Source organism: Miniopterus schreibersii (genome assembly GCF_964146895.1).
Source record: "Miniopterus schreibersii genome assembly, chromosome: 8".
Taxonomy (NCBI): domain Eukaryota; kingdom Metazoa; phylum Chordata; class Mammalia; order Chiroptera; family Miniopteridae; genus Miniopterus; species Miniopterus schreibersii.
The window spans coordinates 17,067,571-17,211,749 of NC_138109.1; the positions used below are offsets into that span (position 1 = coordinate 17,067,571).

General features: G+C 39.3%; 1 protein-coding gene across 17 annotated transcripts; it reads right to left on the bottom strand.

Moving 5' to 3' along the window:
- Window positions 1-3,740: 3,740 nt before the first annotated feature.
- PUM1 (pumilio RNA binding family member 1) lies at window positions 3,741-116,578 on the bottom strand. 17 transcript variants are annotated; one of them, XM_081145683.1, is made up of 22 exons: window positions 116,477-116,578; window positions 111,554-111,927; window positions 90,285-90,353; window positions 72,333-72,438; window positions 71,189-71,367; window positions 61,168-61,334; window positions 58,955-59,225; window positions 49,774-49,867; window positions 48,520-48,621; window positions 44,526-44,677; window positions 40,059-40,197; window positions 38,376-38,519; window positions 37,195-37,491; window positions 35,887-36,123; window positions 23,096-23,363; window positions 21,412-21,541; window positions 18,837-18,965; window positions 15,410-15,547; window positions 11,820-11,945; window positions 10,436-10,557; window positions 8,052-8,244; window positions 3,741-4,321 (listed from the first exon to the last, which is right to left on the bottom strand). In XM_081145683.1, exons 2-22 carry the CDS (start codon window positions 111,914-111,916, stop codon window positions 4,190-4,192), a joined length of 3,558 nt encoding a protein of 1,185 aa, XP_081001809.1. In that variant the 5' UTR covers window positions 111,917-111,927; window positions 116,477-116,578; the 3' UTR covers window positions 3,741-4,189. The 17 variants fall into 17 exon arrangements, with proteins under 17 accessions (XP_081001809.1, XP_081001795.1, XP_081001803.1 ...); XM_081145669.1 differs by having other exon boundaries at window positions 18,831-18,965; window positions 48,520-48,624; XM_081145677.1 differs by having other exon boundaries at window positions 18,831-18,965; window positions 48,520-48,636.
- Window positions 116,579-144,179: the final 27,601 nt, after the last annotated feature.

The window sequence follows — 144,179 nt, forward strand, 5'->3', positions numbered from 1 at the left end:
CATGGACAGAGCCCTGGACTTGGAGTCAGGACCCTCCCGAGAAAATCCTTACTTGGTTAGCGGCCTGACAGCCTGCGGGCGCCCTCGCTCCGTCAGGTCGTGGTGAGGCCTCGCAGGTGCCCGTGTGCCCCGTAAAGCGCTGTGATCAGGAAAAGGGCTGTCTATAAACTGTGAGGAGTCTATCCTGCGGGAACTCTGCAAGGGAGACCAAGGATGCAGGTGTCCAGATGCTGGTGGCAGCCCCATCCACGTGTCCCTGGGATGACCTGGCGGCGGGGCAGTCAAATGAGGAGGCGGACGCCTGGCCGAGCTCAGCCTCTGGGGAAACGGGCCTGCCAAGGGGAGAAGGCGCGGGCCCAGAGCTGGCCTGAAGGCGGGGATAAATAACCACATTTTTTTTGCAGGATGTTGTGAAGAATAAAATATGCGCGGGGGTGGGGGCGGGTGGCTGGGAGAGCAGAAAAGAACCACAGAAAAAAGAAGAAATGGACACGGACAACAGCGTGGTGACTGCGGGGGTGGGAGTGGGTGGGGGCGGGGGAGGGGATGGGGGATAAATGCTGATGGGAAACAATAAATTTAAATTTTTAAAAAGAATACGTAAAACCCTTATCTTTCGGTGCCTGGCACAGTCAGTTCGGGACGAGTGACGGGATCGTTCTGTCCACCAAAACCTGTGCGGAGCCGCCGGACGGGCGACGCTGAAGGTGAGAGGCGGCAGGCACCCCTCGTTTACTACGCCAGTGTGCCGGGGACTGCGCTCAGCTACACGGTTCCGCCCTCACAACCCGACTCTGGCAAAGGCACTATTATTTACTTCCCTCATTTCACAGAGAAGGAAACTTGGCCTCAAAAAGATGACCCAGGTAATAAAAGGAAGTTGAAATTAAACCCTGTATTTGTCCAACTGAAAAGCCTCCCCAGGCTTCCAAGGCACAGACTTGAAATAAGAGGGGGTGAGAGGGTGATCATATTTCTAAGCTTTGTTTACCACTAAAAAAAAGCCACAAAAACGAAACATTTCATTAAATGCTAAGTCTTGAGATAAAAGCCCGAGTGTAAGGTATAAACAGTCCGGATGGAAAAGAAAACCAACATTTGAGTGCCTACTATGCACCAGGCACCTGACATTTACTACCAGTTCTACCCTCCACAGCTCTAGGAGGCATTAGTCCAACTCACAGAGGAGGAAACCGCTCAGACGGGCTCTCCCAAGACCACAGACGGTAAGCAAATGGGAAAGACACCCGAGCCCCCCTACTCTGCCCACTGCCTCTGCCAGGGCCTAGTAAAACCGTTCTTTAGGAGCCGTAACTTTCCATGACATGATGTGAGAACCAGCTGGCATATATTTTCACCCTCAATCCGTTTCCAGCAAGGACTGTGGTTGAAGATGAGGGTACAGCTAAGCGCACAGTTAAGTGGTGAGACGCATTTGAACCCAGTCCAATTCCAGGGCCAAAGTCCGCAATGTCCCAGCATGTTCCCTGGTGGGCCCACAGCCCCCTCATCATAAGGTTGGGGAGAACCTGACTCGAAGCCTACATCTCTCAGCGTCCTTTCCCCCTTCATTCCTGGGACCTCAAGGCCTGCTAGTGACCATCCCCTACCCTTGGGAGGGGACCACGCAAAGTTACATTCAGCAACCACCCCGAGGTTCTACTTCCAGACAGGAGGTCGTGTGGCTCCCCTTGGCCTCCCTGACCCTGTAGTTGCCAACACAGACCATTGTTTCAGTGGCATTTTTTGCCAAAGCAGCTCCAGAGAAGAGGCAGTAAAGAAGAGCAGGTGGGCATTCTCAGGCATAAGTGACAGTCCTCTGTACTAAAAAATGGAAGATGTCACCAACTGGAGGATAAGGTGAGCAAGCTAGTACACTGGGGCAGCTGGAGCACGTCCCAGCATGTGGGCGCAGTGAGCAGGGTGAGGGCAGGAGCAGCCCAGAGAGGGAAGGGGCTCAGGAGGAGAGGCCCGGACAGACTTGGCAGCCACCCAGACGCCTACAGCCCAGCCTCAGGAAATCAGGTGCCCCAACACTTCACTCAGCTGAGTGACATTTGCGACTGACTGCATTCTAATCTAGACCAGGGCTCCTAAATGCTGAGGCCAGCAAGAGGCAGTGATGACCATCCGGAGAGAACAGAGCAAACCACAGGGCACAGGCTCGCTGGCGGTGCTCCCAGTGACTGGTGGACAGACTCTAGGCCAGGGAGGCAAATATTCTGATTGTTCAACAGAAGCTGGAAACCTGGATTAATGTGGACAACCTTGATTCTGAAAGCACTGGGCAGGCTAAACCCAACACCTTTGGGTCAAACTGGGCTGAAGAACCAGTCTGACACCCTATCCCTGTCCCTATCTCAATTCCCTCCCCCCTCCCACCCCACCCTGCCCCACCCAACAAAACAGGCAGAAAGAAAGAGGCACAAACAAAGAAAGGGATGTCCTGGGGCACTATATTGGAGAAAAAAGTTAAAGCACAAACTCAGATTCCAAAGTTCTGTATTTTTCAAAATAAAGATCACACATTGTTTAGAGACAATCTACACAAGAGTTACAAAAAATAGTTGCCCAGGCATAAGCATACACAGGTTTGTTAATTATACACATATGGTTACAAGTGTGCTTGCAAAAAAGTTCATTGGAAATATACACAAGGCTCTGGAAATGTACACCGTGTAGTGTTACAATTCTATATTCAAACAAGGAAATTTGACAGTATGTTACATTCACTTACAAGTAGACAAAATGCAAAATACAGTTCATCTTCTGTACAAAAAGGAAGGGCGGTTCACACTTTACAAGGTGAGAGGGCTCTGATTGTAAGGAAAGCTGGGGCAGGGCTGAACTTTGCACGTCCTTTTGACTGTCACAAAATAAGCAAAACATTACTTTTTAGGATTAAAAAAACACTACTGTGAACTGAATCATCTTGAATAACATTTAGAAAGGATCTCGCTACAGTCTGACTAGGTGACAAATAAAACCAAGCTATTTTTTTCTTTTTAAACATATAACTAGGCTGTATAAAGAACATTTATTCCTTCAAAAGAAAAAATTTACTTCTGGTTGAAATTACAATTTACAATATACAACACTATATGCTACGACCATAAAAGGTGTGAATATACACTGAATGCACAGGGCTGGCTAATTCTCTTTTCTTACCAAAAAACGTGTTTATGTTGATTCAAACTTCTCCACATTTACATTACAGGTATACAAATGTACAATTGTACAATCAAAAGTATGTTCGACTACTAGGGTACATTATAGATACAGATTAGACATCAAAACAAGAAAATACTACAAATTTGTATATATGCAAAGTCTACACCAAGTATACACTATATATTTATAGAAGCAAGACCAAAAGCAGAGTTGGATTTTTTTTTTCTCATGCTAAATAATCAAGATTTTGCCTTTCAATGTTAAAAGAAAAAATCCAACAGGCAGTAAACAATTACACCCGCCCGGCCTTGAAAGACATTCTGGGAGCTCACGTCTCCTCATCACAAACAGACTACACCATCTTCGTCAGCATAATAGTCTCCAAAAAAGGCAATTTTTAGACGTTTCATAAACTTAATGTCATAAAATGAAGCTTTAGCAACTCTGAAACAATTTTCATTTTATATATATATATATATTTATATTTTATAAACAGTGTTAAATGCCAGTTTGGGGTCATTTAACTAAAATTCAAACTTCTCAGGTTTTTTTGTTTGTTTTTGTTTTTTACTAAAATGAGGAGGTGGGGAAGAGCTATTTGCAAAACTTGCCAGCAAGGCAAATGAGTTAAAAACCTTTTTTCTGTATTTTTAAACTTTTTTTTGTTAAACCAACCACCCTGAAAGTTTCCACACGTGGAATATAGATACAACATTGAACAAAATATGTGGCCTCCCATGTACATTGGTTACCTATGTACAAGTATCCTATACACCAGTAAAACAACAGGGCAATTAGTCAATTAAAAAAAATAATTAGTACATGTTATGCGTAATAAAATTAAACAAATTTACAAAGGCTTTTCCACTAGTGGATTTGATTCCTTTTTTGGAGAGGGTAACCCTGGTGCAACCATTTCCCATTTCAGATTCTATACTAGAATGTTTCTGGTTGCTGGTTGTATTCACCAGTGGGCCAGTGAGGTCGGTGGGAATGAGGGGACAGGGCTGACACGGCCTCAGATAATGCCATTGGGGGGGCCACAGATGGGCCCTAAGTCGACCCCATTCTTCATGTAGTACTTCTCCAGCTTGGCCAGGATGTGCTTGCCATAGGTGTACTTGCGAAGAGTCGCGATGTGGGGCCGGATCTGGGGGAGGAAGCACAGTTTGTGTCACTCCGGCCTGAAAACAGAGTTGGGCAGACTCCCAGTGTGCCCCCAGGCACTGGGAACACACAGCCACAGCAAAGCCTTTCGCTGGTCCAGCTAAAGCATCTGAATCTAGAGCTCTATTGACCCACAGATGAGGAGAGCAGCTCCTATCCTGAGGACTGATGGAGCACATGAGGGCTTTGGAGACTGAACCACAGGGACCACTCCCAGGAAAGTACATCCTGACAATCACAGTCCACCCCACCCCACCCCAGGCACACTTTCAGCCCTTCTGGCCCCACACCTGGCAGCTCAGCCCTCCTGAGAGGGGGAGTTTCAGGGCACCATGGATCCTAAGCTCACCACCTGACCCCGTCCTCCAGTTCACCAAGGATCACAGAAAGCTACTAATGACAATAAAAATGACTCACATGAGCCAGGTTTGTTCACTTAAGCCTCCTAAGGGAGGTGTGATTGTCTCCATTTTACTGATGAACAAGATGAAGTCACTCATTCAAAGCCAAATGGCTAATAAGAAACAGCACAGGTATTCGAGCCCGACTGCCTGGCTCCTCCAGAAATCCTTTCTCCGCACTGCTCCCCCGGCACTGCCTCCTGCACCAGCCTGTCCTTCACCCCCTCCGAGGCCAGATCGGCGCATCTCCCGGCATTCCCCGCTCTCCGCTCCCCGGGACATCCACACGGACAACCACACAGGCGCTGCCTGCCTCTCGGGAGCCACCTTTCCTCTCTGTGAGCTCCTGGAGTTCTCTACATCCGTCAGCTACAGCACGGCACAGTGTGTTCACAACCATTTGCTGCACCATCTACCCTTTGGCACAGACAGTGACGGTCTGCGGCTGCCCCCATCCACACTGGCGCTTGCATCTCCAACACCCTGTACACTCTCTTGACTGACATCCCCACGAAGACAACGGGTTGTCTCTTCAGCTGTGTCCTCACAACAAGGAAGAGCCAAGTAGCTCTAGAAACCACTCCTGCACCCCACACAGGACACAGACCCGTATCCACTACGGCATTCTTACCCAAAGCCTATGAGGGAAATTTATTAACAATAGTCCTTGGCTTGAATTCTGAGCTGTGACCCAGACATCTGCCTAACCTCCCTAAACTCATCTGTTTTATTATGTTTTTTTTTTTTTAAAAAAAATATCTTTATTGATTTCAGAGAGAGGAAAGGAGAGGGAGAGAGACAGAAACATCAATGATGAGAGAGTCATTGATCAGCTGCAGCCTGCAACCCGGGCATGTGCCTTGACCAGGAATCGAACCCTGATCGCCTGGATCCTAGGTCGACGCTTAACCGCTGAGCCACACCCAGCCGGGCAAACTCATCTATTTTAAAAAAAAGCAATGCTATACTTTCATTTGGGTTGCAGTGAGGACTGTGTGCATGGCTAATGTTTTTGTCATTAGTATTTGGAATTCAGCGCCCTGGCTTTTCGTAGCTGTCCCTGGGACTGGCTGGCTGATGAGTCCAGCCACTTAAACTTTGCACCTCTCCTTTTCAGGACAAAAGAGCTGACCCTACATGTGTGCACACATGTGTAATACTGTGGAACTCCATTTTCTACATGATTTAATGGGAGGTGGTGCATAATCACCTGCTCCATTCCCAATGCTTCCTCTTGCTAAAAAGGATACAGACCAGTGGTGAAGGAGTTGAAAACTCTTCGATTTTTAGATTCTTGGGACCCTTTCTCCTCTCTCAACTCCCTCAACCAACGGCCTGCTAAGCCCCATTCATCCACTTCTCTATAATCCCAAATCCACCATCTCTTGGCGGATTTATTTTTATTTTGAAAATTCCATTTTTATTTGGCTTTGTTAACTAATTCCTTCTAGACCTTGGGTACATGGCTCAGACCCAGTGTTCATGGTGGCTTTTGTTCTGTTTACATTTTCGTATGCATCCTGAACTGTTTCCAGTTTGCAGGTGTGGTGTACTGCGCACACCACACTGCTACTTAGAGCTCTCCCCTGAACGCGAAGCCTCTGCTGTGTCACTGACTGTCCCCTGTCAGAGCTGCGAGGGTGCTGGGGAGTTAGGACTGTGGAAACTCTGAGGAAACTCAGATATCCAGAAAACTTTGTACCTGTTTGTTTGGGAGACGATGGTTTGATTGGTTCTTAGCTTCGCTATTTTAACAGCTTCCCATTCAGTCTCCTCACTGCTCCATCTGCTTCCCACCTTCCACTTTACTCACTAGCCAGGACAATTATTTGAAATGTAAATGTGACTTTGGAACCATGGTCCTGCCCTAATGAACGTGTTCTACAATTTGAAATACACTGTCTTGTCTCCTGCTTCCAAACCTTCACAAACCAGGTCCCCTCAGTCTGGAAAGGTATCCAGGGCTTTACTCAAATGTCACCCTCTTAGGGAACATTCTCTGTGCCCCTACATTAGAAGAGGCACCCTGCCAACAGCCTCCCACAGCCCTCCCCAGTATTTCCCCAGCATCACCAACTACACTATTCTTGCATAATACTGTCGTGCTCACCAATACAGCAGGCCTGCTGGAAGGAGGGCTTGCTATAGAGTATGTGCTTACTGAGTACTTGCTGAGTGAATGAATGGATATGTTTTAAACATCTGCATATCTCCTATATTCCCTCTGCCTTCACCAGCCTCCTGGCCCACATACACTAGGAGTCTCACAACATAAGGACTTTGGACTCCCCCAGCCTTCACCTGCCATCACCAGCACCAATGCCGTGTTTGGTTTTGTTCTGCTTTGAACTGGAGGTGGTAGGTGTCTCGTCTGGCTCAGAACTCGAGTCCATAACAAAGATTCTCATTACAGAACTTTGTTCTCAGTGAGGGCAAGTGGCTCATCACTGCCAGACCAAGGCCCTCCCCTCCACTGAGAAGGGCTGAGGGAGTTCAGAGCCCAAAGGCTGAAGGTCCAGATCAGAAGCACCCCAAGGCTCACAGCACAAACACGGCTGCAGCACCCCTGCCTGGGGGGTTATCTGGCCTCCTGGGCCCTGTGTCTCTGTGGGCTGGTTGGGCCTGCTTCATGACTGTTCCTGAATCCCTCGGCCTCTGCAGGTGCGTTCTGGGCCAGCTGCCACTCACAGTACCCAACACTTCAGATTTCTGTCCCTTTCTCCTATCTGACTCCTCTTTAGCTGGACTTCTCCTCCTGCAAAGCCTTCCCTCAAAGACTTGGGGCACGTGCTCTCACCACTGCTTTCCATCGCTCTTTCCCACACTGCTGTGGGCAGGGATCAGTCTTACTCATTGCTGTGCTGGTGTCTGGCACAGACTGGGCGTCAGGTCAGTGTGCCAGGCCAGCCACTGCTCTGGGCAGGCACTCATTCGGTAAATGGCGGTGGGTGAACAAATGAGAGAGAGGAACAGAAAAGGAAATGAGGCAAGCAGCTGATTTGTTGGATGAGAAGCTGGTCTCCCAGGAGCAAATGGATAAAAGCATGGCCTAAAGATCAGGGAGGGAAATCCCTCCCAAGGACTGAGTTTAAGACTCTTTCACAACAGTGAATTATTGATGAAGGAGGAGTGGCAAACATGGGACAATGGCCACTCCAGATAAAGGGGAAAAGGACCACAGCATGTGACATAGTCCAGTGACAAATTCTGCATAAAGAAGCAAGATGTCCACTCTCCTCTGCACTTCAGAAATATGAAGAACCCAAGGCCTTGCAAACTTTCTCTCTGACAGATCTGCCCAACCTGGCCTACCTTATGCATGACTATCTTCCGCTGGGCGGGCTCTGCCACATCGATCATCTTCTGGACCACATAGTTGGCATACTGGTCCTTCATCATGGTGTATAAGGCACTGTGGGGACCGTCGTTCATGGTGCAGACCTCGTCGATGAGCACAGCGCGCTCCGTACGGGAGGCATGAGTGACACACTTCTCCACAACATTGCTACAATGAGACAAACCCAGGAACTATTAGAAAAGCGGACCTAGTGCTTGTCTGGCCTCTGCCCTGACCTCAGGATCAGCAGCAAGAGATCCTAACACTTTTAGGAGAATTCATCAACTGTTTGGCTCTGAGACTCTCCACCTTTGCTATCTGTGGCTTCCAATGTAAACCATGGCTGAAATCCAGATCTTGGAGGATAACAGACCCAACCCTCTAACAGATGAGGGTAACAGGCCCAGGTAAGTGAAGGAGCTTAAACACAAGGTTCACAAGACTGGTTAATAGCAGAACTGGTTAATGAGCATAATTTCAACATGAATGAATATCTTCACCTCTGTGGGCTTATGAGGCCAGAAACAAATCTTTCTTATGTCTATATACCTAGTGACAAGCACAGAGCTGGGCACTTAAGACAAGCTTTACATACATACTGAGTGAAGAAATATATCAAATCTGATGAGCAAACCTATCAAGTCTAATTAAGACAATAGCCTCTCCCATCTGGTACAGCCGTATAAACTACTCCCTTCCTTCTACAGTACTATGCAATTCCTGCATGAGCTGAAGGCCTGGAAATGTGGAAATGAATCTCCTAATAGCCACTGGCTTCTCCCTTAGCAGAAAAGGGAGTTAAGATATTACTGGGCTGGTTCAGAGAGCATGAAGCCAGCCACAATCTCCAAATGTTCAGACAAAGAACTCAACACTTCTCATGACTGCTTGCCCGGGTATATCTTCATCCACTCCAGGCCCATTTCCCCAAACTATGCCTTCTGGGAATGCTGGAGATTTTCTATTCCTACTTAGGAGCCTAGCTTGGTGCAGTCTTGGAAGGGCCTAGAGGCTAAAAGCTATTAAAAATAGGAAATTTCCTAATTATAGTCAACAATATTATAAACTTAAAAGCTGCTAAGAGACTAGATCATAATGGTTCTCGACACACAAATTAATTATGTGACATTAAGGTGTTAGCTAATGCAACTGTAGTTATAGTGCGATATATAAATGTATCAAACCAACACACTGTACACCTCAAAGTTGCACAGTTATATGCCAATATTATCTCAGTACAATAAAAAATTTTAGGAGGGGCAATTTCCCCAGTGAAATTACCTTCTTCTAAGTATCAACAGCCCCCCTCCCACCCTGCTATCTACCTGCTCTGGGTCATTCTCTAATGCCTTCAGATATTTTTTTGGCAATTTGTCCACAATTTATCATTGTTATCTGTGGGAGAGCAGGACCCACAGTAGCTGCTCGGTCATTATTTGACCCCAAGTCTACTGTAATATTAACATTTATGCTAAATCCAAGGATGAGATATTGAATACAATGAACAAAAAAGTAAACAGGACAGTGACCCAAAAAAGAGACCTAAGAGATTCTGACCCCTATCTCTCTGGTCCTGGAAGAAAAAATAAAAAGCAACACAAGGTCTAAGAGATGACCACGGATATGATTAGGCTCTTCAGACGATGGCTCTATGGGTGGTTTTACTTCTTTTCTCTACTTTCCAGCTTTTAAGATTTTACAAACTAAAAATAAACCATTTAAAAATATCAAGATTATATGAGTCACACATGCCTTGCAATTTATCCTAAAAACCAGAGCAGAAAAATATTCCAAAAGTATAAACTACTATGTTATGTGTATGGCAGGATATGCAGATTCTATTTAAAAGACATACCACTAAGTCACTGGAGGGCCATCAATTTCTTCTCCAACCTCTGCTACTTATAAGTTACCTAAATCATCTTTCACAACTAGGAATAACTAGTGCATTTTATTCTTGAGCTGGTAATATATGAAGAATGAACGAGAGACTCTAAGAATACGAAGGCCTGTACGTAGGAGTGACGTACTGCCTCAACTCAGGTGCCAAAGAGGAAACTGAGTCAAGAGCGTCTTGCAATTCCAAACAAGCAGGTCAATGAAATCTTCATCTTACCAAAGCACAAAATTTACATTCTTTAGATATTCCCAGAGGTTTCAAAGGGAATGAGGGACTAAGGGACTTCTTATGTTTTATACTTTGTAGTAGAACAATTTAACTTTTTAAACTATGTACACTTTAAGAAAAATAAACTTGAAAAAAAAAAAAAGGAATGAAAAGTAGTTCTTTCTCCCTAGACCTAAAATACTATTTAATCCTCTCTTCTGGAAAACTGTCTATGTAATTCAAAGCCCCTACCTTGCAAATTTGTGCTGACTCAATACAAGTACATTGCCTCGAATTTCTGCTACAATTTTACTTTTATCCTCAGGGCGACCATGCTCCAATACATGTTGGATTACATAATTTCCATATTGATCCTGTTTGAGAAACAAGAAAATAAAATTCATATAAAAATGAGTTCAGTGTATTACGAAATCCTTACATCTAACCAATACCAATTTTCCTGTAGCACTCTGATAGCTTACCTAAACACTAATGAACACATAAGAATTTTCAAAAAGATAGGTATTGACAATTTCCCTACAGTCACAAAGCAGGAACATATTACTACTAGACAATGGGATATTTCTATATATATTTATGCCCAAAAGTCCTAGTTGGGTTCTTCATAAAATATATACAAAAAAGTAGGCCTCATCTCATTTGAGGGGTAAAAGGGGGTGGGGGAGGTAAATGGGAATAAAGAGATACTTTTCTCAAACAGAAATGTACAAATGTACCTAAGCACAACAAAGAAAAACTGGAAACAAAGCTCATGTCCAACAAAACAGACCATGCCTAATTAAATAACATTACAAGCATATAATAGATATACTCATTCATCTAAAGTGAAATATACTTTGAGAGAATTAGTGTGTGTAAGGAATTCTAGAAGCAAAAATATTTATTTGTAAGATGTAAAAAATAAAAGCATACAAATAATATATTTTTTAAAGTGTCAATGCCAAATGTGTTTGCTTCTGGATGGTAGGATTATGAATAAATTCTTTTGTTTTCTTGCTGCTTTCTGTACTTTCAAATTCTTCACTTAAAAATGACTAGTTAATAGAATTACAATATCACACTCCTCACCAAAACAAACAATACCACTAACGACAAAAAACTGCTTTAGGACATCTTTGGGCCTTTTTAAATTCCCTTGAACATTTTTAAGTAGAAATAAATTCTGGCTTTAAAAAAAATGCTTCAGTATAACATACTACATGTAGAAAGTGGGCAAATGGTTAGTATGATGTGGAAGAAATTTTTAATGGTAGATGCAAGAGAAAGTATCAAAACTAGAAAGTAACCAACTCATCCATTTAGTTCATTTGAAATTATGAAACTTAGACCCAGACAATTCAAAGAACTGCCCGCGGTGACATAGCTAGAGAGTCCACAGCAGAGCTCTGGCAGGAACTTCTCTTCGCTCCAAGGCCAGGCTCTATTTACCACCCATATTCACAAACAATAACCAGGCTGGTGTAAGTGAAAACTTGCCCAAAAGCTTCAGTGGGCATTTTAAACACATTAACATTAACCTCTACTGGAACGGATACCTGTGCTGAGAAAACACACAAGCTCTGGGCCTGCACAAGCCCACAGGTGTTTCCAGTTACTCTAGTGGCAACTCCACTACCTGTACAAGTTGCTCTGTGTGCTGGTGAAGCTCCTCTAAAATAGGGAGTGTCTGGTCAGGGAGGCAGTGCTCCAGGATCCTCTGAATCACTCGGCAGCCATAAGGATGTGTGGACAAAGCAAATACCTAGGGCAGACAAACATAAGAAAGCCAAAAATGACAGCTGCCACTTTCAATGCTTCAGATTATTAATACACATAATCCCACTAATCTTCACAATGACCTTGAGCGATGGTCATGGTCATTCTCCCCATACAAATGAGAAAACTGAAGCTCCTATGATGTTACATAATGTGCCAACAGTCACAGATAATAAATGACAGAGCCAGGATGTTATTTCCTAGTCTGGCTCAAAAGCCCAAATTATAAATATGGCATTATGTTCTCTCTACAAATAATAAGGTGCGTAGGTACATGTGTATGTATACCCATTTCTTCACTATTCTAGGAATTCACACATCTACATACATTCAGAGGTAAAAAGTACTTTTCCAAGGAGCCTAGAAAGGAACAGAATTAGTCAAGGTCATGAAAAACACAGTTAAGGGTCCATCATGTCAAAGGACAGGGAAACACGGAGACGGACACACACGGAGACGGACACACGGGGACACACACGGACACACACACACACACACACACACACGAGAGAAAGCATCCTAGGTGCTTTCACATAATCACAGAGTAACGTTCTAAACTGAATTGGGGTGTTTTCCACAATGTGCAAGAGAAGCTCTTTTGCTGGATCTGACACAAGATAAGACACAGGCTTCAGGTCCAGACCACCCAGTCTCAATTCTGCCCTTCCTAGACAAATAACCTGGACCAACTTACACCTCAGATCTATTATCAAGAATAATGGCAATAGTTCGGCTGCCGTGGCTCAGCAGCTGAGCGTCAACATAGGATCCAGGAGGTCTTGGTTCGATTCCCGGTCAGGGCACATGCCTGGGTTGAGGGCTCGATCCCCAATGGGGGGCTATGCAAGAGGCAGCCGATCAATGATGTTTCTCTCCCTCTCTCTCTTTTTCTCTCTCCCCCCTCCCTTCCTCTCTCTGAAATCAATAAAGATATTAAAAAAAAAAAAAAAGAATGACAAGAATGATAAGAACAGTACCAACAACTAACACTTATTAGAGATTTACCAAGTATCAGTTGCTGCAGTAAGTGCTTTACATACGGTTTTACAGATGTAGCTTCATGTGCATAACTACATACTTAAATAGTACACTGTATGGTTCTACTCAATTATAACATTATAAATATGTTAAACACAAACAGTCTGGAACAACTTGACTTATTTCACTCAACATTATGTTTCAAACATTTATTTACATACTGTGGACTTCTACAGTTTACTCTGGATAGTTGTATAGTATAATGTTGAGTTAGTGCACAGGTTTTTATTTTTAAAATTTCTGTCCAATCCTCTGCTAATGTTCATCCAGATTTAGTCTTTTCCTACTAGAAGAAGAATGCAGCTTTGAACATGTCCAACCACACCTCGTGATGCACACCTTCAGATGACTCACCTGGTATACACCTAGGCCAGGAGTGCTACATCACAGAAAGTGTGTGTCAATCTTCAAAGATGATGCTAAATTATTTTCCAAAAAAATATAGATACTGTGCTAATATCTATTCCCACCAGCAGCGGATCACATCTCACATTCCTGCCAATACATAGCAACCGATGAGTAGTAAATGGTCTGTCATTTGTGGCCTTATTTTGCATTTTCCTTATTACTAGAATGGAATTATTTCTTCATGTCTACTGGTAATCCATGTTTCTTCTATTTCTCCATGCTGTTGGCCCATTTTTGCATTAATTTATATTGTTCTCTTTGATTACAGGAGTTCTTTATATATTCTGGTTATCAATTCTTTGGAAGTTTCACTTTGAAATTTTTCTCTGCTATTCGGATGCTTAATCTTTTTATTTTTTGTTACATATTTAAAAAAATATAACATCTTAATTTTATTATTATATTAAAATATATCTTTATTGATTTTAGAGAGGAAGGGAGAGGGACAGAGAGAGTTGAAACATCAATGATGAGAGTCATCATTGATTAGCTGCCTCCTCCAAGTCCCCGAATAGGGACTGAGCCCACAACCTGGGCATGTGCCCTGACCAGGAATGGAACTTCGATCTCCTGGATCATAGGTCAATGCTCACACCCGGCCAGGCAAGATCTTAATTTTAAAGTAAAAAGATCTACTCTTGCCCGGCTGGCATGGCTCAGCGGTTGAGCATCGACCTAAGATCCAGGAGACCGAGGTTTGATTCCCAGTCAGGGCACGTGCCCAGGTTGCAGGCTCCATCCCTGGTGGGGGGACATGAGGAGGCAGCTGATCAATGACACATTCTCTCATCATTGATGTTTCTCTCTCTCTCTCTCCAAAATCAATAAAAATTTATTTTTAAAATAAAATCTACTCTTTTTTCTCCAATAACTCAGAAAATCCCAATAACTCCCTGAGTTACTGTGTCATTCATGTTCCCATGCCATAACTGAGCAAACCCCAAACCAAAACAACTAAAAGAATCCCATTTCAATCTAGGCGTAGCAGAACACATGACTACACCTGAAAATCCGTTTGTTATTTCCCATTGTTTTTTCCCTTTTCTGGAAAAAAATTTCACACACCTAAGAAAATATGTTTTATACTCTCTTGTCCCACCTAGTTTAGGAAGAGTATGAGGAATTTTTGTGTGTGAAAGAAATTAATGAAAATAGCAAATTAAAGGGCAATTCTAGAAAAACCATGGTCTAAGAAAACTTTGCTTGGAAGGTGGTGCTAAGAGCATATAGGCTCGCAAGGCTGGAGTGGCCCAGTTGGTTGGTTGTTGTCCCATGAACTGAATGAAGGTTCACCTGTTCAATTCCTGGTCAGGGCGCATGCCAGGGTTATGGGCTCAATCCCCAGTAGGGGGTGTGCAGGAGGCAGCTGATAGATGTTTATCTCTCATATAAATGCTGCTTTCTCTCCCAAATCAATTAAAAAAACATGTTTAAAAAAAACAAAAAACTGTCCACTACATTAAAAAAAAAAAAAAGAAAGAAAGCATATAGGCTCTTATGACATACAGCTAAACTGGAAAAATCTGAAGTTATCTCTACTTGTGATGTCACTTAATACAATTCAATCAACCTGATCACCACCCACCCCTCAAAAATTAAGCAGTAAACACTTTATTTTAAACACATATTCACTCAAGACCTGCAAGATAAGTTCTGTAAATTACTTGAATTTAAAAATGTGATCAAAAGTTTTAAGTATCAAGATAAATAGTACTTAACCAAAAGGAAAAATTTATTCTTCAAATATGAGATTTAACCTTAACAACCCTGATAACTAACTCATCCCAACATGAGCAGACATCTGCAGTCATGATGGAGAGATGATCTATGGACAGCTAAGGGAGGAAAGAGACTTGGGTACACAGAGCTAGGTACCGGATACCACTGAACAGAGCTGCTCTTTACTGCAGCACTGAGAACACTCCACAAATCCTATCCTGTCCTTTGCTCACAATGGAAACACCCATCAATTTGTGTCCCTTACTTCTTTCCTAACTCACTTACCTGTCCCTTAAACGCATCAATTATAAATTGCAAAGACTGAGGCTGCACGCATTCGATGCATTTCTGAACCACGTGATTGCCATTCTGGTCTTTCACACACTTCAGAACGTGGCCATCTAGTTCCCGAACCATCTCATTCTGTTGGAGACAAGGAAAGAAAGCACCACCAGAATCACAGCGAGCAAACACCTGGACAATCAATGTTCTCCTTACCAAAAAAGAAAGCAGTGAGCAGGGAGGGAATCCATGATAATGAAAATGGGACAACTCAGCTGTGGCACTATGGTAATAAATGAATAGTTTTTCCGCATGTTAGCAAACCTCCTGTAACAGTAACAAGTCTAAAAAAACTATTCTAACTTGCAAAACACCACTGGGAGATTAAAAATAGAGACATCTTCAAATAGAATGGAGCATATATCAAATACACCTCATTAGAGAATTTCACATGCAATTCAATATGCTTCTATTAGGAAAACCCTGTAAAGTACGTAATATTAATAATGATAGTCATTAATCTAGGGCTCACTGTAAGCTAGTCATACCTCTAAGTGCTTAACATGCTTTGACTCAATGAATCCTCATAACTATCTTATGGACTCGACACTTTTATAGATAAGAAAACCAAGATAGACAAATGAAATGACTTGTTAAAATCACAGACCTGGACTGCCAAGATTCAAACCCAACCAATATGGCTCCTGCATGTGGCAAAACAGCGTGTGTCAGTAAACCACCTATCAATTTTATATTATCCTCCACACACCCCTCCACCCATATCTAAAGAAACTGAATCTCAATAGTGACTAAATCAGAATTCTAGCCCAGGTCTGGGACTCCAACACATTTCCACCAGGCCACAGTGGCTGCAATGTCAGCAGGATCAGTGCTCTCAGTTAATTAATGAAAAGTGTCCAAAGTCAGGGCATACAGAAGGATGGACCCTGAGGGGTATGTGTGTGTAGGGCATGAGTGGGGATGACAAGAGTCTAGAAAACAAGACGATGGGATTTTGACTGGACCCCTTCCCCACAGCTTGCTGCCTGAGATCTCGGGTATCTTGAGGCTGAATGCCCACACCATTCATGTCTGGAACCTGGTAACTGCTCTCCAGTTTCCTTGCTGTAGCCAACCTCTGTGTGTTAGCTCTCCTGTACTGACTTTGTATTTATGGTAGAAGACCACAAGCCAGTTTAAAATGGTGACATCTGTGAATGCAACATCTTAGGATTTGGGAGATGTTGAATATGTCAAGGAATCTAAGAGATTTCTCAATTTTAACAAACTCGGTATTGCAATGCCAGGGACAAGCAAGAGACAATAAACTCGGGAAAGATTCCTAACGCAATTAATCAAATGTCAAAAAAGGATACTTTATTCTGGAAATACAATTATGGAAATAAGAAGTAGGGAATGGTGTCTATGTAAAGGTAAGAAAGACTTATAATCGCCCAGCCGGGCGTGGCTCAGCAGTTGAGCACCGACATAGGATCCAGGAGATCCAGGTTCGATTCCCAGTCAGGGCACATGCCCGGGTTGCGGGCTGCAGCCAATCAATGACTCTCATCATTGATGTTTCTATCTCTCTCTCTCTCTCTCTCCCTCTCCCTTCCTCTCTCTGAAATCAATAGATATATTATTTTTTTAAAAAGACTTATAGTCAAAATGAAGGGGAGGTGGCTTCCCTAAATATTTTCTTGAGCCCAAAGAAACCACTAGAGATTAATTCATTTCACCTAAAATAATAAACTTGTATCTAGAAAACAGTAAATTACCCATAGCAGGAAAGGAGATCAGGCCCAGAACAAGATTATCACAGAGAAACCAGACCAGTAAAAGATAGACGGAAATATAGGGTAGAAATAACAACTGGGGAGGAATGGAAAGGGAGGCCAAAAACTACTACGATGTTGGGATGCAATCAGAAAACAATAATATCTGAAAAGCTGGAGACCAAATCAACAAGTTACCACAATCATGGGAGAGGACACAGATGGAAAAAAATACCTGGGAAACTATAATATTCCTGATGTGTTTCAGTAAATGGGCTCTAAGGTTTTTTGGAGGGGAAAAGGTAGGGGAAACTTCAATGTTCAAAAAACCCGAGATTTGACCATGAAATTTTCATCCTGAAAGTCCCAGGTAAAATTAAAACTGATAACAATCTGAACATTAGAAGAAAACTAAAAGTAGCAGCCTCACTCCTGCTTCTATTACTTACTACACCAGCACTGTATCACTGTGGCATCTCCACTGAATGAACAAACTCCAACCTGCTGTGCCTCCAACATTCTCTCTGCCTTCACCAGCCTCCTGGCCCACATACACTAGGTGTCTCACAACATAAGGACTTTGGACTCCCCCAGCCTTCACCTGCCATCACCAGCACCAATGCGGTGTTTGGTTTTGTTCTGCTTTGAACTGGAGGTGGTAGGTGTCTCGTCTGGCTCAGAACTCGAGTCCATAACAAAGATTCTCATTATAGAACTTTGTTCTCAGTGAGGGCAAGTGGCTCATCACTGCCAGACCAAGGCCCTCCCCTCCACTGAGAAGGGCTGAGGGAGTTCAGAGCCCAAAGGCTGAAGGTCCAGATCAGAAGCACCCCAAGGCTCACAGCACAAACACGGCTACAGCACCCCTGCCTGGGGGGTTATCTGGCCTCCTGGGCCCTGTGTCTCTGTGGGCTGGTTGGGCCTGCTTCATGACTGTTCCTGAATCCCTCGGCCTCTGCAGGTGCGTTCTGGGCCAGCTGCCACTCACAGTACCCAACACTTCAGATTTCTGTCCCTTTCTCCTATCTGACTCCTCTTTAGCTGGACTTCTCCTCCTGCAAAGCCTTCCCTCAAAGACTTGGGGCACGTGCTCTCACCACTGCTTTCCATCGCTCTTTCCCACACTGCTGTGGGCAGGGATCAGTCTTACTCATTGCTGTGCTGGTGTCTGGCACAGACTGGGCGTCAGGTCAGTGTGCCAGGCCAGCCACTGCTCTGGGCAGGCACTCATTCGGTAAATGGCGGTGGGTGAATGAATGAGAGAGAGCAAGTGAAGGAAAATGGAAGTTGGTTTGGATTAAAGTTTGGTTTGTTGAAATGGTCAGTTCAAGCTGAAGAAAATGACAACGTACTAGTATTTTACTTCCCTCAACTATTGCCAAACAAAAAAACCCACCTGTAAAATTGCACCTACTAAAGACTGTTGCTGTTAAAGAGTATTTAAAACCACTGGTTTTAACATAAGACACTCGATCTACTATAAATATACAAGTTGCACAGTTCATGCTTGCCATGCACAGAAAGGCAGCCACAAGCACCAAAAAAAAAAACTGTAAAAGAAAACTAAAAGCTGACAAATTTACAAGGTTCACTACATGTATCATGGAGAAACATCAAACACCAAGAGAAAAGTTAAAGGGGAAACTTACAATTACCTGCTGGTCTGAGGGAATAAATTCAAGAGCTTTCTGGATAACACGGCAGCCATACATCTGCAGTGCCAATGACAGGACATGACCTCGAATCCGTTCTGCCAAAGCCAGCTTCTGTTCGAGGCTGCCAAACTAGACATAATGTGTGGGTGAACACCATTACTTAGGTAGAAGGAAAGAAACCAGAGAAAGCAAAGGGTTCATTATTCTGTATCAGACTACTGGCATACCTCTGTTAGCCAGTAACCTATGATTAAAACCTTTTGTTTAAAAAGCCTGTTTCTTTCTTTTTTCAACATATCTTTAGTGATTTCAGAGAGAGGAAGAGAGATAAAAACATCAATGATGAGAGTGTGTCATTGATCGGCTGCTCCTGCACGTCCCCCCACCCGGGATTGAGCCTGCAACCTGGGCATGTGCCCTGACCGGGAATGGAACCTCGGTTTCCCAGGTCTTGGGTCAATGCTCAACCACTGAGCTACGCCCCGCCGGGCAAAGCCCTTATTTCTTCAAGAAAATAGTTCTCAGTCTCTGATTATGAGAAACTGTTTTTAATATCAAAAAATTTCTCAGTGCCCAGCCAGAGTAGCTCAGAAGTTGAGCATTGACCTAGGATCCAGGAGATCGCAGTTCAATTCCCAGTCAGGGCACATGCCTGGGGTTGTAGGCTCCATCCCCAGAAGGGACACTGATCAGTGACTCTCATCATTGATGTTTCTATCTCTCTCCCATTCCCTTCCTCTCTCTGAAATCAATAAAAATACATTTATTTAAAAAAAAAAAAAAAAATTCTCAGTTACCAACATAGTAGTTTCACTATTAATATCTGCTAAACAAAAATATGTAATTCATCAAAGCTGCCATTAATTCATTAGAACTATTAAATAAATCTATGCTCAATTCATTACAAGAACATTTGTGTTTACTCTAAAATAATAATACATGTGGGAGCCCGGCTGGCGTGGCTCAGCAGCTGAGCATCAACCTAGGATCCAGGAGATCGTGGTTCGATTTCCAGTCAGGGCACATGCCCACGTATCAGGCTCGATCCCAGGTAGGGGAACCTTTTGTTCCCCTGCACCTCATCAGTGACTCTCTCATCACTGATGTGTCTCTCTCTCCCCCTCTCCCTAAAACCAATAAAGATATATTTGTAACAATAATAATAATACATGTGGGAAACATTGTTCATTAGGGCTTTAGACAACGTCTGGGGAAGATTCAAGGACTTTATACAGCAAATCAAGAGCACTTTAGGTGTCTGAGGCCTGCGGGCTGAAATGTTCTTTCATCTACATGAAATTTAAGCCAAAGGTACTCTTCTGAATTAGTGTTCAGTATCATTCCAAGAACTGATGTTATCTACTATACAATGCAATTGGGGGGGGGGGGGGGGAATCATCAAGAGGTAAGGCTGCACAATGTTAAAATTCTTCCTAGAATAATTTTCCATCCTGGCTTTTCAGTTTTGACTAGCATAATCATGAGACTGAAGAGACTTTATGCCCAACCAACTCATTTTCCACACAAGGGAACTAAGGTCCAGGGACTTTCTCTAGCTTGTCCCAAATCATATGGCTATAATCCACTATTCATTTGGCCACCAAGAGCTGCATTAACCTTTGGAGCTGGAGATCTCTATATTTTTCTACCTGTGACAAAATCACAATGAAAAGATATTCTAAACCAAAATTACAAGTCATGTTTAGGTTGGTTTCTTAATCCACAGCTGGAGAATTAAGTGTCAAAGAACTGAAGTCTTTATGAGGAAAAATTGGGAAAATATAGGCTGTGAGCCTTTTAAAATCTTCACATAAATCAAACAAAATAAGACGTAAGAAGCTGACAAATTTCTTTTGTTTTGCAGCAGGTACTGTACACTTCCAGCATTCCCCCTGTACTTAATTCTTCACCTCAATGCTTCATTCCTTTCTGGATTTATAGCTTGGGGAGGTTGATCCCAGTGCACCAGGGCTACAAGGGCCAAGAATTCCCGCCTTTCTGAGTTTGGTTAGTAAGGGAACAGACACTAATCCAACAATCTCATTAATGTATTCCAAAGACAAATGATAACAGAAGTGGGCATTACTCACATTAATGAAAGAAAACTAAGAAACCAAGGCTGAAGGATAACCCAAGAAACGTTTAGCAATCTCAGACTGTAGTTTATGACAAAAAAACACTGGAGTTGGTGTTCAAAGATAATTCTCTAGGAATCCTTAAAAATTTTTCAGAATACTTTATTGGGGTCCTGCTAAAATTATAAGAATTTTTTCCTCCAAAAATGACATTTTAGTGAAACTATTGTAACAATCAGAAATAATGTACTGGATCCTAAATGGTGACAATGGTTCTCCACACACATTTCTAAAATAGACTGGCATCATCTGTCTGGGTATTTAAATGATACACTGATGCAAATGAATTAGAAAACATTTTAAAAGTCTTTAAAAAGACCACACAAACTTCACTTTGAGGACTGGAATAGGGATTGCAATTCTAGAAACAGCTAATGAAAATCCAAATGCTCTGGAGAGTCTCTGAAGTCAAAGGACAGAAAGAACAAAGGCCTACTCACTTCAAAGAACTTCTGAATGACGTAATTTCCAAATACATCCACCATTAGCTGGTAAGCGGCCTGGAGGATTTCATTGAAGACAAGCTGGCGCTCAGCTGGTGTGGCTCGCTCTAGTTTCAGCTGAATGAATCTGAAGTACAAAGTAAAATGGGCAACCACAGCATTTTAGGAAAACTTGGAAATAAATAAGAATTAGCTCAATTTGTATAACGTATCAGTTCTGAAAATATATTTGTGTGTTGATGTACACAGGCACAAGTGCCTGCGGGTGCACACACAACTGTTATTTAAATAATCCCTTGAGCTCACTTAACTGAAGAATTTCTAAAAAGGAAAAAATAATGTTTATAATGTGAAGTATATCTTAACTGAGCTTTTAAAAGTAGATTTAAGTTTTAGTACATTTCATTACTGTAGGACATATGCACAAAATTGTATTTACACCTAACCAGCGTGGCTTAGCAGTTGAGCAGCAACCAATGATCCAGGAGATTGCGGTTGGATTCCCAGTCAGGGTACTTGCCTAGGTTTCGGGCTCGATCCCCTGTAGGGGGCATGCAGGAGGCAGCCGATCAATGACTCGCTCATCATTGATGTTTTTCTCTCTCTCTCCTTTACTCTCTCTGAAATCAATAAAGATTTTTAATTGTATTTACATGTGGGTTTGAGGGGGAGACGAAAAGGGGAACAGAAAGAGAGAGGAGGGGTGAAGCGGGCATAACACAAGAACTTTTTCCTTTAAAAATCAGGCCCACATTAATTAAGAGGCTCAAAACTTACGGTCCTTACTATATTATTTACCTCATAGTCATCTGGAGCAGTATTCATTAAGTATGGGGACCAGTTGTTATAAATGTCTGCAGGGTGTTCTGAAGTAGAAGCTACTCAGTTTGCCTTTTTTGGTTCAAGTGACTATCAGAAAAAGCATGTTGTCTTTCAATCTGGTCTATAAGATCCAAATATGAGAAGTCCTTGCAGTATCAAGATGGCAGGACTTAGTGAGAAAGGTTTTTTAGAAGCTCTTTCCATGGGCAGAGAGAGAAAGAGAAATGGAGGCAAATAGGAAAGGCGGCTGGGTAACCCCATAATTATGTTTTCTCCTGGGACCAGGGTCCCTTTCTGTGAAGCCCACTGGAAGAGTTAAACAGGGAGAAGTAACCCAAGCTAAATTCTGTTTTGTAATAGCTGTTTCTCTCTCACCTCTATGCAGACTCTCACTTCTACAGAATGAAACAACAAAGAAAAGTGGTGGAGTTGTCTTACTCCTGAGCAGCAGAGATCCAAACTTATATCTGAATAGTTCTTAATAGGGATAAAAGTAGCAAACATGTGTGGATATGCATCTTTGTGTTAAGAGTTTCTGTTTCTTAAATTATAACCATTCTGTGAGGTTCTCGTAAACTATAAATACTAGGCTAATCTTTCAGAAAGGTAAAAAGGTTTGTTTAAAAAAAAGTTTAATTATGCATGTGACACCAATTTCAATTTCTAAACAGTTCTTTTCAATCACTTGTGTATCTGGTGACCCTCATAATCCAAGTTTTTCTGAAATAATGGAAAGTATACTAAGAAGCAAACTTTCAGTTATTTTTTTTGACAATCTACTTAGTGTATACCTTATCTGAGGCATTGATTTAAGGCATTAAGATTTCAGTTACCTTAAGTGCCAAAGCCAAGTCCTCACCTGGACCCATGCTGGTCTTGGGAAAATTCCATTATGTGCCCAGCAATTTCTCGCAGTTGTAAATTGGGGTACCGGTTATTTCGAAAATCTTCCAAAAGTCTGCTCCTGCCAGAGGGCATGACATCAGACATTCCATATCGCAAACGGGAGGAAGAAAAGAGGGTGCTGCTGGGGCTGAAGAGGCTGGAGGCACTGCTCGCACTGCGGTACTTGGCTTCCGCGCCTGGAGCAGCAGAGATGTATCTTCCACTGCCATTTGTGAGTCCTCCTGTTGGTTACAGAACAGGAGAACTCAAGACTCATTCTTAAGGAACTTTGTTCAAGAGTGGAAGAAGCATCCCACACTTGAAAGCCTGCACCATCTCTGACTCCTTTTCAATTCTGTTGCTTTTGTATTAAGATTCAGTTCTATTAGTGTCATGACTTCTGTAAGGGCAACTCAGCAAGCTGGAAAGAAACTTTAGCGCAAACATTATGAGGGGAATGCTTTTAACCACTGATAGGATACTGCTAGCAAAAAAGGAGCAATAGTTAGTGTAGCCATTGAAACTGCCTGCCATGTGAACCAGCACCTGAGTACCAGGAATCAGAAAACACAAAACGCATGGAGACTTCAGTGGTTTTCCATTCTGAGCTCTGTGGAGATTCTTGCTGTTAGGGAATAATCCCCACTCTCCCGTCTGAAACCCTCCTTTTCAAAAAGTAAAATAAAATAAATTCAAGGTTCCTAGATTCACCTGTTTCATAAAGGGAGTGTCCCCCCCCCCCCCCCCCAAAAAATCTTTGAAGGAATCATTCTGAAAATCACTAAGGCAACCCCAGGCCAAGGACTAACACGTAAGGGGTTTAAAAAAAAAAAAGACATATGCTTTGAAATAGAGTTTTCAAGTTCTTCAACAGGAAGGAATGGGCAGCTCTTAACACCTTCTGTTGAGAGAGAGCCTGAAATGATTGCAATAGCAACAACTTTCATGCCACTGATACTGCCGCTGTGACTGATGAAAAGGGAACAATAATTGTGAATTCCTAGACAAATAAAATAAGAGATAAGACCAAAAGGCTTATCAAAATGTAAAGCAGCCCTGGCCAGTGTGGCTCAGAAAGGTTGCCTGTTTGATTCCCCATAGGGTGCATGGAGGGAGCAACCAATCGATGTTTCTTTCTCTCTCTCTCCCCCTCCCCCCTTTCCTCTCTCCAAAAATCAATTTTAAAAAATAATCTTAAAAAGAAAAGTAAAGCAGAGTAATAAATTATGAGTATATATTCTCAATATCCCTATATATTTTTTTACAATAGTGGGATTTTTCAAACTTTAGATTGTACTGTAAAAAGAACGTGAAGCCTTTTTTTTTTTTTTTGGTCCCCCACACTCCTTTCAAACAAAAAAGCAAAGCAGATAAGAAGTACACATAAATGAAAAAAATGCAGATGAATAACAATTCAGGATCCATGAGAAAAGTCACCTAAGGTGAACTTCTTCATGTTTTAATGAATGTCTGGTTTGGAGATTAATGGAAGCTAAAAAAATATACCCAGCTTGGGTTTCTCCACAGAATTCTAGGGCTCAACTTCAAAGGTCTGGGTCTCAATGACAGCGATGAGACCAAGAGGAAAAGGTTCAGTATTAAAACTTGCAAAACGTTTTTACTGAGCATTTGTCCTAAGCCAGGCTCTATGATAGAAGCATTTTATATATACTTTCTAGTAAATTCTCACTGACATTTTAGAAAAGTTTTTAATTTCCATTTATGTAACGGAACATTAAGGCCCAAAGAGGTGCAATGCTCACCCAAAGACCCAAATTATCCTGGCCAGAATTGTCACAGGACTCAATTTCAGAGTCGGTGCCCTTGCAACTACACAAGACTCATTTTCAGACTCAGCTATATCAAGCGTCTTTATTCTAAAAGACCTGCTATTCTTGTCAAATTCCACAATATTTCTTAATCCAAATGGAAAACATTTGTTAAGAAAAGGAAGAGAGGGGTTTATAAGAAAAGAGAACAGTGGCCATATGGCTGTTCTTTATTCAATTTCAGAAACAATTCTTCCTTCCCTGACTTGAGTTTGGGGGGAATGGGTAAAGAGATGGTAATCAAGTAGCTCACAGGTACTGAGAGTGTGTGATAATAGCAAGGGACATGCTTAAAGAGAAGAAATGGCATGAACACATATTTTGAGAATAATTTCAAGAGCTTTTAAGAACAAAAACACTTAGGGAAAAGTAATAAATCACAAGAGAAACAGAACCTCATTCCTAAAAGGCCTGACATACATCCTTATGAAATGGAAGGTAGCCAGGTCCTCTGTGACAAAGCAGAATGACTGGAACCAATCCTGAACACTGCCCTACTTCTACACTTATATGAGCCAATAGATGCACTTAATGTTTCAGCCACAATTACTTAGATTTTCTTACTGTGGCCAAAAGCATACTAATCCCTAACACTGGATTCACTGAAAAGTACATCACAGGTAAAGCCTAAAATAAAGATTTATACATTTGTCCTGAGGTTTTGATTTTTGAGCTCTGGTCTCCTTGGATGCCAGACAGCACACACAGGTGTACCTACACACACACACTCAACACATACACACATACATACAGGCTTTTTTATTGAAAAAGTAAACAAATCTGAAAAAGAAAATTTTCCAGGTACTACATTATAATCAGCAAACTGGCACCGTTCACAAGCATATTTGCTTGAGCCAACTAATTTTTCTATGAACATAAAACCAATTGCTTAAAGTACATTTTTGCTTAAACTATAGTTTCCTGGTTTATGGAAAGGTACCTGGCAAATCATAGGCCATCAGTAAGTATCTCCTTTCGATGAAGACTATGCAGAAATGTGTTTTCCAGTTCACTGTGGTTTACACATCTACATATTCTTGTACCCAAACTACTATACCCGTGGAGGTGACACCTAAAAGTGTTTGAATTTACAATCCCTGTTTTTAAAGGAACATTTCACCCAGGCCTCAAAGGGAGCCTCTTAGTGATCTCATCAGGTTTCCCAAAGTATTTTGACAAAGGGCTATGTCCCATGACAACATTCCACAGAAATTAAGGGCTTAAAGGTTTTGTTTAAATTAGTATATGCAGGTTTCCAGTTCCACATGTAAGGAGCTTGGAAGTGACCACTCCATCCTAACAAGTATAAAGCTAAGCAGACTGAAAAATCAGCAGTTCTTCTTGGATACATCAGAGAAGGAAGAACAAAGAGCAAACCACTGCCCATAAGACTGGAGAGACAGGTGAATACAGGTCATATCACAGCTCACCAGAACAAGAACTCGAACAAAAACCACTACCAGAACCAGTACTGAATAGGAAAACCTGCACTGTAACTGACAAATTGCTAGAAGCTCAGTGTGGACAATTCTGAGAGTTAAAACCCCAGGGGGAACCAGTCATATGGGAAAAGGGGGACACGAGCACACTATAAGTATCAGAGAAAATATTCCTCAGGCTTTCAGGCAGAGTGAAGCGAAAAGAAACAATTTTGAAATATGCCAGAGCACCATGTCCTTAAATAACAAAGCCTGCCCTCTGGGGAAACTGGTTAACCAGAGCCTAACCAACAGGGTTATGACCTGGGGAAGGGAAACAGTAACTCCAGCTACTGAAACCACTATGTCCCACCAAGGAGGGGTGGGGGTGGGCACAGGGGCTAAGAAATACTTGTGAAGCTGATAGTCCAGGGGCATAGGCTCACTATACGAATGAGATATGGATCATAGGACTCCCCTGACACCTCACCACCACATTACTACAAGCTTATTTACAGCTAGTTCCTTTTACCCATTATAACAGGCCTGACTATTGAAAAGAAAGAAAAGAAGAAAAGGAGAAGAAAAAGAAAAGACAATACAAGAAACGAAAAGAGGCAAAAAACAAAATTTGAAGATAAAGAGCAATCATCAGAAATATGTATGGCGCCCAGCTGGGCGTGGCTCAGCGGTTAAGCATCGACCTAGGATCCAGGCGATCAGGGTTTGATTCCCGGTCAGGGCACATGCCCAGGTTGCGGGCTGCAGCCAATCAATGACTCTCTCATCATTGATGTTTCTATCTCTCTCTCCCCCTCTCCTTTCCTCTCTCTGAAATCAATAAAGATATATTTAAAAAAAAAAAAAAAATTATATATATATATATATATATATATATATATATATATATATGGCAAGGATGTTGGAATTAACAGACCTGGAATTTAAAACTAAACAACATGCTAAAGACTCTAATAGATAAGATGGGCAATATCAGCAGAGAGACAGAAATCCTAAGAAAAAATTTTTTAAATGCTAAAGATAAATAAATAAATAAATAAATAAATAACAAACATAAAACCAAATGGAGAATGCTTTTGATGAGCTTATTATCAGACTGGACACAGATAAGGAAAGAATCTCTGAGCTGGAGGTTATATCAATAAAGTCTTCAAAAACCAAAAAGGAAAGAGAACAAACAAACAACAAAAAAGTACAGAATATCCACAGACTGTAAGACAACTACAAAAGATAGAACATACATGTGATGGGAATATCAAAAGGACAAGAAAGAAAAGAAGAAAAAACCGAAGTATCTAAAACAATGACTGAGAATCTCTCCAAATTAATGTCAGACACCAAACCACAGATCCAGGAAGCTAAGGGAACACCAAGCAGGATAAATGCCAGAAAAACTACAGCTAGGCATACCATCTGCAAACAATAGAAAAATCAAAGATAAAAGAAAAGTCCTGAAAGAAGCCAAGGGGGGAGAACAGGGGAACTTACCTGAAGAGGAACAAAGAATTACATCTCACTTCTCCTCAGAAAAAATGCAAGCAAGAGAGAGGAGTCAAGTATTTAAAGTGTTGAGAGAGCCCTGGCCGGGTAGCTCAGTTGATTAGAGCGTCGTCCCTGATACACCAAGGTTGCGGGTTCGATCCCTGGTCAGGGCACATACAAGAATCAGCCAATGAATGCATAAATAAGTAGAACAACAAATCAATGTCTGTCTTTGTCTCTCTCTAAATCAACAGAAAAAATAATAAAAATAAATTGTTGAGAGAAAAAAAATCCTACCAACCTAGAATTCTATACCCTGCAAAATGATCCTTGAAAGGTGAAGAAATGCTTTTTCAGACAAATATTGAAGAAATGTGTTGCCACTAGACCTGCCTTGCAAAAACGGCTAAAAGAAGTTATTTAAAGAGAAGGAACCCACTTTAAAAATAAAGACACATATAGATTCAAAGTAAATGGATGAACAAAAATATACCATGCTAAATTAATATGGACTTCAGTTGCTTTATAAAGGTCTCTGAAAGGGTTTTCTGCCAGTAGCCATCTGGTATTACATCCTCTTGCTATGCAGAATGTTTTCAATCATTTGCTTTTTGTACTTGTAGATCTAATGGAGATGCCTAATGGGCAAAGCCTTGCCTTCTTCAAAAATTTCCCAAGGCCACCAACATCTGGCTCTATATTGAATATAGGCAGAGGCAATACTGTGTACCAAAATGTTCTCCCCAATCCGCTCCCTAATACCACAGCAGCCAGGTAGCTCTAAATTAAAATAAGTCTAGAAATAATTGTCTTTACTGTATTATACTGAACCCAAAGTAAGTTCATTTTCACATGGTTTAGTTTTACAGATGACAAGTCACTTTCACAGAACCAAGAGAGAAATCACAAAATACTCAATTTCCATTTAGAATGGAGAAGTACCTAAAGGCACATCAAGACTAGTAAACAATCTGAAATTGTTTAACTGAACAATGAATTAGTAACACCTACTGCAGGGACAAAGGCAACGACTTGATGTTTGGACTTCACTTTTCTTAAAGGACTAAGGGCACATAAAATCTTGAATTTAAAGGACAGAATCAATTATAAGAAAACAGAAATTCTATCACAATAATAAAACTAAATGCTTGTATTCTTTTGCCCTGGACAGATTATGAACTTTTAAGCACGTTTTGCAGTATTTCAACACTGTGGTAACGACCGAGCACAATAATACTTTTCTCCCAGGGTACATGAAAAAGCTGGGGGTGGAGCGGCTCAGGTTACCATGTATATATGATAAATTTTATCTGCTACTTCTTGGTTCTTAAAGTTTAAAAACGGTACAATATGAAATTAAGGAGAAAATCATAAGCATGAAGAAGCATTTCAGGAAATGGGTAAGGAGGACATGAAACCATTGAGAATCGGACTTTTAGGAAACTCATATCCACACCCTTTACTCTTTTTCTTGTTGAGGTAAGAGGTGGAAGATGATTAGATACGCATTCTTTAGGTATAGATGAGAACCTAATGACTTCACCTAACCCACATATAAACTACAAATAAGGATTACAGATCTAGATGTTAATATAACTAATTAAAAAATATTAATAATTATGAAAACAATACTTTTAAATTGAGAAATATAACATATTAAGCCAAAAAAATAAATACTTGCAACATATACCTTGCTTGGGGTGCATAAAAATTTTATTTGTATTATTAAATGTGCATATGCATAGTTATATATGGGAGAGATGGAAAGAATGAGAAAGTGGAAGATTTTACATTTTAAAAATTTACCACCCTATGTCAAAAAATTTGACAATTTAGATGAAACAAACAAGTTCCTAAAAAGTCACAAATTACCAAAATTAACTTAAGTAGAAATGGAAAATCTGAACTTATAAAACCTAAAGAAATTTAACTAGTAATTAAATATCTTCCTACTAGTAAAAACCCAGTCTAGGATGGCTTCACTTGAATTTCATCAAATGTTAGAAAAAATAATACCAATACTTAACAAATTCTTCCAGAAAATATAACCTATTTCCAACCTATGTTATAGGGTCAATATACCAAGTCAAACAAAGACATCAAAAGAAAGAAAATAACAGAATATCCTCCATGAATATAGATGTAAAAATCCTCAACCAAAATACTAACAAACCAAATCCAACATGACCAAGCGGGATTTATCCCTGGTATGCACGATTGGATTAACATTCAAAATACAATGTAAAGTACCACATTCATAGAATAAAGGGTAAAAAAAACATGATCATCAATAAACACAGAAAAAGCATTTAACAGAATCCAAAACCCATTCATGAAAAAACTCTTAAACTTGGAATAGAAGGGAACTGAATCTAAGTAAAAGCATCTATGAAAAACCTGTAATGATTATACTTCAAAGTAAAAGAGGAACACTTTATCCCCAAGATCAGGAACAAGGCAAGGATATGTGTTCTCATCCCCTCTATTTAACACAGTACTGGAGGTTCTAGCCAGTGAAATCAGGCAAGAAAAAGAAATAAAAGGCATAAAGATTGGAAAACTGTCTTTATTCACAGGTGATGTGACCCTATATAGAAAATCCTCAGGAATCCATCCAAAACTATTAGAACTAATAAATAAGTACAGCAAATTTGCAGAATACAAGATCAATATATAAAAATCAATTGTATTTCTATAAACAAGCAAGAAACAATCAAAAAATAAAACTAGAATGCAATTCCACTCACAATAGCAAAGAAATAAAATATGTAGGAGCAAATTTAACAAAAGACATGTAAGACCTGTACACTAAACATTTCAAAACTTTGCTGGGGGGAAATGATGTATGCAAAAAGATAAACCACCACCTCACAAAATACACTCATTTAACTCAAAATGGGTCACACACTTAAACATAAGAACTAAAACAATAAAACTTTTAGAACAAAACATGTAAGAAAATCTTTAAGACCTTGAGCTGGCCAAAGATTTCTATACCAGAAAGCATGATTAACTGGACTTCATCAAAATGAAAAATTATTGCACTTCCAAAGACACCATTTAAAAAATGAAAAGACAAGAAGACAACATAAGCAAAACGTGTATCTGGTGAAGAATATATAATGTGTATCTGGTGTAGCTAGAATATATAAAGAACTCTTACAATTCAGTAATAAAAAGACAAACAACCTGAATCAAAAAATGGACAAAAAATATGAGCAGAGCCCAGCCAGGCATGGCTCTACAGTTCAACATCAACCTAGGATCCAGGAGACCACAGTTTGATTCCTGGTCAGGGCACATGCCTGGGTTGCAGGCTTGATCTCTAGTCGGGGGCATGCAAGAGGCAGCCAATCAATGACGACTCATCACTGATGTTTCTATCTCTCTCTTTCCCTCTCCCTTCCTCTCTATGAAATCAATAAAGATATATTTAAAAAACAAACAAAAAAACCATATACATATGAGCAGACATTTCACCAAAGATACACGAGTGGTTAATAAGCACATGAAAAGATGTTCAACATTATTACTCATTAGGGAAATAGAAATTAAAACTATAATGCCAGCCAGCCGGTGTGGCTCAGTGGTTGAGCCCAACCCATGAACCAGGAGGTCACGGTTCAATTCCCAGTCAGGGCCCATGCCCAGGTTGCAGGCTTGATCCTCAGTAGGGGACGTGCACGAGGCAGCTGATCAATGACTCTCTCATCATTGATGTTTCTATCTCTCTCTCCCTCTCTCTGAAATCAATAAAAACATATTCTGAAAAAGAAAACTACAATAACATACCATTTCATGTCCACTAGAATAGGTATATTAAATAAGTAAGAACAAATGTTGGTGAGGGTGTAGAGAAAATGAAATCCTCACACACTTACTGGTGGGAATATAAAATGGTGCACTAACTTGGAAAACAGTTTGGCAGTTTCTCAAAAAGTTTAACATAAAAACAACATACAATTCAGCAATTCTACTCCTAGAGAAATGAAAGCATGCATCCACAGAAAGACTTGCATACAAATGTTCATAGCAGCATAATTTCTAATAGCCAAAAGCCATAACCAACAAACATCCTTCAACTGTGAGTAGTCAGACAAAATATGGTATACCATAAAACTGAAGGCAATTCAGCAATAAAATGGAACAAACTACTGACACACATTACATAAAGGATAAAAATCTCGAAAACATGCGAAGAGTCAGAAGTCAAACAAAAAAGATCACATATTGTATGGTTCTATTTATACGAAATGTCCTGAAAAGGCATATTTAAAAACAGAAAGTAGATCAGTGGTATAAATGGGGATTAACTATAAATGGTCATGAGGAATCTTACTGAGAGGATTAAAATATTCTAAAACCGATTAATGATGGTTGCACAATTCAGAAAGTTACTAAAACTCATTTAATTATACACTTGATATGAGTGAATTTTATGATACAATTTTATGGTGAGATAAAACTCAAAGTTGTTTAAAGCTATTTTTAAAAGTTTAGTATTTAAATAATGGGTGATGGAAAAAGCATTGAAGAGTCTTAAACAGGCACTCAACAAGTGACTGTTGAATAAATAATGAGAGAAAAATAACCAAGCAGGTCACTGATTTTTCTCAGAGTATCCTAGAATAGTCTGAGCACTGGAAGGAAGTGTGAAAATGCTATCATAGAGAAAAGATCCACATTGGGATAACAGAGACATAGGCTAGAATGTGCGTTCAAATATTTACTAGCTGTGTGGTATTATGAAAGTCATGAAACCATGCTGAGTTTAAGTTTCCCTGTGTAGTTGAGTATTTAATACAATGCGTTAATGTTTAACATGGTTGTTAGTAATCCAAGAACTGATGGCTGGTGGCAGCAGTGAAGTAGTACTAATAGTAGAAGCTGCTCTGACCAGTTTGGCTCACTGGTTAGAGCATCAGCCAGTGAACAAAGGGTCTTGAGTTTGATTTCTGGTTAAGGGCGTGTATTTGGTTTGCAGGTCTTGATCCCCGGCACTGGTCGAGGTGCAAGCAGAAGGCAACCAGTCAATGTGTCTCTCTCACATCGATGTTTCTATCAGGCGCCCCTAACCCCACCCACGTCCCTCTCTCCCTTCCACTCTCTCTAAGTATCAATGGAAAAAATATCCTCAGGTGAGGATTAAAAAAGATAAAAATAGTAGAAGCTATATGAGGTCTGGCCCAATATATATTAGGTAAAGAAATACAAAGTTTCTTGCACCAAAGTGTCTTTTGGGCCTTTGTATGGATACTGCTAGAAATCAAGTCACACACCTCTATTTAAGACTAAAGCATTCAAGAACTGTTTTCTAAAGGAGATTGAGCTTAGTCAAAGTTCTAGCCAATCGAGATACAAAGTTCCTCAAGAATGACACGTATGATTTTGTAGTATGTGCAGCAATTCAAGTTCAATGCAAATGCATAAAACTAAATTGCTTAAACAAGGTACACATTTTAAGGGGAAAGATATGTTAAAAATAAAACTAGGCAGAAAGCAAGAATCATTAAGAAAAAAAATAACTCCTACCAATAGTTATTTCCTACTTCACAGAAGAAACATGAACTAAGAATAAGGTGCTATTTCATTAAACTGCTAATACACTGGAAAGAGAAAAAACACCATGCATGCAAGTAATGCTTCCAGCTCCATTTTCAAACACCAAGAGCCACAGCATTTAGTTGAGAGGCTGGCAAGCTGCAGCCCACAGAATCAACCGGGCCTGCCACCTTTTTGCAAATAAAGTTTTATTTTCAACAGCAGAGTTGAATATTCACTACAAAGACCATGTGACCTGCAAGACCAACTGACTGTGCAGAAATAGTTTGTTTAGTAACCAGTAAGTGCTGACTCAGTTCAAATGTTTAAACCAAGGAATTAAAAGGTAAGATTATTGCATCTGATAATGCACTGGTTTAAAAAATACCCTGGGTACATCATGTGACAGGATATACACTGACAACTGATGAAGTCAAAAAGGTTTGACACAATATCTGTTCAGATATGAGACCTAGGCAAGATATTTAAGTCAGTTTCCTCACTTCTGTATCATAGGCATAATACCTTCCAGAATTATATGTACAGGATCCAAAACCATTAATAATATCAGGTAATAACTACTCAATAAATGCTAGTTCCTTTTATCTACATACTAAACTGGTACATCCATCTATCCCTTATAATCCTGCATTAACCCTCAGTCTTTAAAGCCAGGCATTCTATCACTAGAAAATACTGCTGTGCAATGTACCCCATTCCTTTAGCTATCATCCAACATGGACTCAGCAATCTGGAATGTCCCTACACTTTCCTAATATAACCTGAGTCAATGAGCTCTACAGCTATGTAGTTCTTACAGTATGAAATTTCAGGATACACACACACAAATGTATATGTACTTATATAGATATAGTGTTGCCTCAATACTCATCTCTCAAACTCAGAGATAGCACAATTAGTTCTAGAATAATAATTGTATTATCCTATCCCCTTTAAGTCTTTTTTTTAAATAAATCATTTCCAAGTCTTTGTCTTTCCAAATGAAAGCATGGTATTCATTTATAGACAGTCCTCATTTCTAAGTCCATTAAGCTATTTTTAATCTTGCTACTTAGAGTGAAAAAAAAGTCCATGCAAATCATGAACTCTAGATGATAGGTCCATGAATTTTAACAAATACGCCACTCTGGTGGGGGATAGTGATTATGGGGAAAGGCTATGTGTTTGTGGGGCAAAGGGTACAGGGGCAATCTCTGTATTTTCCCCTCCATTTTGATAAGAACCTAAAAGTACTCTAAAAAAATAAAGCCTTAATTTAAAAAAAATAGAGCCTTAAAAAAAAAAACCACACAGAATCTTCTAGACAAAGTGGCCATACATGATAGTTTTTCCAAGGACCCTAGTTCATATTTAGGCCTTTCATCACAGAATAATAATTAACAGCACCCCCAAGTCACTGTCAAGCGTCCTTGGCTTCAAGATAAAATATATGATCACTTCACTTCTATGCCTCAACTTACCCCATCTAAGAAATAAATCAGTACTTCAAAATCCAACCCTGATACATAACTGCAGGAAAGGGGTTCACAACATCCCCCATCTCTTCAGAGACTTAGAAATCTGCCACCTGGAGTGAAAATGCAAACGCCCTTGCACCTCATGGCCTGATGCTTACGGGGCCTCTCCAGCCTCTCCATTTTCTAGGGTCTAGGCGGCAACATTTTTAAATCCCACGCATGTAACAAGCCAAACATATAATTGGGAAATATACATCTGTACTCATTAGCATGCTATATAGTTTAAGAAAATATATACAAATATATATTTTTTAAGAATCTGGAGCCCAGCCAGGCATGGCTCAGCGGTTGAGCGTCGACCTAGGATCCAGGCAATCGGGGTTCGATTCCTGGTCAGGGCACATGCCCCGGTTGTGGGCTCGATCCCCAGCTGGGGGCGTGCAGGAGGCAGCCGATCAATGACTCTCTCATCATTGATGTTTCTACCTCTCTCCCTGAAATCAATAAAGATATATTTTTTAAAAAAAGAATCTGGAAAACTTTTTTAAATAAAATGCTTTATGTGAAAAAGTAAGATATTAAATGTATACGTGAGGGGAAGTCTAAAACTAAGGCAAAATAATAACCATGGTGATATTTAAGTGGTAATACTAGGTGACTACATTCTTTTTCTCTATGTGTCTGTTTTCCAGCTTTACTTAAAGTGAATTTGCACTGTGTTTATAATGAAAGATTCTCACATGCAGCCAAAGAACAAGATGTTCATACTAAAGCTGAAGAGAATATATAGGGGGATCACCCAAACTTTAATAAATCCAAATCTGCTACGCTATCTACATACAGCCTAAATAACATGAGATACTCAAGGAAGGCACAGAACACCCAGGATACTTCCAGGATAAAGGGACTGTCCTTTGCTTATGCAAAGTACTTCTAATGGCATCGGTGGCAAGAGGTTTCTAAAGTTCAAGGTGGCGTTAGAGTAACGATTCTTACCCAGGTTTAAGCTTGAAGAGGATCCATGTGAAGAGAGGGAAGGAGGTGGTGTCTGTGAATGTCCTGGTCCCTGACTAGGGAGAGGCATGCCCACGGGTCCAGGAGAGGAGGAAAAGCTAAGGCCGTTATAAAAACTGTGTCCAATGGGGGTCAAGCTGCTCGATGTCCTCTTATAAAGGTCACTGCTGCCAGTCAGGGAGTCACGGCGGGAGCCACTGCCAGTGTTGGAGTTTGCAACTAAAATGGAATTAAAACAATGCAGATAAGAACAGGCCTGTTCTTTGAAGAACAAGCCCAGTGACCTGTTCCTAACACTTTGATCCAGACTCCTTACCACCGCAAATTTGTCAGCAGAGACAGCCTAACTGTTCATGTGGCAGTTCTAGAGGCAGGTAAGGTAATAAAGAGGACATGGCTCAGGTTAACATGAAACTTTTGTTCAAACCATCACACATATGCTAAATTTACCTCCCTTTTGTGTCATATATTATGGGGTGGGGTGGGTTAAAAAGCTCTGACGGCCACATAAGCTATGAAAAAGGTGAAAAAAAATGGGCTAAAAAGAATGCCTTTCATCAACCCAAAGGTTCTAGTAGAAAAATGGAGTACAGAAAACAGATTTGTAAATGGGGTATTGCCCCATACACAAGACTTCTATATGAAAGCCTGTTTTCTCAATGGGTTCATTCAATCAAGAGTTATTACTAGACCCCAATTTAAGACACCTTCTCTCAAACACACCCTTCTGTTTTGACATCACATTGTTTTACAAACACTGCAATTAACCCATTGCTTACCTTACTACTTTCCCGTTTTTTCCTCCCATAAAACGTTAAAAATATCTTGGTCTAATTTCCTTCCTCCCACTTTTCCATAATATGTACTTTAATTCTTCTCAGAAGACTGCAGAAAACTCATGGCTCTTTGAGGCCTGCAGATTGTAGAGTCCACTACCCTGTGATCTTTGGTAAGTCATCCTCCCTGTTTTTAACATTCACATTTCTATGCTTCCTTCCACATCCTCCCAGTGCCTGCAAAAATCTACCCTGCTTTCCTAATCCCTGTAACATATCAACTATGAGATATAAATAAGTAGCAACCAGAGCATAAACCTGAAATAGGCCCCAAATGTATACTTATTTTAATAGTCCATCATCTCAAAGACATGTGGGACAGTTGGATTCCTACAGGGCTCAGTCAAGATCTGCCTGTGGTATCTGTCCAGGGTTCCATGCATTGTCAGTGTTCCATAAATATTGTAAAAATAATTAAAATTCAGTTTTAACAGCACATCAGTCTGATTTCTACCTGCTGTTCCAAACCCTCCAAGGGCTGATCCCAGGGTGGCGCCGAGAGAGCTGCTGCTTCCAAATCCCAAGGATGTGTTGGCAGGCTGGGCAGAGCCCTGGGAGAAGAGGGAGCTGCTCTGGGAATTGCTGCTCAGAGAGTTGTTGCCATAGAAAGAGCTGGATGCCAGGTTGTTATTGGGCTGCTGTTGGGGCTGGGGCTGAGGTTGCTGGGTTCCTAAAGGGCGAAATGGTCCATTTGTTGTTCCAGCAAGACCACCGGCTGCTCCATTTGCTGAAGCTGCGGCTGCTGCAACAGCTACAAAGAAGAAAGCAAACCATCTGGCTATAAAAGGGATTGTACAGATTTGCAAACTACATTGCTATCCTTTTTTGAAAATCTTTTAATTCTGCTGTATCTTTTTAAAGTAGACACAAACCTTGTAAACAGCTATACACAGATCTGTCTTTGATCCCTTCATTTGAAACTTTTATTTTCTATTTCTACTTTCAAAATAGTACTGGAGCAAGTTCAGTATGTTGGTGGCTTTAAAGAATCTGTAGTTTAAAATAGGTACAGATATCAAATATATCCATTTTAAATATAACTACTTCCCAAAATCTCATGTTTCACAAATATCTATGTTAAAGACATTTTTCTAGAACCAATATCAACCATACAGTAAAATCCCTCAAATTCCTAAGACATTTAAGCATGTTGCTCTCCTCGAGATGTTTCCACTATTACTCCTGATTAAATGTATACAGCTTCAAATAAAAACCTATTACCACCCCAACCAAAATTTATTTATCTGTCACGTCTCACTACTACTCCTCTCCCACCTTCCCTATTCCTGCCCCATGAAAAAACAACCGAAAACAAAAACAAAAAACCTACATTATTTTAAAATAATGACATGTATTTCTATGACATCAGCCTTGGACTTCTGCCAATGGTAACATTTTTATGAGTAATCTAACTGGCTATGCCTACAGTGGAATGGGCCTCTGCTGTTCACCAACCGGAACATGCCACCAACAAAATCAGAATCTATTGATGCCATTTTTTGCTTCTGCTTCTCTTTGAAATATTACAGGGTAGAAATGCTATACTGAGAACTGTCACATAAAGTGCATTTCAACACATTTTAAGAATGTCATCCTTCACCCTTTTACCCTTGTAGGTATCTGATATGAGCTCACCTGCTTGTGCAGCTGAGGAACTAATGATGACTGGGGCGGGAGCTACAAGTCGCACAGGAGCTCCAAGACCATTTCTTGCTCCTGCATTCACCACAAGGGCACCTGTTTGGTCATAGTAAGCAGCAGGAGCCAAGACCGGATAACCTAGGGATAACAAGCCAACATATTGTAAGTATATATGAAACTAATAAATGTCTCCTAGCACCAGCATATTGTAAATAGTCACAAACTCTGCTCTGGGGACAGACAGACCTAGGTGTATAATCTGACACCAACACTTAGATAGCTGTATGACCCTGAATCTCCAGTTATCCAATTCCTCGCCTGTAAAATGAGGATAATTATAGTACACATCCTCATAAAGTTCTTGTGAAGATTAAGCTAAAAGATGAATGTGAAAGACCTAGTATGATAGCTGGCACAATAAAAGGAGTATTGTTTATCACCCACTAGGTGCTGGAAAGGGAATTTGGGGTAACAGAGGATACCTATACTCTTCAAAGCGTTAACCAAGGTTACTACCGGCAATCATACACCGACAAATTTTTAATGTTTTCCTTACTACACAAATAACAGAGGGTACAAATGATTACAACAATCATAGTACTTCCATACCACTTAACAATCTAAGCACAATATGCTGCAAGTTAGCAGGAAAAACCTAGATAGGCTTCAACAAACAGGATCTTTTAATGCCATATGAGATGGAAATCTTCAAATCCTATTAAGCCATATAAGGAATTATAGATGACTTAATAAAACACAAATGCTTAGTAACTAACAAAACAAATAATACTAAGTTAAATTTACTCACTGCCCAGCTGGTGTGGCTCAGCAGTTGAGCATCGACCTATGATCCAGGAGATCAAAGTTTGATTCCCAGTCAGGGCACATGCCCAGGTTTCGGGCTCAATCCCCAGTGGGGGCAGTTCAGGGGGCAGCCGATTAATGATTCTCTCTCATCATTGATGTCTCTATCTCCCTTCTCCCTTCCTCTCTCTGAAATCAATAAAAAAATATAAGAAAAAAAATTTACTCGCTAAATTTGTAAGTGAATTGGTTAATCTGGCTATACTCCACGGTACGGATCCATAAAATTATGCTGTCTCATAAGGACCTGTTTCAAAGGAAGAGCCTCAAACTACATCCAATCCATGCAAAGAATAAGACTGGACAACAATGAGCCAAAAATGACATACATTCAAGATATATATAATCATGCGAAGGCAGCTACAAAATACCTCTACTATTGGTTCAGAAGAAATCCTAGAAATGTAAGGAATGACCCAATCAAGAAATACCAGAAATTTCTTCCTAATAATGCTATTCAAAAACATCAGCATAAAGACTAAAGGCTTGGAATAATGCTAAAGTGGCCAGGCCAATTCTTCTATCCCTAATCCTCAGAGAGAAAATAGATCATCACTAATGTAAACAGCATATTCTAATCAATTGTGGAGATGAGTGTATCTCCACCATATGAGATGAAGACTGGCTCAGAACAGTTAAGGTGCTCTCATCAACGACTGTGGTCTAAGTGAGGGCAAGTATATGTCATCCTTGCCAGTCACCAAATCATGACAAGCCTAAGCAAGCTAAATGCACTACCCAATCTCCTCTGAATCTCTCCAAACAAGCAGATTTTTTCTCTCTCCAAGTATTAGGAACAAAATGCAGCCTCACCTGGCATGCCTGCAGCCAGTCCTTGTCCAAAAGCAAGGGCAGAATTCACTGCTGCAGCTGCCACTAGCGGATCTGTTTGCTGTCCCTGCTGATTCTGATTTGGGGTCAAAGGACGCTGGCTGGCTCCTCCACGGAGAACCTGGGAGACAGAAATAAATCAACTACATTCTTCTTGAATTAGTTATATCTAAGACCCACCACGTACTTAAGTTGGGTCAACTTTTTTGTTTTAAATCAAATTTCTTGAGTTGGTATTGGTTAATAAAATTATATAGGTTTCAAGTGTACAATTCTATGATACATCATCTGTATATTGTATTGTGTGTTCACCACCCAAAACCAAATCTTCAGTCACAATATATTTGATCCCTTTTACCACCCCCCTCACTCCCCTTCCCTCTGGCAACCACCACACTGTAGTCTATGTTAGGTTGACTTTAAAAACTGATGATTATAAAAACATTTTTCCTGCCTATCTGGTGTGGCTCAGTGGTTGAGTATCGAACTAGGATCCAGGAAATTGTGGTTCAATTCCTGGTCAGGGCCCATGCCTGGATTGCAGGCTCGATCCCCAGTGGGGGGCGTGCAGGAGGCAGCCCATCAATGACCCTCTCATCATTGAGGTTTCTGTCTCTCTCCCCCTCCCCCTCCCTTTGAAATCAATAAAGACATATTTTAAAAACAAAACAAAAAACTTAAAAACATTTTTCCTACAATGGTACTATAAAGAATTGCTATTAGGATAAAAATGCCGTTAACATTATTCATAGAGTGAAGTTCATTCTACCATTTTTAGTTTAAATATATTACCTTTATAAAGCAGTGAAAAGCATATAAAAGTGATGATTCCATCATTAATTGAAGACTTTTAATGCCTATCACCTGGTGAGTAATAGGAATAAAGCAGAGTAAGGCAGACAAAACCCCTGCCCTCTTAGAGGTTTTATTCTGTGACTGAGACAGACAATAAGTAGTGACTACAATATAGTGTCACTGGCTCTCACAAAAAGTGAGTGAAGAAGAAAAGAGTATGATGCAGTGGGGGAGAGGATTTAGATAAAATGAACAAGGATAACTTACCTTCGAAATGAAGTTAAAATATCTGTCTCTCTCTCTCTCTCTCTCTCTCTCTCTCTCTCTCTCTCACACACACACACACACACACGAAGCTATCTTTTCTTTATGGAATCTGAGAACACCTTCTCTTCCCTGCCACACTATTCCTGTTCCCATTCATCAAGGCCCAAATGAGCTCACCAGATTTGATTTAAGAGGCTTCTGACCGGCCTATTTCTATTTCTCCTCTCATATATTCCACGAACACACAGCAATCTATGGAGGTATTAGTCAAGAACACTGACATTTCAGTACAGAACGCCATCTGTCACTGTAATAAAGGATCTCCTTTTTTATTAATGAAATATAGGTGTCAAGATGCTGGTAATCATTCTTACTCTGAATACTCTGAAAAATCTATTCCACTAGATCTATAAACTATATAGCAAGTAAAAATGTAAAAGCCACAGACCAGAGCTAAAATTACCAAAGTTTATAGACAATACATTTTGCAATGTTTTCAAAGGCAAAGTTCTTATCAGATCATGTTCACTATCACTGCTATTTTTAACAGACATGTGGTTAAGAGCCTGGGTACAGATTATTCTTGGTACCATTTGGTAAAAAAATTAAGAGAAACACCACTAGCAATCAATTAAAGATTTATTAAATAAGCATAAGGTGAATAATACCGTCCATATTCACAAGAAGAGATGTAAAAACATTTAAATTACCCTAAGTCTCTTATTTCCGTCTCTGTAAAAAATAGTGAGAGTAACAGCCTATCTTGCAGATTTGTTGAAAGTATGAGAGCTAATGTATTACCCAGGAGCTAATCAGTAACCAATAGCTAATTACTATCAGAATATTAGGCAATTTATTTCTGTTTGTGACCTAAAGAATCTACCAAGCTTTACAAGAGAAGGAACACTTCAATCTACATAGACAGAAGAGGTTTCCCAGGTGAATGTTTGGGCCAAGACTCAGAAGATGCCTGACCAATAACCCAGGAGAGCCTCACTCTAGGAAAAGTAAACAGTATATACAGAGAAACGGTAAATACTAATAGTTCAAAACTACTGGAGAACTAATTAAACCTCAATGCAAGCATTGTTTTTATTGGGCAAGATTAACAAGGCTTATGTCTAGTTAGAAGTTGTACAAAAGGTCAGGGGACATAGGAGTGGACATGGTGCCCAAAGGAGGAGGTAGTCCTTACTGAATCCGGTTTTAATGAGGAGACTAACATGTTTCCTTTTAGTACACTCTCTAGAAATCTATGTAGTACCTTGTTGATAAGTCAAAGTTCTTAAGTCAGCTGCCAATATTGATGTGTTTTAATTTCATCAATAGGTATCAAGTCTGGGTTTTATGGAAACGTGGAAATAAATATATAAAATTTCACAAGTAACATCTTAACATCTAATAAAATCATTAAAAAATATATGAAAATCTATTTGTAAAACACTATCCAAGGAGTTAAGTTTACTACCTATCTTCAGAGAAGTTATGCAACTTGCCCTAGTTGCAACCAGTTAGTGGTAGAACAAAGACCAGATTGCAGGTGTTACGTAACTCCAGACATCACAATATGGTCAGAAAACAGCACAAATTGTGAAATAATAGCCTTGTGTTTAAATCTTAGCAACTTCATATTTGTGTGACCCTAGGTTCACAAATTCCACTTCTTCAATCTCATGATGGGAAGTCATATAATCTACAGAATTAGAGTAAGTAAAAAATTATACGTAGGGCACTTAGCTTTTAAAAGCAAGCTTTCAATAGGAACTGTTACTATCTCTGCTGTTCACTCTATTACAGCTCATTTTAAAACATGGTAATTATTACTTCAGTCTTTCAAATCCATAAGGATTTGGCAGCCATTTAAACACAAAAATCATGACAGAAATAGACTAACTACAAAGAGTAGCTATTAACAAATTCATTAATAGATCACCCATTCTGTCAATAAATCCCCTTAAATTCTTGGTACTAGAATTGTATCTACTGAAAGGAAAATTATGGCCTGACCGGGCATAGCTCAGCGGTTGAGCATCGACCTAGGATCCAGGCGATCGGGGTTTGATTCCCAGTTGGGGTACACGCCCGGGTTGTGGGCTAGGCAGCCGATCAATGACTCTCTCATCATTGATGTTTCTATCTCTCTCTCTCCCTCTCCTTTCATCTCTCTGAAACCAATAAAGAGATCTTTTTAAAAAAAGAAAATCATGCATTAGCTTCCCCAAAATCATCTTACTGTAAAAATATTGGCCCAAGATAAACCAGCTAGAATTTCAAAACCCATGTTTTTCCTATAATTTTGTGGAATCTAAAAAAATAAACATACTCTCTTAGTGAGACTGATAAAAAGCAAAGGATTCTTGTTTGGATTATGTCATATAAACATATATGAACATGGTGTGTCATGTCAAAAAGACAGCTTTAAATTGACAATGCATATTGAAAGGTACACTGGATGACACCCAACCAACTGAGCGACACCAGCCAGGGCCATCAGTTTTATTTATAACACCAAAATATTGCTAAGTTAAATATAATAATGGACTGGTCAAAATAAAGTTCAGGATATTCTTTGATGGATTTAAACATAGCTAGTAAATGTTATTAAAATGAACATTAAATAATATGGAAAACTGTAAAAGCGGGATGCAAAACCATGTGAACAGAAAAATTCCCATTTTATAAAAAATTCATTAAATAATGTTAAAATGACAGATACCAAGCATTAATAGTGGTTTCTTCTGACATAAAAAAATATATATATATGTGTGATTTTTTTTTGAGTTGTCCAATTCACCACAATATTCAGCAATAGGTATTATTCTAGTAAGCAGGAGAAAATGGCCTACTTAAAATAAAAATGACATACTGAGTTTTGCATTTAATTATCCTTTCCCAACTCAATTTAAAAGCTCTTATTACTGTAAGTTAAAACAGACATAATAGGTTTAAGATTTATATCTAATGCAATAGATGTTATAAATAAGCAGTCTTAAAAACCAGTACCTCCCCTTCAGTGGCAAGCTACTTGTAACAGAACCAGAAGAGACCTGAGAATGGTGCTTAGCAGGTAACTACAGTACAGCAGAAAGAAAAATTACTATCAGTATGATACTCACTTTGCCACTTGCTAACCAGGTACCCTTAACTGGACCATTCTCTATGCAGTTTTCTCAGATGTATATCATTATTTCAACTAGCTACACTGACCAAGAACCTGATTCATAAATGGCATTCAGTAAGCACAGCTAAGTCTGAGCCTAAACTCAAACACAAACATGAGAGGGAAGTCACCCATTCACAGTGTTTCTCTATTTGGACCAACATTACCTTTTAATTATATATAACTAAAATTCGCACTTACGCAGCATGAATTTTGTTAACATTTACCTGCTGCTGCCCTTGCTGAGCCTGGGGGGTGGTCTGCTGATTAGCAGAATTTGTTGCTGCAGCAGCAGCCGCAGCTTGCTGCTGGAAAAGACTGGCAGGGTAGACGCCCCAGGGAGTAACTCCATAATACTGGTGAGGGACCACAGCAGGGCCTAAAAACAGCAAGAGAAAGGTAAGAAAACTTTAGACTATTAAGACTAATCTCAGGGAATACATCTGACTCAGCAGATCCTACTGTACATTATTAATTTAAGAATATATTGATTCATTCTAGCTAATCATTAATTCTATTTTTTAACAGAAAATATTATGCATGATCCCCACACCCAAGTCTTTGAACATCAGTAATATACTCCAGCCCTAGAGGAAGAGGCTAGTGAAGGATGCAACACTGGAGATATCAAAAGGGCACATAACTGACAGAAGTAGGAGGGGGTGGGTTTAAGAATACGTGGAAGAATTTGCCTTGGTCAGGAAGAAGGCAAAGGCATGCTTTTCCACATAGGAAAGATACAAAGTTTGTTGCTAGAAGGGAAATAAATGGAGAGTTTGTGTGCTTATTGTGATGGAAAAGAACAAAAAATTAAGTTGTACCCTGTTTTCAGCGTTAAGGGTGGCACCTGAGGTGATTAATAGGAATAGAGATCCTGGTGCTTCATGAACTCCAGGAGCATGAAAATCCATCAGTCCTCTGACAGCAAAACCCAGACAGCCCACTGAACCTCCACTACTCAATTTCTAAGATGCTTGTTTTTCACAGTTCTATTTTTAAAGTCACAAATATCATTCAATACAACTATATTCAGATACTGATATCTGAAAATTTACATTTAAGTCAAATAAAAACAAAAAATATAACACCTTGACTTATTACCAGCCTGCTCAGTAGTCTAACAACTGGGCTTTCTGCTTTTAAGCTGTATTATCTGTTCACCTTCTTTCACAAGTTACAGCTGTAATCTTTGCCACACAGAGTAGGCACCAGAGAGGTAACAGAGCTATAGAGACAGCAATCTGGATGTGGCAGAAACCTAAACCATAAAATTTTCTGAAGCTGGTAGCAAGGAACATCAAGTTGCCTACTTGCCCATCAAGACAAAGGCTCAAAGCTAGCTCCTCAAATCTTCTGACACACATCTCCAATTTGAACTTTCTTAGTTAAAGAACAGAGTTTAATAACCCCGTCTTACAATGGAGCTCCTTCCAAAGAGCTGTTTCAATATAGCTCTTCTGATATTAATCCTATAGCAAAATATATTTCATGAATAGTCAAAATAAACTGGTACATGTTTTCTGTTCCCCCATTTTAAGCTTCTCAAACACAAGTCAAATGATATCACTGCTCAATGTTGCTCTGACATTTCTAATTTGGCATTTTCTGTACCTGTGGGCTTAGCCAAGATCAAGAAGCAATGTTTATAAGAGTGCCCACTGTGAAACATTACATCTGCCTACAAAAGCTATGCTACAATTGAGTTATATTATAATAAGCAAATAAGTTAAAACATTTTTATCAGAACCTAAATAATCTAAAAAACATACCTCCAAGTTAAAGAGAGTGGTTGGCCCCCAAACTCATCTGGCTAGTGTCTATAAAGAGGAGTGGTCTTGGGCATTTAAGGAAAAGAATGAAAGAGAAAACACAAGAAGACCTTATCTGTGTTTTTGTTTCCTCACATGCAAAATGCGGGTAATAGGTGTTAGGATGTTGCCACATCTACCTTGAACCGTTAGGCTGCAACCTGCAATGATAGTCCCAAGGTCACCCCCCCAAAAGCTAACAAAGCAAACCCCTATTGGGCACAGATAGTTTAAATGTTTATGGTAAAAACAATCTTTTAAATTTTCTTTAAATGACACTCTTACTATTTTCCCTGGTGTTGTGGCCTTATGGCTGAGTTTAGGAAAATACCCTCAGGCACCTAATTTCTTGAGCTTGACTCATCTGGGTGCCTGTTTCCATTTCTGTGCAATTAACACTCCTTAAGAATATGCAGTTTCAGGGTTTGGGTAGTTAACATTTCCAGTTTTGTGTGGAAGTACTTAAGTCATTTTCAGTCTGGCTTAGCTGATGAGTACAAAAAATAAGATTCTCATCACCAAACTATGGTATCAGTGAGGACAAGTGTGTCAGGAAGAACTTAAGACAAGTTCTCTGTTTTAAATAACATACAGTAAGTTAGCAGAGGAAAGTTAGTTAGGAGAGGAAAGAAAGTACAGAAAAGACAATTTAAGATAACATAGAGCGCTGGCCAGGTAGCTCAGTTGTTTAGAGCGTCATTCCCGATACGCCATGATTATGGGTTTGATCTCACATCAGGGCACATACAAAAAGCAGCCAATGAATGAATTAGTAAGTGAAACAACATCTCTCACGCCCGCTCTCTCTCTCAAATCAATCAATAAATTAAAAATATTTTTAAAAAGATAACATAAATATTATACAGTATAATGAAGTGCACACATGGGCTTTGAGTTAGACCTGGTTCAAACCCCAACGCTACATTTCAATTGCGTGATCACAATAAAAGACAGCTTTCTGTTTTTTGGAGCCCCAAGTTCCTAATCTGTAAAATCATCATGTATCACTCAGCATAGTGCCTGGCAAATAGTTAATAAGGGTTCAATAAATATTAATGGTATTTAGCAAAAATCATTCTTCTGGGAAGAGCTTTCTATTTCTCCCTCAAAGGCCAACGGGAAACAGGGGAACTACACTACACGTTCCCAAAACTTATGCCAAGATGCTAACAATTCTAAAGAAAATATGAACTTCTATACTGCATTTGAGTTCATAATTACAAATCACATGCTATATAAAAGTGAAATCTTAAAATAATACTTAGTCATGATTAACATGACTTGGCAGGTTCTGTCCCCAAAGAATATTTACTTTGGAAAACATTTAGTTTGTCCTAAAGATGAATTCAATCTACCACACATTTATGACCCCACTATGGTAACAGCAACTATGCCAAAGTCAAATAACAAAAGTGCCTGCCTTTGAAAGAGTTCAGTCTCAAGGGGGGAAAAAACACATTCATGTTTACATCCATAAGCAAATAAATGCAGAACAATAATAAGTAACAGAGAAAGAATAGGGAGGGTTAGCAAAGGAAGGCTTTCTAAAGGTGGCACTGCCAGCTAAGGAGCTTCCCAGGCAAAGAATGGGAAAAGAGTTTACTTGGGAGGCCACAGTATCCAAAGACACCAAGATCTAAACCACCATGTTATTTACAACAAGCTAAAATCCATTTAGCGTTGCTAGAATGCCCGGTGTGAGCCAATGGTAGCCAATTTGGAGGGGAGACAGTGGCATGCATGTGAAGACATCAATGTACAAGTCATGGAGAGATCCCTATATGTAATGGGTCCCAATCCTCATTAATCCCCTGAATGCCATGATACCGCATTAAAAATATGGATACCAAAGAACAGCACACCCCACCACCACCATCCAAGTAGGTTATAATGATCAGCCATGTTTGATAATTACCATATGCTGCATCAGGATGGATAATACAGAAAGCAATCAAGGGTTTAAGCAGAATGGTAAAGAGATAAGCTCTGTGTTTGAGACAGTTTTCTTGAGCAATTTTGGGAGGCAGAGGAGGGGGAAGAAGCAAGGAAATTAGGAATATGTAAGAGAGAAAAGCTACAAAAGTTTAGGTAAAGCACATAAGGACCTGGATTGTGATAGAGGTAGTAGGAACACCTGCGTAAAGGGAGAAATTCTCAAAATATATATGAGCAACTGGTGGCTTCGTGGGTCAAAAATACCTACACAGGAGGTGGATGATTAGTTTGCCTTTGGACAGGTTCAAGTCTCAGGTTACAGCTAAACAGAGCTACACAGCTGGCAGGTAGATGGCACTGAAGTTAGGAGAGAAATCCCCACTGGAGACATGGATTCATCAGAGTATAAAGAACACATGCCCAATTCAAATGACTTTCAGCAGGTGAGAAAAATCCCTCATGCAGCAGAATGTCTCACCTAATGTCGCTGCTGCAGCCAATCCAGCTGTGTAGGGGTCCGTCCCTGGGGGAGCAGCGCTGATGATGTATGGATTGGGGACAAACGCAGCGGGAGCTAAACCTGCTGAAAACATACCTGTCAGTAAAAGCAAACTTGACTAAAACTGCAGCCCTACCAAATACCTACATAGTTTGTGTATTCATTCCAGGCTGCCGGTGGGGATGGGGGAAAGAAGATAGGGTAGGTGAGACTAAAGAAAAGTCTTTGAAAGATAAACAATCCCCATACTAAAGATTATGGTGACATTTATCTTTGTCTTTTTTTACCCTTGCTAAAAAATTACAATTAAAACTGTTAGGCAGCTTTAAGTTCACATAGTTTCTAAAAGATGATTAAAATTATAACAGGCTAAAATACAACAATTTAAAAGACATAGTAATGGGATGAAGGGAAGGACTTATTTCCACTTATAACAATTTTCCAAACAGTTTTCCTCAAAGGAAATGTATCGGTATTTATAAAGACAACTATCTACCTTCAAGTATAAAATACTAGACCCAGGCACAGGCCTCTATGCCTGGCTTTAATAGATGTGCGTTGAAAGCAAGTCTTCTCTTCCACAGCACACACCACAATCCATGATTAGCAGCCTGCTTTCTATTCAATCATGTCATTTTGACACATTAAAAAATACTTCTCGTACTTGTTTACATGTATAACACTGTGTGTTTCAGAGACCTTAAAAAGGCCAGGGGCAGGGGGGTGTCTAGATGAAAATATGCATGGCAGAACTGATACAGAAGAAGCAAAAGCTACTTTAAAAACCAGCAATTAAATAAGAATATTTTTAAAAACACATGCTGCTAGGAAAATGGATTTACAGGTACTACTTACTAATTAATAAAAGACATTGATATATTCACAGTCTATACCACCCCAACATGGACAAAACTATTGTTATTTAATCAATTTCATCCAATCTTACCAAAAGAGTTGATGCTAGTCACCAATGCAGTAAATACTTTAAATCCTGAAAGAGCTGAGGTAGAGCAATAATAGCTGGATACTAAGAAATCTTATGAGTTGAGGTGTAGAAGGTGTGCCAAAAATAAAGGATGTAAGCTAGAGACAACTGAACAAAAGGAAAAAGCCATTTACTTTGAGGGATTTGCCTGGACTTTTATAATCACTCTACTGGGTTTCACAGCAGCCAGTACCTAAAATGATGGCCACACTGATAGTGATAAAGGAACTTCAGGCTTAAGGACTTACCGATGTGAGGTTGATGGGCAGCTGCTAGTGCATACTGCTGCTGCTGGGCAGCTGTCAGCTGCTGGACAGCAAGCGCATTAGGTCTTTGGAACAGCTGAGGTGAGAAAAAGACATGGGGAGGTTAGAGAAACTATCTCATGAATAATTTTAAAATCTCTCTGAATAAAAATTTCTATACACCCCAATGAGTCATGATACGTTAAACAAAAATGTTCTCATGCTCTACTCCATTCACATCCCTCTTTCTTTACCTCAGTTTGGTGTGTCCATTTCCTACACGCTGACTACTTTGCACATTACATGTCCCCAAACCACACCTACATATAAATGCCCTATTGGTTGTCAACAAGTCTGAGGGGCCCGCCTAATCCAAGGCGCACAAAAATTAAACAAAGGTACTACAAAACAACTTAGCATGTTGTTCCTAGTGCTGTCACCTCCCTACATTCTTTAAAGACCCCACAAAAACTTGACTTCATCCCCACCTGAGCACTTTCTGGAAAAGAAAGTGAAAAGTATTCATCCTGTCCTCTGGCTGCCTCTTCCTGGGGAAATTATATTGGATGCCTTCCTCAACTAGTGCTTATCATAATGAGTAAGCTGGATGAGTGCCCAATTTTGGGGGGCTCTTGAGTTTACTGGAAGTACAGCTGCTCCTAACAAAACCTGGATTATGAACTCAGACCCTGCACACTTCTTAGTTTCCAAGAAAAGGACAGGAGTTCAAAGAACCTTAATACAAAGTCAATTATTCACTCATTCATTCTAAAAATATTTATCAAACAATTAATACCTACTAGGCACTGCACAAGGAACTAGGAATAGAACAATGAATAAAATGTTCAAACATTTTAGTATGAATAGTATCAGTACAAAGAAACGGGGAGCCAGTAACCCAAATCTGGATTGCTTTGACAAGCCTCCTTCCAAGCAGTCATAGTGAAGACGTCCATATTTGCTAGAATCACACAGGGCACTTACTGAAGGGACCTCCCTAGAAAGGACCTTCAACCTACCTGTTCTTTCTAAAGCACTTTTCAACAGCTCAGCTGACCTCACTGGATGATATCTAACAGACACCATGGATCTTAAATTACAGATGTCCTCATAAAGAGAGCCAATTATTTCACACATTAGGAGATAATGTCATTCCACCAACTCTGCTTAATTATTGTCATGACTGAACTTTTAATGGAAATACTTTATACTATGATTTGGCTACTTGTATGCCTCAAATATAGGAGTAGACTGATTTTAAATAAAAAAAACACAAAAGGTGAATATTTTGAACACACTCACCAACTATCTTTTTAAAAACCAGAGTAGAACTTAGTCTTTGTTCTTACAGTATGTCAAAAATAACCATGTAGAGATTTCAAAAATACTTGTTTTTTCCCAAAGGTTAAAGAAAAGAGTAACTTCATTTATGATGCTACTTTATAAGCAATCATTAAATATCAAGTCTTCAAAAGAAATACTGAACTACATTGACAAATATATCAAAACAATTGTTCACTCCCAGGAAGGGAGCCCATCAGTACTATGTGGTAATTGTGATCTTGGGATTTTTGCCAAGTTGGTTTCACATTTCTGTTTTGTCTAAAAGACAGTCTCATAGAACTCCTACCAACAGAAGGGAGTCCACCCAAGAAGGAGTCCAGCCAGGAGGCAGAAAACAAGTAAAATTGTGGGAAGTGTTATTTTTTTTTAATTTTTCACAGATTATAAAAATGCTTCCTAGTTCCACTAAATATCTACTGTTTCTTCAATGGCTCCTCCAGAATTTTCCTAGCCTTACACATTTTGAAATATTTAACATCTCAGACATGGCTCACGGCAAACCTCTTCCCTCCACCCTGCTGTAAACGAAATAATTCAATTCATTCAACAAACTTTTTTGTTAGCACATTATTAGCTAGAAGCTGTGACATATGAAGGAAAGATGGTCCATTCAGAATATAATCTTGATGTTTTCTTGATTTATTAACCAAAAATAGTACTCTAATGCCATTCCATATGACTTCTCGCTTCATGTTTTTAACATGTAACTCATTATATGTCTGTATACTGTATCTTGTGAATACAGACAAATAAACAATGTGTGAATACCATAAAAGTAATAATTCCACATGAGTTTGTGGTTCTAACTACATGTTACCACACTTTGAGAGTAGGAAGCATTACTTTTAACTAAAAAAATACAGGCCCTACAAGAACTGTCATATAGCCTGCATTTGAGATTTGATTAATATCTCAGTGATTATGGTGACTAGAGAAGGAATTATTTTGAGTGCATTTTGCAGTACACAATTAACAAAAGTAAATTATGCATCTACAGCAAGGCAGATTTGATTACAGATTACAATTCTGGCAATTTTCTTTATGTAACTGGTCTAGTATTAACTGGAAATACAGGGTATTGAAAACAAAATTGGGTAATTGGCAAGTGATGGATTCCAAAGGATCCTGAAAAACTCATACAAATACCATCTGCTGGGCAAAGCACTGAGTTCTGTAAACATTTTTCATGATTTTCACAAAGCAAGCTAATCATAACTGAGAAACACAATACTGTGATATTTGGAGAAAATGCTTGTTTTAAGGTCCATATAATGATAAATGTACCACTACTGATTAAAATTTACTTGGGTAAAATTCAAAAATTGTGGAAGAGACCAAATACAGAGGAAAATATTATCAACTATTTCAAGATTTGGGAACTACACAAGCAGGCTGGTTTGACTCCCTTCTCTACCACTATATGACCTTACAGAAAGAGATCCTTGTGGGGTTTTTATTCCAGAAAAAAAATTCTGGGCAGTCAAAAACTCTGTGACTGACATACAGCTGGTATCTTATAAAATACAGCAACTACTATTACTGTTGTTACCAATAATTGCGGGCATAAAAACATTGTTGTTGAGTTTTCAGGACATGGAGGAATGATATCCAGATATGGAGTTAGCAAATGTAAAAGACTATCCCCTCTGCTGCTCCCCCCACCCCAAAATAAAACATACCGCCAGACCTGGCTTTTTACCAGTTTAAGGTTATATACACAGTGGGTAAGGGATAAGAAAAGACTCTGTGGTCAGAAAGCCTGGATTCATATCTCAAGCTCCACCACTGACTTTCTATGTGACTTTGGGCAAGACAATCTCTGTGTTTTGCTCTCCTCCTCTAATAGAGACAATAAAGATATGTCTAACTCATAAAGTTGTTGCATTAAAATTAACACACGTAATGCACTCAAAACAATCTTTTATGTGTGATGTTCTGGTTGATAAATGGGAAGAGGCCCCCACACAGACACAGTGTGCTTCTGTGAGTCACCTCTTACAGCTCCTCCCCCAACAAAGCAGCCCAGGATGGGGAAATCAGAAGGTAAGACTCTTCAGAGTCAATGTTAAAAGTCAAAACCCCACTGAGTTCATGAGCACCAATTGCTCTCAGCAGTTCACAAAGACAACAGAGAAAAAAGAAAAACTTGTTGTTGTTGATGATCAGTGCTTTTTACAGTATATCCATGCAGAAAAAAATTATGAATGCGGCTGTTGAAAGTGAGACAACTCCACATATCAAAAGGCTTTCTGTTCTAGTACTAGAACCAAAAGAAACAGCCTGAATCGAGAAACCAAAACATAGGTGTTTGAATAGCTTATACAATATGACCTTTAGTAAGTCTTTTAGCTGCCCTACCTCATGGGGCTGTTGTCAGGATTCATAAAGAAAGGCTCTACATCAATGGTGGGACTAAAATTTTTAATAAAAAAGTGTATCTTGGAGCCAGTCCTCAGTACATGAAATTTGTAAAAGTTTGCTATTGTTTAAAGCTTCCAGGTCAAAGCCAATTTTTGGCCAGGTTACCTAAACAACTGTTTAACAGTTAACCAGGTTAAATGACCAACCAATGATTACAATGTTTTCTGGTTTAACAGGTACATACACACCATGCTGCTAAATTTTTAAAAATAGAAACTTCTTTACATTTCTTTAACAGGTAAAGAATCTCATTCCAAAATAAATGGTTTCTAAATAAGGTGCGAAAAACAAAACATATCCTTCTTCCAAGTAATTTAATATCTTTCTAAGAAAATCACATCATAAAATTTCAACAAAGTCAAATAATAAAGGCAAGCTTCAATCAACCAAATTACTACCTAATGGAAGCATTTTAACAGTGATTATACAAATGGCACTAATAGAATAATCCACTCAATTGTAAACTGAGAGGCAAGCCAGAATTAAATTCCTATGTTAAAACTATGCACAAACTTGGCCTCATAAGAATTACATTTAATCACTACCACACTTTTAAAAGCAATGCATGCCAATTTCCTCTCCCATCTGACTAGGGCTGTGAAGGAATAAATACAGTATTTCAATTGTGATCTTCAAAGTACTTTCTCTTTGTTAAAATTCATGCTTAACAGGGTCTCAGTTTTAGTACATCCAAATACAATTTTGTAAAACACGCTTCATTAGGTTATTTTCAGATTAACTGAATTCTAAATAAAGAATATCAACAATTAATCTGATTAATCTATCATGACATAATCCTTCCTGGCTTTAATTTCTGCTATATAGGATTGTAATTTAATGAAACCCCAAAATAATTTTCTAAAATATACTTAATAGTTGTATAGCTCTTTATTAAAGTAAAATAGTCCTCAACCATCATAACACAAAATGGTATCAAACACTATATATGAACTGTTCACTGTTTTTCCCAGAATTGAGGAGAAAACAGTAAGGGGAAAGTGTGAGAAAAAGGGAGAATATTCCAAAAATATCAATGAGCATTTTAAACTGCCCTGAATTAGGGGTTTTTTAGCCCTAGATCTTTATACTTGGGATAGGTAAAATTATCATTTCCACAAAATTTAGCATGTCTATCAATTATGATTTTAAGCAACGAACCACATTAACATCTATGCCTTAATCACCAATAGAAATCACATACATTTTCATAATTTGCAATTGTCAGATATCTCAGAATCTTGTTTATGCTCATTAAGATAGCTAGTACAGCCGGGCCGGGCGTGGCTCAGTGGGTGAGCGTTGACCTAGGATCCAGGCGATCAGGGTTCAATTCCCGGTCAGAGCACATGCCCGGTTGCGGGTTGGATCAATGACTCTCTCATCATTGATGTTTCTATCTCTCTCCCTCTCCTTTCCTCTCTCTGAAATCAATAAAGATATATTTAAAAAAAAAAAAAAAAAAAGATAGCTAGTACACCCAACTCTTTCTCGTGCTTCATAGATATTTTTATACAATTGGATTCCTTTGTAATTCTACTTACACTCTACATTTTAAAACATCAGTCCAAGAATTCAGTCCACAGATCTCAACCTACCTGCTAAGGGGTTCACAGCACATTAAAAAAAATCCCTGATCTAAAACAATTTAGGAAGGTTAAGTTTATGATTAACAATGACTAGACAAGTACCATTAAGTTTATAATGAACTAAATGAAAATTGCTTTTTCTGCATTTTGAGGCTGATCTACATTACACATCTCATTAAAAGCTGATATTAACAGTTTTATGAAACCAACTTACTACACCAAATCAAACCTGATTTAAGGGTAGTAAGACATAAAAAGGAATTATTTTGTCAATTTCCAAACCAGATCCCCTCATAAAATCACAAATAAAGCTACCCTATCAATTGTAGCAAATAACTCAAAACTAAAAAAAAGAGAAACAGCCTTAGTCCTCAGCTGTCCCACAAGTGCTTCATGTATCATAGCCGTACGATGAACACTAGCTCTGTTCATTATGGGCAGAACCTAAGGGTCCTGGAAGGACCCAACGGTCAACAGTTAACTGATTAATATGGGTAAAAAAATGTCTAAGACTGCTACTAAACACAACACTGGGCACAAAAAAACTAAACCATACTAATTAAGTCATTCCCTCTAAAATTGTCCTGTCACTGCCTCTAAAGCAGCACAGCAAAGTCATTAAGACACACACTATCTACACAACCTCATTTTTATTCAGCCTCAACTACCACGTAGGGTGACATCTTCTAAATTAACTAATGAACATGTACCTATTAATTTCTAATTTGAAGCCTTTAGTTTACCACTTCCTCCACTGGAATTTTTATTCTTTTCCTGACATAAACAAGTCTTGCAAGGCACGGCTCAAGATTCACCTCTTTCATAAAGCCTTCTTTCCTCAGAGAACAGAGTATGTTCTCCTTTGTCTATGGTTCCTAAGACATGAGCATGACTGATCTTATCACTTGTGATGGAGGACTGCCTTGCGCTACTTAAATGAGCAAATGAGTTACAATAACTAAACTGAGCCACGGGGCAGGGGAGGCCATTCCTTCATGAAAGATCTGCTTGGCTAGAGGTAAGAACAAAAAATGTGAACAGAAGTTTATAATCTGCAGTCGATAAATCTGTGATTTCCCTAAAGTTATCCACAAAATTTAACATCAAAAGAATTATGTTCATTTATCTGATGAGAGAACCATAGCTTCTGATCACATAGCAATAGAGGACTGTCACTCTAAAAAGGTTAAAAATATTGATCCAGGAGGTAAATTTCCTGAATTTATACAGGTCAAGTTATCTGCATATGAGACACAAGCCAGCAGGCTAGATCTAAAGGACTCATATGTTACAATATATGCTAGGCCTCAAAAAGTGGCTTCCAGACCTCTTAGAAGGCTAGTTTCAAATTTTAGTTTGCTAAAGCATATTAATTATGGGGGGATGTTCTGAGACATTATAAGAGGGAAAAGGTTCCTTGAAAATTTGGTCTGCTAAAGCAAAGAAGAGGACACAGCGAGGACAAACTCAGGCCTTCCCCACAGGGAGCTTAAAATCTAGCAAGGGCTATTAGACAAGCAATCACCACACAAAGCAGAACATGGTGACTCCTTTTCTTAAGCAAAATACAAAGCACTGCAGAGTGCAAAGGAGAAAGAAGTGACAATTTTTTGATTTGCAGATCAAGAAAGATAACAGCACTGGAATGAGAATGATTTTAATAAGCAGAAATGGAAAGGGGAATAAAATGTGATGAAAAGCAAAAGGGTAAGAAAGGCTGGAGGGATAAAATATAAAAACAAACACCAATTTCCGAAAGGAAAATGATCCTTCTTTGACAACTTACTGGCATTTATGAAGGAGCCTTTGGGAGGCTAAAAGGTCTTGAAGGTACTTAGGAATCTTGAGCCAGTGGTCCCCAAGCATCCTATTAAGGTGCCCAGTACAAGAATGTGTAAAACAATCTACTAAGGAAAGCAAGAATTATAGGACTTTGAGATAAACATCCCATCATATGACGGTCGTATCTCTGTGTAACAATGCCCTATGTTCAGCAACCAAGACAGGTATGGAAAGCCAGAACCCAACAACAGTTTCACTTTCAAAATAATTATGTTCCCTTCCAAAAACTGCTGAATTGGAATTCGTGGTGAAGGCACCCATGGGTTTTATAAATTTGAATACATGTTGTGTTTGATGTAATCATGCTAAACTGTGGGTGTACAAAAGTACATTTCTGTTGTTCAAGTTCTAACAATTATCCAGACTCCCAAAAACTTGGTAAAATGTTGAAAGCACAGATCAATAAATCAAAAGAGAATCCCAATTCTGATTACAAAGTAAAGAACAACTAAATGAAAAAGAATCAGATTTTCATTGATAAGAGGTTGAAGACAAATATTTCTTAAATAACAAGCAAAAGGTTAGATTTGGGAATGGAAGCTAAGAACCAAAAATGGCCACAGTTCTAAGGGTTGCTAGAAAAACTCTGACCACAAAGAAGAGTAAACAAATTCTGATAAAATTTCTTGGTAATAACTAGGTTAAAGGATCTGATTAAGAACAGCCTGTACTAGTGAACCTCTTTAGATAAAGAAACTGCCAAATTAATTTTCTAAGCTGGACAAGTTTGAAGTCTACACAATAATATCATGTCCTTATATCTGCTGGTGTGGCACAAAATATTTTGAAATCTAGTATATCTGCAGCACCCAAAGTAATTTCTGGCTTCATGCAAAATGGCTGTTTTGAGGATTTATTCTGAAAAGGGCAAAACCATAAATGAGGACTATTTCTTATAAAGATGATAAAAAACACAAAGTCAGTTTCTATGGAGAAGTGGGCATCTCTCTTGGGAACTACAAGGAAAATAATGTGCACGTTCAGTTTACTCTATAAAAAGTGTGGGATTAATCCTAACATATCCATCTGACAGCAGCACAGAGCATATGCAGGTGAGAAAATCCTTAAAGGGATTTCGTTTTGTAAACTTCCTATGGTTAACCTTATTATCCAATCATCTATCATTCAAAACTCATTTAAAATCAGCTATTTATGACAAGTACTAAAGGAACAGTATGGTACAACTGATTTCCAAAGACGATAAGCCAATTTCCCTACAGATAAAGAATTTCTAAACTTTAATATGAGACGTTAAGCTTTCAAACCTAGAAGTTTATATTTATGTTCCAGTCCAAAATTCATGGCCCATCAAACAGCTTCCAGCCACAAGAGAAAACTTATGGTACTTAAGATCAGAAAGCTACCAGCCCTCTTTCAGTAATCCAGACAACTGATTTTACTTAAAAAAAATAATAATTAAAAGAAGGATCAGTAAACCCTAAAGTTAGTCATACCATGCCTTCAAAACCAGAAGGCACACACGCAGTATTTTCCAGGTATTTATGAATAAAAGAGCCAAGTACTTTCACTGTAAGGAACTAACTTTCAAAGTGCAATAACTCAAAAGACAACTAACAAGACGACCTAGTACTGGGATCTTAACAATAGTAGATAACAGAGTTTGTACTATTTTAAAAACAAAGCAAACTAATACCATTACAGTCACATTACTCTTCAGAGAGATCAGCATCCCAGAGGACTGTGTTACAAGAGGTAACACCACCTCACCCACTCTTTAGGCCCTGAGAGGAGCCAAAGGAAGTGCTTGTAGAAGAGGGTGGTTTCTTGCCAATACCCTCAGCATGGGAATCAGCTTCTTGAAGGGAAGATACAGAGGCATTGTAAACCCACATCACTATTGGGCTAAGAAAGACTAGCCATCAATAGCCTAAAATAAAGCCACCCTCCTCCCGTTCCCCCCATTCTTAGTTACTTGAATAATGTGCTGGCTAGAGGGAGAGTAGAGAGAGTGACAGAGACACACACAGTACCTGTTGTTGAGAATTGTAGTCAAAAAGTCCCACAGTTGCTGCTGCTGAGTCCACAGGTACCTGCGTGCCTGAATAATCAAACTGAAGAGGCTCCATGCCCACATGTTCCATGGGGTCCAAGGGGACACTCTGGGACTCCATGTTGGAGAAATCCTCCACAGGCTTGGCACCATTGGTGCTGGTCAGCTGGGCTAAGCCCTCAGAACCATTCTGGTTTGGACCCAGAAGATCCACTTCATTAGCAGAGTTCTGGCAATTACCAGGGGTACGGCTAAACAGAGAAAGTAAAGGGCATTAAACCTTATTTTGAGTGGGGAGGGACACTACAGCAACCCAAGTTTAAGGACAATGTCCATGACATAGCTTATATCAATAGTACTTAACACTATTTCTACAAAACAACCAAGACCATTTATGGTGTTTCCATGCTGTATCACAAAATGACTTTTCTACTGCTTGCCTTCCCACAACCCACCCCTTAAATTTGTATTTACTGCTATTAATTTACAATCCCTTCAACCAAGAGACTAAGATTTGAGGAACACTGGATCAACTGGAAAAATCACTACCTGTGGCATCCATGAAAACAGAGATCCCAAAATTCGATAGTAAAATATGTGCCCCAAATCAACATATTTTTAAACATAGAAATAATGGAAAAGTTTCTAAGGCGGAAGTTCCACATCTGAGAATGATTCTATTAAAAATAATAATTTTTATATAGGTGAAAATTTTTTTTCTGTATTATCTAGATATACTGGCCAATGCTAAAACTGTTTCCCTTCTAAGAAACCAGAAGAAGCAGACCATTACAAAATAGTGCAAAATAAATTCATTATCTAGGATATGGCCCTACTAAGGAGATAACTCTAAGAATTAAAAGTAATAAGATATAATTTATTATCCAAACCAGGACACTCCTAACAGCAAAAAAAGGGCGCTATTAATAAATATCCTGGGAAACAGGTATAAATAAGTACTGTCCTGGGAAACCCAGGGCACATGATCACTCTATGCAAAAGGATTGCAGGATGATACGATTCCAAATCAGACTAATATAGAATAATGTTATAATCTAGTCAGGAGTGTAACCTGTGACTATATTCTATGCATTTCATCTCTAAAATAAATCCTATAGTGGTACAAATTAAAGCTATTGTGTTCCTTGACACACACAAGCCCTACCACCACCACCTGCCCCAAAGTCAAATACCAGAAAACACTGCTACGGACTGCTTGAGATTCAGGATGGAGAGGCTACCCAAACTCATCTGAAAGACCTTAGGCAACTCAAATTTCTTCAAAAGACTGTAATTCTTTACATTCACAAGATACAAAAACTAGATTAGAAATATTAAATTTAACATTGTTCTACCAACAATGATCCAAAATATATTTTAATTTTGACTTTGGTAGATATTAGGGTAAGATATATGTGTGTGGTCAGACATACACATATTTACTTTAGATTAACTTAAAACTATTCAAAATTAAATTCTCTATCTGTATGTACATCACTGACTGAGGATTTTTAGATTTTTTAAATTATATAACATCACTAAAGGTTATCTACATACATGAAGAATACTTGCCAAATGTGGAAGACAAATATACAATATTATTTTAATACTGCGTACATATATTAAATTATAGGTTAAAACCAGCAAATCAATCATGACCAGAGATGGAATGAAAGGCATCCACGGAATGGGTATGATTAAGAAAAGCCATTTAATCTGCATCTCTGGTTCTTCAAAATAAGGAGAATGATACACCACCTACCTCAAATAAGTTCTCAAATGTTTTTCCATCTACTCTAACATGCCAGAGAGGCGACAAACTCCCATTAGTAACCATGGTTTCTCCAAGGATAGTGATTTGGGAGAAACTTGGGAAAAGTCCCAGGGCACCCATTCCAGGTGATTTTGATATTTGAGAATCCTGAAATGCTCTTTATGAAATTAATGTGCAAATTACAGAGCCCTGTACAAATGCAAAATCTATTGTTTTGGCAAAGCACCAGGCATTGACAACTCTTAGAAAATTCTACCTTACCAGTTAATTTATAATCTTTGTGGTATGGCCTACACTAGATCCAATTCTTAAAAAAGACACATAAGGAGGGAAAAAGAAAACTAAAATCAAAATAAAACTAAATCAAAACAAAAACCCATAGTCCCCATTCAAAAATCAGAAGTGTAAAACATACAAACCTAAAATCTTTGACGTCTGCATCAATCCCATTCTGCACTGGTAAACCATTGGTCTTGTCCATCACATCACCCTCCTCCTTCAAATCTCCTAGCTTATCTCCATCAAACGTACCCTTGTTCTTCTTTTCACTTTTGTCGTTTTCATCACTGTCTGCATCCCTTGGGCCCTGTTTAAAAAATAGCTTCAGCTTCACTAATCATCAACTAATGATAGTGGGCAACCACTGTGGACACCAGACTACACTAGATGCTAATTAGAACAGGATAGTGTCTGTGTTCTTCTAAGACATTACAATCTAATTAACAGACAACACAGAGGCAGGAACACTGCAGAAAGTCTTGCCAAATGGGGGAGACAGACATACATTGACGTTACAGAGTTTAGGACAGTCTTACCATGCCCAGTGTCCCACCATCCCATGTTTTTCCTTTCTACCCAAAGCCAGGCCAAAACTTTATATCTCTTGGTCCCACTTCTCTACTCTCAAATCTAACTCTATGTAATAGCACGACTAACAAGCTCCAGGTACGGCAGCTAATAGTATAATTGGAAAAGTGTTACACCTATAAAAAAAAAAATCTCCTTCACATTGTGTATGTAAACTCCTCCCTTATTTCCGAATATTGAGCTAAGTGTAGCCTGACATCATTCCAATTCAATTATGCTCATCTTGGAATATAAGCCCTGCCAATTTGCACTACCACCACCACCCCAGTTATTGCATCAATAATTCATCAATCATCCTTAACTTTAATTTTTTAATCCTTCAAAACATGTTAAATCTAGCTGTGAAATTCTCTCACCAATAAGTGTTGTCTTCTTCTATCGACCTGTCCCATACCAGATTATTTTGAGGCTACCTGGAAGCATTGTAAGTTGAATCACTGATCAACAGAAGTTATCTTTGAAGTGTTTCAAACTGTGAATAATGAAAGACTGGACCTAAAAGAATTGTGATGCCAAGCACACTGATGTCCTGTTTTCTAAGGGAATTAAATCTGTCTCCTCTGACCAATACCCTAAGTTAAGACCTGGATATATAAAGCAAATGTGCCTTGATTTCCAAAAGGAAACAAATATTGGATATAGAGACTTGATACGGTACAGAGAGCTTGACACAATCTTACCAAAGAATAAATAACTATTTTTGTTTGGTTTTGGTTTTTTTTGTTTGTTTTTTTTAATATATTTTTATTGATTTCAGAGAGAGGAAGAGAGAAGGAGAGAGATAGAAACATCAATGATGAGAGAGAGTCATTGATCGGCTGCCTCCTGCACACCCCCTGACAGGGATCCAGCCCACAACCGGGGTATGTGCCCTGACCTGGAACTGAACTGTGATCTCCTGGATCACAGGTCGATGCTCAACCACTAAGCCACACCGGCCAGGCAATAGCTACTGCTTTTGTAAAAGTAGAGAGAGGCACTCACTTGTTCCCACCACTGACTTCTGGTTTAAGGAAGAAAAAACACACCTAGACCAATTAAAGCTCCTGGTAAAAGGCAAAATGCAATCAGAAGACGAAGGCTGCTGCACAGCATTTCCAGTCACTACAAGCAAATTTCACTGGGGGGAAATCAATAATGGAGGCTGGAGCAGCAGACACTGTTGTGAATGGGCAGGCCTACAAATACAAAATAAACAAATGCTCTCAGAGTAGTTCTTAAAGATCTCTGGCCCAGAAAGGGGAACTCAACTCGTAACTTGACATGCTTGGACCTCTCAACTACCAGTTCAGAGTCCATTGTACTTTCAAAATCATGCTCTGTTCAAATGCAAAATAGAAAAAGATATCATGGCTAGTATGAACAAAGGAACACATACAAGAAGGATATACAACAGTTTCATGTGGCATCAAGATGATAAATTAGTTTTAGCAGCCACTGAGATGTGAATACATAGCAGAATCTTCAAAAGAATAAGACTGTCAGTGGTACAAAAAGGGTGAGTGACAACCAATTAAGCACCACATGGAGATCCCAGCGCGGAGATGAAAATATGACAGGATTCTGAAGACAGGAAGATGTTTCAAAATGTCCAGAGACAATAGTTCCCTCCTACTGCAAAGGTAAAACTGACAGAAGCTGTGTGTTCATTTTTATATCTCCAGCACTAAATACAGTGCCTGGCAGAAGTTTAGAAACTATGACAAAGAAAACTGAATGACCAAAAAACTCCTACAAAACTGAACTGATAAAACGAGCATCCTCTCATTGTCCTTACCATCAGCTAAGAATCCCATAGGTGGAGATATGGTCTAGATAACAAACAACTCCACATAAATCAGACACCATCAATGTCAATAGTAAAAGCGTATTAGAAGCATCACCCAACTAACACGTGTAAGTCACCTTCTACAAATCTACAAATCAAGTCACTGGCTCGGAAGAAGCAGTTAAACTCCCATTTCTCTTAAGTTCAAAAGGTCTGTGCGCAAAAATAGGAAGACAATGGGATAAAGTAGTAGGAAGTTTCACCAACAAGCAAGAAATCTGGTGACAGCGAGACTCACTCACCAAATCAATGCTTTGGTGTTATCTTTCCTCAGTGACCCTTTACAAGGGATTGCTGAGAAGCTGCTCAGCCCAGCTGCTCTGGCCTGAAAATGTGGTACTGATACTTCTATTATCAATTATACTCCCAAAGGGTAGATTGTCAAATGTAGCCCTGGGGTGGGCTGTTTCTCACTAGTATTATAGTCCTTTCAATTAAAATACAACTGCCTGGTTTTCTACTCTGAATAGAAATGCCCCATCAGAACAGTAGGTTCCTTCCAGCCTGAAGGTGGGGGCTCCAAAATGAGTCTTCCATTTCTTGGTGTGGATGCATGGGTGTATTCACTTTGTGGAAATTCACAAAGATGAACGTTTATGGCTTATACGCTTTTCTATACAGTCATATTTTAATAGTAGAAAGTTCAGTAAATCAACAACAGCCCTAAACAAAAAAAGTTGACATAAAGTCTAATTTCTAAATAAGAGAATAAAGGGTTCAGGATCATAAAATGGTCTCTCAGAAATGTGAAGGCCCTAAAGAGAAAACAGCAGTATAAATGGGCTGGAACATTTTACGGAATTTAATTTCTTTTTTTATTTAAGAAAGAACTAACCCAGGTTGCACAGACTCTACATTCTATCTCAACTGCTAACACTTACTGGTCACAAGACTTTAGAAAGGTTATTAAACTGAGGCTTAGTTTTCCAATCAGTAAAACAGGGATACTTTTGTTTAAAACAGAGTAGTTACAAACATCAATGAAATAATACAAAAGTTTTGTAAACTGTAAATCATTTTATACAAAGGTAATATATTAGTGAAAGCTATGTACTAGGATCTATTTCTTACGTAGCATTATCTATGATACCAAGATTAAAACCTTAAATGCCCCAATTAAGTGGTTTAACTAACATAATCTGATCCTACCAGGGACACTATCATTTTCACAACACAATGGCTCTGTGATCAGTGTTGACTACCGCAATCATTTTAAAATTTACAAGTGTCTGGACTTGTTCCCAGAGATTCTGACTTAATTGGTCTGCACAGGCTCCCACAAATGTTATAAACACTTCTCTAGTAACTCCAATAAGCAGTCACAACTGAGAACCACTGTAATTAAGTCCAATATAAACATCATAAAAAAAAGAGTTTATGGGGTTTTTTTGATCATGTTACCTAGTACATAATAGTACTAGAAAAGTCTATTAACTAAGTGAAAGAAAAAATAAAACAGGGTGAATAGCATCTTTTTATTGTGGGTTTCAATGTTAAGCCAAAGCTGTAGTACTCAAATATAGGCTTCAGTGAGTGCTCAAAATGCAAGTGGCCAAGCCCAACCAAAATCTCAAGAGTGCCCAGCCGGGTGTGGCTCAGCGGTTGAGCGTCAACCTGGGATCCAGGTGATCAGGGTTAGATTCCCCGTCAGGGCACATGCCCAGGTTGCAGGCTCGATCAATGACTCTCTCATCATTGATGTTTCTCTCTCTCCCTCTCCCTCTCCCTTCCTCTCTCTGAAATCAATAAAAAAAAATTTTTTTAAATCTCAAGAGTGGGGCCAAGAGAGCTGTGAGACCCCTGATCTACAGAGGCAGAGGAATGAATATGTTCCATTGCTAGATATTAAAGAACTGAGAGAAGAGCAAGCAGATAGAAGTAACATATATTGTAGAGATCATAGTACATCCAATTATGGCTCAGCTTCCTCAAAAGCTTCATATAACAGGAGGAATATTTCAGGGACTATCTATTAATTCTGAGTATCTGAGTGAAGTCAGAGAAATGAGAATTTAATCTCTTCTCTTACCGCAGTGATCTTACCACAAAGCTCCATGTGGCAGAAGTTACGTTCAATGAAAATAGTAATCTTCCTCCCCTCCTTTTAAAAAGGAATATTTAACACATCTGCTTGACACACTGAGTCTAGAAACTGTAACATAGCTAAAAAAGTAGTTTCTTGTGTATACATTTGTCCATTTTTTACAAAATGGAGGGGGGAAAGTCCATTTCCTTTAAAGTTCAGCAGTTTATAGCTCTACCATTAATAAAAATGTGAAATATTAAAGTGAATAAAAGTTTGAAATTTCTAGCCATATAAATTACTCTCTTAAATTGATTTTTACCTATTGTGAGAAACTCGACTAATAAACAAGCAAGTAGGGCATAATAGAAAGCAATATAGTTAAGAACTGAAATTAGAACAGTTTGAATCCAGGCACCATCACTTCCTTTCCAAACCTCATTTTACTCATCTATAAATTCATAGGGCCAACAGTTACCTCAAAGGGTTGTTTCAAGGGTTAAATAAGGCAATACATGAAAGTAAAATTCTTTTTTTAAAAATTCTTAGCAGTACTTTATCCAATTTTCATTTTTTACCACTGCCTCTTTCAAATAAACCCACCCTCACCTCTACTTCCCCAAAGCTTCATAATTTCAAGACAGCTCATGTCTCCCCGATAGAAGCTGTTATGGCTCTAATCATTACTCCTTGTCCTACTGATTTTTCTGAAATATTCATACAGACTCAAGCTGCCACCAATTACATTTCATCAAATCTGAGACACCATCAATTTGTAAGACATACCATCATTTTGTGTGCTGCTAAAAAGGAAACACTGACAATTAAACTATGACTCTCATTTGAAAGATGCATCCCAACTTCAAAATGAACAAAGTAAGGAGGTGTGTACTTAGAAAGAGTAAAACACAAAATATACCAGGCACTGCATATATGATCACTAAATTCCTATTGTGCAGAAAAGTAAAAAGTATTCCCCTCTGCTGTTTAACGACCAGATCCAAGAGAAAAAAGAAAACATATCTTACATGTGTAGAATGCTATTTATTACAGAAATGAAAACCAACAGCTTTTCTCAAAGTTTTGGGGGATTTTTTACTTTTTATCTAGTCAATGTCTAAAAGCTTGGCACTGCAAAGTACAGCATGTAGACTTCTTACTCAAAGGAAACTCAAATCTGAAGGAACTCCACCCTGTAAACAGAAGTTTCCGAATTTGATCCATAGCTTCCTGCTAACTTAAACTTCCAAGCACCCAGCCAGGCGTGGCTCAGCGGTTGAACATCAACCTAACATCCAGGAGATCACGGTTCGATTCCCAGTTGGGGCACATGCCCGGGTTGTGGGCTCAATCCCCAGTCGGGGACGTGCAGGAGGCAGCCGATCAATGACTCTCTCATCATTGATGTATCTATCTCTCTCTCTCCCTCTCCCTTTGTCTCTCTGAAATCAATAAAGATATATTAAAAAAAAAAACAAAAAAACACAAACTTCCAAGAAAATTAGGTCTTATAGTATTTTTCAGACTTTAACGTACATACAAAATCACCTTGAGCTCCTGTCAAAATGCAGATTTTGATTCAATAGGTCTGGGGCAGGGTCTGAGAGTCTGCATTTCTAATAAGCTCCTGGGTGATGATGATACTATTAGCCCATAGACTTTGAGGAGAAAGATTTTATAAGATTTACAAAGCATTTCTATAAATATTATTACCTAGCCATATGAATTAGACTTCTGGGGTTCTAATTATCCCCATTTTGCAGATGAGGAAGTTAAGATCCAGTTGAGACTTAAACCCCTGACGTCTATCTGTACTATACTGCATAAAGTCTTTAAACAAAATAAAGTAGCACTGGTTACCTAACATGCAGTGAAGACTAGAAAAGCAAGTCTTCAAGTTTTATGACCCAAATGAATTTATATGTGTGCATGCATCCTCCAGGTTAGAAGGCAATCTGCTCAGACAAGCAGAAAGGTCTTCCCAAGATGTTTTTTCTAAAAAGCTTTCTTCTAAGGTAATCTTTCTTCAGCGTAATCGAAGTTTATAGTGGTCTTTATCGTTTCCCTGGGCACTATGAACCAGAAAGACAGAAATTATGCAAGACAGCCCTGGCCAGTGTGGCTCAGTTGGTTGGGTGTCATCCTGTGCACCAAAAGGTTGCTGGTTCAATTTCCAGTTGGGGCACATGCCTGGGTTGCAGGCTCTATCCCCAGTAGGGGGATGGGGGGCGGCATGCAGGAGGCGGCTGATCAATGTTTCGCCCTCACATCCATGTTTGTCTCTCGCCCTCTCCCTTGCTCTCTCTAAAAATCAATAAAAAAATATTTTTAAAAAAGAAATTATGAAAGATAGAAAGTTCTGGCTGGCTAGGCTTCAATCTACTTGAAGATCAGCTGGTATTCAAAAAAACCAACAGCAGGGTCCTTAGGCAATTTCATTACATGTGATTTTGTAACAATTCTGAACCATGCGTTTTGGGGGGTCGGGGGGGTCTTATTCTCAGAATAAATAAAAGATACAAAAAGAAAATAAATAAAAGACTTGACCCTGACTTAACTAGTATTCTGAGGTTTCCTATTCTGAAAACTGCTATCCTGAAGTTTCTGGTTCCTATGTGGAATACTACTGAAAATTTATAGTGGGTGCTAAGAACAAAATATTGCTATCAGATTCTTACTGTTAACCTGAAAGAACTCTTTATCACAGAAGCCAAAACTACTAAACTGAATCCATTTGTACAATCAAAATGAACTTTAAAAAGCTAGACAAAGAGTTAAATACTTTCAGTCAAGCTGCAACCAGGAAACAACCTTATTGAAAATGGGAAACCACCATACAATGAGTAGAATGCTTTGGTTCTAAATCTCCTTTAACTGAAAAATTAATCAGAGCCCAGATTATCTATTGTCAGTATCTGAAAATGACCCCTTAGTACTTGTTTTGAGGTCTACATTCATTATACCATCAGAAATGATGTTTCCAGCTCTAAGGGGATTCAAATAAGGCTTCTTCATGGTTTACTGGAGGTAATGCTGGTACAGCCACCCAAAAAGTAAAAACATCTGAGTGCTCTGACCCATAAACTGCCCATTACCCACCCTTTAGTACAATTAGCTATAAGAAGCAGATATTCTATCTTTTTGGCTGCTGAGCTCAACACTTTGAAGGACAGGCTAGATTTGTTTTGTTTTTAAAGCTCACCTTTTCCAAGAAGATGCATGCATATGACAATCAAAAAGTGATTTGGGTTTCCATGACCAGAGCTTTGGTCAAATGTCATCCTAACCAATAGGCAGAACAAAGCCAAGTTAGGTACAAGATCAGCAGGATACAACGACAAGCAATAAAGTAGTTCATTGATCCTCATGCATCCATCAATACTGAATATGCCAATGTGGCAGCTTGATGTCACTGATCAGTACTCCTACATCATCCTTTAGATGGCGCCCATGTCAAAATATAGAATAATCTTTCATTACCCACAACCTTCCTCTGAGAAGCTGGAACACAGATGTGCAGAATTTTCATTTATCTTAATGCAAGCCTAAGCAGCTCAGTAGATTATCTGACTGCTAGAGTTCAATTTTCCAACCTCTGTCCTGTGGTCTTAACTTCTGGTGACAATACTGTAAGAGCTAAGAATCACCAGTCTCCCAAGACAACTAAGGATGAGAGGTGCCTTTATAAATACAAATACAAAACACAATGCAAAAGACACAGCTTTGTTGTAAGATCAACTAATGAAACAATTGTTTAAAAAGAGAAAAACAGACAAAAACATTCATTCAATCCCAGCATTTTATCTTTCTCCTTATCCCAATTATTTTTCTGCCTCCTGCAAACTTCACAGTAACCCAGGCACACGCCACCTTGGATAATGCACAAAAATTAAAAACTGATCAGACACATAAACAGGTTCCAGTTCACCGCAGTAACAACTTACTACACACGATACTAACTTTTCTCCTACAGTAAATAACAAAGTTATAGACAGAAATTAGAAGGCAGCACTTCCTATAAGAAATATGGGCTCATGAGAGAGACATGTATGAGGACAAACAAACAGGTGTGCTGGGGACAAGGTGAAAGAGGAGAATCAGTAACACCACTCCTCCTGTGGGACAGCAGGCAAGCAATCATTTTTGCCTGATCCCATTCCTTTCTTCTTCCCAAGCAACCTCCTGGGAAGTTTCAAATAAAAAAAGTCTTTTCCTATCTGATCGAGGAACCACTAAACCTGACCTATGGTCTTTACAGGTCAAAACCCCAAAAAACAATCAGGCCAGCTTTGGAAGGGCTAGTACTCAAGACTAAGACAAAAGCCCCAGTTTAGTTCCTTGATCTTCCTAAGGGTTGTTATAAAAGATAGTCTTGTGGCTAAATTCCTCACACTAAACTTCTAAGTGTGGAACTGGGAGAAATCCAAACCAGTCTCCTAGAGAAGTTCATCTCACTTCACTTTTTCTGTGTTTTTTTTTCCTGTGGAATTAAAAGCTCCAAGCCACATCAAGCGTCAATGTAAATTGAACCAACAACTTAGACATGCCTAGAATAAAACTAACTCCATGTGTACCTGGTTCTCTTCATGCCAACCAAGTCAACAATCATTCATTTAATATCCACCAACATTAATTAAAGTATTGGACTTGACACTAGAGGAAGCAGCACCAAAAAAGAACTACTACTATTACTCTAAAGAAGTTTCAAGTGGAACGGGGGAAACAGGACCAAGCCTCTGACATCTAGCAACAGATATATGCCAAGAAAAATATTGACAACAAATGCTGTAAGATAAAGAGTTACGGAGGAAAAATTAATACGATTTGAAGGGAAAAGGTTTCTAAATGATTGGCAACAATTAGTATTAGCCCAGAAAGATTTCAAGCAGAAAGAGCTTTGGAAATACACAAAACAAACTGAGCTGGGGGGAAAAGAGGGCAGACAGACTCACAGTACCTCTTGTGGCCTTCCTATCTGTGACTTGAATATAATACTAATCACAGAATACTAAATGAGGAAGACTCAAATGTTTCCATCTTAAGACTTCTAGATCTAGAAAGTTGATGACGTAAGAAAGGACTAGTTTTGAGAAAGGCTATCAAGGATGCCTGAGGAGGACTGCTTAGACTTAAAAGGGAAGAAACTATAGACAGAGAAGCTGCTTTGGCTAAAATGTGGCATCAAAGAGGTTGATATGATGAATTCAAAAAAAATTACAGATACAAAATTAATAGAATTATTAATTTCCTGACAGGCTGGGTGTTAGAGAAAAAGCTGTTCAAAGAAGGTCAAAGATCATTCCATAATTAAAACCTGGCTAGCAAAACAAGAATGATCCTACATAGCTGATCCATTTTAAGGGTTCTTGGATGCTAACAAGTCACTGCTCTCCAATCTATTCACTACTGGCACCCCAATTTCAGCTTTTCTAAAAATTCCTACTCTTTTTTTACTTTTTTTGTTTTAAACTAAAAACGGTATTTTCTGGTAGACCAATGAACTGAGATCTAGATTTCAGTTCTTACCTCACATTACTATCAATGTGTCCCAAGAAAACATAATTTCTGTTTTTTAATAGCTTGGTTTACATCTCCTACTTATTTCAATAAAGTGTTTTATAATACCCTCTAATTAGTGCTGTGAATATCTAAGGAAACAGGCATGTTTTGTTTTGGGGGATAAAAAAAAAGATATAGGAACAAGTTCCTCAAGCCAACTTACAAATCCTCCTTTTCTTAGACAGGAATCGCCCGGGGATGAGCTCAACACATACTCCACCATGCTAACGCCTAGTCCCCCACTCTCCGACCGTGGGGACAGTACAGAATTGACCTCACTGTTCACATGGAAACTCTGACCAGGTCTTCTCTGCACCATGATTGGCTGGGAAACTGAATGATCTACAAAAAAGATACACAAGCATGATACAGTGCAGCCAGAGGCTCAAATAAATTACGAGTGATGTCTCATGGATAAACCAATGACTGGGAATCAGGAAACCTGCCATGGTCAGTTGAGTCAAAACTTCCTATTGTGTTTATCCCTAAGTATAATATTCTAAATAACTAAGAAAACGGAACACACCCCTCATATATCCAGGATAGCAGAGCAATACAGCAGTTCACATAACTGGTTTACCTAGCTAAGTGAGTAAATTAATGTTTGCCCCTTTCAAGTGGTAGAATTCCTTTTTAATATATTTTATTAATAATATTACTAAAACAAAATATGGCTTTACTGCCCTTTTTTAAAACAACGTAATTTGATCTTTTCTGATGATCTGCTGTTGTCTGAGGTTCCATTCTTACACTGTGCTGTAACAGCACATCAGCTTTTGTGTTTTCTGTCTCCTTCCTCCCTATAATGTCATTTCTTTCTGCTGTCAGATGTCTGCCTCTACAAGTTCTCCCCATCCCTCTTCAAGGGTAGTCTGTCAGAAAAGCATCCATGCCCAGTGACTCGATTTGGCCCCAACCACATTCACAGACAGATCATCCCATACATGTTATACAGGGGCCAGGGGAGGAAAAAGAAACATGACTTCAAATGGCAGGCATGGATTTTCTAGTTCTAAGTATGCTGACAGCAGTACAGAACAAGAAGTTATAGCTGAAATTATGGTCATTTCAAATAAGACCATTCCCCTGTGGCTAGCACTTCAATAAAATATTGAAGATTTGATTTTGTCTTAATTATGTTTTAATAAATTATATCATATAAGCTCCTTCATGGCAATTATATGACAGGACAGGACACTGCTTGACATGCTTATGTCACTGATGTAAAATTCATGGCTTGCCAACTGCTGAGGAAAGGAGCTCTAAGACAGGCATAAATCACAGTACAGATGCTAGATCTAGATTACCTGATGTTCCCCAGGCACTGTCTCGCCATTGATCACCCAGGAATATTCCTTTTGGTCCATCTTTGCTGGATTCATCTGTTTCCCAAAACTTTTTACCTGGCAAGAGCTGCTGCAAATTAAAAATAATAGATGCTTTTAAAGAATTCATAAAGGATGAAAGTACAGCAGTCAACACTTTCTTTTAGACACGGGTACTGAAGATGCTCAGGTGCCCTGAAGATCTTTAATCACAGTGTTCTAGCTACCCAGATTGTACCCAGAGCACTATGGTACATTTGGCAAAAGTCACAGAGAGGCCTAAGGCAAGGGGGTTGGGGGACTGCACAGATCAACCCATCACAATAAAGGCTCGGCTTAAATATTTAGAATTATTCACTTAACCTATGCCAAGATTTGTAAAGGGGCGAAAGGGGACAAATATTAAACCTATTAGCTAACTGCTTGCTAAGAAGTCTCTTATTGAAAAAAGAAAAGTACTTACAACTACTAAAACACTTCTGCCTACAGGTGTACTAACTGACCATACAAAGTTACTCAAGCTAAAACATGAACTCAGACCCCACCTACAGAATGTTAGAGGCAAAATCCACCACCTTTATATACAGAGATTCTATTAACCAAAACACTTCCATCACCAGAAAAAAATTTTTAAAAACCCACTTCCCAACCACATCATTAACCTATTCCAAAAATTTTGGAAAGACAGAACTGCTGGCTTTCCCCATTACTGGAAAAGAAATAAAATCTCCTAACCTCAATTAATTTTAACAATACTTAATAATGCCACTAAAGTGACTTCACAAAACATTCTATGCTTTGTAGAAACGCAGGCGTCACTGGCCCTAAACCAATATGAGAACTTTAAACTAGCTTCAACCAAAGAAATGCAAGGTATCCTTCAAGCAAAACACAGTATAGTTTTGCACAAGATCAAAGCATTCGTGACCAGAGTTACAAAGTAAAATTCCACTAGAATGCCATCATTCCTCATTCTGGTCATCGGCTTTACTTACTAAAATGTCCCTCTTTATTTCCTCTAATTATGTTTTCATTTCAGCTGCTACTAGTCAGACAAGAAACTCAGGTGTTTGAGACAGCACTTAATCACTGCTTTGGAGCATAAATGAGCACACCTGGAGAACTGAATTTCTCAAAGGAACAGAATTAAAAACCAGGAAGCACAAAACATTTGCTCTCCTCGACAATAAATGTCTACCTTTCCAATTTAAAACCCGTAACTCAATGCTAATAGAATAACTCGACTTTGTCCTCACTAAAATGAATCTCGACTTTCCAAACCTAAATTCTAGGTTTCTCAGCATAATTTTAATCTAGCTCTAAAAATCTGATAGGTATGGGTTACTACCTGGACCAAAGCAGTTTCCCACACACTTTTCTCTTCAGGCCCTAATTTATTTCAAAGTCAACAAGATCATGACAGAATACAGATTTTGGTCTGGCGAGTGAATACAAAGGAGCATAGGTTTACTTGAAGATGAGCAGTTATAAGCAGTCAACTCCTAGTGAACCCCTTAGGTTCACTCCTAGGAGGAAACAAGGAGATAGCTAGTCTGCTACCTTGAGGAGATTTGGGGAGCAGGGAAGGAACAAACAGGAGGAAGAGCCCAGACCATAGCTAAGGAGTGGAAAAAGGAAGCCCTAGACCAGACAACTTTGATGTGGTGTCCTAGGACAAATCACTTAACTGTCCTGGGCCTCATTCTCATTGTACTGATGAAGAAAATATTTTTCAAGTTGTTGCGATGATTAGAAGCACAATGCCTGCTACATAGTAAGTTCTCAATAAATGTATTCAGTGGCATCGTGGCATCACGCCAAGGCAAAATAGCTGTAAATCACAGAAGGGACACTGAAAATTAATGTGAACTACTCAAGCACAATTCAAGAATTCTTGTTTTTAAACAACTTCTCCTTTTAATCTCAAAACTGTCCTCTCACAAGATTACAAAGAGAATTTATTTCCCTATTGGTTGTCCCTTTCCAACTAACATTCTGGTTTTTCTCCTGTGTCCTGTAGGGAGTGTGAGCAAACAGAAGTCCACATCAACTTCTCTGTGCACGAGAAGAAAGAATGTCAGCACAAGGTACACTTCATTTGTTGGCTAATTTTATTCTCCATATAACATGGAAAGAGAGCAAAGGTGATCAAAAATATTCATTATAGTGCTCATCCCTCTCTATACAAATTGGAAAATCTTTATTCAAAGCTCAAGGAAAAGATTCTATAAGCACCAGATTCCATGTGCAAAATAATATAATCTGTCCATAATTTGTCAAATTGCTAATTGAAAACAGCAGTCCTTGAACTGAAGGCTTCAAAAATGACTTCTGGATCCTGTCATCTTTCACTGTAGCTTGCCAGGCTGTCATAACACCCAAAGCCAGCAAAAACAAGTTAACATGTAAGCAAGGCTGTTTCCAGGCCAAATTCTCTCAAAGGAAACAACTATACAACATGTAGAAAGGTGCTAAAAAGTGTAGATTCTACTTCAAAGCAGTAATAAATGCAACAAGTCTCATAGGAACACAAGCCAAAAAACTCAAGACCCTAGTCAAATACCAAGAGGCCGTATCTCCCACTATTAACAACTGGTATAAATACAATCCTAAGTAGATGCTAGGAACAGCCCCAAAAGCACTAGAACTCCATATGCTTTGGCAGAGTGGCAGCAAGAAGATCAAATAACTATTATCAATGAAAACAGCAGGGACTGAACAGGCAAGTCTGTAAGAGATAAAGAAAAAGGAGGTGGGGGAGAGAGGGTGGCAGCATGCTGATTCTGGGAGAAAACAAGGTAGAGAAAACTACGGGTTGCAAGAGTGCCCTGCAAATGGGAGGAAAGGAAAAGTACTGCACCAAAGTACTTGAGCAAAGACAGAAGCAAACTCAGTAAACCTTTTCAGAATCTCCGGACCTTACAAAGAAACTAGTTACTTTTTTTTCTCCAAAACATACCCATCCTCTCAGTTGTGTGGTAAGTGGCATATGAAATGATTCCTCTGGTACTCGAGCCCTTACGTAACCTCCTTCCCTTGACTGTGGGCTAGACCTTGTGAGTTGCTTCTGAGGAATAATACACAGCAAGAGTGATGGGTCGTCACTCTCCAGATTGTTACTCCTCTCTTTTGCCCTCATACTCCCATTTCTCCTGCCTGCTCCCTGGGATAAAGCTAGCCACTGCGTTGTGGGACCACGAGGGATCACTGGACATCAATTCATTATGAATTGAGACCCTTAGTCCAACAACTTGTGAGGAACTTAATCCTGACATCAACCACATGAATGAGTTTGGAGGCAGACCCTTCCCCATATGAACTTTGATGGCTGCAGCCCCAGCTGAAATCTTCACTGCAGCTTGTGAGGGACCCTGAAATAGAGGTTCTTGCAAAGCCATGACTGGGTTTCTTGACCTCCAGAAACTGTGAGGCTTAAACTGTTGTTTTAAGCCACTAAATTTTGGGCTTGTAATTTATCATGTAGCAATAGGTAACTGATACAGCAGTGAATATATGGGGGAGTTTTCTTATAATCAAAATAATTCTTTAAGAGTTTGATTTCAAGAAGCACTTCTTGTTCTATTTCTAATATCTAAAATCCAAGTACTTTTGAATTTGGGTGGGAAATGTCAATTCCATTTCATGTTCTCCCCTACTTTGTCATATAGCCCTTATTTAAAAATTTAAAAATGACTGGCTTTTAAAAATTCTGTTAAATCAAATTCAACTCATACATGCTACGCTTACTAAGAATTAGTAGCAATCACATATTCAAGAGTCAACTAAAATACATTACTATTCTAATCTGATATTAAAAGGAACTATACTATCATCTACTGAATTATAGGAAAAAGTGATGTTGAGTATCCAACTGTTATTTCAAATTCAGCAGCAACCTTTCTGGAGGTAACGTCATCCACAACACTGGCTAAAACATCCTGGGGTTCACCAACCTACTGGCATGTTATGTCAGAAGCTGCCAAACCTTCACTTAAACCACATCTCAGTTCAATCACCAAAAACTGCAGTACAACTAGTGGATGAAAAGAGAGTTACTGCTTACTCCATCAAGAACTTGGAAATAAATACTGCTCTTTGACAGGACAAAAAAGAACAGATCACAGCAGAGGCTTACAAAATATATTAGGCAATAAGAGGATTAAAAGATTTGACAATTCTAAACGAAGATAACGAGAACTAGGAACGGGTCCAACAAAAGCAAAAAAAGACCCAGGAGTCAGATGTAGGCAGTATTATCCATTTGGCATGTTTGTGCATATGATGCACAAAAAAATTCTATCCTTATAAGCAATTAATGCATCAGGATAGATAGTAGCTTGACTACTGCAGCCACTAAAAACATCCAAGCAACTTCCCTGGCTCAGACTCTGCTTACCAAGCAAGCTTTTTATAAGAACTTGGCTTCCTCCTGTAGCCGAGCATGCTGATTACTGGATGCAATCATCCTGTCCAGTTGAGAGTTATTATTTCTCCTTATAAATTAGTAAACTGCATTAGTCTCTTGTGGTTCCAGTTAGTGTGGGGTTAATTTCATAATCCAATCATCTCTGAATTAGTTGCTGGCACCCCTTTCAAGACCTACTAAGAACCAAGACTTGGGAGAGCCTGCATCCTCCCCAGCAACACAACAGGCCTTGTACTCCTCTTTGTCTTATCCCATTAATGGGATTCCTAATTACCCCTCTAATGGTGTGTGTTCTCCAGTCTTTGGGAGAAAACACACACATGCACTATTATCCCAGCTTGAACTATAGGTCTGTAAAAGAAAAGACTTAAAGAAGAAATCAAGTAAGCTTATTCGTGAGGCTTCTGGAGAACATAAAACAGAAATCAAGCACTGGTTTACAAATACTGTTATCCAGTGAGAATCCTCTAAATTTTTATTGGAAACACCTTTTTTATTTTATCATCTAACAAAACAAGACACACAAAGCCATACTTGCACAATCAATCATCACATTATTGTGGAGACAATAAAGGGCTGAGAACGTCAAGAACCTCTAGGTTTCTTATTTTAAGACATAATATAGTGTTAAGTTTAGGGTAAAGCACATGGTGCTCTGAAATCTTTTTTTAAAAACTGGTTTTAAATATTAACTGTGTGAATCTAACCACCCTATGCCTCAGTTTCTCACCTATAAAATGAACTGTTATGAACATTAAATGAGATAATGTATAAAGTACAATGCTAAACCCAGAGTAACTACTCAAAAAATTAGCTGTTATTTAAGAACAAAGTAGTGAGTATGCTGATCTTTAATAATACTGATAATACTGACCGGCCAATAAAATGTTCCCGTGTGCCCAATGCATCACCCATCCCACTTCAGTGCGAATCCCATAAAATTAAGAGCCCTAACAAAACACTGCAAGAAGAACCATGACTACAGCTTTGCAGAAACTAAGAGGCGGGATGATTATTAAGGACTGGGCCTGCTTGACCATACCCCCACTAATATTTGCATAGGGAAGTATCAATGAAGTTTTCTAATGGTCTCAACACTAAACACACACTCTAACAAGTACTCTGCTCAAGAGGCAAAAAATATTAGGTGACTGCTTATACACTCAACACAGGCTGCATAGAGCTGTCTCAGCAGAAATGTGTCTTCTTAAAGAATACCACCAGTCACAGGAATGCTACAGCCCTGCAGGCACGATCAGGTCTGATCATGTTACCTGGCAATGCAAACTCCCAACAGAAGCTTAGTTTCACTGGAACATAGCCAATGCTCAAGTCAAATACCTGATATATTAACTAGCTGGTAAGATATAGCCACCCCCTCCAATTTTTTCAGTTTCTTAGTAAATATCTCATTACATTCTCATTACATTAAAAGAATCTGACATTAACTCAGAAAAAGGACAGCTCAGACTGACTAAAATAAAGTATTACTGGTTAGTGCTGAGTCACATGTTCTAGTCAGAGCTCTGATACATGAACATGTTCAGAAATCCCTTCTCAAAACCTTAATGCCCTTAGAAGATTTACCTAGCCCTCTGTACCATAGAGGGTTATTGTGAAATCAAGTGAGATAGTATACAAAGTGCTCTCACAAATACTATGAACTACAACTCATATAAATTACAAAAGCTTCAACAAGAAAGAGTTTAAATATAAAAGTATAATTTACAAGGCTTAAAGAAAAGGTATATCCACTCACTGTTATAATTCCTTCGGACAATTCATTTTATATCAAAAAATATATACATCAAGAGTCATGTTCATTCCTGAGAATTTATCTCAAAGACAAAAAAAAGTCAAAAGAAAAAACTACATTCAACATATAAGAACAAAAAAGTTGGGAGCAAACTAAATGTTCAATAAGTAGCAGTTAAGTACTATAACAATGTAAGCTCACCCAAAATAGCCATAATGACGATATGTAATATTTATAAAATAACATTAAATTTTAAAAGTAAAATATACATGTAAAGGCTGCTTCTCCTAATGCATCCTTCCCTTTCGAATCAAGACTGAAAAGAGCCCTGGCCGGTGGGGCTCAGTGGTTAGAGCGTCAGCCGGAGATTCTCGGTCAAGGGAAAAATAAAAAACACCCCGGGCAGTGTGGTTCAGCGGTTCAGCATTGACCTATGATCCAGGAGATGGCAGTTCGATTCCCAGTCAGGGCACATGCCTAGGTTGCAGGTTCAGTCCCCAGTGGGGGTTGTGCAGGAGGCAGCCAATCAATGACTCTCTCTCATCATTGATGTTTCTGTCTCTCTCTCCCTTCCTCTCTCTGAAATCAATAAAGATATAATTTTTAAAAACTTTTTTTAAAGATTAATCTGGCTGGTGTGGCTCAGTGGTTGAGCATCAACCCTTGAAACAAGAGGTTGCTGGTTCGATTCCCAGTAAGGGCACATGCCCAGGTTGTGGTCTAGATCCCTGGAAAGAGGTGTGCAGGAGACAGCCGATCTATGTTTTGCTCTCACATCAATGTTTCTCTCTTCTCTCCCTTTCTCTCTAAAACTCAATTTTTAAAAAAGGGGGGATTCACTATATCCATTTGTTTAAAAGGGGTTATTTTTAGCTTATGTGGTAAGATAATTACTACTGAAAACAAATGTCCATACTCATAGGCTCTTAACTAAATATCTCTTTTGGCTGAAATCTAACATAGTCCTCTAAAAAAAAGTTTTATTTTTTGAATTACAGTTACCAAGTATATAAAATTAATAGATTTTTAAAAAATATTTTGCCAAGTTATTAAGTACTTTTAATAAGCACTGTTAATAGTTGTATCTAATGTCCTTTAATAAAATTTCCACCAATAAGGATGAAATCACACAAATCACTTAGACTTGAACAATATGAGGCAATTTGATCTCTCCCACATCTGGAAGACCAATACTACTTCTCTGGCTACTGAAAAAAAAAACTTTTTTTTAATATATCTTTATTGATTTCAGAGAGGAAAGGAGAGGGATAGAGAGATAGAAACATCAATGACGAGAGAATCATTGATCGGCTACCTCCTGCACGCCCCCAACTGGGGATCGAGCCCACAACCCAGGCATGTGCCCTGACAGGGATTCGAACGTGCCTGAAAAGATTTTAAAGTTTCAGCATCTCAAGTACGTACTAATGTAAAAAGTAAAGTATTACTTGAATAGCCTGCATTAGCCACTACTTGAATAATGAAAGTAATAAAAGACTTTTCTGCCCTGAAAGAAAAGATTAAAAAGAAAACCCTACCAGGAATCAAATTGATACAGTTACAAAGCATTTTAAAGTAAACATACTAGTAGTGTGGTACAGACTGTTAAACTTCACAACTCACTACAAATGAAGAAAGGTACAATAACCTGGGATAGGACTGGTCAAGGAATGCCTTAAAGGGGGGGCGGGTGAGGGGTTGAGAGTGAGAAGAGAGTGAAAAGGACTTTCCACAAAGAGCAAAGCTAGAAATAAAAGCAAGTCAGGTAGGTGTCTACCAATAAAAAGAGCCTGGCTTTGACAGAGGAGAGGAGTAAGGAGATGGTGAAAAAGCACTAGTCCAGTTGCCAGTGAGGCTTTATGGAACACGGAGGAGTTGGGCTCTAATCCAACAGGGAGTAACATCATAAAAAACTAATTTTAAAAAATTAATCTGACATTCCTCCATAAAATGGGGTGAGGGAAAGCACATGGATGCTGGGAGGCTAAGCAAAGAGGTCGCTACAGTAATCTAGGCAAAAAAAATAGTAAGAGAAGGGACCTGTTGAAATGGGATCAAGGAAGGTACAAACTGCTGCTCAGATGCCTCTCTGTTTTCAAAGCATTAAAAAAAATAAAGCTATGTAATTTCAAAAACGAAGACTCATAGCCCATATGATGATCAAGAATGAAGTCACTACGTATACATAAGCCAGTCTATCATTGAAGTTCTTTTAATCAGGAATCTATTGCATAGAGTCAACTGAGTGCAAAGGCTAGATGAAAACAAGATACAAATATGTAAGAATAGAGTGTCACAAGTTTAAGTTTACAAGTCCAAGGGTAAAGTTTTAAGGTTGTCCTAGAGATCCACTGTGGGTTGCTGGGAACAGTAAGAGCAAAAAAAAGGAATCAAAGAGAGATAAGAAAAATTTGGTAGCTCTTAAACTTTAGGACAACCCCATTAGATAGAACTGCAAACAGTTCTTCAATTGATGATTACTGTTAGAATGCATTCTCTTCAAAGGAGCAGAGGGGTTTCCCAGTGTTCTTTACCAAAGAACATAATCATTATTAACAACTTTATCCTTGAAACACACAAAAGACGACATCGGCCACACTTTCATAAAGCATGCTCTTCAAAAAAATTCAAAGATATTGTTAGCACCTCAATCCCTATGTTATTTTGTGATAAATTAACCTGGGTTAAGCTCCACAGTAATCCTTTCTCCACTGCTGAATCCACTGAAAACAAAGTTTTCTTTATACCTTCCCAGTTCGAGTTACTGGAACAGAGCCAAAAGAAACTTTTCTCTGCTATCTTCATAAAACTTGACAAACTAACAGCAAACTGTTCAAAAAAAGAAGAAATGCCCAAGTGACCCAGGTTTTTTCTGCAAGGTATAGGAAAAGTATGTAAGTAAACAGAGGACTATGTCACCTCGGCAAGTTACCTATAAATAAGGTCATTTGTTTTTATATATGTACATAGTACATGTTTTGATCTATAACATAACTACATTCATGTTATACAACATCTAGACTTTAATAATTATATAAACGGTTCTTGTTATAGTACCTGAGAGCCCAGTGCACAAAAGATAAGCCTTCAAATTACTTAGGAAACCTGTAAAGCTCACGAATAAAACCATGAAAACATCTAGATTGCTTCATGATCTACCCCCTCATATCCCAAAAGCAAGAACAAATAGCTTAATTAAGAGAGGAGAAAAAGGCCCTTGCCTCAAAATGGGACCAAATACTCAAACCCATCTCCAAACCCAGTCAGCCTCAGAGTATTTTTAATTATTCACTTGACAAGACAAGGATCTCAGTAGGCCATATATTGACAAGTTCCCCTTTTCATGCATTCCAGGAAGTGACTATTTCATGGATATGGTTACTATATACAGGGAAGACCAATACAGAAAATAAACAACGTCTACATGCTTTGTTATGAGAACCACAGGATGCATTAATTAACCAAGAGACAATGAATTAAACTTTGATGAGGAAGTTCCTCATCAATAAAACAACAATATACAAAAATTACACACAACATAGTTTAATACATGCTTAAACAAGAAATATAACAAAAGTAATTTCAGTTTTATAAATACCCTTAAGTCTAGTTGTGTATATATGAGGATATTTTCCATCCCCCAGCAAATGGCCCAGAGAAGATGTCCTATTGATCTGGTTAAACTATATTAAACACAAATAATTAGCTAACAGTTCAAAAATATAAAAATTTGTGGGAAAGAATAAATGTTTTTCAGTTGTGTCTGTTCCTCATCTTCCCCTTCACACATCCCACATCCCTGAGGGTGGAAAAGTATTCTGAACAGAGAATATGGCAATAAACATTTACTGAATTGAACTGTGTTCCCTTGAGGGGAAGGCAATACCAACTTAGGAAGTAAAAAAGAAAATAAAGAGGAATCCATGCTTAGAAAAAGGTATTCACTGGTATAGGATTCATTCGAAACAACTTATTGGGCAGCCACTATTTACAAACTACATTATTTGATGAAGCCCCTGCCCTCAACAAACTTAGGTGCAAGCAAACAGAAAACATTTACACAAATCACTATGTATAAAATAAATTAGGGCCTTAAGAATGATACAAATAACTTGCTACTTAAATTCACCTCTATAAGCTTCTGGTTGGTGAGAGCAGGAAAGCTTTTATAAAAAAGGGGACACCTGTAATTCTATCAACAATAAAGATAAATTTAAAATAATTTTTTTAATTTTAATTAAAAATAAATAAAGTATACTTATGTGGGTGAAAAAGTTTTAGCCAAAGGAAGACCAAAGGGGAGAAATTAAATGAAGACAGATTAAGCAGTATGTGGATCAGCTATATTCTGCTTTAAGGGAGCACGTTTTACTGCATTCAAACAGCTCAACATACACAGTGTTAGGTCTGCCTCATCTGCCCAGTGCAGGATAGAAGACAGATATTGGAATGAGTGGGGTTCCACAAGGTCTCAATGTGACAGGACAGAATTGAGAAGCAGGTTCCAAGTGTCATTTGCACCTACATACTCAGGGTTGGAAAACACCTTCTTATCTTACTCCTCAAAATGCCCAATCTCAATCCCAAAACTATTACCAGATCCCAGGAACTTTCCCAAACAAGACTCATGAAGAGATCACTTCACCTCTAACACAGTCATTAATCTAATACAGAAAAGTTATTAACTAAAATTGCATTCCTCCAGGTCACTTGGCCTGGCTAATTATGTTTTCTCTAAACATTTCACTTTAATAAGCAAGTTGTCAAAAATGCCGGACAACCAAGTGTAACTAGGCAGCTTTTATCATTCCTATCTGTACTCAAAGCTACATTTTGGGGGGAAATGGATTTGTTACACTGCTTGGACAGATATTTTTATATTAATACACCACAAGGCAATATTACCTTTTCCTTCCTTCTGTAAGAAAGGAAGGTCTTGCTAGCAGATAATGTATCTCCTTGCCAAAACTCAATCCATTTTGGAGTCACCTTAGTTACTCTTAGGAGACTCTAATAGAAAGGAATTGCCAGTGTGAAGTAGGGCTGTGGATCCTGGAAGTATCCTTTTTAGCTACCCAAAAGCCTCCAAGTCTATGAGCCATTCTGTTTGCCATGATGGAAAGATATGGAAAAAACTTTTAACAGACTTGGTACCCACACTAGACTCTCCCTTGTCTTAATTTTGGAATTATCAACCCACAAGCCTTATAGACAGACAACCAATGTCTTTGGCAGCTGCAGACTAGTAAATGAGTCACTTAGCGAACCCAATGAAAAGTTACAGAACTTCTACATCAGCAAGGCAAAGTCACTCTAAAAGGGCATCTTTTAGATGCCCTATGGAATATCCTAGGAAAAGCAGAACTATTTCTGTTTTCTGTTTATTTGGTTTTTTCTTTTTATTGAATTGGGGTGACACTGGTTAATAAAATCACACAGGTTTCAAGTGTACCGCACATTGTAGGCTCACCACCCAAAGTCAGGTCTCTTTCCACCACCATTCATCCCCTTTGCCCTCTTCCATCGCCCTGTACCCCTCTTTTCCTCTGATACTCACCATATTGTGTCTGGTTTTTGGTTTTCTTTGTTTTTTGCTTAATCCCCTCACCTTTGTCACCAGAACCCTCTCCTCTCCCCTCTCCCCTCTGACAGCTGTCAGTCTGTTTTATGTATCTAGGAGTCTGTTTCTATTTTGTTAGTTTATTTTGTTCATTGGATTCCACACAAGTGAAACCATATGGTACTTGTCTTTCTCTGGCTTATTTCACTTAGCAAAATACTCTGCAGGTCCATCCATGCTGTCACAAAAGGTAAGATTTCCTTCTTTTTTAAGGCAGAGTAGTATTCCATTGTGTAAACGTACCACAGCTGGTGAGCACTTGGGCTGTTTCCAAATCTTGGCTATTGTAAATAATGCTGCAATGAACATAGGGGTGCATATATTCTTTCAAATTAGTGTTGCAGGTTTTGTTGGATATATTCCCAGCAGTGGAATAGCTAGATCATAAGGCAGCCATATTTTCAGTTTTTTGAGGGAACTCCATACTGTTTTCCACAATGGCTGCACCAATTTGCATTCCCACCAACAGTGCAGGAGGGTTTCCTTTTCTCCATATCCTCACCAATACTTATTGTTTACTGATTTATTGATAACAGCCATTCTGACAGGTGTGAGGTGCTATCTCATTGTGGTTTTAATTTGCATTTCTCTGATTAGTAACATTGAGCATCTTTTCATGTTTATTGGCCATCTGAATGTCCTCTTTGGAGAAGTGTCTATTCAGGTGCTTTGATTGTTTGATTGAATTGTTTTCTGTGTTGAGTTGTACAAGTTCTTTATAAATTTTGGGTATTAACCCCTTTTCAGATGTTTCACTGGCGAATATGTTCTCCCATTCAGTGGGTTGTCTTTTCATTTTCTTGATGGCTTCCTTTGCTGTGCAAAAACTTTTTAGTTTTATGTAGTCCCATTTGTTTATTTTCTCCCTTCCCTAGCCCAAGGCGATTTATCAGAAAAAATAAAACTACGAGAAATGTCAGAGATTTTATTGCCTATGTTTTCTTCTAGGATTGTTATGGTTTAGTGACTTACATTTAAGTCTTTAACCCATTTTGAGTTTATTCTTGTGTATGATGTCCAAGGAGGTGGTCTAGTTTCAATTTTTCATGTATCTGTCCAATTTTCCAACATCATTTATTAACTAGACTGTCCTTATCCCATTGTATGTTCTTGCCTCCTTTGTCAAATATTAATTGGCCATAAAGACCTTTACTCAGAAAATTATAGGATACTGAAGGAAGAAATTAAAGAAGATACAAATAAGTGGAAGCATATACCATGTTCATAGATAGGAAGAATTAAGATCATTAGAATGATACTACAGCCCGGCCAGCATGGCTCAGCAGTTGAGCATCGACCTATGATGCAGGAGTTCTCGGTTTGATTCCCAGTTAGGGCACAAGCTCGAGCTGCAGGCTGGACCGCCAGTAGGGCATGTGTAGGAGCAGCCAATCAATGACTCACTCATCACTGATGTTTCTACTCTCTCCCTCTCCCTTCCTCTCTCTGAAATCAATAAAGACATATTTAAAATAGATATATCTTATAAAAATAAATAAAATGATACTATATACTACCCAAAGCAATCTAAAGATTCGACACAATTCCTATTAAAATACAATAGCATAGCTCACAAAACTAGAAAAATATTCCCAAAACGTATATGGAACCACAAAAGACCCGAAATAACCTTAGTAATCTTGAGAAAAAAGAACGAAGTTAGAGGTATCATGCTACCTAATATAAAATACACTACAAGGCAATAGTAATCAAAACAGCATGGTACTGACATAAAAAAATAGGCATATAGGTCAATGGAACAGAATGGTGAGCCCAGAAATAAATTGTTTTCAATATTTTTACAGATAGAATTATGGGCAAAATCCAAGAATCTTAGAGTTGAAAGGATCCTGGCTAGCTAACTAGTCCTACTTTGTCTTACAGATGGAAAAAAGTAAAGTCCAAAGAAGATGAATGTCTGAGCCAAGACTGGAAACTGTGGCTTCAAAGTTCTGGTCCAGTGAGATCTCTATCTCACCAAGTTACACTCTTCTTTGGGTTACCAGCTCTCCAAGTCACTATCACAGTCCTCCCTCTACAACCTATCTTGCTGTCTCACACTTATGGATAGAATTCCTATGTAACGTCTAAAGAGAATATGAAGCTATATTTTAAATATACCCCATTTTATTCTACTTCCAGGAAACACGTCAGGATTCATTATTACTCCATATACAGGAGCACTATCCAGATTTCCTTTCTTAGGTATACAAACTCATCGTTACCAAAGGTAAGTTTTTCTATGCTTAGTTTTCTAAGACAAAGATGATGGGCCACATCTAAATACATTATTTCAAAATAATCACTATCTTAATGTTCCTGAAAGTTGTCAAGTTTACCACATATAAAACATTAAGCAATCTTAAGAAAAAAAGTCCTTAGTTTTTAAGTTAGAAAACCAATTACACAGAATAAAATGCCTCTTCTGTCAAAGGCTCTCAAAGTACTCTCCAATTAGAATGGCTCTCCTCTTTGCAAATCCATCCCTTTTCAGGAACATGAACAGTAATAATGCTGCCCTCCTACAGGTGGTCATGCATGCAAAATTATAAACCAAACCAATGTAGAAGCAGAGTTCAGAAACCCAAGGTTAGTGAGCCTTGCTAAGTACTACAAAGATACACTCTTGAATACACAACTACCAGACTCATCTTATCATATGTGCATAAAGAAGATGCTCAAATATGTGCCTTTAAACTTTTCAGAACTTTGACTTTAAGTTGAATGAAAGGGGCTAAGCAAGCAGTGGATGAAATATCTGAAAATACAGTGTAGCCTTAATCCTAAAACATTTTCCTATCTTCCTTTTTATGTCAACTTTCTAGAATAGGGGGCAAGTAAAGCACTTGTACTGAATCCTTCAGCTAAGAGTTGTAATTCAGACAACCAGCAAGGTTTGAAGGTGATGTTTTAAGGAGCCACTTCTTTAGCAGAATTTCTTCTAAGACGGGCTCTAAATCTTGCAAAGTGACACAAAGAATGCATTAATGGCTTTGATGAAATAAATGAAGCCATGCAGCCTGAACGTTACTAAAGACCAATTACTTTTAATGTAGTCAATTCTCTTTGAATTCTAAAGATTCATACATTCTTGAACACAGGTAGTTTACTCTAATGAGGCGTCCCTTTCTTTCTTCTCTTCTCCCCACCGCACAAATACACATAAAATAACTGCAGCAAAAATATACCATGCCTAGCTTAAAAGTCCATGAAATTTACTTGAAATTTTAATGTTTATATGGGTAAATTTTATATTTATACACATCCCCTCCCAGAGAGATTTTTTACTGCTTAAAGGGAAGGAAATTTAATGAAGTTTAACTAGAAGCTGTGCTTTCTTAAAAATTTTATTATAAAAGCTTATTTTCTTCATTTCTTTGATGCTGATCGTCCTTTTATCAGTGCAAAAAACATCCTCCAAATTTGCACCTTGGCAATCCTACCTAACTAGAGGATGTTTTCCAAGTCTTATACCTCCCCCTCCATTCAAGTAATCACAAATTAGTCCTGCCAATACTGATCACTCCCTTTTTTTTTAAATCCTCACCCGACCCGAAGACATGTTCAGTGATTTTAAGAGAGAGAGGAAGGGAGAGAAATTTATCTGTTGCAGAGGATCAAACCCGCAACTCAGGTATGTGCCCTGACCGGAAATCAAACCTGAGACCTGTCTGTGTATGGACAACACTCCAACCAACTGAGTCACACCAGTCAAGGCCTGATCTCTCCCTTTTCTAAACTCAAACCATACATAGAAAAAACTGCACTCTCTCTATTGTCATATGTATTCACTGCTTCCTCAACTAGCTAAAGAAAAAACTACTCCATACTTAGTTTGTCCCCTTTGTGCCTAAACACTGGTTATGCTTTCAAAACATAATTTTAGTAAGTATTTGTATTTTGAGAGGGAAGTATATTAAGCATTTCTGAAATCCTCCCCAAAATCAATTTTAATAAAGCTTACTAAAATGAGATTTTTCACCGTCAATCATTTTGCAAGTATTGGCTTTGTTTATTCTAAGGGCACATGCTTTGGAGAGGAAGCCAGGTCAGAATCCCAGCTCCAGCACTTAACAGCTGTGTGACCCTGAGCAAAGTGATTCGTTTCTATTGGCATTTTTCCTTATCTGCATAATAGTACTGGCCTGATAAAGTGTTACTGATGAGATATTGCATGTGTATGTATTTACTATACTTACATACAGGTCTGAGGAATTCTATATGTATATCCAAAAATAGCATTTCTAACAAAAGGAGAATGAGGTTTGAAGACCTTGAGGAAAAGGTATTTTTGGACCAAAAAAAAAAGATTTAAAAAATATTTGTTGTGTCGTTTAAGTAAAATTCACTTTTTACTCAATTCTGTTCACTATTCTTCAATTAGAATTAAGTCTTTAGAGATTATTTGAGGTCCTGCTTGCAAAACAGCAACAGGACATTACTTTGATTTAGAATCTGGGATTAGCTTTTTGGTGGAGTGGACCAGGTTAGAATCACATGAGTGAAGAAGAAGATAAATGTTTCCCCATCCATACTTAGTATCAGACACATCTGTTAACTTTCTGTTCAAACTTTGCTCCGGAAGTTATTTTAGAAAATCTTTTACCCAATAACCATATATGGTTTATTGATGTGCAGTTTCGACAGTATTACACAGGCACAGGAAACACAATGACACCTATCAATCTTCTCTTAAAGCTCGAGGGGGAAAACAAGAACATGAATCTAAAACCCATGAACCTAAGATTATAGGACATTGGACTCTGACCACAAGAGGATTCAGAGAAGTTGAAAACAAAATCTTTTGCCTGGCCGGGCATAGCTCAGTGGCTGAGCGTTGACCTAGGATCCAGGTGATCGGGGTTCGATTCCAGGTCAGGGCACATGCCCAGGTTGCGGGCTCAATCCCTAGTCGGGGCATGCAGGAGGCGGCCGATCAATAACTCTCTCATCATTGATGTTTCTATCTCTCTCTCCCCCTCTCCCTTCCTCTCTCTGGAATCAATAAAGATATGTTTAAAAAAAAAAAAATCTTTTAACAAAGAAAGAATCTCAAGACCAAAACACCAAATGAGTTTAACCATTTAATACCCATCCATAAGGGCAGTCTATGAATATTTGTTATAAATGAGGAAAGGAATTATCTTAATTTTGAATCCTCAGACCCTAGCACAGTGCCTGGAGCAAAGAATTCTGGCTAAATCAAAGAACAAATGTACTTAATGAATGGTATCAAAAAAGAATGCAGAATAACAGCTATTATCCCTTCATTTAAAACATTTAAATAGATGTGGAAAATTTTAAATATTAGATACACAAAAAATAAAACAGAAGAAAAAAACCTAAGGTAACTCTAGAACAAGAAAATCACAAGCCAGAGCCCCCAATTTATGAACCTGTAGCATCTTTAGCAATTCAAACTGTATGTTCTACCTTATTATCATCAATACATTCTTATTGTCAACAACTAGAATCACCAGAAATCAGCTGTACTTCATCTATACTCCCCTTTCTTTTAGAATTATGGCAATCTTCCCTAACAATATAATGGATGATAGTAAATTTTGTTTTTGCAAATTTTAAACATTACAAACAAACCAAAATTCTTGTTTCTGAAATCTATGTACATAAGGAATAACTGACTCAGGCCTCTACTACTGGAATTATTTTACCAGAAAACTAACAACTTCCTCTTCACAATGGACCTCTAAACAACTTCCTCAAAAATGGCACTACTGTAAAAATAGGTTATCACATTCTGATGAGCAACAATCTAAGTCTCCCTTCCTCCAGCAAATGGAAAATGAAGCAAAGGATGTTGGATGCATGTAAAATTAAATTACTTTGTAAAATTTTAACACTTCAATTTACAACTGACTAAATACTAAATAATTTGTGCTCATATTTTGGTTGCTTTATTTTGTTTTTAATACATTAGGCTAAGGTTAACAATCTTCTTATAATGAGACTGTTTTGGCAAAATTCTGCAATCTTCCATTCCTATCATGAGAATGGCAACAAGGAAAAGCAAGCACATACTTCTGGAGACTAGATTCAGACACATCTGATGAAAGACAGCTCCAACCTTCCCTTAAAAACAGGCCCCCTTTTCTGACACACCAGTTCACTTACCTCTCCCATCGCTCTTCCCTCCAGAGCAAGTGCTTGAAAATCATGATTCAGTTCATCCATAGAACGTACCTATTGTTCAGAATAGAGGAGGGAAAGTTTCAAGTTAGCATCTTGAATTTTACATACATATTAAACACAACTGAAAAGCTTTTCTATGTTGACTTTCAGAACTGACAAAGACAGTAACAATTTTCAAGTGATTGAGATTAAACATTCACTTACCTTTAACCATCAGGGTTCAGCAATGACCCCTGCTTTCTCCCCTCCCATTCCCTTTTGTTTTCAAAACATGAAAAATACATAATCCAAAAAAAGAAAAAGCAAATTACAGCACGTAAGAATTATGTTGGCTATTTTTCATACATTTTAATTTAATAAGTAAAGATGAACATACTGAAGAGCAATTACACATGAAGATGATTATGTAACCTAAACCTGGTTGCTGAGTGAAAGACCACAATACTTGTCCCCTAGTCCCCAACTAGGAACATATAAATTAGGGAACTCATTTGATCCAACTCAGTGTTTCTTTGATAAACCCCAAGGAAAGGTGCTGCCAACTATACAACAGAGTGCCTGAACATTTCTCCATACTGGAAGATCTCAGGGAGGCTCCAAAAATCTCAATATCAGAGAGGGAAAAAATAGCACATATCACAAGAATTCCTTCAAACTTTACCTAGCAGTAAATGTACTACCCACATCATGACAATCTTTCTGGGCTTCAATTAACTCATCACTACTGTTATTACTACAAGGTAATGTTAAGATCAAGAATGAAGTATGAAATAGATTATTGAAAACAATCAAAATTTGCCCTGGCCAGGTGGCTCAGTTGGTTGGAGCATCAGCCTGTACACCAAAAGTTTGTGGGTTCAATCCCCAGTAGGGGCGTGTAGGGGAGGCCACCAGGATACAGCTCAGAGAACCAACTTAACGATTTTATTAACATGCTGTTTGTGTATCACCCAATAATCTTAATTTAACTGAACTGACACCCCATAAAAATACAGTTTCAGCCCTAGCCAGTCTGGCTCAGTGGTTAAAGGGTCAGCCCACAGACTGAAGGGTCCCGGGTTCAATTCCAGGCAAGGGCACATACCTCGATTGCAGGCTCAATCCCTGGGAACCTGCGGAAGGCAACCAATCCATGTGTCTCTCTCACATCAATGTTTTTCTTTCTCTTTCTCCGTTTCTCTTTCTCTCTCTCCCTCCCTTCCACTCTCTAAAAAGCAATGGAAAAAATATCCTCACGTGAGGACTTAAAAAATATATATACAGTTTTAAATCACACTATTTTCAAAACTCAGAGCTGATATTATGCTACAAATGACACATTGTGTCACTAAGATGGAACAGCTTTGGGATGCTTGCTAAAAATATAAATTTATAAAATTCAAAATAGCCCTGGCCGGTGTGACTCAGTTGTTTGGGCTTTGTCCCATGCACTGAAAGGTTGCAGGTTCGATTCCCGATCAGGGCATATGCCCAGGTTTTGGACTTGATCCCCTGTAGGGGGCATGCAGGAGGCAGCTGATCAATAATCGATTGATAACCGGTTTCACTCTCATAGTGATGTTTCCCTCTCTCTTTCTCCCTTCCTCTCTCTAAAAATCAATTTTAAAAATAATAAAATTTGTAAATGATAAAAATAATTTGTTTTTTTTATTTCAAAATAAAGCTAAAATTCAGCCAAGAGAACAAAGACAGAGACAAGCCTTGTTATTGAGGTAAAACAGTTTGAAAAGGCCTTGAAACAGAAAGTGACCAAACTGTAAAGTGTTTTAGGTAAGCACGCTGAATAGGCTCCTAAACTATATGCAGTAAAAATAAAGGGGTAGGGGTTGGGGGGATGAGGACAGGCTGTTAGCTGGAAACTCTACATGGTAGATGAAATCATTTTGAGTTAACATTTACAAACCATATAAATCAAATGCACAGAGCTCTGTATCTAGCTCTTTCTGTGGAATCTAATCATACATTTAATTGGAGCTAGACATTTCTTAAAAACCCAAAAATCTACAAATAGTTTTAACCAAGAACACTGGAAATTCTATTTATTATTTCCAAAGGAAAATGTAGGAGGACTAAGTAAGCAAAGACAGAACATGCAGTATGTATATTTATATAATCATCACTACGTTCTCACTGAAATTATTCCCATTTAAGAGATTAAAAAAACAGAGTTTTCAGATAAATGACTTCCCCAACCACTGTTAAGTAGGGAAGAGGACTTAAACGGCACTGCTAGGATCTAAATCCAGGTCTTCCAATTTAACAAGCAAGGTCCTTTCTACATCACAAGCTGCCTCCATACAGCCACAGGAAGTTTCCACCCCAATAAAACTGCCTCATGTTTCTGCTGTTGGCTTTGATAAGTATGCTCTCACGGTCTTGTCTTTGCTTTCCACTGTCTCCTCCCCTTACCTTCAAAATATGCCCAGCCTCCCCATGTAGCAATTTCCACCCCTTTCTATCTTCCCACCCATCATTCTCTCTCACCACTTATTTGCTCACTAGCTCACTCTCTCAGATCTCCTCTCTCACTCTCTTGATCTCCAGCCCTTCCTTTTTCAGGGTATCTCCCTCTGCCTCACCTACCTCTGTATATTGCCCCTCCTACCTCCTAAAGAGGACTGCTGAGAAAGCACCCTCACTCTGTGAAGCCCAGAAACTCCATTTTAAACCATTTGTCCATAGTTGACTGCACCAGACAAAACAAATCATTCTCACAAAACTGTTTTTAACTAGTAGGGAACTTATTTTTTAAAATGGGAGCTACACCTAGTATGTTTCATCAACACCAGGCAGACTCTCCAGACAAAATTCTTCCTAGGAAACAAAACTAATGATCAGAAGATGATGTTCAGGAATCAAGAGAAATCAAAGAATGAAGACAGAGAAATGTGAATAATATTATAGGCAGATAACAAAAAGCCTTTTCTATCATAAAGGAGAAAAGCTGGCTGTAAATTACTATAATCAGAGTAAACGCTCCCATCAAGACAAATAATCTTTTCAAGTTCTTATACTCAAACTCCCCTTTCTCTAGAATTCAATTTAAGTAGCCAATGTTAACGTCTAGTACTACTTACTAATTTCTTCACTTTTCCTAAATGTCTCTAAGACTCCCTTCCACTAACTGATCTTATCTATCTCCTTTGGTTTCACAAAATTATTTCCTATTTTTTCCTTTGGGCTACTTGCCAGTAATGTAACTTTCTCTACTGCTGCCCCTCCCCATAAAGACACCTCCCACTCCCTTTATTTTTTAAATATATCTTTACTGATTTCAGAGACAGGAAGGGAGAGAGAGAAAGAAATGTCAATGATGAGAGTCACTGATCGTCTGCCTCCTGCACGCTCCCCACTGGGGATTGAGCCCACAACCCTGACCGGGAATCAAACCGCAATCTCCTGGACCATAGGTTAGTGCTCAACAACTGAGATACGCGGGCCGGGCCCCACTCTATTAAAGAGTCAAAGCAAGATGACCACTTCAGTGCCTGACTACCTCTACATTCCTCTCTTCATCCCCCCCAATGATACCATCCGCATATATGACCTATGCTTCTGAGTTACCCTTCCATTTCCCAGCCCCAGAACTTTCTTTTGTAAGCCTCAACATCTGCCTTCTTCGAACAGGGACTGTCCTAACTAGAACCATAATTTAGCAAATTAAGTTTGTGCTTTACCACACAGGAAGTTATAAAATCAAAACAGATAAACTCAGAACTATACATCACATTTGAAAAATAAAAAATTAAGCAAAAACATCGCAACTCCTTATTTTAAGAACCATATTCTGAAGTGCCTACCCTACCCAACCTCCCTTGGAAGGAAGCCCTACTTACCAGTCCCAGTGCCCCACTGGTGACACTTATCAGAATCACCAATGAATGATACACACTTCAGTGTTTCCTCATATGTAAAACTGAGATGGGCTACTTTACAAGTTTGTTATAATGATTAAACGAGGCAAAAATGTCCAATTTAGTAGGCACTTATTCAACTGTATACACTTCACAGATCATTCTGTTTAAGCTTCTGAAATGCCTCCTCCACAGATTCATGCCTTCTTTCCCTACCCTCAGTTAGTACAGGGCATACTTTGCTCATTCCTTGGGGAAAAGGGGGGAAAGGGGGGCAAGGGCAGGAGGAGGCTCTATTTTGCCATTTCCATACTCAATATATTACAAGTACCTAACCATGTGAATATCTGACTTATTTTCTAAAACTTAGCATTTCAAAGTACTTTCATTTTTCTCTCTTCTCAATTCCAAGCTAAATTATCAATTTGGAGAAATTTCCATTCTCAATTCTCATCCATTCAGAAACTTTAAAAAAAAAAAAAAAATCATCACTAGCTCAAGCCCATGTTCTTTCAGTTCTCATTTTGTTAAAAAGAATCTCAGTACAGTTACCAACTAAAATTCCTTCATTCTTTGACTTCCATACCACCAAGTCTCCTGATTCTCCTCCTACCTCTCAATTTAGAATTTTGTCTCTTTTTGCCAGCCAACAAAGCAGGCAAAGAAAAAAAACTGAAGCCCAGCAGGTGTGGCTCAGTGGCTGAATGTCAACCCATGCACCAAGAGGTTGCCAGTTCAGTTCCTGGTCAGGGAACATGCCTGGGTTGTGAACTCGATCCACAGTGAGGAGCATGCAGGAAGAGGCAGCCATTCGATGTTCTCTCTCATCGATGTTTCTATCTCTCTCTCCCTCTCCCTTCCTCTCTGTCTAAAAAAATCAATAAAAACATATTTTAAAAAATAGAAATAATAAAAATATAAAGAAAGCCCGGCCGGGCATGGCTCAGCGGTTGAGCGTCGACCTGGGATCCAGGCGATCGGGGTTCGATTCCCGGTCAGGGCACATGCCCGGGTTGCTGGCTCGATCAATGACTCTCTCATCATTGATGTTTCTGTCTCTCTCCCTCTCCTTTCCTCTCTCTGAAATCAATAAAGATATATATAAATAAATAAATAAATAAATAAATAAATAAATAAATAAATAAATAAATAAATAAAAATATAAAGTAAAAAAACTGAAACTTAGACACAAAGGAATCCGAATTTAAGAAGTTAATGATCCAAATACTTTATGAATTGTAATTTATTAGTTTTTCAAGCAGGTACTACTGAACATTAAACCACAAAGAACAAAATAAAGCAGATACCATGGTGCACTATCCAGAATCAAAGATCTAAAAGAAACAGTTTTCAGTTTTAAAGAACTGTTTATGAAAATACACAAAATGGAATTAGGACATGGAAAGGGTCCTTATATTGAGAAACAAAATTACATTCATCACCAATAAAAAAATGACCCTTTGCCGGGCCACGCGTGGCTCATTGGTTGAGCATCCACCTATGATCCAGGAAATCGAAGTTCAATTCCCAGTCAGGGCACATGCCCAGGTTGTGGGCTCAATCCCCAGTTGGGGGCGTGCAGGAGGCAGCCGATCAATGACAACTCTCATCATTGATGTTTCTCTCTCCCTCTCCCTTCCTCTCTCTGAAATCAACAAAGATGTATTTAAAAATTAAATTAAAAATAACCCTTGTTTTAAACATCTGCAAGATGGCTGATATACAGGGTAGGGCAAAAGTAGATTTACAATTGTTCATATGAAAAATAATACAATAATTAATAAATAATACAAGAATAAACTATTTTTGCAACTCACATCTGTAAAACTACTTTTGCCACACCCTGTATTTTTAGATGTAAAGGGAAAAAAATCTCTGGTGGGATAACAAAAGCTATCTATATAATTAACCTAATATTTATTAGGGAAAGTTTCTCAAGTTGAACAGTTCATTATCATTGGTCTTGGGGGGGAGCCTACAAAATGTCTTCATCCATTCAGCAAGCCTTGACACTATCCTCACTCCTCATTTGTTTCAACATTCTATTAATTGTAGTATGTAAGGGAATAGGGAATTTCCAATGAGTAAGTCTATCCTGATAAATCATGACAACATAATTAAGTGAGCAGCTTGACACCAACCAACCAACCGAGCCACACTGGCCAGGTATATCTTTAGTTTCTTTTTTTTTTAAATATATCTTTAGCCTGGCCAGGCGTGGCTTCGCGGTTGAGCGTTGTTGACCTAGGATCCAGGCGATCAGGGTTCGATTCCCGGTCAGGGCACATGCCTGGGTTGCGGGCTGCGGCTGACCAATGATATATCTTTAAATATATCTTTATTGATTTCAGAGAGAGGAAGGGAGAGGGAGAGATAGAAACATCAATGATGAGAGAGTCATTGGTCAGCTACCTCCTGCACGTCCCTGACTGGGGATCAAGCCCACAACTCCGGCATGTGCCCTGACTAGGAATTGAACTTCGATCTCCTGGATCCTAGGTCAATGCTCAACCGCTGAGCCACGCAGAGGCTGGGCTCTCTTTAGTTTCTTAATTGGTAGTTAGTTTGTATTACTGTCAGGTCATGAAGCATGGACGAAGTTTTCCCTCTTGAGGTTGAGAGGGACTTTAAGTATACCAAATTTATTAGGTTTTCAACTTGGAGACTATGGATGCCACGGAATAAATGTTTAAAATTGGATTTAAAAATCAAAACAAAAATAATTTGAAAATTAAAAAAATAAACCAAAACACGTTTTCCTACCATCAAAAAATAATGTCTTTTAGATCATTTTGAATTCTAAAAACAATTAATGCTCACTGTAAACATTTTGGAAAGTAGAGAAAATTACAAAATGGTGATAAAGGATATTGAGAAAATTAAACCAAGGAAGTGGACAGAACTGCAATTTAAATAATGTACATGGAAGGCCTGAGAAGGTAACGTTTAAGCAAAGGACTTGAAGGATACCTGAGAGAGGAATATTCAAGCAAATGAATCTGCAAGTCAAAACCTTGGGCAACAGCACATACTTGTTATTCTTTAGCAATTATCTTAATGTCATTCTAAATCCCATTAAAATACAATAATTAAAAGTGTAGACCTGGTTTCATGAGTGAATATTTTGGTGTCAAAACTTATCAAATTATACATTTAAAACGGGTGCATTTGCCCTGGCCGGTGTGGCTCAGTTGGTTGGAGCATCATTCTGTGCACCAGAAGGTCGAAGGTTCAATTCTCAGTCAGGGCACATACCTAGGTTGTGGGTTCGACCACTAGTCAGAGCTTCTACCAGAGGGAAGCAATGAATGTGTCTCTCTCATATCAATGCCTCTCTCCTTCTCTTTCTCTCTCTCTCCCATTCTCTCCCTCACTCTTGTTCTCTCCCTTCCTCCCTCTCTAAAATCAATTTAAAAATTTTAAAAAAATAAAATGTATGCATTTTATTATGTCAATTATACCTCGATAAAAATATTTTTTTGGGCCCTGGCTGGTATGGCTCAGTTGGTTGAGCGTCAAGTCCCATGCACCAAGAGATCACTGGTTCCATTCCCAGTCAGGGCACATGCCCGGGTTTCAGGCTCAGTCCTCCATAGGGGTGTACTGGAGGCAGACAATCAATGTTCTCTCTCTCATCCATGTTTCTCTCTCTCTCCCTTCCTCTCTAAAATCAATAAAAACTTTTTTTTTTAATTCTCACCCAAGAGTAAAAATAAACACATCAATAAAACAAACAGGTCAAAACAGATCCACATACATAGGAAGACTTAATTTACTATAAAGGTTTTTCATATTATAAATGGCACTAGGATCCCTAGTTACTCATTTGAGAAAAGTAAAATTAGGACTTGAAGGATACCTGAGAGATGTCCTTATGATACACAGAAATAAACTCCAGATGAATTAAATATCAAAGTACAAAAACAGAACTATAAAAATACTATAAGAGCCCAGCTGGCCTGGCTCAGCCAGTTGAGCACTGAACAGTGATTCAGGAGGTCGTGGTTCAATTCCCAGTCAGGGCACATGCCTGGGTTGCAGGCTCGATCCCCAGTGGGGGGCGTGCAGGAGGCAGCTGAACAATGACTCTCTCATCGATGTTTCTATCTTCCTCTCCCTTTCTCATTCTGAAATCAATAAAAACATACAAAAAAGTTTTAAAGCAGTCTTATCTAGGAAAATAATATATACACCAAAAGAAAAAATAAAGAATACTCAGTGTTGATGGAACTTTAAATTGGTTCAATCTACCTGGAGAACGATGTGGTGGAAATACGTAACAAATTTTTAAATATATTCTTTGGTCTGATCTGTCAGTTTCACTTTGTAAACATTTGACTTCTAAAGGCATTGTTTAGAATGTCAAAAGCTGAAAACCACCCAAAAGTACATCAATCCGGGATAAATCGCTCAAAATAAAGTATCGTACTGCCCAGCAGGGCATGGCTCAGCAATTAAGCATTGACTTGGATCCAGGAGATTGAAGTTTGATTGCCGGTAAGGGCACATGCCCCAGTTGTGGGCTCGATCCCCAGTCAGGGGCGTGCAGGAGGCAGCCGATTAATGACGACTCTCTCATCATTGATGTTTCTATCTCTCCTCTCTCTCCCTCTCTCTGAAATCAATAAAGATTTTTTTTTTTAATTATCGTACTCCTATGAACAATGGCTCTTAAAAACTATACAGAGGGTTTTTTTTTATATTTTAAACTGGAAACCCTAATGAAGGCTCTGGATGCTTTTTATTCTTATTTTTTTAAGAGAGAGAAAGAGAGGGAGGGAAAGAAACATGGATATGAGGGGGGAACATCAATCAGTTGCCTCCTGTACGTGCCCTGACCGGGGATCAAACTTGCAACCTCTCAGAATACGAACCTACAACCACTCCAACTAACTGAACAACTTGGCCAGGGCAAGTGTTTTTTTAATTGATTTGAGTGAGGAAAAATGAGAAAGACAGTGAGAGTGAGAGAGAAACAATCATTTGTTGTTCCACTTATTAATGCATTCATTGGTTGCTTCTTGTATGTGCCCTGACCAGGGACCAAACCCCCAACCTTGCCATATCAAGATGAAGCTCTAACCAACTGAACTAGCCAGCCAGGACTGAAGAGTACATTTTAAATGGGTAAACTGTATGGTATGTGAATTATATCTCAATAAAGCTGTTTTTAAAATTCCACTTTAGAACAAAACCCACAACCATAATATAGAACACTTTTCATTCTAATAGATACACTGTCTGTATTTTATATACTGTGTGCCAATAGGAACTGTAAACCCAAACTGCATCTCTTAAAAGGCTTCTAATGAGAAAACAAAGTCACTAGTCTGAAGAGCTGTTAACTGTTGACAATATAGAGGTAAATGACAACCTTCGTTCTGTCTTCATAAGGATGCTATCTTCTTGAACTAACCTAGATGATAAAATTCACTTCTGCTCAGCGGTTGAGCGTCGACTTAGGATCCAGGCGATCGGGGTTCGATTCCCGGTCAGGGCACATGCCCAGGTTGCGGACTCTATCAATGACTCTGTCATCATTGATGTTTCTATCTCTGTCTCTCCCTCTCCTTTCCTCTCTCTGAAATCAATAAAGATATATTTAAAAAAAAAAAAAAATTCACTTCTGGGTAGGGGGAAGTAGAAGGGTATGGGGGGGGAATAAATGGTGATAGAAGGAGACTGGACTTGGCATGGTAAACACAACACAATATACAGGTGATGTATTATAAAATTGTACACCTGAATCCTATATAATTTTATTAACCAATGTCACCCCAATAAATCCACTTTAAAAAATTCACTTCTGCCCGGCCAGGCGTGGCTCAGCAGTTCAGCATCGGCCTAGGATCCAGGACATCAAGGTTCAATTCCCGGTCAGAGCACATGCCCGGTTGCGGGCTCAATCCCCAGTCAGGGGCATGCAGGAGGCAGCCAATCAATGACTCTCTCATCATTGATGTTTCTATCTCTCTCTCTCTTTTTCCTTCCTCTCTCTGAAATCAATAAAGATATTTTTTTCTAAAAAAAAATCCACTTCTGAGAATAGGAATGAAGCTTGAAAAGTTGAAATGGATATGGCTCTGTTTCCCAATATGTGATGTGACTGGGAACAGAAGCAAGTTTCAATGTTTTACAAATTCAGGAAAGTAAACCTTGTTCCTATAGCCCCTTGTCTGGCTATCTCTGATATGGTTTCAAGGAACAAAAAAGGGGGGGAGCGGAGGAAAAAAGCATAAAACCCATAATAAGAGCTGATAGCAATTACTTTAAAATTTTAATGCAGCCCTTCAAAAATGTTTACTGACTCCTCACCTTCAGGCCCAAAAGCCTCTCAGTATTCAAGACCCTACATTCTGTTCCACCTTATACCAATCAATTCAAAATGACATCTTAATCGTCTTCAAAATAAAACACTCCACTCAATAAGTCTCTTCAATATGCCCTGATGACATAATGTAGTCATTCATCATTTATGAGGTACATACTATTTGCCAGGCACTGGAGACAAAGGCTGAAAGACTCTTCAAGAGATGGGTCTTAACCAAGATGCACATGAGGATCATCAGGGAGAGCTTTTTAAAAAATACATGAACTGCATCTCATCACTGGAAATTTTGATTCAGTAAATCTGGACTTAGGCACAAGAATTTCTTTACTGAAACAGCTTCCTAGCACCCAATGGTGAAGGAAAAAGTAAATATTCAACTCCAATACACAGAGCTGAACGCTTCATGTGTGCCAAACATGACGATGGCACCAAAAGAGGACACTGAACCTTTATATAGAGACTTTAGTTGAAGTTTGAAAGATGAGGGAGTGGCTAGCTGGTTAAGGAGGGAAAGGGATTCCAAGCAGAGACATTACATAAATAAAAACAGCACAACTACTATATTGAGGAATTGCACAAACTATAAAAATAGCATGTGTGTTCAAAAAGTTACAAATACTTCAGTACAGCTGAAGTGTAGCGCCAGTGAAGACTGGAGAAGTAAGCTGGTTGAAAACACAAAGGGACTGACTACATTATGCTAAGCTGAGGATTTTGGAAGTTATCTAAAAGCAACTGAAAAGTAAAAAAACAAAATTTAGGCAAGGGTGAGAGATAAGCAGGTTTGCCTTCAAAAATATCAAATTGGCAGCAGCATAGAAAATAGCCAGAAGAAAGAAAAAAAGGGGGGGGTTACAGAAAACCAGTCAGAAGACTACTGTAAATGTCCTAGGAAGAAATATGAGCCTATAAAATAAGGCAATATGAATATAACCTTGGAATTGTTCAAGGCAAGAGGTAGGAACCTAAGATTCCTAGGTTGCCTGTAATGAAAATGCCATCCACAGAAATAAAATATAGGGAATGAAAGAAACTAATGAGTTCCATTTTGCAAAGCATCACACCATTCACTGAGCATCTATTATGAATCAAGTACTGGGCTCCTATAATTAGCCATGCAAACTCAACTCTTACTGGTGTCCCTAGATTATAATATATGAGCAGCAAGTGAAGCTTAAAATGTGTGATATGCAGCCCTGGCCAGTCAGGGCACATGTCCAGGTTGCGGGTTTGATGCCCAGCTGGAGGAGGTACAAGAGGCAACCGACTGACGTTTCTGTGTGTGTGTGTCTCTCTCTCCTCCCCCCCCCACAAAAATCAATAGAAATATATACTGGGATGAGGATTAAAAAAAAATGTATGGCCCAGCCAGGCGTGGCTCAGGGGTTGAGCATCGACCTAGGATCCAGGAGGTCGGGGTTCGATTCCAGGTCAGGGCACATGCCCGGGTTGCGGGCTAGGCAGCCGATCAATGACTCTCTCATCATTGATGTTTCTCTCTCTCTCTCTCCCCCTCCTTTCCTCTCTCTGAAATCAATAAAGATATGTTTAAAAAAAAAAAAAAAGTATGATACGTAAACCAAAGCCTGTGTGTGTGTTCTAGAGAAAAGTTGACTACTTGATGATGAAGAATAGTAGGTCTCCAAACAGTTCTAGTTGAAAGAACATGGAAATGCTCAGTGTGGCTCAGCTGGTTGGAGCATAGTCCAAAACATGGATTTGTATTCCTGATCAGGGAACATGCCCAAGTTGAAGGTTCAATTCCCAGTCGGAGCACATGTGGCAGGCAACCAATTGATGTTTCTCTTTCACATAGCTGTTTCTCTCTCTCTCTTGCCCTCTCTTAAAAATATATATATATATATATCAATAAAAACAAAGAATTTTTAAAACATGAACTAATCACCTTCAGCATATATCATCTATGAGAGCTTAAAACATGGTACTTTATTTTTCTGACCCTGCATTTCCTCATCCATAAAATGGAAATGATAAAAAACCAACACAGAGTTACTGGGGGGTTCAAATCATATGTAAAAAGACTAAATCAGTTCCTGCACACCACTTAGAGTACATGTCGTTATTACTTCTAGATACAGAAAGGAAGTACTCAATAATGAAATTATCTCTATATCTCACTGGAAACACTCAACCTATCCTAGTAACCTCTGTTCAACACACTTGCATTTTTTATTTTTTTTTATTTTTATTATTTTTAAATATCTTTATTGATTTCAGAGAGAGGAAAGGAGAGGGACAGAGATAGAAACATCAATGATGACAGAGTCATTGATCGGCTGCCTCCTGCACGCCCCCGACTGGGAATCGAGCCCGCAACCCCGGCATGTGCCCTGACCGGGAATCAAACCCTGATCTCCTGGATCCTAGGTCAACGCTCAACCGCTGAGCCACACCTGGCTGGGCACACTTGTATTTTTTAATTAAAACAGGGATAATTAATATAAAGGAAATCACTGTATTGTGGAAAAAAAAATGACTTCCAAGATATTTTCCAACAACAAAATTCCACTGGAAATGTATCAGCCCATTCACTCTTTTTTCATTCGATATGGTAAATCAAGCTCTTAATAAAAGGTATAAAGTTTGTCTTTTTTTGTCTTTAAAAATTTCAGAGTTTGAAATGTGGAAAATACAAAATGTACAAGAAACCAAATTACTTGTAATCTCCTCATCCACACAAATAAAAGCAGTATTTTGTCATATGTCCTCCCAGACCTTTTTCCATGTACATCATCACTCTAAATAAATACATAGTTTAAAGTCATTCTCTAGGTAATATTATTAAACAAAGGAACTGTAATATAAAATTCCTCCTCTATAGCCCATCTCAGCACCCATTCCAATATAGACACTCACTGAAATTCTCATTTTAAAGCAATTTTCTTTATAATTTCTTCCTCCCTTCATGAAACTAAGCTTCTTCAGAGAAAGAATATATTAATTTCATCATTTTGCTAGGCTTCTGATCCATAAAGTAGTGTCTTCCTAATTTGGACAATTGGGGTGGGGGGAGAAAACAATTCGAATCAATAAATTCTTAGCAAATTAAAGAACATTTTTTCATTAACAGCAGGTACGGTGCTTTTAAATACACACAGTAACTAGAATTAGGTTAATGAACCGTTCCCTTGTTGAAGTCCTTAGGGAACTTTAATATAGAGAAAATTATTTGTCATTAACAGATCATTGACTGTATACTCGTGGTATCTCAACGTACAGCTCCCTAAAAACACCTGTTCTCTATAAATATTCCTCTTTCCAGGGTTATGAACAAGTTATTTATGCTGTTAACCTAAAAAAATAAATTCAGACAGAAGAGAGTTACCATTAGCCCCAGAAAAACTTGTTACTTGGAAAAATTCCAAATCCATGGCATAAAGTAGATAAACTAACCCTCCCTACTTCTATTTCTAAAAAACACTTGGCACCACTGAAGAAATCTGTGATTTTTTTTATCTGTACGTTAGAGACATATCCACCTTTAAAAATCTTTATGTCCAAACAAAAAGTTGTACATAGATGTTCACAATAGTACTGCTCATAACCACCAAAAAAAGTAGAAACAACCCAAAAGGCCCATCAAAGTGGTAAATGGATAAATAAAATGTGGTATATATCTACACAATGGACTATTATTCAGCAATAAAAAGAAATGAGGCACTGATACATGCTACAACATGAACGTTAAAAACAAGCTAAGTGAAAAAGAGTCAGTCACAAAGGACCATATACTGTAGAATTCCATTTGCCCTGGTCAGTGTGGCTCAGTTGGTTGAGCATCATATCCCATATACTGAAAGGCTGCAGGTTCAATTCTCACTCTGGGCAAAGATCCAGGTTCAACCCCCAGTCGGGTGCATATGGGAGGCAACCAATCAATGTTTCTCACATCAATGTTTCTCTCTCACATCGATGTTTCTCTCTCCCTTCTCTCTCTAAAATCAATTTTTAAAAATTTTAATTTTTAATAGTATAATTCCTATTGTAGAAAATGTCCAGGATAGACAAATCCATAGACACAGAAAGTAGACTGGTGGTTGCCTAGGGCTAGAGAGCAACTGCTCCTGGGTACAGGTGTTCTGGGATGATGACAATGTTCTAAAATTGACTGCAGTGATGACTATACAACTGAATAATATACTAATAACCGCTGAATTATACACTTTAGGCGGGTGGGTTACATGTCAACAAAGCAGTTATCTTTAAAATCTTCAGAGCCCCCAATTTGCACAAACTTAAAAAGTATTTTCTTGATGAGATTTGTAAAAACATTAAGAAAGGTACTTTAACCATAAAAGAGCACTTGTTAAAGCCTAATCTTCTGGAATCTTTAACAAAGCACTTTAAAACCAACAGTTCTCAAAAAATATTACATGAAAAAAATATGTAGAACATTTCCCTGGAGAAGGTCCAATAACTCTTCAGCTGGGGGTTTTTATCATCAATGTCATATACACCCACGTTCTTTTTTTTTTTTTTTAATAAATCTTTATTAATTTCAGAGAGAGGAAGGGAGAGGGAAAGAGACAGAAAAATCAATGATGAGACAGTCATTGATCGGCTGCCTCCTGCACGCCCCCAACTGGGGATCGAGCTGTCAACCTGGGCATGTGCCCTGACCAGGAATCGAACCTCGATCTCCTGGATCACAGGTCGATGTTCAACTGCTGAGCCACACCATCCAGACTACACCCAAATTCTTAAATCAAATTCCCAAATGTTAAACTTCCCCAACCTACTGCCAATCACTTCTCACAATATTCACAGCAGGGAGCAAAAGGCCAGAGCAGTCCACTGAGCTGAAGCCGCACTCCCATCTCAGCTCCTTACTATACCCAGAAGATAAAGAAACTGCATATAAAATAAAGAGTGGATAAGAAATCCCTCAACAACAACAAAAAAAACTATTCTTTACCCTATCCCCAGCACTTATTATTCTCTTAGCGTTGTGTTGTCAGGCCTACGTTATTCTGAGGGTATTAAGCCGTTTCTCAAGGGTGATCAGATAGATTCTAAACTTTCTGTTTAAGTACTCTGTACTCATGCTCAGTCTGTGGAAAGTACTCAGTAAATGCTGTTGCCTGCGACACAATGGACACATGCACAAAAGATGTGTATCTCTTCTACAAGTACAGAGAGGTGTGATGAAAAACAATATATTACTTTACAGTTTACAAAGTACTTCAACCATATCCATAACTGAAATCTGAAACACACCTCTTCCTAAGTAACTACTCTGTTTTTCTTACTAAACACCTCATGACTCATCCCATTTCCCTCTTTTCTTTGGCCACAGGGGCACACAGAGTAAATTCTGTAACCCACCACTCTGGTACCTATTTCTAAATTCTAAACATACCCCCCCTTCATTTTCCTGACATACCCTTATTTTCCCACTGCAACATCTCAGTACTACCAATCCTTTTTTTTCCTAATTGCACACCAAAAACCTTTGAATCAAAACAAAAATATATTCTAAATCTCTACAGGTTACCATCTAGTAGGTACATACAATCAAGTGCCATACAGTATACATTAGTAAATATTTTAACACTGGAACCTAATTCTTAAAACTGGAAAATCTTATTTTAATTTTTATTTATTTATTTTACAGAAAGAGAGGGAGAGAAGGGTAGAGGGAGAGAGGGATAGAGGATAGAGGATAGAGGATAGAGGATAGAGATAGAGATAGAGATAGAGATAGAGAGAGATAGAGAGAGATAGAGAGAGATAGAGAGAGATAGAGATAGAGAGAGATAGAGAGAGATAGAGAGAGATAGATAGAGAGAGAGAGAGAGAGAGAGACATCAATTTGTTGTTCCACTCATTTATGCATTCATCGGTTGCTTCTTGTATGAGCCATGACAGGGATTCAAACCCAGCAACCCTGGTGTATCTGGACAATGCTCTAACAAATTTTGCTCCCCGGCCAGGGCTAAAATTGGAAAATCTTAAAGTTATAGTCAAAGAAGGCCTACTGATGGTCCTTTTGACCAAGAGTATAACATTAAGTCTTTGTTAACACTATACACAATTTTTTTAAAGGCTCCAAGAGTGCCCTGATGGGTGTGGCTGAGCTGATTAAAGCGTCATCCTGTACACTGAAAGGTGGTGGGTTTGATACCCAGTCAGTTTGCAGGTCCAATCCCTGATCAGGGCTAGTACAGGAGGTGGCTGTTCAATGTTTCTCTCTCACATCGACGTTTGTTTCTCTCTCTCAAAAAAACAAAAAATCTATTAAAAAAAACTTTTAATGGCGCTAAGAATACAGGTGTAAAAAAAAACACAAAATATGAAAGAACGAATTACTCAAGCTTTATCACATGATGTTAACTAAATGCCACTGGCCCAAATGCTGGGGCTTTTTAGCAATCTACCCAGAAAGACAAGAGACTCATAGTCTCACAGTCACTCAGCAGGGACAACAGAAAAGGATCTCCAAGGAATGTCAAAACCCCCAGTACAGAGAACACTTGGGCTCCTTCCTAGTTTAACATAGCACTTATTAATTACAAGTATAAGGATTATCTCACAGTCATTGAAGAGGAAGGAGGGTAGATGTCAAACGTGTGTCAGAATACCACTAGATGGCAACACCAAGTGGAAGGAAAAGGGGGTACAAATAGAGCCACAGATTCATCCACAGAATTCTGTCTGCCTATCTAGAATTATCTCCCACTAGCTGTCAATTTACAGTGGCTACTGATACATTCTAGAACCAAAGGACTACAAGCAAAAGTGAGAAAGCTCTGTGGGGTTCTCTAAATTTTCTTTTCCCAAAGCTGAGCTTCTAACCTATCTCTGCCCCTTAAAATCCAGTAGAGACCATAGTTCAACTCATCTGATCTTAAAATGTTTTCCCTATTTCATCACCTATTTTATCTCACAGAACTTTACAGAGAAAACAGATTTCACAAGAATAAAATTATCACAACAAGTCAAAGACTTGACCTTGGGCTTTGCATGATGAAACCTTTAATACTATTCGGGGGGGGGGGATCATGTTATAAAAATTACTGTTAAAATAGACTTTTGTATGTAGCATTTTAAATATTATTCACTTAGTTAGGAAGGTGTGTTTTCCAATGTTCTACATCTTGATCCACACCCATTGTCCTGTTTACTATGGGTAAATTAACAGGCAAAAATAAATAAATCTTTTCCAATGGGAATTCTTTCCCTCACTCCCCTCCAAAGAACCTCAATTTGGCCCAAAAGTGGAGGCTTTTAAGTTTCTGAGTATACCAACTACAATAACTTTATGTACTAAAACAAATGATACTCAATGTTTATCATCTTAATGTAGAGAGAAAAACACAGAAAGACCATACTGTTTGCAAATATTCCAACTTTTTAAAATAAACACACACGCATTTTAAACACCCTTCCTTACCTCAAAATACTATTTTATGGTTTCTAAATTTCACCTAATTTTAAGTACCTCAGTTTGCAAGATTTTTAAAGTACTGCATATTACCTCAACACATGGTCTCAAGCTGCTGATGTTTTAAATTCATTTAAAGGCCCTCATGCTAATTATCTGTCAAGTTCATACTTAGAAAATAAAACTTAAATATTAAACAAGTCAGTCACATATATATTCAGGTACAGCTTAAAGAGCTCACTATTAAAAGAAGGGAAAACTCAGAAACTAAGAATTTCTACATCAGGCAGGAAAGTCCTAACTTCAAAAGGTCAGAAAAATGTTTTAGTGTAAAAAAGTAACTAATTGCTCATAAATGGGAGTAATGAGAGAAATGAATGTAAAGTACCTGGCACAACAAATAATTCCCTTCCCTCCAACACTGCAGGCTGGCATCACAGCCTGTTATATTCTTTATTTCATTGGTAAAAGCAGCATTCTGACAATCTGATCTTAAATTTTGTTCCATTATGCCAAAGTCCTTTTTAAAAAGGCAAAGGAGGCCGTGCTCTCCCTCCCAGGAGCATGCCAGCGTCTTTCCCTTCCCCCTTTCCTTCCCACACAGGCTTGCAACTCCTAAACTCTAAGGGACCCCAGGCTAACCCCGACCTGTCTCCAAGGCCCCCTTTTCTCTGACTTCTCAGTGAGCCAAAGCAGCCCCACCTAGGCTCTTTCTTGTTGCTTCTATCCTAAGCCCTTCCTGTTTCACTGTCCCCCGCGTTATTAAAGGTACTCTAAAAATTTAAAAGGGGAGGGGGACACAAGGCCAAAAGGACCACCAAATAGGAATAGCCCAGAAGCATTTGAGATGTTTCTTCCTAGCACATCATTAGTTTGGCTCAAATAAACTCCTAAAAAAATTAAAAAAAAAAGAGAATAGCCCAGTGATATTGCAGACTGTGCTGGCACTAGGATCACTTTATATTGAGTCATTCTGTCTCAAGAGAGAAAAGTTTCCCACAATTACTACTTAGAATACACACACAATAAAAACAAAACTGGAAAAAACATAGACTTTAGCATTATTGCTCTTGTGGGGAAAGGGGGGGCCTTTTGCAATTATAGTAGAAAAGTCAACATTTGTATTCATCTCCTTCCTTATTATCAAGTTTCTTCTCTCTAAAATTCAAGCAAAATAAGTCTTTGAATGTGTTACTTTGTTGCAATAGTTTGGTTTGGTTTGGTTTTTAAGGCTAGAAATATGCTTAGGGAGGCAGAAATAGAGAGAGGATGGGCACTGGAATTCAGAAACCTAATTTCAAAACCAGGTATTACTTGGTAACTACGTTTCATTTTTCTCATCAAAAAAGGATATTATTTCCTTCCCTCATGAGACTATTCTGAGGATTAAATACAGGAAATATATAGCCAGTACCTAGAACATAAGTGCTCATTGTCATCAGTGATTCTTAACCTCTTTTGTACTCCTACCTGACAAAGACACCCTCTTACTCCAATCAGTAACAGTGGCTAATGAGGGCAGTGATTCTCCAGGGAGAGATATGCCCCTCCACTCTTCAACTACACTGCACTCAACATGCTGCTTGTCCAAGTGGTCTCTACCTGTTGCCATGTTTCCCAACAAGAAAGCTAAGCTCTAAGTTCCACCACTTTACCTGGTGCAATCTGAAGAACTTAAGTGGTTTTTCCCTCATTCAGTCAACACAAAAATTTCAGGCACCTTCTGGGAAGGGGGACATGAAAAATACAATACAATAGTCTCTGCCCTAGAATAGTTCAGTCCAGGTGAGATCAACACCAAAACCAGCAAATTGTAACACACTGGAATGACTGAAGAAGTAATTTGTGGGTGACCAACATCTGCAACATAGCAACTACCTTCAATTCCCTAAATACTGTTCATTACATCATGTGTTCAGTCCAACAGAATTCTGTTGTGATGAATTCAACACCTCCTACCTTGATGTCTGTGTGTCTGTCTCTCTCTCCCCCCGCCACGTGTACAGCTGCCTAAAGTCTCAAATTCAACATGTATACTACTAAATGTAATTACCTTGTCCCCAAACCATATTCCTTTGTATTCCATTTCCTGTATTACTTCATTTTCCCCAACACCTAAGATTTCTAATTCAATTACCAAATTCTGTGTATTTCTCAGTGCCATCCGTACCTTTTTTTCCATTGCTCACACAAGAACTGTTAGAGTAGTCTCAGCCCTTACCCACTCCAACCTCTTATTGCCAACTCAATCTTCCCAAAACACCACTAAAAGCCACTCCACACATACACACTCAGACCCTGTTGCCTACTGAATTAAATCTTAGCCTAGCATTCCAGGCCTATATCTTTATGACAATGTCCTTTTCCCCAACTTTATTTTAAGGCCAAAGGACTAGGGACTCATACATTCAATAAATATCTTTTGAGACCCTATTATATGCCAAATTCTAGAAACTGGGATATTGAGATGAATAAAATTTGACTCCCTCCTCAAAGACTCCAAGCAAATAGGAAACGAATACAGTGCCTTAACAGGTACATAAGAAAGATAAAAAGTGCCCTAAGTTTCACAAGACACCCCTTACACCCCTTATACCTCATACTTCTTAGTATCACTCACATACACATAGTAGGTGCTTATGAAGGAAGCAGCACTGATATTGATGATTGTTCCAGTAAACCAAAGACCACTGATCAATGTGCTCAATAGATCTCTGTTGAGTAAGAGGATAAATTGCACCTCTTCATTTCTACTATGGTAAAGAATGATGGTACATGGGTTACCTTTTTGAAGGACAGGGGAAGCACAACTGAGACTTCAGATTTGCAAGTATGCTTGTGCCTAATTTGTTTCTGAAGCAGAACAGAAGCACTAGAAGCCTAGTGAAACATGTCAGTTCTTTTAGCTAGTCAGTACTCACATAGTGACAATATAAAATGAACCTTTGCAAATTCAACCTATGCCCAATTTCAAAGAATAGCCTGATTAAAACACTCTAATCCTTTCATCACTACCAGGAAGTTAGGAAACAGATCAGGATAAACTCTTCCCAGTAAAATATGCTGTGATCCCAGCTATGGTTCTGGATTATAAAAGTAAGCATATTAAAATTAACCAAGTGAAACAAGTTCTTAGAACAAGAGGATGAAGATGGTTAAAACCTAAAGCCACAACCACTCCTCTGACACAAAACTTTAGATATATATGTTTCATTTCAAATAAATTTCACTTGAGCAGCTGATTTGTTATTAACTATTAACTTCTTACTATTTTCGACTGTAACATCTTGAAAAACAAGTCACCCGCACCCAACAGGAAAGGCTCTAAAATATGTGTATGGCCTATAAACAGCCCAAAGAGTTCTTAAAAGAATACATCAAAAGGAAAAAAGTATTCTTTGTTAAATATACCCATAAATGCAATGTACACATTATAACAATCTTAAGTCTTTTTTTTAATGAATTGGTCATTTACTATTTAGCACCAGAATATGACCCAATGACAATGTTAAAACAATCATTCTTTAAAACAAGTAACTATTTAATTTAGACCAAATGAAATTAGCAATTTAAAGCGTTTGAAAACATTCACTCAAAGCAGATATCCTAAATGGACAGCGATTATAAAAGTTTCAAAGCTGAAATAGTGAACTTTTTTTACCTGATGTTCTGCATGAATGTTATCCCCAGTAGGCCATCGGTGTTTGCTATTATTATAGCCGCCTCCACCACTTCCTCCTCCCCCAAGCTGCTCACCATGCTGCCTCTGAAAGAAGTAGTCCACCATAGCGTCGTCCTGGGAACGGCCTGCAACTCCTATGGATCCTGGGACAGGGCTGGAGTGTGTCCCAGCTGCAAGAGGCTGATTTGCAGCTGGTTGTGGCTGCGCTTGCGACCCTGTTCCAGATGTCAAAACAACAGGCATGTTGGGATTAGCTGGTTCTTGAGGGTGATGTTTCAGGTGGGGGCTGAAAGAGTCCTGCCAAAGCACTGCTTTTCTCTTCAAGACACATGCAACGCTCATTCCACCAACACCTAAGAACAAACAGGTTACAAATGGTTAACATTTGCATTTTTTAAAACATTACTTGAGCCCTGCCAGGTAGCTCAGTTGGTTAGAGCATCGTCCCAATACCCCAAGGTTGTGGGTTTGACCCCAGTCAGGGCACATACAAGAATCAACCAAAGAACGCATGAGAAGCAAGTGGAGCAACAAACTGATGTTTCTCGCTTCCTCTCCTCTCAAATCAATAAATAAAAATTTAAAAAACAAAAACAAACATTCCTTGACATACACCAAGATAAAAGTGAGCTCCATGTCTTTTGCAATACATCATCTACAAGTAGTTTATACCAAGCAGCTATACATTTTAAAATACATGACACAATTTTCTAAACTGAGCCCTCCATTTTTAAGTTGCTGAGTGTGTGTGTATGGAAATAAATGTAGTTGGTGGCAGGTACTCAGATGAGGTATGGAGATCAGGACTCAATACAGCAACTTCGGGGAAACTTATTCTGTTACCAAAGGTAACAAAATAGAATTAGACTCCAATCAATGGCTCTACCCACCTTATTTACACCTTAAGCCAACTGTGCTTTTTAAATGAACAAGAGCTTTATAAAATATCACTTTAGATATTTTAATGCTAAAGCAGACATAGGCAATAAACCAAACCAAAATCCAAACCCTGTATATAATTAGCAATGACTCATATTGTCTAAACTTGACAGGATGCTCCTTGAAGAACCAACAAGGCCCCCTGACCCAGAAGAGCAACAGAATGTTCCTAGCCTGAAACTTGCCCTCAGCTGCTATTGATTGGGGGGGGGGGGGTGTGTTTCAAAATTTTTACCAATAATTTACAATTATAATTGCAATTGCATTATTCCATTTAGTACTTTGACTCCTATAAAAGAATGAGACCAAACCAAATGCTAGAGTAGAAAGTCTCACTATAAAAAACAAACCAAAAAAATATAGCAAAAACATAAACATGCCCTGGCTCAGTTGGTTGGAGTATCTTAAGTTTCTTAAAAATAAAAAACTACATTTTTACTACATTTGTACATAAGATGTAACACTTGTCACCCACGCTGTAGGTGCTAAGCAAAATTGCTACAAAGTAATTAATCAGTGACCAATTAGAACACATCTGTCCAGAGAAACTAATCTAATTTCAAGGCTATCAACGTAACTGCTACAAATGCCTTCTCTCTCCCTAGCCCAACTGTGACATCTCAAAAACAGACTCACAAAATTTATGAGAAATTATTTTTTTTTAATGTTTTTATTGATTTCATAGAGGAAGAAAGAATCATTGATCGGCTGCCTCCTGCACACCCCCTACTGGGGATCAAGCCCGAAACCTGGGCATTCACCCTGACCAGGAATCAAACCGTCATCTCCTGATTCATAGGTCAATACTCAACCACTGAGCTATGCTGGCTGGGCTTAATTTTCTTCTTTAATCCTCATCTGACAATATTTATTTCTATTGCTTTTCTTGCTTTTCAGACAGAGTAGAAGGGAGAAACATTGATGTGAGAGAGACACACTGACTGACTGCCTCCCACAAGCACCCTGATGGGGGGGGGACCCCAGGGATTAAGCCCACAACCGAGGTATGTGCCATTGGCCGGAATCAAACCCAGGACCCTTCAGTCCAAGGGCCAATGCTCTAATCACTGAGCCAAACCAGCTAGGGCTATTACTTCTTTATAAAATAACTAAACGTCCTGATAAAGTATTAGCTTCTCACAACTAATTCATGTTTTGAAGCCAGGAGTAAAAAGACATAATGTAATCTGTAATTTGTTCAAAGCCTAATTTGGAAATGCCTACTCTCAATTAACAATTCCAATCCATGAGGCCTTACTAGGGTACTGGGTTACTCTGGCTTTCTAGACTTCAGTTTCTGCTTTCATGAATTGAATTGTGTTCATGGTTAAGTGCCAAAATCAGAAAGTCATTGCTGTGTTTACCATCGGTCTTTGCAAAGTGCTAACCAGCCTAATGCCTCCCGGTTTCATTCTCAAAAGAACTCTTTATTAGCAACAGTAGCCAGTTCCATTTTCTTTTACAAGGTAGTATCAATCTAACAGTCTTTGTTTTAGGGCAAGCCAAGAATTCCACACCCCAAGTTTTCCCATTAAACTAGCAACCTCTTTGAGCCTGTTCCCTCATCTAGAAAATGGGAAAAATCCTTCCTTTATGCCTCACAAATTTGTTTTTAAATCAAAATAAAATAATATGCACAACCCAAGGACACGGGCAATGGTGGGGAGAGGGACTGGGGAGGGGGAAGGGACTGGGTGGAACGGGGCATTGGGGAGAAAAAGGGACATCTGTAATATTTTAAACAAAAATAAAATTTAAAAAAAATAGATGTAAAAGTTTTTGGTAAACTTAAAGTCACTATGCTGAGACCCCAGGAATTCAATTACCATCAGTGAAGGCCATTATGGCACTCCAGTCCTGAAGATGATTCCTAAAACAGCCAATGCAATCTTTTCTGAAATAAAAGATTTGCCAAAATACTTATCTAGCAAATAATTTCCATATGAAAAGGGTGTTTACCACTGAAACACACGGAACACAACTTCATTCCAACAAGAGGTGGGGGAGGGGGAAGATTCCTATAAAAATGTTCAAACAAAACAATTGGCTTTTGTAAAGCTATCTGTATGCCAGAGACTTCCTGCTTTACCTAATGAGGCAAGGCAGTTTTCTCAAGAGAAAACCTGGCAGAAGGGACAATTTGAAAGTGAGCAAATAACTAAGCAATTAACATATGTCTTGGGTAGTTTTGTAATATCTTGGCAACTACAGCACAAAAATTTTTAAATCGGTCACTTAAATATTAGAAAACATTCAAACTGCCGATGCCTTTTAGAGGACTCTCAAAGTCCACTAAAAAGTTACATGTAGCATTTCAAATGAGATTTTTTTACAAATGGCACATTGTAAAAATAAGTATTTTAAGCAAATAGAAATAAGGGCTGATTCTAGTTACTCTTCCAATTTTCAAACTGTTTATATCAAAATTTGTTTTTTTTTTAATAACACTAATAGATTTTATTTCAAACAAAGGAACACCATTTAATCTATCTCCAGGGCTCTTTTTTTTTCGACGAAAGTGCTTAGTGTTTTAAAAGGTGTTTATTTTTACCACACTGAAAAAAACCACACTTCCTATGGTCATAAATTTATCTTTAAAAACTTCATCTCAAACCCAAATTAAACTTCAAACCCAACTTCAAAACACTGTGGCCTTGAACAAAATGAATTCAATTGTGGCTAAGGCAAAAGACGAACTCAAAGTTCAGAATCCAGTATTTCCCAAAAATCCAGATAAACAATCAACAGCCCCCCAAGAGTGTTTCATAAAGTTAAAATTAGCAATGGATCAAATGTTTAGTATTTTGCTTACTAAAACTGCATCAAAGAGCCACATATCTTGGAAGAGGCTTGTCTTGGTGAGTTTTTACGTGTTTTCATAAAACAAACAAAAAGCCAAAGGTACAAACCTACTGCTTCAAAAGTATAGGACTTTAAAACAGAGCCACAAAGAAGCCGCCTCATAAACTATCATTCTTAATCCCAGGAAGAGTATGAAGTGAACAAATTGAAACAGTGTCTTCCTAAGAGAACAATGAAAAGTAACAATCCTTCAAGTTACGGTGAGACTAAAACCTTTCCCGATAATGGTGTGTGTGTGTTGGGGGGAGGGGAAGAGAGACTATAGTGGGGAGAAAAGTTACAGGAGCGGATTCCTCACTTGACGTGGGAGTGGTACTGACAAGTATAACAAATGATCTATGTTTACCAAGAACGTCTGTGAGGACTAATACTATCTAGTATTGTGTATCTGTTTTCCTATTACCGAGGAGTGAACCCCTCTTTGAGTTAAGGCAGACACGCACCAACACAAGGAGGCTCAAAGAGGAAGAACCCACCAAAAACACCAGCTCTCTCGGAAACAAAAGGCCACAAGCACCCAGGAGCCTAAAAACCGATCTGAAACTTCCTGATCGCCACTTCTCCACATTTAAGGCTCGCAAAGTTCCCCCATGGTGGGTCTCGCCCGTAGACAAGGGCCATGGCTGCTTCTTAAGCGATTTATTGTTCCTCCTGCTTCGGCGCTGCCACGGAAGCTCAAGAAGTCGAAGAAATCCAGAGTGGCACGAAATCACACTTCATGGCCACACAGAAGACTCGGAGCTTCGCAAATCCATCAAAAAAGCAACCCGAATGGCAACACCAATCTTCGGGGGTTCCAAAGGGGCCGAGCAGAAATGTAGAGGAACGTCTATGCCGTGGGCCCGGGCCTAAAGCCCCGGCATTTGCCTCGCTTCGACCCCGCTCCCCACCCCCTCCCTCCTTTGATAACAATAGGGGCCTTGCTTCTGACTCCAAAACATGTACGAGGAACATCGAGCGAGAAGCCTCAGCCAGGGCCCCGGCGGCTTTTCCAAAGCCCTTCTCATCCTCCCAACCGCTTTCAAACACCAATACAATGGGACAATCTGCTCGCTGGGGGTCCGGAGCAGCATTTAGGGCCGGCGGGGTACGGATACTCACGGGCGGAGCGGTAGGATGAAGATGGATTTCAGCCCCCCGATCTTCTCTCTCCAGCGCTCTCGTTCCCCCTTACCTTTCACTCCGACAACATGGCGGCCCACTGGGGACTGGGCTGGCGCGGTGCATCATGGGATAGGCTCCGGCCCGGGCGCCGGCAGTGGCAGCGGCGGCATGTGCGGGGAAGGCAGGCGGCTCTGGAACAGGTTGCCTGGTTGCCATGCCAACCGGAGGCCTGTGTGAACTTGGGGAACTCGCAGGCACCACACGGCGAGCGCCCGCCTGCCGGGCGAGCGCGCGCAGCCGCGGGGAGAAGGCGAGGGCCGGCGTGGGCCCGCACGGGAGCGCGCGGCACGGAGCGGGGCGCGCCGGGCCCGGCCGAGGCGCCCGGGAAGGGCGAGGGCGTGCGGACGCCTGTTTCAGCCCCAGGTTGTAGCAGCCGCGGCGCGGCCCAGCGCCCATCGAAAGTTAAGAATTTCGAGACGACGTCAGCCGAACATTCAACCGAAAACACTGTTTGTAAGGACTCGAGCAGTGTTGGCTGTTGTCATTCTGTCCGTTCTTGAAAACGAATAGAAACCCGGCCGCTTGACACAAGTGATGTTTCCAATCGGTGGTATTTGTTAAGATACAGTTATTCTGTCTCGAACGAAAGCCGAGATGGATGGAAAGCTTAGGCAAACCACGGCTATAAGGGACCGGAAAAAAAGACACGTGGGGGGAAAGCTTTATGAGGGAGGAGAGAGAAGGAATCAAAATCAATAAGTCATTTTAAAAATTAAACGTCTTTACAGTAAAAGATGCCAGCAAACAAAGAACAAATGAGAAAATAGCTTTAAAATATTTCAATATATGTGGTCGACACATAGCTAAATCTTCATGATCAATACAGGACTTCTCTAATCAATTAAAAAAGAGCAATCCGAAAGAGACAGACGTAAAATTACTCACTAACCTGGGGCTGAGAGGTGGAGGAGGGGAGAGTGGAGAGGGACTGCTAGCCGGTAAAGGTTTCTTTGGGGGTGTTGAAAAAGCCTTAAAATTACATTGTAACGAGGGTTGTACAACTCTGAGAATATACTAAAAACCACTGAACTGTGCACTTGAAATGAGTGAGGTTTATGGAATGTGCACTATATCTCATAAAGCTGTAAAAAGTGAGAAATGCAACAATGAAAGCAATGCAACTTTGAAATATAATATTTCCATCTATTACATACAGTGGTAAAAATTTAAATGCTTATTAACACCCTGTTTTAGCGAGTTTGTGTAAAAAATTTTGTGAGAAAATTAGCATTCATATTGATTGAATTGTTTGCATATATACATATATATTTAATTTTAATATATCTTTATTGATTTCAGAGAGAGGACGGGAGAGGGAGAGAGAGAGAAACATCAATGATGAGAGAGTCATTGATCAGCCTCCTGCACACCCCCGACTGGGGATCTAGCCCACAACCCGAGCATGTGCCCTGACGGGGAATCCAACTGCAATCTCCTGGATCCTAGGTCAACTGCTGAGCCACGCCCAGCCAGGCAATAATGTTATTTTTTAAGTTATTTTTTTAATCCTCACCCAAAAACCTGTTTTATTGATTTGAAAGAGGGGAAGGGAGAGGAAGAGAGAGAGAAACATCGCTCAGCTGCCCCCCACATGCACCCTGACCAGGAACAGAGCCCGAAACCTGGGCATGTGCCCTGACCGGGGTTCTACTGCAACCCTTTAGTATAGAAGAGTGAGATTTTTATTTCTGGGGGAAAAAAACAAGACTTGGAAGTTAAAGATTGTGAGCTCTGCTACTTCCTGGCTATGTGACCTTGGGCAAGTACCAGAGTCTCAGCTCCCTCATCTGCATAATGAGAATATCAATGCTCTGCTCACAGGGTGGTTACAATGGTTAAATGAACTACCAGGCATAAGTGACACAGAACTAGCACTCAATAAATGTAGCTGTTTTATTGTTGCTGCAGTCTTAATATTCATTTCTGAATCCCAGAGACCTACATAGTGCAGGGCATAGGGTCATTGCTCATTAAATGTTTGTTAAATGAATGAATTCAACAGCCACTTAGAGCGTCAACCCTCAAATTTGGCAACCCGACAAGTGATATGTCGAATTCATAGATCCAGCTCTTAAGCCAAACGAGAAATATAAGCTCTATAAGCCTCATTTTCCCCCCATGGAACATGAGATTAATAATATAACTGTACTAAGCGAAATAAAGCAGATAATGCATTTAACCCCATGGGGTGAGGACACTGGAAAGTGCTAAGTAGCTATAATGCGGAAACATGTAAGAGAAGGAAACATGGCCTACATGAGAAAAATTTCCAGAATCTTACCAGGTGCTGTGCTCCATGACTTCATTCTGAGGTCCACGACTAACTCCTTAGTTTTAAACTTTAACTTTCATTACTTGAGTGTAGAGATTCTAATACCAGTTTAGTCACAGCCATGAGGTATCACTCCCAGTTCAGGCCCCTCCCCAGTCAAATGCTGTAATCCCAACAGAATACTAGCTACCCATCCCTGGTCTCCCTTAAGGAATTGCTCTAAAGGACCCGAGGCCCCTGCCGGGCCCCAAAATAACCCTATCAAAGCATCACCTCCAACAAATTCATGAGACATCCTGTTATTTAGCAAATGCTTACCTGTGTGCCATGCACTGTGCTAGGACTTTTATATTCATTATTTTAAAGTCCCCAAATACCTATGACATGGATATTATTCCCATTTTATTTTTTAATTGAATCTATTGGGGTGACATTGGTTAATAAAATTATACAGATATACATCATCTGTATATTGTATGTTTACCACTCTAAGTCAAGTCTCTTTCCATCACCATTTACCACCCCCTCCCATTTTTATTCCTGTTTTAAAAAATGAGAAACTGAAGCTTAAGGAAGTTAAGGAACAGGATTAGCATTTAACCAAAAATGTTATCTAAGGCTATTTGCTGAGAATTGTCTGGTCTGTAGGATGTTGAAATCATCCCTAAAACCTGGGAATCTTCACAATTCATCTGGTTAAACTCAGAAAACCTTATCAAGATGGAGTGAGGATTAGGGTGGATTTGAGAAGGGTATTTTAACTCTAATCAGTAGAAACCCAGTCCATCCCTTTGTAACCTAATCAGAGAAAGTCCAAGATCTCAGAAAAATTTAGTGAAGACCACTTAAGAAAGACTTGGCTCGCCCTGCCGGGCATGGCTCAGCAGTTGAGCTTCGACGTGGGATCCAGGCGATCAGGGTTCGATTCCCGGTCAGGGCACATGCCCGGGTTGTGGGCTCGATCAATGCCTCTCTCATCATTGATGTTTCTGTCTCTCTCTCTCCCTCTCCTTCCCTCTCTCTGAAATCAATAAAGATATATTAAAAAAAAAAAAAAAGAAAGACTTGGTTCAAGAATTTCAAATGTTGGAGGGGGGAGGGTAGAAGAGGGCATAGAGGGGATAAATGGTGATGGAAAAAATAAAACAAAATAAAAAATAAAATAAAAATTTCATATGTTACCACTTCCTTTAGTAGTGATTTTGTCAAACTATGGTCTGAGGCTCACTGGTGAGTCGGCCAAACTGGCCATGCTGACACCAAATCCCAGCCGAGAACAAATCCCAGAATGGACAAATGCTATTCAATTCCACAGTCTTACATTCTTCAACTGCTATTGGCTATAAAAGTTACCATAATGTGGCAAACTGAATATAAAACAGTCTCAAACAAAACTAGAATGCTCCCACTTACCTGGAAAAATACTTTGTTATCAGTGTTGGTTTCAGTTGCTCTTTCAACTGTGTTACACTTGTGTTCTTGCTATTTGTAGAATCTCTCTTGGGTGGCACTTTCATACATTGTTTTGGTTCTCGGTAATGGTTACACTGTTAGCATTTCCATTGTCATTTTGTTTCTTAGCAAATCTTGGTTATTAGACTGTGTTTTCCATAGTAATGTAGGAGTGGGGGAGGGTTTGGGCCTCCAGTATGGGTGACTAGGTAATTCTGATCATTCTCCCACTGAGGAAAACTGGTAAAACTAGAAAAACCTAAAGCTCTTCCTCAATTCATTGGAAGGTTAACGAATTAGTGTGGAATTACTGAGCCCGAATCTGGGAAAGGAGAGAAATTGAGGAATTTAAGCCCCACATTTAGGACTACTTTTCCAGGTGGCGCATTTCCTGAGAGGTAGTTAAGAGACTGAGTGGTGCTTTTAACAGCCTTGGGTAGTTATAGGAAAACAGACTAGAACCCAGAACCTGCTGAGAGAGAGAGGGCGGGAGGGAGGGGGGAGAGAGAGGGGGGGAGGGAGGGAGAGAGAGGGAGAGAGAGAGAACCTAGTAAGTAACTATTACTTTGGATTAGGATCCCAAGGGACTGCACCCTAAAAGCAAAGGTGAATAGAGTTGACAAGCTCTTCTAGAGATTAAAACTCAGCTTTGAACTATCTCAAAGCCTGAAATTGTATTAAGGTGACCTCAGAATGTTACTGCCTCCAGGTACGTGGCAGAAAACAGTGAATCATCCTAGGCCTCCAATAGTTTCTATGAACAATTATACAAATATAAGATTCAGTCCACAAACAAAATCACACAAATTAGAAGAAAAGGTAACATGAACAAAAAACAACAGCAACAAAAGACAATTGAAAAGGACTCCAAAAGAACCCCAGATATTATAGCCATTAAATTGTTTATTATATTCAAGAAGCAGAATAGGAGATTGATCACTTTGGAAGAAAATTAGGAAGTATACAAAACAACCAAGTGGAAATCCTGTAACTGAAAAAATATAATAATAGAAATTAATAAGCCAGTGGATTGGGTTTGACAGCAGGGTAAATGCTGTTGAAGAGAGAATTAGTAAACTTCAAGGCCGGGAGTAAATATAAATGAATGAAACATCGAAAGGCAAAAGAATAGAAAAGAGAGAGAAGGTTGAGCCACAGAGGAGAGAATGACACAGTTGAATAGAGGCCCAGAAGGGGGAAACCAGAAGGCCAGCAAGGAAAGGGTGGGGTGGGAGAAATATTTGCCATGAAAGGGCTAATTTACCAAAACTAATGAAAAAATAAAGTCACAGATTGAAGACACGCTGTGAATTATAAACAAGAAACCTCAGGAAAATGAAGGCTGATATGTAGGTGAGGGTTGAGGCCCTGGTGACTGTCCCTTCACCATCCTCGAGAGACCTGCGGTCCATGCGGGCATTGCAAAAGCCTCAGTGGAAACAGAGCTGAAGCAAATTCAACACAGGGCAAGAAATGGAGGAAGCATAGTGTCGGCAAAAGAAAGGAAGGAAGGGAAGGAAGGAGGAGAAAAGCTAATACCAAAGGCAAAGAGAATGAGAAAGTTTATTAATATAATCCCAGAACTAAAATTCTAGACACTATGACCATGGTGATCCCCTGGAGAAAGAACCCAATGGCACACGAGAAAGGTGCAGAAGTACTGGCTTGTTGGGGGATACAGGTGTCCATACGGGCATGGATAGATTTTAGAAATTAATAGGAATTAAAGACACATGAGTATGGGTTTTAAGGTAAAGACAATTACCAAAAAATTTAAAAAGCATTTATAACTTTTAAACCAGCAAAATGTCATTGAGAAATAAAAAAAAAAAAGTACAGTAAATAGAAAATAAAAACTAATATAACAGGAAAAAAGTCTTAAGAGTAATTAGCCCAACCGGCATGGCTCCTATGAACCAGGAGATTGTGGTTTGATTCCCGGTCAGGGCACATGCCAGGGTTGTGGGCTCCATCCCCAGCCGGGGGCGTGCAGGAGGCAGTCGATCAATGACTCTCTCGTCATTGATGTTTCTCTCTCTCTCTCTCCTTCTCTCTGAAACCAATAAAAAACATTTTTAAAATGTATGGAAAATCCTAAGTTGCCTTCCCTTGAATGAATCATGCCTGAATAAAAATAAAAATAAAATTTAAAAAATGAAAGAAAAAAAGTAAACATTGAATTACAATATATAGTCTAATTTGTGAATGAATGAATATCGAAATGATACACACTGTGGGTATATTTTAAGGCCTTAGGTAGTTTTCACTGTTCTGCTTGTCCTGTGGTTATGTCTAAGACTATATTATATGATTCTCTTCAAAGTATATCAAGTATTGTGAATGCTTTGGTTCAGATGTATCAAATTAACAGTAAAACAACAAATATACCACTCAAAAAAATTATGGAAAGTCACCAGGCAAAACTATCTTTTTATGGGCATACATGTAGATAAATACTGTTATTCAGTGGACACAAGCAGTGACTCTGTTTGTGACATTAAAGGCATATTTTCCAGAATATAATATTGTGCAGAAATAAGAAAAACTGAAAAATTACCCAAGTACTTGCCTTTTAAAATGAATGTAATAGCCCTAGCTGGTTTGGCTCTGTGGTTAGAGCCTTGGCCCTAGGACTTCAGGGCCCTAGGTTTGACTCTAGCCTGTGTTACAGGCTTGATCCCCAGGCCCAGTCGGGGCCAGGCACGTTTGGGAGGCCAGCAATGGGTGTGTCTCTCTCACATTGGTCCCTCTCTCTCTCTCATATATAAAATGCTTTAGGGATCTATTTCCTAATATATAAGCTTTTATAGTGCACTCAGGTGATAAAAATAAAGTGGATTATTTCTCCATGTGGTCACATTCGGATGAGACATTTCTCAAACATTTCACCTTGTCAGTGGTCTCCCGCTGCTTTCCTGTGGTCATCAACTTGGAAGAATGTAACTGGTGTCACCATGAAAATGTGGCTACATCTTCAGAGTGCCTAATGACTGTTACCATTGTAGTCATTGCAGGAATAAAGCTGCCATCATGGAAATGGGTGAAACTGCCTTCCTTGCATTTGACCCGGCACCCAGGGTCACTTTACCTGGCACATCCTGGCTACTTCCCACGGGTAGCTCCTGGGAAAACTTCACTTTGTGTGACAAATTGTATCTGGAGTGTGTGTGTGTGTGTGTGTGTGTGTGTTATTTTTCTAAGAATAATAATCTACATGTAACAAAATCGAACATGCCTGGGAGTTAAAATTCATCATGGACCAAAGCTTCCCGTAATTATGGTAAGAATTCAGCAAAATTTGAGGTTCAAATTCAATACATCATGTCTGAGATGTATCAATTCCACAGTCCATTTGCCTGATGTATTTATCTGAGCTAACCTTTCTATTCTGGATTGTTTAAAAAGAAAAGATAACTAACTCCATCTCTCTTTTTTTCTTTTTCCATTTATTTCTAAATTGTAATTGTATTATTAAACTGGCAAAGTTAAAAGGAAATTTGAAAACAGGTTTAAGGGAAACACAATCTAACTTCCACTTCTGTTTTATTTTATTGGAACATATGAGTAACTTAACTGGAGAGCTAAAAGATTCCTCTCACAGTTATGTTGTCAAAACACTTAGAGTGAGTTCCCTATTTAGGATAAAATGATGTAATGTCTGGGATTGGATTCAAAACAATCTGGGGTGGGGGAGGTAGAAGAGGGTATAAATGAAACAACATGGTACCGGAGCTGATCACTGCTGAAGCCGAGGGACAAATATATGGTAGGATTTTTTTTATTTGTTTTGTTTTGTTTTTGAATTTTTATAACAGTTTATTTTGCCAAAACTAATGGCATACGTCAGGGAGTCAGATCTCAGATGCTCTGCAGAGCAACAGTTTTGCAGTTCCTTTTATGCATTTGAAATTAAAGAAGGAATATAAGGAAGATTACATGCAGGTGGGAGAAAGCAAGTGCGGATGGGATTACAGGATAGTTAACAAGAGGGTGGCTACGCCTTTGAGGGGCATTGCTTCTGGCGTTTTGAAGGTGTTAACTAGATGCAGTGCACAGGGCTGGCTTGAAAAACCTCTCACTAAAGACACCACAGGCCCGGCCGGGGGTGGTGCAGCGGTTGAGCCTCGACCTAGGATCAGGAGGTCTCGGTTTGGTTGTGGGCTCGATCCCCAGTGAATCAGTGACTCTCTCATCACTGGTGTTTCAACTTTCTCTCCCTCTCTCTGAAATCAATAAAGATTTTTTCTTTTTAAAGAAGAAATTATAGGCCTGGGATATGATAGCTTTATAATACCATAGTAAGAATAAAAGATCAGGAATAGGCAAGATACTTAAAATCTTTTTATTGCAGAAATTTCAAATATATATGTTTAAAAATAAAATTTAGTCGTGGCTATTCTTGGTTTCCTATTCCTCGTTTGTTTGTTTGTTTGGTTGGTTGGTTGGTTTTGGTTTTGTTTTAATTTTTGTTTTGGTGCTAAAATGCAGGACCGAACCGTTGGTTATCTGTTCTTGCGTAGACTTTTCAGAATCAGCTTATCAACCCAATACCACGTGATTATGATTGAAAATCTATTGAATCTTTAGATCGGCAGAGAATGATCTTTTTCTGATATTAAGTCTTCCTACTATAAATAAGGGATAGCTTACTTTCTTAGGTCCCCTTTAATATCCTTTAGTACAGTTTTATAATTTTCTATGTACAGATCTTATACCTCTTTTTTTAACGTATTTATTCCTATGTCATAGTTTTGTTGTTATTTTAATGGCTTCTTTGTATAATTGTATCATATGATTGTTGCTGGTGTGTAGAATTGCAATTGGCTTTCATATACAGACCTTGTAATTGACTACCTTGCTACATATTCTTCTATTACTCTAATAACGTGTCTATAAATTATTTTGTGTTTTTAATGACAAAAGTCATCTCAGTATAATGACAATTATATTCCTCCCATTTCAATAGTTACACCATGAATTTCTTTTATTGATTGATTGATTGATTTTCATCTTATTTTTCTTTAAATTTATTGATTGATTTATTTTTTTTAAAGAGAGAGGGAGAGAAACACTGATTTCTTGTTCCACTTATTTATGCCTCATTGGTTGGTTCTTGTATGTGCCCTGACCCACCCGCACCTTGGCGTATCAGGACGATGGTCTAACCAACTGAGCTACCCGGCCAGGACATGAATTTCTTATTATCTTATTGCACTGGCCAGGACCTCCACCGCATTGTTGAATAGAAATAGTGATAGTTTGCATGTATATCAGCTTTATGATTTTAAAGGGAATGCTTTTAAAGTTTCCACACTTAAGATAATGTTTGTTGTCAAATTTTTGCAGGTGCTCTTCTGGGGTTATCATTCTATTTCTAATTTATGTTGAATGTTGCCACATAATTTTCCTGTATGCATGATTTTTTTTTCTCCTTAATCTGTTGAAAAAATTTTGTATAAGACTCACTTTTTAATTTTATTTTTTAAATATGTTTTTATTGATTTCAGAGAGAAAGAAAGAGAGAGGGAGAGAGAGACAGAAACATCAATGATAAGAGAAAGTCAATGATCAGCTGCCTCCTGCACGCCCCCTACTGGGGATCGAGCCCAAAACCCAGGCATGTGCCCTGACTGGGAATTGAACCGTGACCTCCTGGTCCATAGGTCGATGCTCAACCACTGAGCCACGCTGGCTGGGCTCCTTAATCTGTTATTATAGTGAATAATATCTATAGATATTCTAACATATAAATATAATATTCCTGGGATAATCACAGCCTGAACATGGTATATTGTTTCTTTTAATCATTATTGGATATTATTCACTTTTTTTTTTTTTTTTAGGATCTCGGCACCTGTATTCCACATGGGAAATGGTTCTGTAATATACTTTCCCTATTCTTTTTTTATCTGGATTTGGTATCGAGGCCATAATGGCCTAACAGAGTTAGCACGAGGGGAATATTCCCTTTTTTCTACACTCTGGAAAAGGTTGTATAAGATTAAAATGATCTGTGCCTTGACAGTTGACAGAATTTGCCACTAAAACCACCAGAGCCTGGTGTTTTCTTTGTTGGAAATTGTTTACTGCTTCAATATTTAAAAGCTTTTTATTATGAAATTATTATAGATTCACAGAAAGTTGCAAAAACATGTACTGGAAGCTCCTGTGTGCCCTTCACCCAGTTTTACCCAATGGTAACATCTTGCTTAACTATAGAACAATATCAAACCAGGAAACTGGCCTTGAACAGCCCACACGGCTTACTCAGATTTCACCAGTTTTGCATGCGCACATTTGTGGGTATGTGTGTGTGTATACTTTTGTGCAGTTTTATCACATATGTAGATTTGTGTAACCACCACCACAACCAAGATACAGAACTGTCCCATCACCACAAGGCTCCCTCCTACTACCTTATAGCCAGAACCACCTCCCCCCATTTCTAACCTCTGGCAATCACGAATTCGTTCTTTAATTTTGTTAATTCAAGGACATTATGCAAGTGGATTCGTACAGTATGTAACCTTTCAAGATTAGGTGGCTTTTTTACTCAGCATAATTCCTTTGAGTTCTATCCAAGTTAGTTCATGTGTCAATAGTTTGCTCCTTTCTGTCGCTGAATAAGTAGTATTCGGTGGCAGGGATATACCACAGATCAACCATGAGGACATTTTGGCTGTTTGCAGTTTGGGGCTGTTACAAGTAGAGAGCTGCTAGGAACTATCATGGATGGGTGTTTTGTTTTGTGAATGTAATTTTTACCTCTCTGGGATAAATGCTCAAGAGTACAATTGTAATCATTAGTAGATTACTTGTCTTCTGCTATAAACATATCTATACAAGATTACTTCCAGTTAAAATTTACCTGAAAGGTCTTCTTTTTCCTTCAATATGGAACGCTTCACAAGTGTGTGCATCACCCTTGCGCAGGGGCCACGCTAATCTTCTCTATTTTTAGTGTAACCTTCTAATTTTTAGTGTATGTGCTGCCCAAGCGAGCACTTTTTTTTTTTGGAAAGGTCTTTTTTTTTAAGTCCCATCTGACAAACCCTAACTTTTAACTGGTGAGCTTTGTCCCTTTAACCTTGTTGCAATTATTAATATATTTAGACACTCCCACCTTCTGTTTTATCCCATTTCACCTGTGTTTTCTTAGTTTCCCTTCTTTCTCTTTGAACCGATGGCTGTGCTGTTCCTCTGATAAGATGAGGGCTTGAGCGTGGCCTTTCATGCTCCTTGGTGTCTCCTCCCTCATCAGAATGATGGTGCCTGAAACTTTAATTCTGGGTTGCTGTGAAAAGAATTTTTCCTTTTTTGGAGAAAAAGGGTGTTTGGGTTTTGTTTTGTTTTGTTGTTTTAAGACTGCAGCAAGCCTTTCCAAAAATTCTGATTCACCTTCCTTCTTATCTTCTACAGCATCTCCTGGATTTGTTTCTCCTCTTGGACTCTCCCCAAGAACGTTTTCTACGTGAGTCTTTGTGCGGCAACACTTTGCGTGCCCGAGACTATTTTTATTATTCCGCATTCACATTTGAATGACAATGTAAACAGCTCAGAAATTATTCTCCTTTAACCCCTTAAAAGATTTATTCCACCGTCACCTCGTATCTGTTTACCTGTCACACTGCTACATGGCACAACTCTAGTGTAGTGATGTGGTTGAAAAGTCCAATTTCTTTTTGTTTTTGTTTTTTTTAATTCTTTTCTGAGGATACCCTTTCCATTGCTTTCTAGAGAGAGCGGAAGGGGGAAGGGAGAAAGAAAGAGAGAGAGAGAGAGAGACATGGATGTGAGAGAGACACAGAAGGGGGGAGGGAGAAAGAGAGCGAGAGAGAGACATGGATGTGAGACACATCGAGCGGTTGCTCCTGCACGAGCCCCAACTGGGGCCGGGATCAAACCTGCAACCCGGGCACACGCCCTTGACTGGGACTTGAACCCCAGACTCTAGTGGGGCTGGCGCTCTAACCATTAGGAATACCAGCCAGGGCTTTTTTTTTTTTTTCGTAATTCTCATTGATCTGAGAGAGAGCGAGAGGAAGGGAGGCAGAGAGAGAGACTGGTTTGCTGTCCCACTTACTCATGCATTCACTGGCTGATTCTTGTACGTGCCCCTGACCGGAGATCGAACCCGCAACCCGGCGACCCTGGCGTGTGGGGACAGCTCTCTAACGAACGGAGCTACTCAGCCAGCGCGAAAGGTCCAGTTTCAATCCTGTTTCTTATGCGTTTGTAAGTTCTATTTTTTTCCTGATTAGAAGTTTTTAGAATTTCTTCAGTTGGGTTGATATTCTTAAATTTTACTAAAATGTATTTAGATTTTTTTTTTATCATTTCTCTTTGGCACTTCATGGGTCCTTTCAATCTGATGTCGTTCATTTTCCTTTAATGCCAAAAGTCCTTTCTTAAAAAGTATTTTTTTCTCTAATATTCCTAAACCGCAAGCGTTGGCACTTCTACTCCTTTCCTCCGTGTTCCACACGATCCTTTTTTCTATTTTCTTTTACTTTATCTTTCTGAAATCTGATCTTAAATCTCAACCATTCCCCTTCAGCTGTATCTAACAACCATCCAGCCCATCTATAATGTCCTTTACTTCATCTATTACATTTTTCCTGGCTAATATTTTCAGTTGGCTCTTTATTATTATTGTTCATTTTTCATATTCTTAATATCTTTCTTACCCCTTTAGCAAATTATTCTTCCTATGTTAAATGGCTGTGCTCTTTGTTCTTAAGATCCCTGTTGCTGAAAACACGGGCAATCGGTGTGCTTTCTTTTGAGGTAGTTACAGTCCTGCGACAGCTTCTTAATTTGTCCTGTCACCTCACATTCTCCTGCGGCTACTGAGTCCTCTGCCTGGAAGTGCTTCTTGGGAAACGGGGAAGGGAGAAAGGTCAGCTCCGGCCTCGGTCCCAGAGAACATCAAAAACCCTTTTGGTTTTACCTCCAAACCTTTAAGAAACAAGCGAAACTGCACACGGGGTGGGAATGAGGGGGACTGAAGAAGTCATCGCCCAAGGCTGCTGGGCCGCCATCTGTGTCCCACCATCTCCCCCTCCCGCTATCTTCACTTGACCACTGTCACAGGTCTGGGTCATGACCCCAGATCTCTGCAGCAAGTGGCCAGGCGACAGCTAAACCGGGGGACGGTGGAGGGGAGGCAAGAGCAGAATTTAAACTGCTTCTTACTGGTTTCTCCTTGCACAGCCCTGCAGGCCACCCTTTGTCTCAGGCCGCAGGCGTGTGTACAAACCAGTTAAAAGGGGCCTCCGGGGGCTTCTCCCTGTTGTTTTGGTGCTTTATCTTCTAGATCTGTTTCAGTTTGAGTTTCTTGGGGGGGGGGCTTGGGAAGGAAGCAGCAGCCCACAACATTTTGCTATTTTAGTAGAAAGTGAAAGCACATGTGTAATCTTGATTCCAATCTGGGATAAAGGTAAATTCTTCAAAAAATTCGACAGCATACCCTGTGACCGTCAACCCCACTCCTAGGTGCATACCCAAGAGAACTGAAAACAAATGTCCCCGCAAAAACTCACCCGCAAATGTTCATGCTGATTTTATTAATAGCTACAAATGGGAAAAACCCAAGTGCTCATCCTTTGGACAAAGAGGAGGATGGGCCGTAGCTGTTAATGAGTTCAAGGTTTCTCTCTGAGACGCTGAAAATCTGGAATTAGATGGTGGTGATGGTGGTGCAGATTTGTGACTATACTAAAACCCACTGAGATGTATACTTTAAAAGGTTGAATATTACAGTGTGTGAACTATATCTCAATTTTTAAAAAAGTTTAAGTAAGTAGAAACTATTTTTACTTATAAATGGAAACACAAACACAAATAAAATATTAGCTAACCACATAAAAAATCAGATACTATAGTGTAGTAATTGAGAGTGTGGACTCTGGCCCTGGCTGGTTTGGCTCCGTGGTTAGAGCATCAGCCGACGCACTGAAGGGTCCCAGGTTCGATGCCGGCCAAGGGCGTGTACCTGGGTTGCAGGTTTGACCCCTGGCCCTGGTCAGGGTGCATACAGGAGACAACAAATGGGTATGTCTCTCTCACATCGATGCTTCCCTCTCTCTTTCCCTTCTACTCTCTCTGAAAAGCAATGGAAAAAATATCCTCGGGTAAGGATTAAAAAAAAAAGAGTGTGAACTCTGGAACCAGGTTGCCTGTAATACCCTATGTTCCAGCACTTCCTGAGTGACCTTCAGCAACCTGTGCCTCAGTTTCTCCACCTGAAAAGTGGGTATAATAACAGTTCCTACCTCATCGGGTTGTTGTGATGATTAAATGTAATAATATAATATAAAGTATTTAGAACTGTGATTGATACATAGTAAGTGTTAATAGATAAATGATGAAATAATAGATTATTTCAATAGATGTTGGAAAAAAGGTAGTTTATAAAGTTTACCTTATTATTATAATACTTTTTAAACTCAGCAAACTAAGAATAGAAGGGAACATCCTCAACTCAGTCAAGATTTTATACCAAAAATCAACAGCAAGTATTACACTTAATTGAGACTTTTTAGTGTATTCCTTTTAGAATGGGAACAAAACCAGGATGTCCGGTCACTTCATTGTTTACCATGTTATGGGAGGTCTGGCCAATGGTGTAAGGAAAGAAAAAAGACTTAAGAAGGGTGAGGATTCAAAACAGAGATGAGCCTGGCCGGGAGTGGCTCAGCGGTTAAGCATCGACCTAGGATCCAGGCGATCAGGGTTCGATTCCCGGTCAGGGCACATGCCCGGGTTGCGGGCTGCAGCCGGTCAATGACTCATCATTGATGTTTCTATCTCTCTCTCTCCCTCTCCTTTCCTCTCCCTAAAATCAATAAAGATATATTTTAAAAAAAAAAAAAAGCAGAGATGAAATTATCACTATTTGTATATGACATAATCATCTGTCTAAAAAGCCAACAGAATCATCAGAAAAACTATTAGAATCTATTAGAGAGCTCAGCAAGTTTGCTGAATATCAGCCTATTGAAATCAGTGGAATTTCTCTCCACCAGCAGTAACCAACTAGAAAGCATAATTTTAAAAAATAAGAGCCCGACTGGGTGTGGCTCAGAGGTTGAGCCTAGGCCTAGGATCCAGGAAATCACAGTTCGATTCCCGATCAGGGCACATGCCTGGGTTGTGGGCTCGATCCCCAGTCAGGGGCGTGCAGGAGGCAGCCGATCAATGACTCTCATCATCATTGATGTTTCTACCTCTCTCTCTCCTTCTCCCTTCCTCTCTCTAAAATCAATAAAGATATATTTTTTTAAAAATTTAAAATAAGAAACATGTCACAATAGCAATAAAAATCTTAATGTATTTAAGAACTAACCAAGATATTCAGATATCTACTGAGAAAACTTTAAGACCATGTTTTTGTTTGTTTGAGATAGATGACAATCTGAAAAAATGAAAAAAAAAAGTCTTAGAAATAACTCAACAGTATCTAGATGCCAACTATCCCCAATAGTCTACAAATTAATTGCAACTCAATAATAATTCCAGATTAGAGATCCACAAAGAAAGGTCCACCTTGAAAAGGCTAAGTAAAGAAGGGGCACTAGCCTGGTCAGTTATGAAGACACACTACAGGAAGACAAACCACAGGAATGGAATATACTGTGGCATTGTTCAAGAATAAACAGACCAATGGAATAAAACAGAGCTTGGAGGCAAATCCATGCAGATATGAGAACTTAAAGTACAAGAAAGGCGGTGCCACAATCAGTGTGGAATGGGTGGTTTATTTAGTAGGTGGAGCTGGGAGAACTGGCTCACAGTAACGCGATGATGACTTACCACTGTATTCAAAGGTGGACAATGGAGTAAAGACCTAAATGTGAAAGGCAAAGTCTCAAGTTAATGGAGGAATATATTTGTGACATACGAATGAATAAGTATCTTAACTTTAAGAACACAAACTATGTTGATCACATTAAAATGAAGAACTTCTATTCAAAGCATGATACAATGGACAAAGTTAAAAGACAGAAGACCGGCCCTGGCTGGGTAGCTCAGCTGGTTGGAGCTTCACCCCAGTAGCCAAGGTTGCAGGTTCAATCCCCAGTAAGGACACAGACAAGAGTCAACCAATGAATGTATAAGTAAGGGGAACAACAAATCGGTGTTTCTCTCTCACTCTCGCTCAAATGAATAATAATAAGAGCCTGGCCAGTGTTGGCTCAGTGACTGACCGTTGACCCATGGACCAGGCAATCACAATTTGATTTCCCGTCAGGGCACAGGCCCGGGTTGCGGGCTCGATCCCCAGTAGGGGGCATGCAAGAGGCAGCTGATGGAGGATTCTCTCACATTGATGTTTCTTTCTCTCCTTCTCCCCTCCTCTCTGAAAAATCAATAAAAAGATACTTAAAATAATAATAATAATAATAGAAGACAGAGTAGAAGAAGATATTTGCCATGACTGACAATGACCAAACAAACAAGGAATTCTTGCCAGTCAACATTGGCAAAAGATATATGAGCAGGCAATTTACAGAAAAGGAAAAGCAAAAGGCTAACAAGCATATGAAGAGATGCTCAGGCTTATTAGTCATCTGAAAAATGCAAATTAGAACCATGGTGACCTCCCACTTCATACTATTACAGTAGCAAAAAGTAAAAAGCCAAATGATCTCAGTGTTGCCCAGGAGAGAGGCATATAGGACCCCTCAGGCCTTGAAACCATTTTAGAGAGAAATATGTCTGAATCTGATCAGATTAAGGATAAGCCCATCCTGCGATACAGTAATTCGCCTCCTATCTTAGATCTATCATGGCCTTGTTTGTGGCTACAGAGACCATTAGCTATGAGGTGTCCAAGACTGGGGTAGTGAAAAGATGAAACTGGTGGCCTGGCCGGGTGTGGCTCAGCGGTTGAGCATCAGCCTGTGATCCAGGAGATCGAGATTCAATTCCCAGTCAGGGCACGTGCCCGGGTTGCCGGCTCGGTCCCCAGTCGGGGGGCGTGCAGGAGGCAGCCCATCAGTGACTCTCTCATCACTGATGTTTCTCTCCCTCTCTCTCCCTCTTCCTTCCTCTGTCTGAAATCAATAAAGATATATTAAAAAAGAAAAAAAAAAGAAACTGGGTGGGTGCACAGTGCTGTGCTTCATACCATGGCACAATGAATGGATATTTACTTATTTATTTATTCTTTATTGAACTTATTGGTCAACAAAATTATATAGGTTTTGAGTGTACAGTTCTACAATACATCATCTGCATAGTGCATTGTGTGCTCACCATCCAAAGTCTAGTCTCCTCCCACCACCACTTACCCCCGTTTACCCTCTTCCACCTGCCTCCATCCCCCTTTTCTCTGGTATTCACCATACTGTTGTCTGGGACCATGACTGATTGATTGATTGATTGATTTTTGCTTACCCCCTTCACCTATTACACCTAGCTCCCCTCCCAGCCCCTCTCCCCTCTGACAGCTGTCAGACTGTTTTCCATATAAATGGATCTTTAAAATATACTGTTGTGGAAAAAAATTTTAAGTAAGAAACAGTCCCATTTGCAGAAATTAAATGCAAACAAAAATGCTATTATTAAAATATTTTATTAACAATGCTAATTATCATTCCAAGAATATATATTAAATGGTTGTCCTTAAAGGGAGTGGGGAGAAGGGGACAGGAAAGGGGAAAAGAGAGATGTTATTCTGGCAGCAGTGGGGAGACTGTATCATAAAGTGGCCAGAATGGAAACAAAGGTGAGGGTGTGATGGGAAATCTGCATGGGGAAAGCTCTGCTGTCAAGCGTGTATTCGGATCCTTTCAAATTTTTCCCAATAAGCAAGTGAAAAATTTGACTGTCTGAGCCTTTGGGTAGGATGCCCATATGCCAGTTTGCTGGGGGAAAGTCTTTTATACTCAAGATGTCCCAGAAAATAGCATCTCCTTTCACTCCTGGTTGGGATGATAAATGTATGGCCACCACACCTTTGGGATACATCAGTAAATAAACGAAGACTTTTGCCCTGAGGGAACTTCCATTCTAGTACGAAGAGAAAGACAGTAAACACTAAATATAACAGGTAAGTTGTGTCAAACAAGAGAGTTCAAGTGCTCAAGATAAAGGAAAAACCAAACACAGATTAAAATAGGAGGGCTCAAGTATGCTGGGCTGGGGAGGCCAGCACAGATTGTAGTATTTAAAGAAGGTGGCCAGGGTAGGTAAGCCTCCTCCAGAAGGCGACGCTTGAACAAAGGCTTGAGGGAGTTGGCCAAGCTGACATCTGGGGGAAGAGTAGTCCAGAAAATGGGGACAGCTCTTGCAAAGGCCCTGGGGTAGGAACAGAGAGAGCAAGAAAGAAAAGAAAGGCTAGGGGAGGTCAGATCTAAGGGGCTGGGCTGACCTGTGGGGCCTCAGAGGTCACTGTGAAGACTGAGATGAGGAGCATTGCAGGGTATCCAGCAGGAGCTCCACACGGGGTGACTTAAGTTTCTAAAAAATAACCTTTTGGCTCTTGTGTCAGAAATCGACTGAGAGGGGAAAGGGTGGAAGCATAGACACCTCCTTGGAGGCTATTTCCAGTAAACCTGAAGAGATGGTGGGGGCTCAGACTAAAGCCTCAGGAGGCATCTATGGGGGTGGTAAGAAGAGGCTGGATTCTGGATGTTTTTTAAAGGTAGAGTTAATAAGATTTACTGAATAAAGGAATGGGGGGGGGGCAGTGAAAGAAAAGAGACGAGGAAAGGAAGGTAGCTACCAAGGTGGTGATGACGTAGTTCTCGCTGGGTTTAGGCCGTAAGGAAAAGGAAGGGTGTGCTCTGCCTGTAAAGAATTTCTAGGTCATAGTAAAATGGGCTAGTTTATTATCACCAGGCACTAGCAACTTTAACAATGCCTAAAAAGTTATAAGATACTCCCTCCCCACTGTCTGTCCACCCTCCACCCCAACTGTGGTATGCCACCTCGGTGACTTGAGGGTTGGGAGGCCTGAGGACTGGAGAGCTGTCCTCGTGTCGTTGCAGAAGGTTATGGGATGAGGAAGTTTGGGGGATGGGGAAGGGACAGATTAGTTCAGTGCGAATTTTAAATTTGAGGCGTCTAATTGTCATCCAAGCAGATTCAAGCAGTGTTGGTGACTAGACAGAGAAATGAGTCTGGAGTTCAAGAAAGAGATCTGGGCTAGACCTATAAATTGGGAAGTTGCTGGCATACAAATGGTATTTAAATCATGTGACTGGATGAGATTAGGAAGGGAATAAAGGTCGACAGAGAAGAAAACAGAACAAATTTAAGCCTTGGTGCATTCCTACATTAAGAAGCCCGGAGAAGGGAAGGAACCCCCAAAATGGGAGGCAGATGATGTGGGGTCCTGGAGACCAAGAGAAGAAAGTGTATCGAGGAGGAGTGAGCACACGTGCCGAACTAGAGGAAGAATGGAAATTCACCACTAAATTTAACAGAGTTGAGGTCATCCGTGACCTTCACCAGAGCAATTTCAGTGGAATGCTAGGGACAAAAACCAGATTGGAGCAGGATTAAAACAGAAGGAGAGGGGAGAAATCAGACGTAGTGAACAGACACAACTCTTTGGAAGAGCCTGGCTTTGAAGACACTGTAACTGGTGGAAAGTTTCTCTTCAGATGGGAGAAGTAGCGGAAGGTAAACTGATGAGAATGATCCAGTAGAGAGCAAACGCTGAAGATGTAGGAGAGAGAAGGTCACTGGAGCAATGTCCTCGGGTCTAGCCACTCAGAGGAGAGATCGACTTTCGATAGGAACCCAGAAAGTTCATCTACGTAGCTATGGGAAGCATGGATGTGGGTGCAGATTTTGAGATTGCCATGGTCTCAAGACTATTCCTTTAACAAATCTCCATCTGAAGTCAAAACACATGGGCCAAAGTCTTATGTTCAAAGATAGTGGAGTGTTGGGCACTTAGCAAGTGCTCAATAAATGAGAGATATGATAATATTATTCTTAGCTCTTCATTTTCAACAGGCTCAGGACTGTCCCCATTGGCTACTTACTGCCTTATCTCTCTCCCCTTCACAGACAAAGCACTTAAAACAGTTTAATAAAGATTCTACTTCTTTGTCTTAAAATTTTTTTATTGATTGATTGATTTTAGAGAGAGAAACAGACAGACAGACACATCAGTCTGTTGTTCCACTCATTTATGCATTCATTGGTTGATTCTTGTAGGTGACCTGATCGGCGGTCGAACCCACAACCTTGGTTTATCAGGATGATGCTCCAGCCAACTCACCTTCCTGCCCAGGGCCCTTCTTTGTCTTTTAATCATTCTTCAAGTATTGAAATCTTATTTTGCTCTTATCACGCCCACTAAAAATCTCTCACTGCTAAATTCAGTAAACATGGCTCAGTCCCCATTCTCCCTGATCGCGCATCTGACCCTGATTACTGTGGCCACTTGAAATTTTCTCTTTCCTTGCTTCCAGTAATATCACCTCTTGTGGGGTCCACCTTCTATTCCTCTATTCCTTTCTTTCTTTCTTTTTTAATCCTCACTTGAGGATATTTTTTCCATTGCTTTTCAGAGAGTGGAAGGGAGGAGAGAGAGAAACATCGATGTGAGAGAGACACATCAATTAGTGGCCTCCAGCACATGCCCCAACCAGGGCTGGGGATGGAGCCTGCAACTGAGGTACATGCCCTTGGCTGGAATCGAACCCCGGACCCTTCAGTTTGTGGGCCGATGCTCTAATCACCGAGCCAAACCAGCTAGGGCCTCACTCCTTTCTCAGCTCCTTCCTGGGCTTATATCCACTGTCTGTGTAATGGGCATTGCTGGCTTTTGTATATCCAGGCTCCACTCCTCCTTCCACTGCTAAGAGAGGCTCCATGACCCTGTGGGAACCATCCTTCCTCCCACCTTGGTTCAGAGGACACTGATCTCCCCCCAACACAGGAGCACGCTTATGGCCCAGGCCTGGCCACATTGTCCTGGCTCAGGAAATGTCTAATGCTCAATACGAACCATCGAGAATCACCCCCAGGACTTTTGCTGGAACTATTGAGAAAATGTGTTCTTCCTGTGGACTTTGCTGAACTGTTAGGCTATAAGTCTGCATGTTGTCATCTTTGCTGCCTTGTAAGAAGAGCTTTCCTGAGAATAAAGCTAACCCATAGGAAAACGAAGCCAAGACACGGCAACCTGAGGCCCCTGAGGCCGTGGTTCTAGCCACACTCCTCCGGAGTCAAGAAATTTTGTTTTGTTTCGTTTTTGCTTAAGTCAGTTTCATTTGGGTTTCTGTTATTCACAACTGCAAGAATCTTGGAAGTTATAGCCTGGATACTTTATGTTGCTGTTATCCATGTTTTTAATCCTGGATTCTCTTTTCTTTACCAGCATTTCCTTGTGTGGTTCTATTTGCGCAGCTATAACTTACATGCCGGTTATGCTCAGATGTAAGTGTTTAGTACAGGTTTCTCTCACGGCCACCGGTGCTTATTAGACTCTTCCACGTGGGTATCCCAAAGATAATGATAACCCACTTTGTCTAGACCTAGACTCATCTCGCTTTTCCTCCCCAATCTACTGTTTATCCCCACGTCTAGAGGTGGCACCACTATTTAACCAGTTGCCGAGAGAAATCATACTAAGCTTCTCTCTGTTTCATGCAATCGGTCTAGAAACCTCAGGTCATTGCACCACCTTTACCCACATTCTTCCTCCAATCCACTCCTGAGCGTATGGCAGGTGTTAAATGAGATAACCCATGTAAAGTATTCAGAACATGGCCTGAAATATAGAAAGTCTACCTGCCTGAGTCCTCCGTTAGGCCCAGAGACCAGGGACTATGACTGGTCCACCTTCAAACCTCCAGAGTCTAGCACCTGTTATACTTATTGAATGAATGAGTAAACGAATGAATGAATGAATGAATGAATGAATGAATGAATGAATGACAAGATGGTAGAGGGAGAAAGACTAGAAGCAATCCAAGGGTATATTGTTATGGTCCTGAGGAAAGTAGGAAGAAAAGCAGCTTCGAAGTTTGAGAGGTAATAGAGGAACCGACACGGTGCTGCACCGTGTTTCAGAAAGCTTGAGCAAGCACCAGGTTGCCTACGGGGCTCCGTTCTTCAGGTCAGAGAAAATGAGAGTAGAGAGGCTTGATCGGTAGCCCTCCTCTCATTTCTCCTTCCACCCTTTCCTGGCGGTAGTTGTCATGGGATTAGGGTAAAATAATGCCCCTCATCTGGGATTGCTTTTCCCTCCCAGGGTATTAATCACCATCTTCACCTAATCACTCCCACAGCAGAGCCTCTGCGTTTTGGTTATACACTACACAACACCACAACCATATCATTCAAATGGTAGATATCTTTGCTATTTAAAAATTTTTTAAATATTTTATTATCATTTTGCTGACTCCATAGTTATTCGTATTGCAACAATGTTCAAGCATCTATTAAAGTGTCTTTTTCTAACAAAGTCAACATACATCATTTCATTTTGACAATAATGAAAAGATCTTGTTGCTCTAATATCATCTAAAATAAGTTAAATACATAAAAGAAAAAAAAAAAGAACTTAAACAACAGCTGTTTTTCTTTCACTACAGTATTGATCAGTAATAATAAAAAACAAAACAAAACAAAAAACCAAGAATCCCATTGGTATCATTGCCCCGGCCAGAAGTGATGTGTGTTATCTTACAGTTCACACCATCTGCTGTTCCTGTACAATGAGGTTATTGTTGAGTTTCCAACTAAATTTACTAGTACTTTCATTATGGCACAAATTACTATGTAATAACTGGCCTAAGTCTGCCATTAAAAATCTACAAAGAGGCTTGCTCTTCCTCTCAGCGACACACCCATGTGCCCTCCAGGCTTGCCACCTTTGCCTTTCTCTCTCCGAAACTCCCAGGGCCCTTTTATTGCTTCTGTTACTTGTTTCCTGAGCCCATACAGCCCAGCTGGCTCACTTCTACTATCTCTAACTTTCTAAATAAACTTTCTCTTATAATTTGAAAAAAAAAATCTACAAAGAATTACACGAATATAACAAAGATTATTATATAATGATCCATTCATGATATTATATCACTTATCTATTTGTTGCTATGGGAATTTCATTATTAGAAATAGTAACTACTGTTAAAGTTTATTAGCATGTAACAGCGATAAGATTTTAAAGTGTTATAAATAGTAAGATAAAATACTAAATCATTAAATTATTTCTCTCCAGATATTTCAAAAAAACATTGTTTAAAACATCATGAGAGCCAGAAAAAAAAAAAAATGGGAAAGCTGTTAAAGAAATTTTATTTATTTAAAAAAACTTGTATATAGTTGCTTACAATGGCACCATCTTAAGCATTTTGGTTGCACTGGCCAAACTTAGGGACTCCTCTAGCTGACTGGATTAAATGGCCTGCCAGAAAAAAAGAAAAAATCCCCGAGGTACCAGTTTTTGCCAGGGGGCTGCGGGGGCGGGTGGGAGTTTACCGTCCACTCCCACGCTCCACGCCCACGGGCTCGAGACGTCCTGGGAGAGAGGAAACCACAGCCGAGAATCCGTTGCACTAAATGTCCTTTCTCCCATCGGGAGCCTGACCGCGTAACTTCCCACATGAAACAGGCAACTCAGGTTGAAGCGATCATTTCAGGAGAGAAACACTGTGTTTCCAGCAAACAAACCAAAAAAAAAAAAAAGAAGAAAAATTAAAAAGAAATGTTAAATTTCCAGATAACCAGACAGGTAGAAAGTTTTGAAAACTTGACACTCATAGTTCTTGAGGGAAAAAGAATCACTGAATCCTGGTTACTCTCTTGCACCCCAAAGGATATTCTGTCTACCTTGGAAACCCTTCGGGGGCAGAAAACATCAGGTCAACCCTCGAATGCGAATGAAAGCCAAGACGGCAGCATCTATTGCACATACAAAAAGGGAAATGCATGCCGGCCACACCGGAATCTGACTCCAAAATGTGTTACAGGAACGTGATCCCGGGAAACCCCTGGGCGCTGTTTCTGAACGTGTGACGCTTCCGATTCACTTTTTGATGAGGGACCCGCTGAGCTCATGCAAGAAAGCTCATGAGCGCAATAATGGGAAATGTTTTTTGTCAGGAACCATAACACGATTTGATACCATTGTTTCAGAACATTTATGCAACATATAAACATTGACACAAAACTAAATAATTAAAATTATAGGTGCAAGGAATAAGATCGTGTTACATAAAATCAGAAATGTTAGCATTACTCAATTATACATATATTTATTTATTTATCCTCACCCGAGGATATTTTTCCCATTGCTTTTCAGAGAGAGCGGAAGGGGGGGAGAGAGGAATATCGATGTGAGAGAGGCACATCGATTTCTTGCCTCCCACACGCACCCCAATTATTTTAAATACAACTCCAGGAGCAAGCTCTTTTGAAGACATAACAATTCCTTTAGATTTGTTGATTCCAAAATGCAAATAGATCTACATGTGACCATCTTGGGGCATTTCGTTTAACAAATGACTCCACTAGGGAAGGATTTTACATTCGCAGTAGACTACTTACAAAAACTGAATCGAGACAAAAGTAACCCAAGGGGCCAAAAATAGGACAAGACAACAAAAATGCATGGAAAACTATGATGGATTGCAACAAAAGATCTTTTAAAAATAATTCTAGGGAAATCTCTCCTCTTTGTTTTATGTATTCTTTAAACTTGATAGTGAATGATGTGGTAAAAAGTGTTTTTTGACATCATAGCATTTTAAAATATTGTCCAGGAGCTAGCAAGCAAAATTTCCATCAATTTTGATGAAATGTTGGAGTGTTTTGAACATATAAACACTCCAACATTTCATCAAAATTTATATATTTATTTATATATAAGAACAAATAAATATATTTATTTTATTTTTTATCTTTATTGTTGAAAGTATTACAGATGTCCCCTTTTCCCCCATTGACTCCTACCCCGCACCCACCTACCCTGAACATATATTTTTAACACAAATTTTCAAATGTTGAATGTCAATGTTGAATTCACAATGAGAAAGTCAAGTGGATGCAATGTCACCAAAAACTCAAAAGGCAGAGCCCTTTTTAGGAACTATGAATTATGTTAATAAAGAAATAGACTCTCCAGTGCTGAGTATACTCAGTAGCAAATTTCAGCTTTTAAGTATATTTATTCAGGGTTAATATGAAATGGTGTTCAGGTAAAATCTTATGAATAAGTCATACGGGAACCAAAACTTAATGTATATAATGCCCTTGAAAACTGTGAAAAACTTAAGGCATTCTTTGTTTAAAAAAGGAAGCAAGATTTATGAAAAATAGGTTATTGGTGCCCAATGACAGGATTTCAACATTGATGCCATTGCTCATGTAGAAAATGCTAAGAAAAAGGAGGAAGATTTGTCTTATTGTGATTTCCAAGACCCAAAACTAAATTTCAAAATTGTTTTATTTTATTTTGCTATACTGGACCCACTAATAGCACCCTTAAAAGAAAGATTTATGATACTGAAAGAATATCATGACCTTTTTAAAGTGTTCTAATCCAGATACTAAATCTAATTTGAAGAATTATAAAAAATATGGGATACTATAACTCTGTAAAAATTTACAATGGAAATCAACTGCAAACATGGAGGTGATTTTGATGGGACATGAATGTATTAAGACTCCAAAATCTTGTTATTTTCTAAAGTCAAATATGACTACCATTGAAGAATTGCAATACACAGGGTGGGGCAAAAATAGGTTTATGGTTGTTCATATAGAAAATAATACAATAATTAATAAATAATTATATAAGAATAAACTGCGTTTCTACTCACAACTATAAACCTATTATTGCCCCACCCTGTATTTGCAAACAATGATACTTTTCTATTATTTTGTTTTCAATATTTTTAATTTGTGTAATTTATACAGAATGACTTAATGTCTGTCATAATTGTTATTATTGAGAAATAATAAACTAACTTATAAAATGTCTTACTGGAGAACAGGGCAACTTTTTCTAATTCTCCAAGACAGGAATCAGTAAAGTATAGCTTGCAGGTCAAATTCTTGACCTGCTTCCTGTTTTTATATGATCTCTACTAGCTAAGAATAGTTTTAACATTTTTAAATGATTGGGATAAAAATCTAAAGAAGAATACTATTTCTTGACACATAGAAATGGTATGAAATTCATGCCCTGGCTAGATAGCTCGGTTGGTTAGAGTGTCATCCCCATAGGGCAAGGTGGCAGGTTCAATCCCTGGTCAGGGTACATACAAGAATCAACCAATGAATGCATAAATAAGTAAAACAACAAAAATCAATGATTCTCTCTCTCTCTCAAATTAAAAATAAAAATGATATGAAATTCAAATTTCAGTGTCCATCAGTAAAGTTTTGTTGTGACATAGTTGTGCTCATTTGTTTAAGTATTGTCTGTAGCTGCTTTCACACCCCAACAGCAGAGTTGAGTAGGTTCAACAAAGACCATATGACCTACAAAGACTAAAATATGTATTTGTGGGGCAGCCCTGTAGAGACTTGAATCCAAGCAAAGCTTCCTCCGGATCTCCCAAACACCCAGCCACCACCTGAGCATCTCCCCTGGATGGCCTACAGATACCTTGAATTCAGCCTGATCCATACTTTCCTGCCATACCTGCTCCTTCTGGTGCCCCCAACAACCCAGTTGCTCCAGCCAGTTTTGGAGTTACTCTTGAATCCTCTCCACTAGAACTTTTTTTTTTTAATTTTCACCTGAGGATATTTTTTCCATTGTTTTTTAGAGAGAATGAAAGGGAGAGACTTTCGATGTGACAGAGACACATCAATTGATTGTCTCCCAGACGTGCCCGACCGGGGCCAGGGACGGAGCCTGCAACCCAGGTATGTGCCCTTGGCTGGAATCGAACCCAGGACCCTTCAGTCCATGGGCCGATGCTCTAACCACTGAGACAAACCGGCTGGGGCTCCACTAGAACTTTTCTGTTTCTCTATCCCATTAATCATCTCTTTTTTATCTTCCAAATCCATTCCCTTCTTCACACGCCTCCTGCCACCACTGTGGCTAAAGTCATCAGCATTTCCTGCAGGATGACTGGACCCATGTCCCCACTGGGGATCCTAGCCCCCACTCTTGGACCCTCTAGCCTATCCTCTACCAGGTTGCCAGTGATCTTCCTAGAATCCAAATCTGACCCTAGCATTTCCCTCCTTAGATCCCCTCCATGGTAGAGAGCTAGGCCATTTGTCTATCCATGACCCCTCAGGTCAAGGCATCTCTCCTCTGGCCTCCCTCGCATGGGTATGACGGAATTGACTATCCGAGCATCTGGCCCCAGGGGCCACCCTTAGGCGAGCATGAGTCCCACACTGGGCCCATCCTGCTCTTTCTCCTGGGCATTTTAATCTTGAGTGAAGATGCATAGAAATGCTGAGTCAATTGATATGGGAGTCAGCTTTATAGGGTAGGGTTTCAGTTGTGAGCTCAGGAGCCCTACCCGAAGCTCAATTATGAATTCAGTTATGAATTTCAACTCCACCACTCACTACACTGTGGGACTTTGGGCAAGTCACATAACTGGGTCTGGGTGTCCTCACATGTGCAGCAGGGATCAGAACAACAGGTCACACTTACTGAGGCCTCACCACTTGAGGGTTAAATAGGCTCATACATGTGAAGGGCTGAGAGCAATGCTTGGCACATGGTGGGACCGTAGTAAAGGAAGCTGTCCTTAGTCCCTAGTGAGCTAGCACAAGCTAGCACACAAATTCCTGTAGCTGGAACCCACTCTTCCTCTTCCCTGGGCCTGGTTGTCAGCTCTCTTCAAGAGAGCCCTTCGTCTTTCTCAAAATAGAGTAGAATTTTGTGGCCTTTAACCAGAGAACTCTAGTCAATACTCTCTGTGGCTTCCCATTGCCCTGGGGACAGAGGTCAGAAAGGGCTCAGGCTCC

Bases quoted from the DNA above. Each gene is read 5' to 3' on its own strand.
- PUM1 (XM_081145668.1), bottom strand. From the start codon at position 111,916: ATGAGCGTTGCATGTGTCTTGAAGAGAAAAGCAGTGCTTTGGCAGGAC. The intron at 71,368-72,332 runs GTAATCTAGATC...TCTTTTTTGTAG, and splicing joins CAGTGCCTGGGGAACATCAG to ATCATTCAGTTTCCCAGCCA. The intron at 4,322-8,051 runs GTAGGCCAGGTT...TTCCTCCCCCAG, and splicing joins GGAAGATAGTCATGCATAAG to ATCCGGCCCCACATCGCGAC.